Below are 144,179 nucleotides of genomic sequence, written 5' to 3'. Positions count from 1 at the left end.
GCCCGGTATTTATGCAGGTCTCCACCAGGTGGACACTCCCCTAGGGGACCTGAAAGAAGACTTAACACTTAGTGGACAGTAGCCAATCGCAGTGGCTTCAACATAAACCCTTTCCACTTTACAAATCAGGTGAACACTCCCCTAGGGGACCTGAAGGAAGACTGTGGAACATAGTGGACAATAGTCGATCGCAGTGGCTTCAACATAAGCCCTTCACACTTTACCCATACCTCCCTCCCCCCAGACGACTGGAAAGAAATCCAATTATCACCCAGGACAAAGAAATCCAATTATCTCCAGGGATAGAGGAAGATTCCATTGTTCTCACCATGTGCCTCTGATAAATGAAATGGTGGCCACCCAGTAACTCCACAGTATGTCCCAGGCGGTTCTTAATTGGGCCAGTAGCAGCATATACAACATGCCCAAATCAGTTATTTCAAAGTACAAATTTACCAGGGGCCATAGTCAGCAGGTAGGAGGCGGGAAACCAGGCTTCTCCAGTGAACAGTGGCGAGGTTGGTTCCGCCACACTTCTCCCCTTTTGCAGACAGACTAACAGGGTATCTGATCTCCTGCCGGTCAGTGCCCTGGTTAGTCCAGCAGCCCACCCACAATAACTGGTTACTACACCTGAGTAAGGGAGAATCTTGTCCATGTCCAGGTGCCCCACCACGGCTGTGTGGGGGACTGGTAGGCTGCCTTGGTGGGTTGCTGAGGGGGCAGAGACCAGCAGTACTCTGCCCTGATGCCAGTACTACCACAGGAGTGGTCTGGTTGGAGCCTGGTTGCTGGAGACCGACTGTCTCCCCTTTGGATAATCCAAGCTGTCGCTGGGGAGAGGGGGTAGCAAGCTCCGCTCCCATACATACTTCCAGTCTCTGTGGAGGAAGACCGACTGTCTCGCCTCCCAACACAGAGTCCTGCTGTTGGGGAAAGGAGACTGAGCTCTCTATTCTCTGCTGGATACTCTGCCGCTGGGGAAAGGAGACTGAGCTCTCTATTCCCTGCTGGATACTCTGCCGCTGGGGAATGGAGACTGGGCTCCCAATTCCCTGCTGGATACTCTGCCGCTGGGGAATGGAGACTGGGCTCCCAATTCCCTGCTGTATCTCCCGCTGGGGAATGGAGACTGGGCTGCCAATTCCCTGCTGTATCTCCCGCTGGGGAATGGAGACTGGGCTCCCAATTCCCTGCTGTATCTCCCACTGGGGAATGGAGACTGGGCTCCCAATTTCCGAAAAATCACACTGCCGCTGGGGAGGGAGGACACTGCTCTCCTCTCCCTGGACTTCACACTGCCTTCCTGGCATCTCACTCTGCTGCTGGGGGGCAGGAACAACTACCTCTGCCCCCTGTAACTCAGCCTCCACTGGGGAGGGAGGATGCTGCTCTCCTCTCCCTGCACATCACACTGCCGCTGGGGAATGGAGACTGGGCTCCCAATTCCCTGCAGGAGCGGTGGAGAGACCTCGGTCCCATCTCTCCCGGCCATCCAGGTCCTCCTCCTCATATAACACTGCTGGTTCCATCCTGTTGCTTTTAGGGTCGCTGTACTGGGGCATGCGTTGCCCCCAATTTGTAAATTCAAAGAAATGGTGTTCTGTAGCTGTCCTTCTGGCTGTAGGAACGATGCCACCAAGGTAATGGACCATTTCCGCAGACACGGGGTTAAAATCCGTTTAGGCGATATGCCCCTTTCTGAAGGACAGGCACAGCTACTGCAGAACACCAAACACCCGAGCTGGATACACAATAGCACTCCAAACTGGAACCTCATGAATAGCTGCTAGCGGACGAACAGGAAAAGCTCCCCTAGCGGCTTACACTCCTGGCAGTCAGTCCCTCTCAGCATACAGTGAATCCCCCCCAAGAATGAGACAAGGCTCCGTGTTGAAGGTCAAGCAGTGGTCTCTTTAATGGGGCTACCTGCCAGGTATTTATGCAGGTCTCCACCAGGTGGACACTCTCCTAGGGGACCTGAAGGAAAACTGTGGAACATAGTGGAGAATAGTCAATCGCAGTGGCTTCAACATAAGCCCTTCACACTTTACCCATACCTCCCTCCCCCCAGACGACTGGGAAGAAATCCAATTATCACCCAGGACAAAGAAATCCAATTATTTCCAGGGATAGAGGCAGATTCCATTGTTCTCACCATGTGCCTCTGACAAATGAAATGGTGGCCATCCAGTAACTCCACAGTATGTCCCCAGATGGTTCTTAATTGGGCCAGTAGCAGCATAATATAATACAACATGCCCAAATCAGTTATTTCAAAGTACAAATTTACCAGGGGCCATAGTCAGCAGGTAGGAGGCGGGCAACCAGGCTTCTCCAGTGAACAGTGGCGAGGTTGGTTCCGCCACACCTTCTCCTGTATGCGCGATACACGCACATACAGGAGAAGGTGTCTCCTCTGTGTGAGCCGCATCTGCAGCTACACAGAGGAGACGTTACCTCCGCCCCCACGCAGCACGCAGTACAGGCGCCGGTTACGTCACTCATCCGGCACCTGTACTGTGGAGGGAAGAAGACGTGGGCCCCTGCTGGGGAGATCGCTGCGTGGGATATCAGGTGAGCATCCTTTTTATTTATTTTTCTCAACTCTGCATACACCTATGGTGAAGGGGATGGAGGAGGGGGGGGGGGGGGGTTACTCTACATATACCTATGGGGGAGGAGGAGGGTTACTCTACATATACCTATGGGGGAGGAGGAGGGTTACTCTACATGTATACCTATAGGGGAGGAGGGGGGTTACTCTATATATACCTATGGGGGAGGAGGGGGGGGGGTTACTCTATATATACCTACGGGGGAGGAGGGGGGTTACTCTATATATACCTATGGGGAGGGGGGGGTTACTCTACATATACCTATAGGGGAGGAGGGGGGGTTACTCTACATATATACCTATGGGGGAGGAGGGGGGTTACTCTACATATATACCTATGGGGGAGGGGGGGTTACTCTACATATATACCTATAGGGGAGGAGGGGTTACTCTACATATATACCTATAGGGGAGGAGGGGTTACTCTACATATATACCTATAGGGGAGGAGGGGGGGGGTTACTCTACATATACCTATGGGGGAGGGGGGGTTGCTCTACATATACCTATGGGGGAGGAGGGGGGGTTACTCTACATATACCTATGGAGAAGGGGAGGGGGTTACTCTACATATACCTATGGGGAGGGGGGGTTACTCTACATATACCTATGGGGAAGGGGGGAGGGGGGTTACTCTACATATACCAATGGGGAAGGGGAGGGGGGGGTTACTCTACATATACCTATAGGGGAGGGGGGGGGTTACTCTACATATACCTATAGGGGAGAGGGGGGGATTACTCTACATATACCTATGGGAAAGGGGGGGTGTAACTGCATATACCTATGGGAAAGAGGGGGGGGTGTGTGTAACTGCATATACCTATGGGAAAGGGGAGGGTGTAACTGCATATAACTATGGGAAAGGGGCGGGGGGTGTAACTGCATATACCTATGGGAAAGGGGGGGATGTAACTGCATATACCTATGGGAATGAGGGGGGGTTGTAACTGTATATAACTATGGGAAAGAGGGGGGGAGGGTAACTCTGCCTATACCTATGGGGAAATGGGAGGAAAGGGGGGGGGGGGTAACTGCCTATACCAAGGGGGAAGAGGGGGGTAACTCTGCCTATACCTATGGGAAAAAAGGGTTTAACTCTGCCTATACCTATGGGAAACGGGGAAATTTTTTTTTTTTTTTTTTTTTTTTTTTAACTCTGCCTATACCTACGGGGAAAGGGGGGGGGGGGGGCTCTGCTGCCTATACCTAAGGAGAAAGGGGGGTTTACTCTGTTCCTATACCTATTGGGAAGGGGGTTTAACTCTGCTGCCTATACCTACAGGGAAGGGGGGCTACTTAACTTTATACCTGGATGCCTAACTACTTACCTACATACCCAGCTACCTAACTATGTACATACCTGGCCTTCATACATGTCTGCCTAACTATCTAGCTAGCCCCCTACCTACCTAACTTGTCGCCTACCTACATATCTGGCATCCTGATCTAGTTACCTATTTACCTGGCTACCTACCTACCTGCCCATTTACTGTGCAGGACACCAAGGAGGGCATTATTACAGTTTGTGGGCCTATAGATGGAAAGATTGTTTAGAGGAGGGGAGGGCACTGAATATATGCAGATTCTGACATGTTTTTCCTGCAGATGTTAAGAGATCTACATGGCGGTCTTATCCGGACGGAGAAGAAAAGGAAAGAGGACGCCGCTGATCAGAAAAGACGTAATTGTGAGTCCCAAAATGTAACTGTAATCACTTATATGGTATATACATTCTGTGTACAGCTGATATCTACCGCCATATGGTCCTGTATGTAATCACTTATATTGTATACAGATCCTTTATAGTATACTGGTCTGTGTATAGTGGTTTTATTCAGTACAATATGGTGGTATTATCCAATTCTTGTGTGGTGGTATATATTTACTCCCTGTATACCAGTATTATTGGTCATGGAAATTTACCTATGTTAAAGTGTTTCTTATATATATAAATTTTAGTTTATTGTGTGTGGGATTTGGGTGGAATAGGATGTGGCAGAAGATTGACGAGCTGCAGAGCCTAGTAGGGGCCCTTGCTTTTTTTTGGTCCGGGGGCCCCGAGTGTTGTCAGTCTGCTCCTGGGAGGGGGTGTAATTAAGGGGGGGGGGAGGGGGGTGTAATTAAGGGGGGGGAGGAGGGAGTAAATAAGGGGGGGGGGGGGGTGCCAAACAAAGGGTCCACCCTGGGAGCCAAATGCTCTAGGTACGCCCCTGCCTCAAAACCCTTTGAAATCAATGGGAATGTGGTAAATCCAGATAGAATTCCTTGTAAATATTCAACATGGATTCTCCGTAGTGTGAACAGGACCGAAGGAGGAGTGTGTGCTGCAGGGAACTAGTTTTATTTGGCCCAAAATATGCCTCAAATCACATAGCAAAATATGAAAGTTATTTTTTGGTTGTAAATTGGATGTGTCTGTGTCGCTTTTGGTCCAAAAGATAGTGGGGGAGATTTAGCAAAACCTGCGCAGAGGAAGAGTGGTGCAGTTGCCCATAGCAACAAATCAGATCGCTTCATTCATTTTTAAAAAGGCCTGGGGAAAATGAAAGATGCAATCTGATTGGTTGCTATGGGCGACTGCACCACTCTTAATCTAGACATGTTTTCCTAAATCTCCCTAGTAATACCACAGCCTTACTTTACTCCATATTAAGACAGAAATGATCTGAAGTGTGCTCAGTAAGGGTTAAAGAAAATCAGCAAGGGCAGGAAGGGGAGTCATCTCAGTCTTTTAACCCCTTAAGGACTTAGTCCTTTTTCACCTTAAGGACTCGGCCGTTTTTTGCAATTCTGACCACTGTCACTTTAAACATTAATAACTCTGGAATGCTTTTACTTATCATTCTGATTCCAAGATTGTTTTTTCGTGACATATTCTACTTTAACATAGTGGTAAAATTTTATGGTAACTTGCATCCTTTCTTGGTGAAAAATCCCAAAATTTGATGAAAAAAAAAATGAAAATTTTGCATTTTTCTAACTTTGAAGCTCTCTGCTTGTAAGGAAAATGGATTTTCAAAATAATTTAGTTTTTGGTTCACATATACAATATGTCTACTTTATGTTTGCATCATAAAATTTATGAGTTTTTACTTTTGGAAGACACCAGAGGGCTTCAAAGTTCAGCAGCAATTTTCCAATTTTTCACTAAATTTTCAAATTCGATATTTTTCAGGGACCAATTCAGTTTTGAAGTGGATTTGAAGGGTCTTCATATTAGAAATACCCCATAAATGACCCCATTATAAAAACTACACCCCCCAAAGTATTCAAAATAACATTCAGTAAGTGTTTTAACCCTTTAAGTGTTTCACAGGAATAGCAGAAAAGTGAAGGAGAAAATTAAAAATCTTCATTTTTTACACTCGCATGTTCTTGCAGACCCAATTTTTAAATTTTTGCAAGTAGTAAAAGGAGAAAATTTTTACTTGTATTTGTAGCCCAATTTCTCTCGAGTAAGCACATACCTCATATGTCTATGTAAAGTGTTCGGCGGGCGCAGTAGAGGGCTCAGAAGAGAAGGAGCGACAAGGGGATTTTGGAGAGTACATTTTTCTGAAATAGTTTTTGGGGGGCATGTCACCTTTAGGAAGCCCCCAGGGTGTCAAAACAGCAAAAAATAAATAAAATAAAAAAAAACACATGGCATACCATTTTGGAAACTAGACCCCTCGGGAATGTAACATGGGATAAAGTGAGCCTTAAAGGGGTACTCCGGTGAAAACCTTTTTTCTTTTAAATTAACTGGTGGCAGAAACATATTTGTAAATTACTTCTATTAAAAAATCATAATCCTTCCTGTACTTATTAGCTGTTGAATACTACAGAGGAAATTCTTTTCTTTTTGGAATGCTCTCTGATGACATCACGAGCACAGTTCTCTCTGCTGACATTATAATAATAATAATACTTTATTTATTGTTGTCCTTAGTGGGATTTGAACCCAAGTCCCCAGCACTGCAAGGCAGCAGTGCTAACCACTGAGCCACCATGGTGCCCTTAGCATATATCTGCTATGCATCTGCTATGCATCTGCTATGCATCTGCTATGCATCTGCTATGCATCTGCTATGCATGGTTGCTAAAATGGACAGAGATGTCAGCAGAGAGCACTGTGCTCGTGATGTCATCAGTGTTCCAAAAAGAAAGGAATTTCCTCTGTAGCATTCAGCAGCTAATAAGTACAGGAAGGATTAAGGTTTTTTAATTGAAGTAATTTACAAATATGTTTAACTTTCTGCCACCAGTTGATTTAAAAGAAAAAAGGTTTTCACCGGAGTACCCCTTTAACCCCTTAAGGACCAAGGGCGTACAGGCAAGCCTTTACTCCTTGGTACTTAAGGACCAAGGGCGTACCTGTACGCCCGTGGGATTTTCGGTCCCCGCCGCGCGGGGATCGGGCCAGGGTGACTGCTGATATGTATCAGCAGGCACCCCACGCAAATGCCCAGGGGGGTCATCAGACCCCCCCATGTCGGCGATCGCCGCAAATCGTGAATTCACACTTGCGATTTGTGGCTATTCCGGGTCATACGGATCTATAGTGACCCGGAAAATAAAGGGGATCGCGGATGTCCTAGACACCCACGATCCCCTTGAAGCAATAGGAGTGAGGTGGCAGAGGTGCCACCCCTCCTATCTCTGCTATTGGTGGTCTAGACGCGACCACCAATAGCAGATCGGGGGCGGAGGGGTTTACTTTCGGTTTCCCCGTTCTGCCCACCCACAATAGGCGGGGCAGGACAGGGAAACCGACAGGGACCAGCGCCGAAGATCCACTTACCCAGCGGCGACGGCAGCGTGCGACGATCAGCAGCGGCAGCGGGCGACGAGCGGCGGAAGAAGAGGACGGCGACGCAGCTCCCTGGATCCGACGGAAGCCGGTGAGTTATTTAGCAACATCTGGAGGGCTACAGTCTGAGACCACTATAGAGTGGTCTCTAAACTGTAACCCTCCAGATGTTGCAAAACTACAACTCCCAGCATGCCCAGAGAACTGTTTAGGCATGCTGGGAGTTGCAGTTTTGCAACAGCTGGAGGTCTACAGTTTGAGACCACTGCACAGTGATCTCTATACTGTGCAGCTCCAGATCTTGCAAAACTACAACTCCCAGCATGCCCACACAGCAGTTTGCTGTCTGGGCATGTTGGGAGTTGTAGTTTTGAAACATCTGGAGGTCCACAGTTTGGAGACCACTGTGCAGTGGTCTCTAAACTATAGCTCTCCAGATGTTGCAAAACTGCAACTCCCAGCATGCCTAAACAGCAAACAGCTGTCTCTGCATGCTGGGAGTTGTAGTTGTGTACCTCCAGCTGTTGCATAACTACATCTCCCAGCATGCCCTTCGGTGATCAGTACATGCTGGGAGTTGAAGTTTTGCAACAGCTGGAGGCACACTGGTTGGAAAATACTGAGTTAGGTAACGGAACCTAACTGAAGGTTTTCCAACCAGTGTGCCTCCAGCTGTTGCAAAAGTACAACTGCCAGCATGCACGGTCTGTCAGTACATGCTGGGAGATATAGTTTTGAAACAGCTGGAGGTTTGTCCCCCATGTGAACGTATAGAGTACATTCACACTGGCGGGTTTACAGTAAGTTTTCTGCTTCAAGTATGAGCTGCGGCAAATTTTTCGCCGCAGAGCAAACTCCTAGCGGTAAATTCACTGTAAACCTCCGCCAGTGTGAACGTACCCTAAAAACACTACACTAACACATAATAAAGGGTAAAACACTACATATACACCCCCTTACACTGTCCCTCCAATAAAAATAAAAAACGTATTGTACGGCAGTGTTTCCAAAACAGAGACTCCAGCTGTTGCAAAACAACAACTCACAGCATTTCCGGACAGCCACTGACTGTCCAGGCATGCTGGGAGTTTAGCAACAGCTGGAGGCACCCTGTTTGGGAATCACTGGCGTAGAATACCCCTATGTCCACCCCTGTGCAATCCCTAATTTAGTCCTCAAATGCACATGGCGCTCTCTCAATTCAGAGCCCTGTCGTATTTCAAGTAAACAGTTTAGGGCCACATATGGGGTATCTCCGTACTCGGGAGAAATTGCACTACTAATTGTGGGGGCTTTTTTTTTCCCCTTTTACCCCTTATGAAAAAGAAAAGTTGGGGTCTACACCAGCCTGTTAGTGTAAAAAAATTTTTTTTTTTTACACTAACATGCTGGTGTTGTCCTTTACTTTTTATTTTCACGAGAGGTAAAAGGAAAAAAAGACCCCCAAAATTTGTAACGCAATTTCTCCTGAGTACGGAGATACCCCATATGTGGGCGTAAAATGCTCTGCGGACGCACAACAAGGCTCAGGAGTGAGAGCGCACCATGTACATTTGAGGCCTAAATTGGTGATTTGCACAGGGGTGGCTGATTTTACAGCGGTTCTGACATAAACCCAAAAAAAGAAATACCCACATGTGACCCCATTTTGAAAACGACACCCCTCACGGAACGTAACAAGGGGTGTAGTGAGCCTGAACACCCCACAGGTGTTTGACAAATTTTCATTAAAGTTGGATGAGAAAATGAAAAAAAAAAAAATGTTTTCACTAAAATGCTGGTGTCACCCTAAATTTTTCATTTTCACAAGGGAAAATAAAAAAAGCCCCCCAAAATTTGTAACCCCATTTCTTATGAGTAAGAACATACCCCATATGTGGATGTAAAGTGCTCTATGGGTGCACTACAATGCTCAAAAGAGAAGGAGCACCATTGGGATTTTGAAGAGAAAATTTGTCCGGAATTGAAGGCCACTTGTGTTTACAAAGCCCCCATGGTACCAGAACAATGGACCCCCCCCCCCACACATGTGACCCCATTTTGGAAACTACACCCCTCATGTAATGTAATAAGGGGTACAGTGAGCATTTATGCCCCACAGGTGTCTGACAGATTTTTGGAACAGTGATCCGTGAAAATGAAAAATTTAATTTTCCATTTGCACAGCCCACTGTTCCAAAGATCTGTCAAATGCCAGTGGGGTGTAAATGCTCACTGCACCACTTATTAAATTCTGTGATGAGTGTAGTTTCCAAAATAGGGTCACAAGTGGGGGGGGGTCCACTGTTCTGGCACCACGGGGGGGGGCTTTGTAAATGCACATGGCCCCTGACTACCAATCCAAACGAATTCTCTTTCCAAAAGCTCAATGGTGCTCCTCCTCTTCTGAGCATTGTAGTTCACCCGTAGTGCACTTCAGGCCAACTTATGGGGTACCTACATACTCAGAAGAGATGGGGTTACAAATTTTGGGGGGTATTTTCTGCTATTAACCCTTGCAAAAATGTGAAATTTGGGGGGAAACACAAATTTTAGTGAATTTTTTTTTTTTTTTTTACATATGCAAAAGTCGTGAAACACCTGTGGGGTATTAGGGCTCACTTTATTCCTTGTTACTTTCCCCAAGGGATCTAGTTTCCAAAATGGTATGCCATGTTTTTTTTTTTTGCTGTTCTGGCACCATAGGGGCTTCCCAAATGCAACATGCCCCCCAAAAACCATTTCTGAAAAACATACTCTCCAAAATCCCCTTGTCGCACTCCAAAATTTGGTAAAAAATTGGAAAATTGCTGCTGAACTTTGAAGCCCTCTGATGTCTTCCAAAAGTAATAACACATCAATTTTATGATTCAAACATAAAGTAGACATATTGGAAATGTGAATAAAAAAAAATATATATATTTTGAATATCCATTTTCCTTACAAGCAGAAAGCTTCAAAGTTAGAAAAATGCAAAATTTTAAAATTTTTCAGCAAATTTTGGGATTTTTCACCAAGAAAGGATGCAAGTTACCACAAAATTTTACCACTATGTTAAAGTAGAATATGTCACGAAAAAACAATCTCGGAATCAGAATGATAACTAAAAGTATTCCAGAGTTATTAATGTTTAAAGTGACATTGGTCAGATGTGCAAAAAACGCTCTGGTAATAAGGTGTAAAATGGCCTGGTCCTTAACCCCTTAAGGACTCAGGGTTTTTCCGTTTTTGCACTTTCGTTTTTTCCTCCTTACCTTTTAAAAATCATAACCCTTTCAATTTTCCACCTAAAAATCCATATTATGGCTTATTTTTTGCGTCGCCAATTCTACTTTGCAGTGACATTAGTCATTTTACCCAAAAATGCACGGCGAAACGGAAAAAAAATCATTGTGCGACAAAATCGAAGAAAAAACGCCATTTTGTAACTTTTGGGGGCTTCCGTTTCTACGCAGTGCATATTTCGGTAAAAATTACGCATATTTCGGTTAAAATTACGCCTCTGTAGGTCCATACGGTTAAAATGATACCCTACTTATATAGGTTTGATTTTGTCGCACTTCTGGAAAAAAATCATAACTACATGCAGGAAAATTTATACGTTTAAAAATGTCATCTTCTGACCCCTATAACTTTTTTATTTTTCCACGTACAGGGCAGTATGAGGACTCGTTTTTTGCGCCGTGATATGAAGTTTTTATCGGTATGATTTTTGTTTTGATCAGACTTTTTGATCACTTTTTATTAATTTTTTTATGGTATAAAAAGTGACCAAAATACGCTTTTTTGGACTTTGGAATTTTTTTGCGCGTACGCCATTGACCGTGCGGCTTAATTCATGATATATTTTTATATTTCGGACATTTACGCACGCGGCGATACCACATATGTTTATTTCTATTTATTTTTTACACTGTTTTATTTTGTTTATGGGAAAAGGGGGGTGATTCAAACTTTTATTAGGGAAGGGGTTAAATGACCTTTATTAACACTTTTTTTAAACATTTTTTTTGCAGTGTTATAGGTCCCACACTGATCTACACAGATCACAGGCGTGTATTAACACGCCTGTGATCAGTGTTATCGGCGCTTGACTGCTCCTGCCTGGATCTCAGGCACGGAGCAGTCATTCGCCGATCGGACACCGAGGAGGCAGGTAAGGGCCCTCCCCGGTGTCCAGTCAGCTGTTCGGGATGCCGTGATTTCACCGCGGCGGTCCCGAACAGCCCGACTGAGCAGCCGGGTCACTTTCGCTTTAGAAGCGGCTTTTTTCGCTTTAGAAGCGGCTTTGACCGCCGCTTCTAAAGGGTGAATACCGCACATCGCCGCGAACGGCGATGTGTGGTATTAGCCGTGGGTCCCGGCCGTTGATGAGCGCCGGGACCAACGCGATATGATGCGGGATCGCGGGAGCCGGCGCACTACATAAATATATGTCCTGCGTCCTTAAGGGGTTAAGGGGTTAATACTCCACAGGTGTTTCATGACTTTTGCAAATGTAAAAAAAAAATTTTTTACCTAAAATGCTTGTTTCCCCAAAAATTTTACATTTTTAAAAAGGGTAATAGCAAAAAATAGCCACCAAAATTTGAAGCTCAATTTCTCCCGATTCAGAAAACACCACATATGGGGGTGAAAAGTGCTATGTTGGCGCACTACAGGTCTCAGAAGAGGAGTAGTCACATTTGGCTTTTTTGGAAGCAAATTTTGCTCTGGGGGCATGCCACATTTAGGAAGCCCCTATGGTGTCAGGACAGCAAAAAGAAAGTTTGAGTGAACCTTTATACCCCACAGGTGTTTCACGACTTTTGCATATGTAAAAAAAAAAAATTTAAATAAAAAATTACCTAAAATGCTTGGTTTCCCAAAAATGTTACATTTTTAAAAAGGGTAAAAGCAGAGAATACCCCCCAAAATTTGTTAGGCAATTTCTCCCGAGTACGGCGATACCCCATATGTGACCCTAAACTGTTGCCTTGAAATACGACAGGGCTCTAAAGTGAGAGCGCCATGCGCATTTGAGGCCTAAATTAGGGACTTGCATAGGGGTGGACATAGGGGTATTCTACGCCAGTGATTCCCAAACAGGGTGCCTCCAGCTGTTGTAACCTCTATCACCTCCTACACCCCCTGTCACCCATGTACACTCCTCTACATCCCTCTGTCACCCATGTACACCCCTCTAATACCCATGTACACTCCTCTACACCCCTTTGCCAGCCATGTACACACCTGTGTTACCCATGTACACTCCTCTACACTCCTCTGTTACCAATAAACAATTCTCTATGCTCCTCTGTCACACATGTACACCTCTAAACACCCATCATTTTCCCATGTACACTCCTCTACACCCCTCTGTCACCCATGCACACTCTTCTACACCCATCTGTCACCATTCTACACTCCGTTGTCACCCATGTACACCACTCTTTCACCCCCTACACCCCTCTGTCACCCATGCACATCCCTCTGTCACCCTCTGTGCCACTCTGTCACCCATGTACACTCCTCTACACCCCTCTGTTATCCATGTACACGCCTCTACTGTACTCTGTCACCCATGTACACTTCTCTACACCCCAACACCCAACTCTGACCCATGTACCCCCTCTATCACCTCCTACACCCCCTGTCACCCATGTACACTCCTCTACATCCCTCTGTTACCCATGTACACTCCTCTACGCATCACTGTCAGCCATGTACACTACACTCCTCTACATCCCCTCTGCCACTGATGTACACCCCACTAATACCAATGTACATTCCTCTACACCCCTCTGTTATCCATGTACACGCCTCTACTGTACTCTGTCACCCATGTACACTCCTCTACACCCCAACACCCAACTGTGACCCATGTATCCCCTCTATCACCTCCTACACCCCCTGTCACCCATGTACACTCCCCTACATCCCTCTGTCACCCATGTACACCCCTCTAATACCCATGTACACTCCTCTACACCCCTTTGCCAGCCATGTACACACCTGTGTTACCCATGTACACTCCTCTACACTCCTCTGTTACCAATGAACACTTCTCTATGCTCCTCTGTCACACATGTACACCTCTAAACACCCATCTTTTTCCCATGTACACTCCTCTACACCCCTCTGTCACCCATGCACACTCTTCTACACCCATCTGTCACCATTCTACACTCCATTGTCACCCATGTACACCACTCTTTCACCCCCTACACCCCTCTGTCACCCATGCACACCCCTCTGTCACCCTCTGTGCCACTCTGTCACCCATGTACACTCCTCTACACCCCTCTGTTATCCATGTACACGCCTCTACTGTACTCTGTCACCCATGTACACTTCTCTACACCCCAACACCCAACTCTGACCCATGTACCCCCTCTATCACCTACTACACCCCCTGTCACCCATGTACACTCCTCTACATCCCTCTGTTACCCATGTACACTCCTCTATGCATCACTGTCAGCCATGTACACTACACTCCTCTACATCCCCTCTGCCACTGATGTACACCACTCTAATACCAATGTACACTCCTCTACATCCCTCTGTCTCCCATGTACACTCCTGTACACATCTCTGTCACCCATAAACACCATTCTGTCACCCATGTACACTCCTCTACATCCATCTGTTTCCCATGTACACTCCTCTATGCTCCTCTGTCACCCATGTACACACCTCTACACCCCTCTGTCACCGATGTACACCCCTCTAATACCAATGTACACTCCTCTACACCCTTCTGTTATCCATGTACACTCCTCTACTGTACTCTGTCACCTATGTACACTTGTACACTCCTCTACACCCCTCTGTGACCCATTTACCCCCCTCTATCACCCCCTACACCCCCGGTCAACCATGTACACTCCTCTACATCCCTCTGTCTCCCATGTACACTCCTCTACACCCCGCTCTCATCCATGAACGCCATTCTGTCACCCATGTACACCAATCTACACCCCTCTGTCACCCATGCACACTCTTCTACACCCATCTGTCACCACTCTACACCCCTCTGTCACCCATGTACACCTCTATATTGCCCCCTACACCCCTTCTGTCACCCATGTACACTCCTCTACACCCCTTTGCCAGCCGTCTACACACCTATGTTACCCATTTGCACTCCTCTACATTCCTCTGTTACCAATGTACACTCCTTTACGCTTCTCTGTCACCCATGCACACTCCTCAATGCTCCTCTGTCACCTATGTACACTCCACTACACCCCTAACACCCCGCTGTCACCCATGAACGCCCTCCTGTCACCCATGTACACCCCTCTACACCCATCTGTTTCCCATGTACACTCCTCTACACCCCTCTGTCACCGATGCACACTCTTCTACACCCATCTGTCACCCCTCTACACCCCTCTGTAACCCATGTAAACCTCTATATTACCCCTACACCCCTTCTGTCACCCATGTACACTTCTCTACACCCCTTTGCCAGCCACGTACACACCTGTGTTACCCATGTACTCTCCTCTACACTCCTCTGTTACCAATGTACACTTCTGTGCGCTCCTCTGTCACACATGTGCACCCCTAAACGCCCATATGTTTCCCATGTACACTCCTCTACAACCCTCTGTCACCCATGCAAACTCTTCTACACCCATCTGTCTCCCCTCTACACACCTCTGTCACCCATCTACACCTCTATATTAGCCCATATACCCCTTCTGTCACCCATGTACACTCCTCTACACCTCTTTGCCAGCCATGTACACACCTGTGTTACCCATGTACACTCCTCTATACTCCTCTGTTACCAATGTACACTCCTCTACACTCCTCTGTCACCCATGAAAACTCCTCCACTCTCCACTGTCACCAATGTACACTCCTCTATACGCCTCTGTCACCTATGTACACTATTCTACATCCATCTGTCACCCCTCTACACCATCTCTCACCCTTGTACACCTCTCTATCATCCCCTACACCCCTCTGTCACCCATGTACACTCTTCTACACCCTACTGTCACCCATGTACACCCCTCTATACCCCTCTGTTACCCATGTACACTCCTTTACACTCCTCTGTCACCCATGTACACATCACTACACCCCCAACACCCAGCTGTCACCCATGTACACCCCTCTGTTACCCCCTTATGCCCTCCTTTCACCCATGTACACTCCACTCTCACCCATGTACACTCCTCTCTCACCCATGTACACTCCTCTACACCCCTCTGTCACATGTACACTTCTCTACCCCCTGCTATCACCTATGCACACTCTTCTACACCCATCTGCCATCCCTCTACACCCCTGTCACTCATGTACACCCCTCTGTCACCCCCTACGTCCTGTCACCCATGTACACTCCTCTGTACTACTCTGTTACCAAAGTAAACTCCTCTATGCTCCTCTGTCACCCATGTACACTGCTCTACGCTCCCCTGCCACCCATGTTCACCCTCCTACACCCCTCTGTTACCCATGTACACTCCTCTATGCTTCTCTGTCACCCATGTACACTCCTCTACGCTTCTCTGTCACCCATGTACACACCTCTACACCCCTCTGCCTCCCATGTACACTCTTCTACACCCCTCTGCCACCCATGTACACTCCTCTACACACCTCTATCACCCATGTACACTCTTCTACCCGCCTATGTCACCAGTGTACACTCCTCTACACCCCATATTGTGCATTGCCGCTCTTCCACTTTTGTTTTTTGGCTCGTCAACTTTGGTAGGGGTGCCCAGTGGAAATGTTTTTTCCAAGGGGTGCCTTGAGCCGAAAAAGGTTGGGAAACACTGGTCTAACATAAACTTGTAAACTCTGCAGTCAGTTTAGTCTATTCTATTAAATATTGAAAAAGGGGATTCCTACAAATAAAAAAAACAGAGAATAAGGATCATAAATGTTCCTACTCTCTGTACCTGCGATATGGTTGTGTTATAAAAGAAGCTGTCCATAGACGATATACTTATTAACAACACATATATCTTCATGTAGAAGGGAGAGACTATAACATCTCTGCAGGTCTAGATAGTACATCTAGCCAGATTGTTATCAGTAATTAATATAAATATTAGTTACCTGTCTCGCTGTTCCTTTTTGCAGCTAACGAGTGTATACGTCACGTTCACCTTCTCACGGGGCATCAGTCACCTGTAAAAAAGAGACACATGTATGATAACATGTTCCTAATACATGCTACAGACACTAATATATATAACACTCTAGGGCCAGAACTACTTATCTCAGGGATTATGAAACTGCATATGGAAAAGGAACAAAAAAAGATGGAACACATAGGGATCTAGATGATTTTTTAACTTAAAATACAATTAGAGATGAGTGAAACGAAGTTGACGAACCCAAATTCATTACGATTTTCATGAAAAATTCGATTCGCAACGAATACGAATATCGCCGCGATTCTATCGCACAAATCGCTTCATTAAACTACATTTTACAGCGTTCCAGGCTATTGGAGACCTAAGATGGTGGATCCACATGTGAGTACATGGGGCAGGGGATTATGGGAGGGCGGGAAACAGCGGCGGGAATGAAGATAGGCGGGCTGACCCTGAATCACATGTGAGATGCAGCCTATCAGTGTTCACTGACCCCTGTGATGTAACACCCCTATATAATCGGTGGCCATCTTCCCTCTGGTCATTTCTCCTATGCACGAGATAGGGAAAGGAAGTGACTGCACGTCTGTGTGCTGATCGCATACAACGGCGTTATACAGCATCCGATCGCTACAAGTAGCGGTGACATCAGCATTAGGGAAAGATACAGGGCACAGTGTTGCTGCAGTTCTGACCGAGAACCATTCTAGCAAAACCTTGTATTCTCCTTACTCAATATAGCAGGCATAGAGGTGCTGCATAGCAGTAACCTGCGTCATTGATCTCACAGCTGTTTTACCTGTATGAAGCATCTAATCTCCTCTTTTTTCAGCCCAATTGAGTTTTTTCTGTTGCTCCACAAATCTGATTCTCACAGTTGTGTGACAGAGTGCAATTTAGGGTTTAATCCCTGTAAAAAAAAAAATTCTGTGGTGCTGCCCAGTTGGGTCCTGCTGCTGTTCAGAAATAAGTCATATTAGTGTGGACTTTAGTGCCCTTTTACCATTTTTCACCTGTTACTCTGTCTCTGGGCTGAATTCAGTGTTATACCTCACGGTATACACCTGCCAGTGTATGAAAGAAAAAAAAAAGGTTTTCCTGCGTACAAATACGCTTAACAGTGGCCTTATCATTGCAAAAGGCCTACATACAAGCAAATAGCGTACCATATACTACCTTTTTTTCTGTCTCTGTGCTAAATTAAGTGTTATACCACACGTTATTCACCTGCTGGTGTATAAAAGAAAAAAAAAAAAAAGGTTTTCCTGCGTACAAATACGCTTAACAGTGGCCTTATCATTGCAAAGGGCCTACATACAAGCAAATAGCGTACCATATACTCCCTTTTTTTCTGTCTCTGTGCTAAATTCAGTGTTATACCACACTTTATACACCTGCCGGTGTATTAAAGAAAAAAAAAAGTTTTTCCAGCATACAAATACGCTTAACAGTGGCCTTATCATTGCAAAAGGCCTACATACAAGCAAATAGCGTACCATATACTACCTTTTTTTCTGTCTCTGTGCTAAATTAAGTGTTATACCACACGTTATTCACCTGCTGGTGTATAAAAGAAAAAAAAAAAAAAGGTTTTCCTGCGTACAAATACGCTTAACAGTGGCCTTATCATTGCAAAGGGCCTACATACAAGCAAATAGCGTACCATATACTCCCTTTTTTTCTGTCTCTGTGCTAAATTCAGTGTTATACCACACTTTATACACCTGCCGGTGTATTAAAGAAAAAAAAAAGTTTTTCCAGCATACAAATACGCTTAACAGTGGCCTTATCATTGCAAAGGGCCTACATACAAGCAAATAGCGTACCATATACTACCTTTTTTTCTGTCTCTGTGCTAAATTAAGTGTTATACCACACGTTATACACCTGCCGGTGTATGAAAGCAAATAGCAACAAGCAAATAGCGTACCATATACCACCTTTTTTTCTGTATTTCTGTCTCTGTGCTAAATTCAGTGCTATTCCACACATTAGTATACACCGGCTGGTGTATACAATAAAAAAAAGAGTTTTTTTCTGCGTATAAATACGCTTAACAGTACCCTCATCATTGCAAAGGGCATACATAGAACCAAGTAGTGTACTATTTACTACCTGTTATTCTGTCTCTGTGCTAGATTCAATGCTATTCCACACATTAGTATACACCTGCTGGTGTATTTAAAAAAAAAAGTGTTTTTTTTGCGTAGAGATACGCATACCAGTGCGCTCATCATTGCAAAGGGCATACATACAACAAAGGAGTGTACTATTTAGTAACTGTTATTCTGTCTAGGCCTATATACTTTGAAAGGACAGCCGTAAGTAATTGCCTGCTGATGTTCTATACACTCATAAATGCACTAAGTATGTCAGGCAGGGAAGTGCCAGGACGTGCACAGAGAAGGGGCAGAGGCCTACATACGTCAGGCAGAGTTGGCAGCAGACTTGGGGCGAGTGGCAGCAGGAGTCGCAGCAATAGGCCTGAGCTCCCGATAACACCCAGTGGTCGTGTCGTCGACCCATCTCTCCTCGTCAATTGGTTTGCACACTCATCCCCATCATCACAAGCGACATCTGACAACCCCAGTCAAGAGTCGGTGGGTTCCTCAGACACAACCCTCAGTTGGCATGGCCCGGGAGCAGTCCCCGTAATCCCATTGCCTTTGTCCTATGCTGTTCCTTCTCCCAAAGAAGTATCTCATGCTTGGGGTTCAGCTCCACTATTTAGTGAGGATGATGTAATAGAGGATAGTCAGCATCTAATGGGCAGCCAAGAATGTGAGGAGACATGCGTCGCTTGCTCCACAAGGCGGGCAAGTAGTGATGCGGAGAGTGACGTGGGAGGCGGTGTTTCAATTGTTCAGGGTCCTGAGGCAGACACTGTTGTGGAACACGAGGATTACATCAGTGACATGCACACATCTTTTGATGATGATGAAGCCGATCGCAATTGGAAGCCGGGTGCAGAAGCCGGGGCTTCATCATCATCAGGAAAAGAGATTTGCTCTTTGTCTATGAGGCAGCAAGGCGGTAGCACGGTTGGCAATCAGCGTGGTGGTGGCAGTAGTGGAAATTCAGGAGCCAAACGTGCCAGGGGGAGACCACCTGCTTCGCGGCAAGCTACCATTCGGGGAGGTAGTGAAACAGGGGTTCCTGGAGACGGCGCCAAGAGCAGCGAAATAGTGCGGACTGCGGGTGGGAAAATCAGCTACTCTGCGGTGTGGTTGTTCTTCATAAAGAATCCGGAGGACCATAGCGTAGTCACATGCAAAATCTGTCGGCAGAAAGTGAAGCGTGGCCAGGGTCCCAATCTCGGCACCACGGCCCTGCGTCAACACATGATTCGCCACCATAAAGCGGCCTGGGATAACTGTGGCTCCGATGTAGTGGTCCAGCCTGCCGCATCACCCAGTGGCCATCCGCTCCCTCCGTCATCCAGCCAAGGCTCCACCACCTCAGCCGAAGGGAGCATTGTGTCAAACCCTCCTTCTTGCGCTCCTGCTTCTTCCGCTCGTAGTCAGCCATTCCGCCAACAATCGATCGGCGAAGCCATGCCCAAGAGACAACAGTATGCGCCCACTCATCCAACGGCGCAGAAGTTGAATGTGCTCCTGTCCAAGTTGTTGGTGTTGCAGTCCCTCCCTTTCCAACTGGTGGACTCTGCAGCTTACAGGGAATTGATGGCTTGTGCCGAGCCGAGGTGGAGAGTCCCAAGCCGTCATTTCTTTGCCAAGAAGGCAGTACCAGCCCTGCATAAGTTTGTACAAGAGAAGGTGGGCCAGTCCTTGAGCCTGTCGGTGTGTTCAAAAGTGCACGGCAGCGCCGACGTGTGGAGCTGTAACTACAGGCAGGGACAATACATATCTTTTACGGCCCACAACAGCAACTTGGACAGGTCACACCGCTTCCTCCTCCACGCTCTCGCAGTTGGTCCTTTTACAGTGTGCGCCTCCTCCTCCTCCTCCCCGTGTCCTCGGCCTCCACTGCACGTCCAAATCTCTGTGGCCCTTCATTGTACCACGTGTATAGGGCACAGCGGTGTCAAGCCGTCCTTCACATGGTTTGCCTTGGCGAACGGAGTCACACAGGGGAGGAACTGCTAAAGTTCACTAGGGAAGAAATCCGAGTATGGCTTACTCCACGAAATCTGTAAATGGGAACCACGGTGACCGACAATGGGAAGAATATTGTGGCCGCGCTGCAACAAGGAAGTGTGAACCATTCGCCCTGCATTGCACACATGTTGAATCTGGTTGTCAAGAAGTTCATCAAGTCTTCACCCCATTTGCAAATACGTCCTGACAATGGCAAGGAAACTGTGCATGCATTTCAGCCACTCGTACACCGCCAAGCACACTTTGCTTGAGCTGCAGCGTCAGAACGGTATCCCACAACATAGTCTCATTTGTGACGTTGCCACACGTTGGAATTCCACCCTCCATATGTTGGACAGACTATACAAACAAAGAAAAGCCATCACAGATTTTTTGATGATACAAGCAGATAGGAGTACTCCCCTGTGTAACTTCAATGTGAACAAGTGGCAGCTCATACGTGACACCTGCCGTTTGCTGAGGCCCTTTGAGGAAGCCACGTTTTTTGTTAGTCGCTCGAATCACGCCATGAACGACGTAATTCCACTCCTACATTTACTCCAAAAAATGATTGAAAACATGGTTGGTCACGGCAATGGAGACGTTGCGCCTACATCAGAAGGCTACATGAGTCCTGTGGGGAATGAACTGGAGGAGGAGGATGAGGGGCAGAGCGGAGCACAGTTTACGGTGGATTAGATGGCCGGTGTTTCTGGTCATTGGACAGGAGAGGAGGAGCAGCCAGAGGAGCTGGAGGGTTATTACAAGGGAGGTGAGACAGAAGACCCAGACACACTGTGGCAGTATGCAGTGGAGATGGAGGCAGGTAGTCCCAGCGAGTCACTGTCACAAATGGCACGATGCATGCTGAGTTGCTTGCGTAGTGACCCCCGAATTGTCAAAAATTCGTCAGTGCGATGACTTCTCGATCTCCACCTTATTAGACCCTCGCTACTGGCCCAGAATGGGGGCCTTTTTTACACCCACTGAGAGGGAGGACAAACTGACCTACTTCAGGGAGCTTCTACGTAGTCGGTTGGCCGATGCTAATCGGCCACATGGTCCATCCACTCGCAGGTCTGACTCAGGGGGGCCCTCTGCGCTCACCTTCCACTGCCACGGCTGCTGGGGAGGGGAGGGGTGACAGGAGCAGTATCGGCTCAATCAGCAGCAGCCTGAGTCTACAGTCGCTGATGAGTAGCTTCCTTCAGCCGCATAGTGAAGCTACTCATCAGCAGCAGGCGGACATGGAGCAGGACCTGAACCAGCAGGTGGCGCTTACCTCGACATGACCCTGCCAACAACCGTTGAAGATCCGCTGGACTTCTGGGCAGCCAAACTTGATTTATGGACGCAACTAGCGGAGTTTGTCCTGGAAAAGCTGTCCTGCCCGGCCAGTAGTGTGCAATCAGAGCGGGTATTTAGTGCGGCCGGGGCCATAGTCACCCCAAGGCGAACTCGTCTGTCCACAAAAAATGTGGAGAGACTGACGTTTGTCAAGATGAATCAGGGATGGATCAGCCAGGATTTCTAGCCACCAATGACAGATGGATCTGAGTAGATTAACCATGCTCCTACAACAAAATTTTCTCTATTGTGGTTGGTTATGAAACCCTCTGAGGCAGGCCTGGGCATTGTACAGCCCGCTTGCCACATATGGCCCTTTGATTGGCTCTGACTGGCCCGCGATGATTGGGGGACAACTATGCTGCCTAATCTGGGGGACAACTATGCTCCTAATCTGGGGGACATCTATGCTGCCTAATCTGGGGGACATCTATGCTGCCTAATCTGGGTGACATCTATGCTGCCTAATCTGGGGGACAACTATGCTCCTTATCTGGGGGACAACTATGCTCCTAATCTGGGGGACAACTAAACTCCTAATCTGGTGGACATTAATGCTGCCTAATCTGGGGGACAAGTATGCTCCTAATCTGGGGGACATCTATACTGCCTACTCTGAGGGACAAGTATGCTCCTAATCTGGGGGACATCTATGCTGTCTAATCTGAGGGACATCTATGCTGCCTAATCTGGGGGACATCTATCCTCCTAATCTGGGGTACATCTATGCTGCCTAATCTGAAGGACATCTATGCTGCCTAATCTGGGTGACATCTATGCTGCCTAATCTGGGTGACATCTATGCTGCCTAATCTGGGGGACATCTATGCTGCCAAATCTGGGGGACAAGCATGCTCCTTATCCGGGGGACATCTATGCTGCCTAATCTGGGTGACATCTATGCTGCCTAATCTGGGGGACATCTATGCTGCCAAATCTGGGGGACAAGCATGCTCCTTATCCGGGGGACATCTATGCTGCCTACTCTGGGGGACAAGTATGCTCCTAATCTGGGGGACATCTATGCTGCCTAATCTGGGGGACAACTATGCTCCTTATCTGGGGGACAACTATGCTCCTAATCTGGGGGACATGTATGCTGCCTAATCTGGGTGACATCTATGCTGCCTAATCTAGGGGACAACTATGCTCCTAATATGGGGAAAACTGATGCTTCTGGCCTTGGGCCTATAATTTTTTGAAGTTTAGCAGTAGCTAAATACATGCTTAATGCAAATGTCATCATTGATCTTTAAATGTAAGGGGTTATGAAACCCTCTTGGGTACTGCGAATGACTGCTCCAGACTCATTATGTGTCTTTCACAAACTACTTGCCTCCCTGGTGCCTCAGGCCTTGGGCCTATAATTTTTTGAAGTTTAGCAGTAGCTAAATACATGCTTAATGCAAATATAATCATTGATCTTTAAATGTAAGGGGTTATGAAAACCTCTTGGGTACTGTAAATGCATGATCCAGACTCATTCTGTGTCTTTCAGGAACTACTTGCCTCCCTGGTGCCTCTGGCCTTGGGCCTTAGCAGTAGCTAAATACATGCTTAATGCAAATTTCAACAATTATCGTTAAATTCTCGGCGCTCTGCCAGGGCCTTCTCCTTCCCCGCCTGGGCCGATCCGAGGACCTCACTAACCAACTCACTAACTAATCCAATCGCTTATAGCGACGGGCGGTGTGTACAAAGGGCAGGGACTTAATCAATGCCAGCTTATGACCCTCACTTACTGGTAATTCCTCGTTTTAAGGTTAAATAATTGCAATCCCAGATCCCTATCACGAACTGGTTTCACGCTAATCCGTTCAGTGGAGCGCTAGTGCGGCCCAGGACATCTGAGGCCATAACACACCTGTTATTGCTCAATCTCGCAATTGATCAGGCAAGGTACGGGGTTATTATAGCCTCTTGGGTACTGCTGAGGCCTACTCCTGACTGCTCCTGGTGCAATGTATGGGGTAATTAAACACTCTTGGGTAGTGTTATTGTTAAATTTACTGATAATTTTATCAGTAATAAAATTGAATTTTGCAGAATGATAACCATTACACAACGAAACGCTTGTTGCGTGTGATTTTTTAATGAAAAAATAAATAAATATGGAGAGGGATTAACTCTGCTTAATAATTTTTGGCGATTAGAATCCTTTTGTGATCTGATCTTTTGGAGACAGATGCGCTTACACACATGTAATAATTTTTTTAACCAAATTTGAAACATTGTGTGGTTTATTATTTTTGAGAAGAATGTCTTTTGGTGGTCCACCGTCCTGCATTGTAGAGTCTTCTGAACTGCTGTATATGCGCTTGTTTTTAAAAAACAGGTATTTTGTCAGACAATTTCAATAAAATTTTGCATTTTTTTGGGGGTGGATTATGAAGCCCGGGTGTGTACTCGTGCATCAGCCAACTCCAGGCTGTGTCTTTCAGGCAATCTATGGGTTCCTGATGCCGCAGAGGTGGGGCCTGGGTCTGGGAATTAAAAATTTTTGGATTGCGGGTGCTACCAAAAAAGATGGACACACCCTTATCCGTTCAGTGGAGCGCGCCTGCGGCCCCGGACATCTGAGGGCATAACACACCTGTTATTGCTCGATCTCAGGAGAAGGGGGGTTCATCATCGGGAGAAGAGAGCTGCAGGTTGCCCTTGAGTCAGCAAGGCGGTAGCACAGTTGGCAGTCAGCGTGGTGTGGCAGTAGTGGAAATTCTGGAGCCAAACGTGCCCGGGGGAGACCACCTGCTTCGCGGCAGCTTACCTTTCCGGGAGTTAGCGGGTTACCAGCACCGGTCGATGAAAGATAGAGACACGCTAATCCGTTCAGTGGAGCGCGCCTGCGGCCTCAGAATTCTGAGGGCATAACAAACCTGGTATTGCTCAATCTTGCAATTGATCGTGCAAAGGTAGGGGTTATTAAAGCCTCTTGGGTACTGCTGAGGCCTACTCTTGACTGCTTCTGGTGCAATGTATGTGGTAATTAAACACTCTTGGGTAGTGTTTTTTTTTTTTTTTATTTACTGATAATTTTATCGGTAATAAAATTGAATTTTCCAGAATGCTAATCGTTACACAACGGAACGCTTGTTGCATGTGATTTTTTTATGAAAAAAAAATACGGACAGGGATTAACTCTGCTTCATCATTTTGATCGAAAAAGGTCCTTTGGTGATCTGATCTTTTGGAGACAGATGCGCTTACACACATATTGAATTAGTTTTTGTAAAAAAATTTCAAACATTGTGTGGTTTATTATTTTTGAGAAGAATGTCTTTGGGTGGTCCACTGTCCGGCATTATAGAGTCTTGTGAACTGTTGGATATGAGCTTGTTCTTACACAAAGGTATTTCTTTAAAACATTTCTAAAATGTTGTTGTTTTTTGGAGGGGATTGTGAAGCCTGGGTGTTTACTGGTGCATCAGCCAACTCCAGGCTGTGTCCTTCAGGCAATATATGGTTTCCTGATGCCGCAGAGGTGGGGCCTGGGTCTGGAAATTTCAAATTTTTGGATAGCGGGTGCTACCTATGAGAAATCTTTGTCAAAAATTTCATATATTGTGTTGTTTTTTGGAGGGGATTGTGAAGCCCGGGTGTGTACTGGTGCATCAGCCAACTCCAGGCTGTGTCCTTCAGGCAATATATGGGTTACTGATGCCGCAGAGGTGGGGCCTGGGTCTGTTAATTTCAAATTTTTGGATAGCTGGTGCTACCAATGAAAAATCTTTGTCAAAATTTTCATTTATTGTGTTGTTTTTTTTTTTTTGGGGGGGGGGGGGGATTGTGAAGCCCTGGTGTGTAGTGTACTAGTGCATCAGCCAACTCCACGCTGTGCCATTCAGCCACTAAATGGTCTCCTCTTGCTGCCAACACCTCCACGCTGTGCCGTTCAGCCACTATATGGTGTCCTCATGCTGCCAACACCTCCACGCTGTGCCATGCAGCCACTATATGGTGTCCTCATGCTGCCAACACCTCCACGCTGTGCCATTCATCCACTATATGGTGTCCTCATGCTGCCAACACCTCCACGCTGTGCCATTCATCCACTATATGGTGTCCTCATGCTGCCAACACCTCCACGCTATGTCATTCAGTCACTATATGGTCTCCAGACACTGATGCCACCACCAGGCTCTGTCATTGTGCTTCTGTGCGGCAGTGATTCCAAGAGCGATGCCGGTAATCTGCATGCTATTCTGAATAACAGTATTATTTCATTACCCCAGCACACTCCATATGCGTTTTAGGACACAGCAAAGTGTTCTATACCCCTATAGAGGCTGTATGTAGGCTAGAAATAGCCTTTTTTAATATCGATTCGCCGCAAACAAATTCGGATCGAAACAAACTTTTCGGGAAAATTCGGTGAATCGGCCGAATCGAATTTTTGAAAAGTTCGCTCATCTCTAAATATAATGTATATTTTTTTTATTTATTGTTTTATCAAAACTTTTTATAATATATATCACAGTTAATCATGCAATGGGAATGTATGCCTTTTAATTTAAAAAGGGGTGGTTGAATTATTTTATTAAATGTTTTACCCCGCTGTCAACCCTATTTGATCCCCATTGTCATCCTTGTCCACCCCCCTGTCATCCCTGTTCACTTCTCCCTGTCTCCCATATCCACCGCCCCTTTCTCCCGTGTCCACCCCTGTCATCCATGTCCACCTTGGTCACCCCTCTGTCACCCCTGTCCATCCCCCTGTCACCCATGTTCAACCCTCCCCTCTAGCCACCCCCAGTCTACCCCTCTGTCACCAATTTCCACCCCCTATTTACCCCTCTGTCCCTTTGTCACCCCTGTCCACCCCTCTCTTTCACCCCTGTCCCCCCTCTGACCCCCTATAACCCCTGTTCACCCCCGTGTCTCCCATATCCACCCACCTGTAATCCATGTGAGCCTTGACCTCCCACCTATCCACCCCACTGTCACCCCTGTCCACCCCTCTGTTATCACCTTGTCACTTCTGTCTACTTGTCACCCTCTACAACCCCCTGTCACCCACGTACACCCCTTTGTCACCCATGTACACTCCTCTACACCCCTTTGCCAGCCATGTACACACCTGTGTTACCCATGTACACTCCTCTACACTCCTCTGTTACCAATGTACACTTATCTATGCTCCTCTGTCACACATGTACACCCCTAAACACCCATCTGTTTCCCATGTATACTCCTCTACACCCCTCTGTCACCCATGCACACTCTTCTACACCCATCTGTCTCCCCTCTACACACCTCTGTCACCCATCTACACCTCTATATTACCCCTACACCCCTTTTGTCACCCATGTACACTCCTCTACACCCCTTTGCCAGCCATGTACACACCTGTGTTACCCATGTACACTCCTTTACACTCCTCTGTCACCCAATGTACATTCCTCTACACTCCTCTGTCACCCATGTACACTCCTCCACGCTCCACTGTCACCAATGTACACTCCTCTACACCCCTGTCACCTATGTACGCTCTTCTACATCCATCTGTCACCCCTCTACACCCTCTCTCCCATGATCATTGTACACCTCTCTATCACCCCCTACACCCCTCTGTACACTCTTCTACACCCTTCTGTCACCCATGTACACTCACCTTCCACTCATGTACACTCTTCTACACCCCTCTGCCACCCTTGTATACTCCTCTACACCCCTCTATCACCCATGTACACCCCTCTATACCCCTCTGTTACCAACGTACACTCCTGTAAGCTCCTCTGTCACCCATGTACACTCCTCCACACTCCACTGTCACCAATTTACACCCCTCTATACCCCTCTGTTACCCATGTACACTCCTCTACACTCCTCTGTTACCAATGTACACTTCTCTATGCTCCTCTGTCACACATGTACACCCCTAAACACCCATCTGTTTCCCATGTACACTCCTCTACACCCCTCTGTCACCCATGCACACTCTTTTACACCCATCTGTCTCCCCTCTACACACCTCTGTCACCCATCTACACCTCTATATTGCCCCCTACACCCCTTCTGTCACCCATGTACACTCCTCTACACCCCTTTGCCAGCCGTCTACACACCTGTGTTACCCATTTGCACTCCTCTACATTCCTCTGTTACCAATGCACACTCCTCTACGCTCCTCTGTCACCCATGTGTACTCCTCTATGCTCCTCTGTCACCCATGTACACTCCACTACACCCCTAACACCCCGCTGTCACCCATGAACGCCCTCCTGTCACCCATGTACACCCCTCTATAACCATCTGTTTCCCATGTACACTTCTCTACACCCCTCTGTCACCGATGCACACTCTTCTACACCCATCTGTCACCCCTCTACACCCCTCTGTCCCCCATGTACACCTCTATATTACCCCCTACACCCCTTCTGTCACCAATGTACACTCCTCTACACCCCTTTGCCAGCCATGTACACACCTGTGTTACCCATTTACACTCCTCTACACTCCTCCGTTAACAATGTACATGTTACGCCGAGCACTCCGGGTCCCCGCTCCTACCCAGAGCGCCCGCGGCGTTCACCTTCTCGCAGCACCCCGGTCAGACCCGCTGACTGGGAGCGCTGCATTAATGTCACCGGCGGGGATGCGACCCGCGTAGCGGGACGCGCCCGCTCGCGGCTCGCATCCCAGTCTCCTTGCCCGTCCTGTCCTCCGACGGCTCAGTCTGATTGGCGCCTGGCCCAATTAGTGATCACATCTGTGGCCTCTCTATTTAAACTCACTTCCCCTTCCCAGCATTGCCGGATCTTGTTGCCCTTGTGCCAGTGAAAGCGTTCCTTGTATGTCCCAAACCAGTGTTCCAGACCCTCTGCCGTTGCCCCTGACTACGATCCTTGCTGCCTGCCCTGACCTTCTGCTACGTCCGACCTTGCTCTTGCTTAATCCCTTGTACCACGTCTATCTCAGCCGTTAGTTGGGGTTGAGTCGCTATCGGGTGGAACGACCTGGGGGTTACCTGCCGCTGCAAGTCCATCCCGCTTTGCGGCGGGCTCTGGTGAAAACCAGTAACCCCTTAGACTCCGTTCCCCTTGTACGGCCCACGTCATCTCCCCACTGACACAGAGGATCCACCACCAGTATCCTCTCAGTATCCAGATCCTGACAGTAGATCCGGCCATGGATCCCGCTGAGGTCCCGCTGCCAGTTGTCACTGACCTTACCACGGTGGTCGCCCAGCAATCTCAACAGATAGCGCAACAAGGACATCAGCTGTCCCAACTGACTGTCATGCTGCAAAAACTCCTGCCACAGCTTCAGCAACCATCTCCTCCGCCAGCTCCTGCACCTCCTCCGCAGCGAGTGGCCGCTTCCAGCCTCCACTTGTCCCTGCCGGACAAATTTGATGGGGACTCTAAACAATGCCGTGGTTTCCTGTCTCAATGTTCCCTACACTTGGAGATGATGTCGGACCAATTTCCCACAGAACGGTCTAAGGTGGCTTTCGTGGTTAGTCTCCTGTCTGGAAAGGCCTTGTCATGGGCCACACCGCTCTGGGACCGCAATGATCCTGTCACTGCCACTGTCCAGTCCTTCTTCACTGAGGTTCGTAGTGTCTTCGAGGAACCAGCCCTGACCTTCTGCTACGTCCGACCTTGCTCTTGCCTAATCCCTTGTACCGCGCCTATCTCAGCCGTCAGTTGGGGTTGAGTCGCTATCGGGTGGAACGACCTGGGGGTTACCTGCCGCTGCAAGTCCATCCCGCTTTGCGGCAGGCTCTGTTGAAAACCAGTAACCCCTTAGACTCCGTTCCCCTTGTACGGCCCACGTCATCACCCCACTGACACAGAGGATCCACCACCAGTATCCTCACAGTATCCGGATCCTGACAGTACACTTCTCTACGCTCCTCTGTCACACATGTGCACCCCTAAACACCCATCTGTTTCCCATGTACACTCCTCTACACCCCTCTGTCACCCATGTACACTCTTCTACACCCATCTGTCTCCCCTCTACACACCTCTGTCACCCATCTACACCTCTATATTAGCCCCTACACCCCTTCTGTCAACCATGTACTCTCCTCTACACCTCTTTGCCAGCCATGTACACACCTGTGTTACCCATGTACACTCCTCTATACTCCTCTGTTACCAATGTACACTCCTCTACACCCCTCTGTCAGGCTGGGTTCACACCCCGTTTTGTTAAATACGGCTCCCATATACGGTTGGGAGGAGGGGGGGCCGGGCTTAATTGCGGCGCCCGCACTCAGCCGTATTTGGGAACCGTATTTAATGTATGTCTATGAGCCGACCGGAGTGAACCGCAGCATCCGCTCGGCTTCGTTTTTGGCCGTATGCGGTTTCCCGGCCGCAGGCAAAAACGAATACGGCTGAGTGCGGGCGCCGCGATTAAGCACCGCCCCCCCTCCTCCCAACCGTATACGGGAGCCGTATTTAACAAAACGTGGTGTGAACCCAGCCTCACCTATGTACGCTCTTATACATCCATCTGTCACCCCTCTACACTGTCTCTCACCCTTGTACACCTCTCTAACACCCCCTACACCCCTCTGTCACCCATGTACACTCTTCTACACCCTTCTGTCACCCATGTACACCCCTCTATACCCCTCTGCTACCCTATGCACTCCTCTGTCACCCATGTACACATCACTACACCCCCAACACCCAGCTGTCACCCATGTACACCCCTCTGTCACCCCCTTATGCCCTCCTGTCACCCATGTACACTCCACTCTCACCCATGTACACTCCTCTCTCACCCATGTACACTCCTCTACACCCCTCTGTCACATGTACACTTCTTTACACCCCGCTATCACCTATGCACACTCTTCTACACCCATCTGTCATCCCCCTACACCCCTGTCACCCATGTACACCCCTCTGTCACCCCCTACGTCCTGTCACCCATGTACACTGCTCTACGCACCCCTGCCACCCATGTTCACCCTCCTACACCCCTCTATTACCCATGTACACTTCTCTATGCTTCTCTGTCACCCATGTACACTCCTCTAAACCCCCAACACCCCTCTGTCACCCATGTACACACCTCTATCACCCCCTACACCTCCCTTTCATCCATGTACATTCCTCTACACCCCTCTGCCTCCCATGTACACTCCTCTACACCCCTCTGCCACCCATGTACATTCCTCTACACACCTCTATCACCCATGTACACTCCTCTGCACCCCTATGTCACCCATGTACACTCCTCTACACCCCTCTGCCACCCGTGTACACTCCTCTACACCCCATATTGTGCATTGCGGCTTTTCCCCTTTTGTTTTTTGGCTTATCAACTTTGGTAGGGGTGCCCAGTGGAATTTTTTTTTTCCAAGGGGTGCCTTGAGCCGAAAAAGGTTGGGAAACACAGGTCTAACATAAACTTGTAAACTCTGCAGTCAGTTTAGTCTATTCTATTAAATATTGAAAAAGGGGATTCCTACAAATGAAATAAAACAGAGAATAAGGATCATAAATGTTCCTACTCTCTGTACCTGAGATATGGTTGTGTTATATAAGAAGCTGTCCATAGACAATATACTTATTAACAACACATATATCTTCATGTAGAAGGGAGAGACTATAACATCTCTGCAGGTCTAGATAGTACATCTAGCCTGATTGTTATCAGTAATTAATATAAATATTAATTACCTGTCTCGCGGTTCCTTTTTTGCAGCTGACGAGGGTTTATGTCACGTTCACCTTCTCACGGGGCATCAATCACCTGTAAAGAAAGACAAAGGTATGATAACATGTTCCTAATACATGCTACAGACACTAATATATATAACACTCTAGGGCCAGAACTACTTATCTCAGGGATTATGAAACTGCACATGAAAAAGGAACAAAAAAAGATGGAACACATAAGGATCTAGTTCATTATTTTAACTTAAAATATAATGTATATTTTTAATATTTATTTATTTATAGTTTTATCAAATTTTTTTATAATATATATCACAGTTCATCATGTAATGGGAATGTATGCCTTTTAATTTTAAAAGGGGTGGTTGAATTATTTTATTAAATGTTTTACCCCTCTGTCCCTCTGTCCCCCCTATTTTATCCCCCTTTCCATCCTTGTCCACCCCCCTGTCACCCCTGTTCACTTCTCCCCGTCTCCTATATCCACCGCCCATTTCTCCTGTGTCCACCCCTGTCATCCATGTTCACCATGGTCACCCCTCTGTCAACCCTGTCCATCCCCCTGTCATCGATGTTCAACCCTACCCTCTAACCACCCCCAGTCTACCCCTCTGTGACCAATGTCCACCCCCTATTCACCCCTCTGTCCCTTTGTCACCCCTGTCCACCACTCTCTGTCACCCCTGTCCACCGTCTGACCCCCTATAACCCCTGTTCACCCCCTGTCTTCCATATCCACCCACCTGTAATCCATGTGAACCTTGACCTCCCACCTATCTACCCCTCTGTCACCCCTCTCCAACCCCCTGTCACCCATGTTCACCCCCCATTGTCCACCCCTCTGACCACATCCTTGTCACGCATGTCCACCATGTATTCACCATTCTGTCCCTTTGTCACCCCTGTCCACCCCTCTGTTATCACCTTGTCACTTTTGTCTACTTGTCACCCTCTATAACCCCCTGTCACACATGTACACTCCTCTACATTGCTTTGTCACCCATGCAAACCCCTCTACACCCCTCTGTCACCCAAACACACCCCTTTGTCACCCATGCACACTCCTCTGTCACCCATGTACATGCCTCTATTACCTCTTACACCCCTCTGTCACCAAGGTCCACCCCCCCTCTGACCACCCACCAATCTACGCCTCAGTTACCCATGTACACTTATCTACGCTCCACTGTGACTTATGTACACTCTTCTACACCCCGCTGTCACCCCCTTTGACCCCCTGTCACCCATGTAAACCTTTCTTCACCCCTCTGTCACCTATGTACTTTCTTCTACACCCATCTTTCATGCATGAACACCCCTCCAACACCCATGTACACCACTCTGTCACCCATGTACACTCCTCTAAACCCCTCTGTCACCCATGTACATTTCTCTACACCCATCTATAACCCATGTGCACTCTTCTGCACCCATCTGTCACCCTTCTACACTCCGTTGTCACCCATGTGCACCACTCTTCCACCCCTACACCCCTCTGTCACCCATGTACACCCCTCTGTCACCCCCTATGCCACTCTGTCACCCATGTTCACACTTCTACACCCCTCTATCACCCGTGTACACTAATCTACCACTCATGTACACTCCTCTACACTCCTCTGTGTTACGCCGAGCGCTCCGGGTCCCCGCTCCTCCCCGGAGCGCTCGCTTCACTCCCTCCGCTGCAGCGCTCCGGTCACGTCCTCTGACCCGGGGCGCTGCGATCCTGCTGCCAGCCGGGATGCGATTCGCGATGCGGGTAGCGCCCGCTCGCGATGCGCACCCCGGCTCCCCTACCTGACTCGCTCCCCGTCTGTTCTGCTCCCTAGGGCGCGCGCGCGCCGGGTCTCTGCGATTTAAAGGGCCACTGCGCCGCTGATTGGCGCAGTGGTTCCAATTAGGGTTTTCACCTGTGCACTTCCCTATATTACCTCACTTCCCTTGCACTCCCTTGCCGGATCTTGTTGCCTTAGTGCCAGTGAAAGCGTTCCTTGTGTGTTCCTTGCCTGTGTTTCCAGACCTTCTGCCGTTGCCCCTGACTACGATCCTTGCTGCCTGCCCCGACCTTCTGCTACGTCCGACCTTGCTTCTGCCTACTCCCTTGTACCGCGCCTATCTTCAGCAGCCAGAGAGGTGAGCCGTTGCTAGTGGATACGACCTGGTCACTACCGCCGCAGCAAGACCATCCCGCTTTGCGGCGGGCTCTGGTGAAAACCAGTAGTGGCTTAGAACCGGTCCACTAGCACGGTCCACGCCAATCCCTCTCTGGCACAGAGGGTCCACTACCTGCCAGCCGGCATCGTGACAGTAGATCCGGCCATGGATCCCGCTGAAGTTCCTTTGCCAGTTGTCGCTGACCTCACCACGGTGGTCGCCCAGCAGTCACAACAGATAGCGCAACAAGGCCAACAGCTGTCTCAACTGACCGTTATGCTACAACAGTTGCTACCACAGCTTCAGCAGTCATCTCCTCCGCCAGCTCCTGCACCTCCTCCGCAGCGAGTGGCCGCTCCTGGGATACGCTTATCCTTGCCGGATAAATTTGATGGGGACTCTAAGTTTTGCCGTGGCTTTCTTTCCCAGTGTTCCCTGCATCTGGAGATGATGTCGGACCTGTTTCCCACTGAAAGGTCTAAGGTGGCTTTCGTAGTCAGTCTTCTGTCCGGAAAAGCCCTGTCATGGGCCACACCGCTCTGGGACCGCAATGACCCCATCACTGCCTCTGTACACTCCTTCTTCTCGGAAATCCGAAGTGTCTTTGAGGAACCTGCCCGAGCCTCTTCTGCTGAGACTGCCCTGTTGAACCTGGTCCAGGGTAATTCTTCCGTTGGCGAGTATGCCGTACAATTCCGTACACTTGCTTCAGAATTGTCCTGGAATAATGAGGCCCTCTGCGCGACCTTCAAAAAAGGCCTATCCAGCAACATTAAAGATGTTCTGGCCGCACGAGAAATTCCTGCTAATCTACATGAACTTATTCACCTAGCCACTCGCATTGACATGCGTTTTTCTGAAAGGCGTCAGGAACTCCGCCAAGATATGGACTCTGTTCGCACGAGGCGTTTCGTCTCCTCGGCTCCTCTCTCCTCTGGTCCCCTGCAATCTGTTCCTGTGCCTCCCGCCGTGGAGGCTATGCAGGTCGACCGGTCTCGCCTGACACCTCAAGAGAGGACACGACGCCGTATGGAGAACCTCTGCCTGTACTGTGCTAGTACCGAACACTTCCTGAGGGATTGTCCTATCCGTCCTCCCCGCCTGGAAAGACGTACGCTGACTCCGCACAAAGGTGAGACAGTCCTTGATGTCTACTCTGCTTCTCCACGTCTTACTGTGCCTGTGCGGATGTCTGCCTCTGCCTTCTCCTTCTCTACTGTGGCCTTCTTGGACTCTGGATCTGCAGGAAATTTTATTTTGGCCTCTCTCGTCAACAGGTTCAACATCCCAGTGACCAGTCTCGCCAGACCCCTCTACATCAATTGTGTAAATAATGAAAGATTGGACTGTACCATACGTTTCCGCACGGAGCCCCTTCTTATGAGCATCGGATCTCATCATGAGAGGATTCAACTTTTGGTCCTCCCCAATTGCACCTCAGAGATTCTCCTTGGACTTCCCTGGCTTCAACTTCATTCCCCAACCCTGGATTGGTCCACTGGGGAGATCAAGAGTTGGGGGTCCTCTTGTTCCAAGAACTGTCTAAAACCGGTTCCCAGTAACCCTTGCCGTAACTCTGTGGTTCCTCCAGTAACCGGTCTCCCTAAGGCCTATATGGACTTCGCGGATGTTTTCTGCAAAAAACAAGCTGAGACTCTACCTCCTCACAGGCCTTATGATTGCCCTATCGACCTCCTCCCGGGTACTACTCCACCCCGGGGCAGAATTTATCCTCTCTCTGCCCCAGAGACTCTTGCCATGTCCGAATACGTCCAGGAGAATCTAAAAAAGGGCTTTATCCGTAAATCCTCCTCTCCTGCCGGAGCCGGATTTTTCTTTGTGTCCAAAAAAGATGGCTCCCTACGTCCTTGCATTGACTACCGCGGTCTTAATAAAATCACGGTTAAGAACCGCTACCCCTTACCCCTCATCTCTGAACTCTTTGATCGCCTCCAAGGTGCCCACATCTTCACTAAATTGGACTTAAGAGGCGCCTATAACCTCATCCGCATCAGAGAGGGGGACGAGTGGAAAACGGCATTTAACACCAGAGATGGACACTTTGAGTATCTGGTCATGCCCTTTGGACTGTGCAATGCTCCTGCCGTCTTCCAAGACTTTGTCAATGAAATTTTTCGTGATCTGTTATACTCCTGTGTTGTGGTATATCTGGACGATATCCTAATTTTTTCTGCCAATCTAGAAGAACACCGCCAGCATGTCCGTATGGTTCTTCAGAGACTTCGTGACAACCAACTCTATGCCAAAATTGAGAAATGTCTGTTTGAATGCCAATCTCTTCCTTTTCTAGGATATTTGGTCTCTGGCCAGGGACTACAGATGGATCCAGACAAACTCTCTGCCGTCTTAAATTGGCCACGCCCCTCCGGACTCCGTGCTATCCAACGCTTTTTGGGGTTCGCCAATTATTACAGGCAATTTATTCCACATTTTTCTACCATTGTGGCTCCTATCGTGGCTTTAACCAAGAAAAATGCTGATCCCAAGTCCTGGCCTCCTCAAGCAGAAGACTCCTTTAAACGACTCAAGTCTGCCTTTTCTTCGGCTCCCGTGCTCTCCAGACCTGACCCTTCCAAACCCTTCCTATTGGAGGTTGATGCCTCCTCAGTAGGAGCTGGAGCTGTTCTTCTACAAAAAAATCCTTCCGGGCATGCTGTCACTTGTGGTTTTTTCTCTAGGACCTTCTCTCCAGCGGAGAGGAACTACTCCATCGGGGATCGAGAGCTTCTAGCCATTAAATTAGCACTTGAGGAATGGAGGCATCTGCTGGAGGGATCAAGATTTCCTGTTATTATCTACACTGACCACAAGAACCTCTCCTACCTCCAGTCGGCCCAACGGCTGAATCCTCGCCAGGCCCGGTGGTCTCTGTTCTTTGCCCGATTTAATTTTGAGATTCACTTTCGTCCTGCCGATAAGAACATTAGGGCCGATGCTCTCTCTCGTTCCTCGGATGCCTCAGAAGTTGATCTCCCTCCGCAACACATCATTCCACCTGACTGCCTGATCTCCACTTCTCCTGCCTCCATCAGGCAGACTCCTCCAGGAAAGACCTTTGTTTCTCCACGCCAACGCCTCGGAATCCTCAAATGGGGTCACTCCTCCCATCTCGCAGGTCATGCGGGCATCAAGAAATCTGTGCAACTCATCTCCCGCTTCTATTGGTGGCCGACTCTGGAGACGGATGTTGGGGACTTTGTGCGAGCCTGCACTATCTGTGCCCGGGATAAGACTCCTCGCCAGAAGCCCGCTGGTTTTCTTCATCCTCTGCCTGTCCCCGAACAGCCTTGGTCTCTGATTGGTATGGATTTTATTACTGATTTACCCCCTTCCCGTGGCAACACCGTTATTTGGGTGGTCGTTGATCGATTCTCCAAAATGGCACATTTCATCCCTCTTCCTGGTCTTCCTTCTGCGCCTCAGTTGGCTAAACAATTTTTTGTACACATTTTTCGTCTTCACGGGTTGCCTACGCAGATTGTCTCGGATAGAGGGGTCCAATTCGTGTCTAAATTCTGGAGGGCTCTCTGTAAACAACTCAAGATTAAATTAAATTTTTCCTCTGCATATCATCCCCAGTCCAATGGACAAGTAGAAAGAATTAACCAGATCCTGGGTGATTATTTGCGACATTTTGTTTCCTCCCGCCAGGATGACTGGGCAGATCTCCTTCCATGGGCCGAATTTTCGTATAACTTCAGGGTCTCTGAATCTTCCTCCAAATCCCCATTTTTCGTGGTGTACGGCCGTCACCCTCTTCCCCCCCTCCCTACCCCCTTGCCCTCTGGTCTGCCCGCTGTGGATGAAATTTCTCGTGACCTTTCCATTATATGGAGAGAGACCCAAAATTCTCTCTTACAGGCTTCTTCACGCATGAAGAGGTTCGCGGATAAGAAAAGAAGAGCTCCCCCCGTCTTTTCCCCTGGAGACAAGGTATGGCTCTCCGCTAAATATGTCCGCTTCCGTGTCCCTAGCTACAAGTTGGGACCACGCTATCTTGGTCCTTTCAAAATTTTGTGTCAAATTAATCCTGTCTCTTATAAACTTCTTCTTCCTCCTTCTCTTCGTATCCCTAATGCCTTTCACGTCTCTCTTCTCAAACCACTCATCCTCAACCGTTTTTCTCCCAAATCTGTTCCTCCCACTCCTGTTTCCGGCTCCTCGGACGTCTTCTCGGTCAAGGAAATTTTGGCTGCCAAAAAGGTCAGAGGGAAAAATTTTTTTTTAGTAGACTGGGAGGGTTGTGGTCCTGAAGAGAGATCCTGGGAACCTGAGGACAACATCCTTGACAAAAGTCTGCTCCTCAGGTTCTCAGGCTCCAAGAAGAGGGGGAGACCCAAGGGGGGGGGTACTGTTACGCCGAGCGCTCCGGGTCCCCGCTCCTCCCCGGAGCGCTCGCTTCACTCCCTCCGCTGCAGCGCTCCGGTCACGTCCTCTGACCCGGGGCGCTGCGATCCTGCTGCCAGCCGGGATGCGATTCGCGATGCGGGTAGCGCCCGCTCGCGATGCGCACCCCGGCTCCCCTACCTGACTCGCTCCCCGTCTGTTCTGTCCCGGCGCGCGCGGCCCCGCTCCCTAGGGCGCGCGCGCGCCGGGTCTCTGCGATTTAAAGGGCCACTGCGCCGCTGATTGGCGCAGTGGTTCCAATTAGGGTTTTCACCTGTGCACTTCCCTATATTACCTCACTTCCCTTGCACTCCCTTGCCGGATCTTGTTGCCTTAGTGCCAGTGAAAGCGTTCCTTGTGTGTTCCTTGCCTGTGTTTCCAGACCTTCTGCCGTTGCCCCTGACTACGATCCTTGCTGCCTGCCCCGACCTTCTGCTACGTCCGACCTTGCTTCTGCCTACTCCCTTGTACCGCGCCTATCTTCAGCAGCCAGAGAGGTGAGCCGTTGCTAGTGGATACGACCTGGTCACTACCGCCGCAGCAAGACCATCCCGCTTTGCGGCGGGCTCTGGTGAAAACCAGTAGTGGCTTAGAACCGGTCCACTAGCACGGTCCACGCCAATCCCTCTCTGGCACAGAGGGTCCACTACCTGCCAGCCGGCATCGTGACACTCTGCCACCCATGTACATTCCTCTACACCCTTTATCACCCATGTACATCCCTCAACATCCCTCAGTTACACATGTACACTCCTCTACGCTCCACTGTCACCCATGTACACTCCTCTACACCCGTGTGTCACCCATTTACACCCCTCTAATACCCATGTACACTCCTCTACGCTTCACTGTCAGCCATGTACACTCCTCTACATCCCCTCTGTAACCCATGAAAATCCCTCAACACCCCTCTGTCGCCCATGTACAGTCCTCTATGCTCCTCTGTCACCCATGTACATTCCTCTACACCCTGTGTAACCCATGAACATCCCTCTACAACCCTCTGTTACTCAAGTACACTTCTCTATTGTTACGCTCACAGCGTTCTCCTGTTCGCAGCTCCCCGGTCAGACCCGCTGACTGGGAGCGCTGCGATAATGTCCCTAGCCGTGATGCGATCCGCGATGCGGGACGAGCCCGCTCGCGATTCGCATTCCGGCCCGCTTACCAGACTCGTTCTCCGTCTGTGCTGTCCCGGTGCGCGCGGCCCCGCTCCCTAGGGCGCGCGCGCCGGCTCTTTAAGATTTAAAGGCCCAGTTCACCAATGATTGGTGTCTGGCCCAATCAGTCTGATTAGCTTCCACCTGCTCCCTGTCGATATAACCTCACTTCCCCTTCCCTTCCTGGCCGGATCTTGTTGCCATCATGAGCATTGGACTGCATCACGAAAAAATTTAACTTTTTGTTTTGCCCAACTGCACCTCTGAAGTCCTCCTCGGTCTGCCATGGCTCCAACGCCACTCTCCTACCCTTGACTGGACCACCGGGGTGATCAAGAGCTGGGGTGCTTCTTGCCACAAAAAATGCCTTACGTCTGCTCCCAGTCCCGTCAGTCAAACCTCAGTGTCTCCTCTTATACCTGGTCTCCCCAAGGCCTATCAGGACTATGCTGTGTCTCTTCCTCATAGCCCCCGTCCTGGTAACACTCTGCCCCGTGCCAAGCTTCACCCTCTTCCCCCCCTCCCCACTCCCACGCCTTCTGGTTTGCCCGCTGTTGATGAGGTTACCCGGGACTTCTCCACCATCTGGAAAGAGACTCAAAAATCCCTCATACAGGCCTCATCCCGGATGAAGAAGCATGCCGACAAAAAAAGAAGAACTCCTCCTGTCTTTGTTCCTGGAGACAAAGTGTGGCTCTCCGCCAAGTATATCCGCTTCCGTTTTCCCAGTTATAAACTAGGACCACGTTATCTTGGACCCTTTAAAATCAAGTGCCAAATCAATCCTGTCTCCTACAAACTCCTTCTTCCCCCTTCTCTCCGTATTCCTAACGCTTTTCATGTCTCTCTCCTTAAACCGCTAATCCTTAACCGCTTCTCTCTCAAGGTTGTTGCTCCTACTTCTGTCTCCGGGTCCTCAGATGTCTTCTCGGTTAAAGGAATTCTCGCGTCTAAGACGGTCAGAGGTAAAAAAAAAATTCTTGTAGATTGGGAGAATTGCGGCCCTGAGGAGAGGTCATGGGAACCCGAGGATAACATTCTCGACAAGGACCTAATTCACAAATTTTCAGGTTCCAAAAAGAGGGGGAGACCCAAGGGGGGGGGGGTACTGTTACGCCGAGCGCTCCGGGTCCCCGCTCCTCCCCGAAGCGTTCGCAGCGTTCTCCTGTTCGCAGCGCCCCGGTCAGACCCGCTGACCGGGAGCGCTGCGATAATGTCCCTAGCCGTGATGCGATCCGCGATGCGGGACGCGTCCGCTCGCGATTCGCATCCCGGCCCGCTTACCTGACTCGTTCCCCGTCTGTGCTGTCCCGGAGCGCGCGGCCCCGCTCCCTAGGGCGCGCGCGCCGGCTCTTTAAGATTTAAAGGGCCAGTGCACCAATGATTGGTGTCTGGCCCAATCAGTCTGATTAGCTTCCACCTGCTCCCTGTCTATATAACCTCACTTCCCCTTCCCTTCCTGGCCGGATCTTGTTGCCATTGTGCCAGTGAAAGCGTTCCTTGTGTATCCCAAACCAGTGTTCCAGACCTCTTGCCGTTGCCCCTGACTACGATCCTTGCTGCCTGCCCTGACCTTCTGCTACGTCCGACCTTGCTCTTGCCTAATCCCTTGTACCGCGCCTATCTCAGCAGTCAGAGAGGTTGAGCCGTTGCCGGTGGATACGACCTGGTTGCTACTGCCGCTGCAAGACCATCCCGCTTTGAGGCGGGCTCTGGTGAATACCAGTAGCAACTTAGAACCGGTCCGCCGGCACGGTCCACGCCAATCCCTCTCTGACACAGAGGATCCACCTCCAGCCTGCCGAATCCTGACAGTAGATCCGGCCATGGATCCCGCTGAGGTGCCGCTGCCAAGTCTCGCTGACATATCCACGGTGGTCGCCCAGCAATCCCGACTGCTCGCCCAACAAGGTCACCAGCTGTCGCACTTGACCGCCATGCTACAGCAACTTCAGTCACAGCTACAGCAGCAACCATCTCCTCCGCCGGCTCCTGCACCTCCTCCGCAGCGAGCGGCCGCTCCTAACCTCTGCTTGTCCCTGCCGGAAAAATTTGATGGGGACTCTAGACTCTGCCGTGGTTTCCTGTAACAATGTTCCCTACATTTGGAGATGTTGTCGCACCAATTTCCTACAGAACGGTCGAAGGTGGCTTTCGTGGTTAGTCTCCTGTCTGGGAAGGCCCTGTCATGGGCCACACCGCTCTGGGACCGCGATGATCCTGTCACCGCCACTGTACAGTCCTTCTTCGCTGAGGTTCGCAGTGTCTTCAAGGAACCAGCCCAAGCTTCTTCTGCCGAAACTGCCTTGCTGAACCTGGTTCAGGGAAATTCTTCTGTAGGCGAATACGCCATCCAATTTCGTACCCTCGCCTCTGAATTATCTTGGAACAACGAGGCCCTCTGCGCGACCTTTAAAAAAAGGCCTATCCAGTAACATCAAAGATGTGCTGGCCGCACGAGAAATTCCTGCCAACCTGCATGAACTTATCCATTTGGCCACCCGCATTGACATGCGTTTTTCTGAAAGACACCAAGAGCTCCGCCAGGGAAAAGACCTTGATCTCTGGGCACCTCTCTCACAGTATCCTTTGCAATCTACCCCTGTGCCTCCCGCCGAGGAGGCTATGCAAGTGGATCGGTCTCGCCTGACCCATGAAGAGAGGACTGGCCGCAGAGATAAAAATGTATGTCTGTACTGCGCTAGTACCGAACATTTCTTGGTGGATTGCCCTATTCGTCCTCCACTTCTGGGAAACGCATGTACGCACCCAGCTCACGTGGGTGTGGCGTCTCTAGGCCTGAAGTCTGCTTCTCCACGTCTCACTGTGCCCGTACGGATTTCTCCTTCTGCCAACTCCTCCTTCTCAGCTGTGGCCTTCTTGGACTCTGGTTCTGCGGGAAATTTTATTTTGGCCTCTTTTGTTAATAAGTTCAACATCCCTGTGACCCGTCTCGCCAAGCCGCTCTACATTTCCTCGGTCAACGGAGTAAAATTGGACTGCACTGTGCGTTACCGCACAGAACCCCTGCTCATGAGCATTGGACTGCATCACGAAAAAATTTAACTTTGTGTTTTGCCCAACTGCACCTCTGAAGTCCTCCTCGGTCTGCCATGGCTCCAACGCCACTCTCCTACCCTTGACTGGACCACCGGGGAGATCAAGAGCTGGGGTGCTTCTTGCCACAAAAAATGCCTCACGTCTGCTCCCAGTCCTGTCAGTCAAACCTCAGTGTCTCCTCCTATACCTGGTCTCCCCAAGGCCTATCAGGACTATGCTGTGTCTCCTCCTTATAGCCCCCGTCCTGGTAACACTCTGCCCCGTGCCAAGCTTCACCCTCTTCCCCCCCTCCCCACTCCCACGCCTTCTGGTTTGCCCGCTGTTGATGAGGTTACCCGGGACTTCTCCACCATCTGGAAAGAGACTCAAAAATCCCTTATACAGGCCTCATCCTGGATGAAGAAGCATGCCGACAAAAAAAGAAGAACTCCTCCTGTCTTTGTTCCTGGAGACAAAGTGTGGCTCTTCGCCAAGTATATCCGCTTCCGTGTCCCCAGTTATAAACTGGGACCACGTTATCTTGGACCCTTTAAAATCAAGTGCCAAATCAATCCTGTCTCCTACAAACTCCTTCTTCCCCCTTCTCTCCGTATTCCTAACGCTTTTCATGTCTCTCTCCTTAAACCACTAATCCTTAACCGCTTCTCTCCCAAGGTTGTTTCTCCTACTCCTGTCTCCGGGTCCTCAGATGTCTTCTCGGTTAAAGGGTCTCCGGGAGCGCTGCGATAATGTCCCTAGCAGTGATGCGATCCGCGATGCGGGACGCGCCCGCTCGCGATTCGCATCCCGGCCCGCTTACCTGACTCGTTCCCCGTCTGTGCTGTCCCGGCGCGCGCGGCCTCGCTCCCTAGGGCGCGCGCGCCGGCTCTTTAAGATTTAAAGGGCCAGTGCACCAATGATTGGTGTCTGGCCCAATCAGTCTGATTAGCTTCCACCTGCTCCCTGTCTATATAACCTCACTTCCCCTTCCCTTCCTGGCCGGATCTTGTTGCCATTGTGCCAGTGAAAGCGTTCCTTGTGTATCCCAAGCCAGTGTTCCAGACCTCTTGCCGTTGCCCCTGACTACGATCCTTGCTGCCTGCCCTGACCTTCTGCTACGTCCGACCTTGCTCTTGCCTAATCCCTTGTACCGCGCCTATCTCAGCAGTCAGAGAGGTTGAGCCGTTGCCGGTGGATACGACCTGGTTGCTACCGTCGCTGCAAGACCATCCCGCTTTGCGGCGGGCTCTGGTGAATACCAGTAGCAACTTAGAACCGGTCCGCCGGCACGGTCCACACCAATCCCTCTCTGACACAGAGGATCCACCTCCAGCCTGCCGAATCCTGACATCTATGCTCCTCTGTTATCCATGTGTCCCCATGTACACTCCTGTACACCCCTCTGTCACCCATGTACACCCCTCTAATACCCATGTACACTCCTCTATGCTCCTCTGTCACCCATGTACACTCCTCCAAACCCCTCTGTCACCGATGTACTCCCCTCTTATACCAATGTACATTCCTCTACACCCCTCTGTTATCCATGTACACTGCTCTACAGTACTGTCACCCATGTACACTCCTCTACACCCCAACACCCCTCTGTGACCCATGTACCCCCCTCTATCACCTCCTACACCCCCTGTCACCCATGTACACTCCTCTATATCCCTCTGTAACTCGTGTACAACCCTCTAATATCCATGTACGCTCCTCTACACCCCTCTGTTACCCATGTACACTCCTCTACACTCCTCTGTCACCCATGTACATTCCTCTACACCCTGTGTAACCCATGAACATCCCTCTACAACCCTCTGTTACTCAAGTACACTTCTCTATGCTCCTCTGTTATCCATGTGTCACCCATGTACACTCCTGTACACCCCTCTGTCACCCATGTACACCCCTCTAATACCCATGTACACTCCTCTACACCATCTGTTACCCATGTACACTCCTCTATGCTTCACTGTCAGCCATATACACTTCTCTACATCCCCTCTGTAACCCATGAACATCCCTTTACACCCCTCTGTTACCCATGTACACTCCTCTATGCTCCTCTGTCACCCATGTACGCTCCTCCAAACCCCTCTGTCACCGATGTACACCCCTCTAATACCAATGTACGCTCCTCTACACCCCTCTGTTACCCATGTACACTCCTCTACGCTTAACTGTCAGCCATGTACACTCCTCTACATCCCCTCTGTCACCGATGCACACCCCTCTAATACCAATGTACACTCCTCTACATCCCAATGTCTCCAATGTACACTCCTGTACACCCCTCTGTCACCCATGAACACCATTCTGTCACCCATGTACACCCCTTTACACCCCTCTACACCCTTCTGTTTCCCATGTACACCCCTCTATGCTCCTCTGTCACCCATGTACATTCCTCTACACCCTCTGTAACCCATGAACATCCCTCTACACCTCTCTGTTACCCATGTATACTCCTCTACACCCCTCTGTCACCGATGTACACCCCTCTAATACCCATGTACACTCCTCTACACCCCTCTGTTACCCATGTACACTCCTCTATGCTTCACTGTCAGCCATGTACACTCCTCTACATCCCCTCTGTCACCGATGCACACCCCTCGAATACCAATGTACACTCCTCTACATCCCTGTCTCCCAAGTACACTCCTGTACACCCCTCTGTCACCCATGAACACCATTCTGTCACCCATGTACGCCCCTCTACACCCATCTGTTTCCCATGTACACTCCTCTATGCTCCTCTGTCTACTATTTACATTCCTTTACACCCTCTGTAACCCATGAACATCCCTCTTAACCCCTCTCTTACCCATGTACACTTCTCTAAACCCCTATGTTACCGATGTACACCCCTCTAATACTAATGTACACTCCTGTACACCCCTCTGTTATCCATGTACATGCCTCTACTGTACTCTGTCACTCATGTACACTCCTCTACACCCCAACACCCCTCTGTGACCCATGTACCCCCTCTATCACCTCCTACACCCCCTGTCACCTATGTACACTCCTCTACATCCCTCTAATTCCCATGTACACTCCTTTACACCCCTCTATCACCCATGAACACCATTCTGTCACCCATGTACACCAATCTACACCCCTCTGTTACCCATGTACATTCCTCTATGCTCCTCTGTCACCCATGTACACTCCACTACACCCCTAACACCCTGCTGTCACCCATGTACGCCCTCCTGTCACCCATGTACACCCCTCTACACCCATCTGTTTCCCACGTACACTCCTCTACACCCCGCTGTCACCCATGCACACTCTTCTACACCCATCTGTCACCCCTCTACATCCCTCTGTCACCCATGTACACCTCTATATTAACCCCTACACCCCTTCTGTCCCCCATATAAACTGCTCTGCACCCCTTGCTGTGATCACCATGATTCCCGTTTCAATTCTGACCAGCGTATTATGTTTTTCCCAGGTCAATCGTGTCTCTTATGACCCGTTGGCTTGGAAAATAAGGGTGATCAGGGTGCCACCTCCTCCTATCACCTACCATTGGTCAATCAGGACTGATCGACCAATGGCAGGAGGGGGGCGGGAGGGAATAAAGTTCAAATCCCCGCTCTACTAGGGATCGACCGATTATCGGTTTGGCCGATATTATCGGCCGATAATCACGATTTTGGGCATTATTTGTATCTGCAATTACCTTGCCGATAATCCGATAATGCCCTGCACCACCCGCACCGCGACCGCATCCCCCACCGACCCGCCGCACCGCGTCGCACCCCCCACCGCACCGCCCCGGCCCCATTGCCTCCCCCCATCCCCGATTTTATAATTACCTGTTCCTGGGAGCCGGGGTGCATGCTACTTCTGGCTCCTGCTGCGTCCTGCTTTACGCTGTGCGCAATGACGAGTGACGTGACGCGACGCAATGTCACCGTCAGTGCGCACAGTGACAGCTCAGGAGGACGCCACCGGAGCCAGATGTAGAGTGGACCCCGGGCCCCGGGAACAGGTAATTATAAAACCAGGGATGGGGGAGGCAATGGGGTGCGGTGCGGTGGGTCGGTGGGGGGTGGTCGTGGTGCGGTGGGGTGGTAGTGGCGTGGAGCGGTGCGGCGGTGGGGGGGGGGGGTGGTCGCGGTGGCGGTGATAGGACTCAGGAGGACCCCCGGACAGGCAGGGGGATAGAAGCGGGTGGCGGCAGCGGGGTATGGCACCGCAAAAGCCACTGCAGTTCATTGATTTAAAGCGCCCGCTTTAAATCAATGATCTGCAGCGGTGTCGTGGGGGGGATAAATAGCCGATAACATACCGGAACATTGGTATAAATTATCGGCTATTGGCCCTAACCTCCACAGATTATCGGTATTGGCCCTAAAAAATTATATCGGTCATTCCCTACGCTCTACCCGCCCATGGAAGTCTGGGCAGATCAGGGGGGCGGGGTCTTGGAAAGTGTCTCGGAGGTTCGGGGCCTTACTGGCGTCAGGCAGCAGGCAGTGGCAGATAGCAAGGGACAATCCAGAGGAGTGGCAGCAGTGGAGGAGACTGCAGGCGATAGTAAAGATCATCTTTGGTGAGTGATCTTTACCGTAGCCTCCCATGCCGGGAGTTGTAGTTTTGCAACATCTTGGGGACCACAGAATGGAGACTACTGTGCAGTGGTCTCCAAACTGTGGTTTCCACATTTTGCAAAACTACTACTCTCAGCATGCCCAGACAGTCCAGGCATGATGGGAGTTGTAGTTTTGTAACAGTTAGAGGCACCTTGGTTGGGAAACACTGACAAAGATAGATAGGTAGACAGACAGATAGATAGATAGATAGATAGATAGATAGATCAGTGTTTCCTGAAGAGGGTGCCTCCAGCTGTTGCAAAACTACAACTTCCAGCATACTGGAGTCACCCTGATTGGGAAACATTGATCTATGTCCTATATCTATTCCCTATCTATCTCAGTGTTTCCCTACCAGGGTGCCTCCAGCGGTTGCAAAACTACAACTCCCAGCATACTGGGAGTTGTAGTTTTGCAACAGCTGGAGGCAACCTGTTCAGGAAACACTGATCTATGTCCTATCTATCTATCTATCGCCTATCTAGCTATCTATCTATCTATCTATCTATCTATCGCCTATCTATCTATCTATCTATCTATCTATCGCCTATCTATCTATCTATCTATCTCAGTGAGAGATATAAGATTACTAATCCTCCATGTACCTGCATTGTTTTGATAATTGTTGCCCTTAGTTACGACCCACTATGGATGGGTAACACATGCTCAGTTCACCTGCAGTCTCCTGAAGTTAATGGCAGTTTGTCTCCACTGTGCTTATAAGCAAGGGGGATTGTGGGAGAGTGTGTGCTCTGTTGCCTGGCAACAGTAGGGTTATCGCTCAGAGAGGAAACTAGGTGATCAGATCCACGGGGGAGAAGAACTCTACAGGGATATAAGTAATTTTTTTTAATAACAGCACATTTCTTCCCCTTTACATATATGTATCGGGCACACATTTATTAAAACCAGTGCAGAGGAAAAATTGACCAGTTGCCCGTAGCAACCAATAAGATTGCTTCTTTCATTTAAAAATAAAGGCTTCTGAAATCTGAAAGAAGCGATCTGATTGGTTGCTATGTGCAATTGCTCCACTCTTTCTCTGCACAGATTTTGATGATTCTCCTTCATAGACTTAATATGCCCACACAGTACTTACACCCCACCCCCCCCAACTCTTTGTGTAATAGAATTGAATAAACAGTATATACTTGGTCATTTGGGAACATCAGCAAAGTGTCTAGTTAAATAATTAGATTTAATACAATTTACATTATTATTTTGACACATTATATTCAATAGATCTAGTCATCATTTCTAGAGCATTTCTAGAGCAAGTCTAGAACTCTAGATGCATTCTGACCAATATTTAGGATTATTGGGGGCGATCTATCAAAACCTGACCAGAAGAAAAGTTGCTGAGTTGCCCAGAGCAACCAATCAAATTGCTTCTTTCATTTTTAACAAGGCCTCTGCAAAATGAAAGAAGCAATCTGATTGGTTGCTATGGGCAACTTAGCAACTTTTCCTCTGGACAGGTTTTGATAAATCTCCCCCTATGTACCTCTCCTGTGTCCTCTTGTCCTCTTCCTCATCTCCTGCTCTTTGTGTGCACTCCCTCTGATAGCTAAGGCCTGAGCTGTACTAGTGGCTGGTAGAGATAGCTCCAAACACTTGATGATGTCACATGTGTGATGTCATAAGGGAAGATTAACAAAGAAAGTTGGTAAGGCCACTGTATGATTTTATATTGTTAGTTTTAATGGGATTTGTTAGGCTTCCATTGTGATATCTAACATTTTACAAGACAAAATATTAACCTGTTGTAATTAAGGACAGAGGGCGTACCTGAACACCCTCTGTATTTCCGATCACTGCCACTCGCCACTGATATCACTGATACCTATCAGAAGCCATCCCGGCACAGCGGCTAGGGGCTATTTCAGCTTGTCCTTGCTCCCGGCGGGGCTGGGATTCGCATCGCGGGACGCGCCCTCATGCGAATCCCGGCCCGTCACTTACGACGCTCCTCTGCCACCTCCTCCACTGTATCTCAGCTCCTGCCCACATGTCCCCGTCTCCTAGGGCGCGCACGCCGCCGGAGCCTTGAAATTTAACCCCTTAAGGACGCAGGACGTAAATGTACGTCCTGGTGAGGTGGTACTTAACGCACCAGGACGTACATTTACGTCCTAAGCATAACCGCGGGCATCGGAGCGATGCCCGTGTCATGCGCGGCTGATCCCGGCTGCTGATCGCAGCCAGGGACCCGCCGGCAATGGCCGACGCCCGCGATCTCGCGGGCGTCCGCCATTAACCCCTCAGGTGCCGGGATCAATACAGATCCCGGCATCTGCGGGAGTTCGCGATTAAAATGAACGATCGGATCGCCCGCAGCGCTGCTGTGGGGATCCGATCATTCATAACGCCGCACGGAGGTCCCCTCTCCTTCCTCCGTGCGGCTCCCGGCGTCTCCTGCTCTGGTCTGTGATCGAGCAGACCAGAGCAGGAGATGACCGATAATACTGATCTGTTCTATGTCCTATACATAGAACAGATCAGTATTAGCAATCATGGTATTGCTATGAATAGTCCCCTATGGGGACTGTTCAAGTGTAAAAAAAAAAATGTAAAAAATGTAAAAGTAAAAGTAAAAAAAAAATGAAAAATCCCCTCCCCCAATAAAAAAGTAAAACGTCCGTTTTTTCCTATTTTACCCCCAAAAAGCGTAAAAAACATTTTTTATAGACATATTTGGTATCGCCGCGTGCGTAAATGTCCGAACTATTAAAATAAAATGTTAATGATCCCGTACGGTGAACGGCGTGAACGAAAAAAAATTAAAAAAGTCCAAAATTCCTACTTTTTTAATACATTTTATTAAAAAAAAAATTATAAAAAATGTATTAAAAGTTTTTTATATACAAATGTGGTATCAAAAAAAAGTACAGATCATGGCGCAAAAAATGAGCCCCCATACCGCCGCTTATACGGAAAAATAAAAAAGTTATAGGTCATCAAAATAAAGGGATTATAAACGTACTAATTTGGTTAAAAAGTTTGTGATTTTTTTTAAGCGCAACAATAATATAAAAGTATATAATAATGGGTATCATTTTAATCGTATTGACCCTCAGAATAAAGAACACACATCATTTTTACCAGAAATTGTACGGCGTGAAAACAAAACCTTCCAAAATTAGCAAAATTGCGTTTTTCGTTTTAATTTCCCCACAAAAATAGTGTTTTTTGGTTGCGCCATACATTTTATGATATAATGAGTGATGTCATTACAAAGGACAACTGGTCGCGCAAAAAACAAGCCCTCATACTAGTCTGTGGATGAAAATATAAAAGAGTTATGATTTTTAGAAGGCGAGGAGGAAAAAATGAAAACGTAAAAATTAAATTGTCTGAGTCCTTAAGGCCAAAATGGGCTGAGTCCTTAAGGGGTTAAAGGGCCAGTATTCCCCTAATTATGTGTAACACCTGACACTACTCTATAAGTCCCTACACCTCCCACACTTCTCTGCCAGATCTTCAGTGCCATTTGCCTGAGAGAAAGCATTCCCATTGCCTGTTTTGCCATTCCCATGTATCTAGACCTTCCTGCTACATTTTTTGACTACGAACCTTTGCCGCCTGCCTTGACCTTCTGCTACATTTGACTATGCTAAAGCCTCATCCTTCAGTACCTCGCCTTGCCCAGTTACCTGTTTGGTCGAGACGTGTCGGGGGTAGCGACCTGGGTGTCACCTGCTGTAGCAAGCCCATCCTGCCTTGCGGCTGGCTCTGGTGAAAACTAGCTGCACCTTAGACTCCGCTCCCAGATACGGTCCGAGTCATCTGCCACACAGGTGGAGGATCCACTTCCTGCTTCGTGACAGCTTACATCAGGGTGCATGACAGGGGCGTTCTGAAACAGTGATCGCCATGATTCGCGGGTCAATTCTGATGTTTTTCCCTGGCCTATCGTGTCTCTGGTGACCTGATGGCCCGGAAAATAAGGGTGATCAGGGGGGCCACCTCCTCCTATCGCCTACCATTGGTCAATCAGGACTGATCGACCAATGGCAGGAGGGGGGCGGGAGGGAATAAAGTTCAAATCCCCCGCTCTACCCGCCCATGTAGGTCCGGTCAGAGCAGGGGGGGGGGGTGTTGGAAAGTGGCTCGGAGGGTCAGGGCCTTACTGGCGTCAGGCAGCGGGCGGTGGCAGATAGCAAGGGACAATCTAGAGGAACGGAGGAGACTGCAGGCGAAAGTAAAGATCATCTTTGGTGAGTGATCTTTACCGTGGCCTGCTAGAAGTTACAAAACTACAACTCCCAGCATGCCTCCTGGCTGTCTGGGCATGCTGGGAGTTGTAGTTTTTCAACATTTGGGGGGGGGGCACATATTAGAGACCACTGTGCAGTGGTCTCCAAAGTGTGGTTCCAGATATTGCATGCCCAGACAGTCCAGGCATGATGGGAGTTGTAGTTCTGTAACATCTGGCCCTTCAGATCTTGCAGAACTACAACTCCCAGCATACCTGGAAACTCTTGGTATGCTTTGCTTGGAGTTGTAGTTTTGTCACATCTGGAGGGGCACAGATTGGAGACCACTATACAGTGGTCTCTAAACTCTAGACCTCCAGATGTTGCAAAACTACAATTCACAGAATGCCCAAACAATCAGGCATGCTGGGCATTGTAGTTCTGCAACATCTGGCCCTTCAGATGTTGCCAAACTACAACTCCCATCATGGCTAGACAGTCTGCAACATCTGAGGTCCACAGTTTCAAGACCACTACACAGTGGTCTCCAAACCGTTCTCCAATTGTTGCATAACTAAATCTCCCAGCATGCCCTTCGGCTGTCAGTGCATGCTGGGAGTTGTAGTTTGGCAACAGCTGTAAGCACACTGGTTGGGAAACACTGAGTTAGAGTCTGTTTCCTAACTCGAAGTTTCCCAACCAGTGTGCCTCCAGCCGTGGCAAAACTACAACTTCCAGCATGCACCGGCAGACCATGCATTCTGGGCACTAAGTTAGTCTATTACCTAATCCGGTGTTTTCCCACCAGTGTGCCTACAGCTGTAGCAAAACTACAACTCCCAGCATGCACGGTCTATCAGTGTATGCTGGGAGTTGTAGTTTTGCAACAGTTGGAGGTTTGTGCAACCCCCCCCCCATGTGAGTGTATAAGGGACATTAACACGGGTGGGAGTTTGCAGTGAGTTTCCTGCTACAAGTTTTAGCTGTGGCAAATTTACAGCTGCAGCTCAAAATCCCAACTGTAAACCCCCACCCGTGTGAATGTACCCTAAAACTACTACACTACACGACACTTAAATGAAATAAAGAGTAAAACACTACGTATACACAAACCCGTACACTGTCCCCCCAATGAAAATGAATAACGTCTCGTATGGCACTGTTTCCTACACGGAGCCTCCAGCTGTTGCAAAACAACAAATCCCAGCATTGCTGGACAGCCATTGACTGTCCTGGCATGCTGGGAGTTTTGCAACAACTGGAGGCACCTTGTTTGAAAACCACTGCCGTGGGTAATTTTTGGTGGAGGAGGCAAGTGTAATGCTTGTATCCGAGTCCGCCCCTATGCAAATCCCTAATTTAGGTATCAAATGCACATGGTGCTCTCTCACTGTGGAGCCCTGTCATATTTCAAGGCAACAGTTTAGTGCCACATATGGGTTTTTTGACACTAACAAGCCATGGTTGCCCTATACTTTTCATTGTCACAAGAGGTAAAAGGAGAAAAAGACCCCCAAACTTTGTAACATCATTACTCCTGAGTACAGAAATACCCCATATATGGACGTAAAGTGCTTTGCGGGCACACAACAGGGCTCAGGAGTGAGAGCGCACCATGTACATTTGAAGCCTAAATTGGTGATGTGCACAGGGGTGGTTGATAGATACAGTGGTTCTGACAAACGCAAAAAAGAAAACACCCACATGTGACCCAATTTTGGAAACCACATCCATCAAAAATATAATAAGGGGTACAGTGAGCTTTAACATTTCAAAGATCTTTGACGAATTTTCGTTAAAGTTGGACATGAAAATAAAAAATAAAAAAATGTCACTGAAATGCAGGTGTTACCCCAAACTTTTAATTTTCACAAGGGGTAATAGATGCAAAAGCCGAACAAAATTTGTAAACCTATTTCTGCTGAGGAAGGAAATACCCAATATGTGGACATAAAGTGCTCTGTGGGCGCACTACAAGGCTCATAAAAGAAGGAACAACATTTGTTTTTTTGGGAGAGAATTAGGCTAAAACTGAATGCCATGTGCATTTACAAAGCCCAGATGTTTCCAGAACATTGCCCCCCCCCCACGTGACCCCATTTTGGAAACTACACCCCTCACGTAATATATATCAAGGGGTGTAGGAGAATTTACACCCCACTGGTGTGTGACAGATTTTTTGAACAGGTGTCAATAATGAAAAATAAAATTTTTAATTTGCACAGCCCACTGTTCCAAAGATCTGTCAAACACCAGTGGGGTGTAAATGATCACTGCACCCCCTATTACATTCAAAGGTGCCGAAATGGGGTCACATGGGGGGCACCATGGGGGCTTTGTGAACGCACATGGCCTCTGACTTCCATTCCAACTAAATTCTCTCTTCAAAAGCTCAATGGCATGTCTTCTCCTCTGAGCCCTGTAGTGTGTCTGCAGAGCACTTTATATTAGACATGTGCAATTCGTTTCGGACGTAATTCATTTTTGTCCGAATTGTTCATATTTCGTTCATTCGGATTGATCCGAATGTACGAAATATTTACATCCGAATGAATCCGAAATCTGAACAATGGATTCCGTCAATAAGACCGGCTTCCACTACTGAGCTTGACAAAAAACACAACACATTGGAAAAATAATTTTATTTTAAAAAACACTCCCCCACAGCCCTCGTTAACCATTTTATTAAAATAAAATAAAAATTAATCCGCCATAATCCATCAAATCCTCCGTAATCCTCTGCATACACGGATCTGAAACGAGAAGAAAAAAAAAATTGGTTATGACATTTTTGGCGCTGTCTGCTGGGGAGAGCACCCATAATGCAATGTCTACCCAAACAGGGAGCCACCAATTGGTGCAAAACTATAACTCCCAGCATGCCCAGACAGCCATTTGCTGTCTCGGCATGCTGGGAGTTGTAGTTTAGCAACAGCTGGAGTCTCCCTGTCTGGGTAGACACTGCCAGAAGGGTCTGTTCACATTATACAAAACGGACAATGTGAACAGAGTTTCAGATTTACTAGCCTGGTTCCCTAATGACGTCATCACTAGGAGGCGGAGCTACACAGAGCTGCCCTGGACTCGAGGGAAGTAAGCGGACTTCGTCTTCTGTATACATTATATACAGCTATCTATAGATAGCTGTATATAGTGTATACCGCCCAAAGGGTTAACCTACACTGTCCAGCAGTTAACTCTTTCCTTGCTGGGCTTGCGCATAGTGCACAGCTCAGCAAGGGGTTAAGTGAGCCTTAAGTATAATACTGTATACACATTGCAGGCTCACTGTAAGTTCTTGCTGGGCAGTAGATATATGATGTATACCTACGGCTCAGCATCAGCTGTTCTCCTGGCTCTATAGCCCTGAGGACAGCTCATCCCGACATTCACATAAGGAGGATCGCAGCGGGTGTCCGGAGGAGTGACATCCGCTGGGATCTGTCCCTTACTGCAGGTACTACTACTCCCAACATGGAGCACACTCTGCTCCATGCTGGAAGTTGTAGTGCCTGCATTAATAGACAGAGTGTAATTTCTGACACATGATGCGATCTGTCTATTAATGCAGGTACTACAGCTCCCAGCATGGAGCAGAGTGTACTCCATGTTGGGAGTAGTAGTACTTGTATTTATGGAAAGATCACTGCGGGTATCACTCCAGATACTTGCTGCGATCCTCCTGTATAATGCATAGATGCAGCGGCAGCTCTCCTATGGTCCAATTATCCAATTAAGTCTGCGGTTTTATGAATAAAAAATGTTCCCACGGCAATTACTATGCATTTCATTCACAAACTAACCCAGTTCAGAAAATAGAGAGGGAAATTAAAAAATGAAAGTAGTTAGAACATAGCGCATGTTTTCCAACCAAGGTGTCTCCAGCTGTTGCAAAACTGCAACTCCCAACATGCCCAGACAGTCTTTGGCTGTCAGGGCATGCTGGGTGGGTGTTGTAGTTTTGCAACAGCTGGAGGCACCCTGGTAACAGTAACAGAAACGGTAGTGCAAGTGACATAACATGTAATACATAAATCACTCGACATTCAAACACATCGATCAAACACATCAATCGTTCATACAGCATTCATTCATTCATTTATTCATTCATTCATTCATTCATTCAACATTACATCATGTATTAACCCCTTCCCGCTATTGGACATATGCATACGTCCAGACGAACTTCACGTTCGCGCAAATGGACGTATGCATACGTCCAAGCGATCTCCTGCTCTGCCGCGGGCAGCGCAGGAGATCGCGGGTGGGACTCAGCTGTCAATCACAGCCGGAGTCCCACCGCAGCTGCCGGGGCCGCGATCGCACCAGTCCCGGCAGCATTAACCCCATAGATGCCGTGATCAGTTCTGATCACGGCATCTATGGTGTTTGCAGGGGGAGCGCTCTCCCCCTGCCCATTAACGGCGGCGCCGCAATAAAATAAGGGGGATTGAGGGTGTCCAAGACACCCTCGATCCCCCTTGAAGAGATAGGAGTGAGGTGGCAGGGTTGCCACCCCTCCTATCTCTGCTATTGATCGGCGGAGCGACTGACCAATAGCAGACTGGGGGCGGGGGGTTAAAGTTCGGTTCCCCCGCTATGCCCACCAATCGGTGTCCAGGCACAGTGGGGGGAACCGTGCAATAGCGGCGGCGGCAGCGGCGGTCACTTACCCTGCAGTGGCTGTGATCATGGCGGCGGTGGAGGTGAGTATGGTGCCGTGTGTCCGGGGTCTGTTGCCTATCAACATCTGCAGGGCGACAGTTTGGAGAGTGGTCTCTAAACTGTGGCCCTCCAGATGTTGCAAAACTACAACTCCCACCATGCCTTGACAGCTGTTTGCTGTGTTGGCATGCTGGGAGTTGTAGTTTTGCAAGATTTAGAGGGGTTCAGGCTAGAGATCACTGACAGTGGTCTCTAAACTGTAGCCCTCCAGATGTTACAAAACTACAACTCCGAGCATGCCCAGACAGCAGTTTGCTGTCTTAGCATGCTGAGATTTGTAGTTTTGCAACATCTGGAGGGCCACAGTTTAGAGACCACTGTCAGTGATCTCCAGCCTGAACCCCTCTAAATCTTGCAAAACTACAACTCCCAACATTCAGGAACAGCAAATGGCTGTCTCGGCATGCTGGGAGTTGTACTTGCGTGCTTCCAGCTGTTGCATAACTACATCTCCCAGCATTCCCTTTGGCAATCAGTACATGCTGAGAGTTGTAGTTCTGCAACAGCTGGAGGCACACTGGTTGGGAAATACCGAGTTAGGTAATAGGTTCTATTACCTAACTCAGTATTTTCCAACCAGTGTGCCTCCAGCTGTTGCAAAACTACAACTCCCAGCATGCACGTTCTGTCAGTGCATGCTGGGAGTTGTAGTTTTGCCCCCCCTCCCATGTGAATGTACAGGTTACATTCACACTGGCGGCGGATTACAGTGAGTTCCCTGCTTCAAGTTTGAGCTGCAGCCGCAGCTCAAACTCCTAGCGGGAGACCCAGTGTAATCCGCCGTCAGTGTGAATGTAACCTAAAAACACTACATTACACTAACATAAAATAAAGAGTAAAACACTACATATACACACGTACACTGCCCCCCCCCCTACCACCCCCCCTTCCCCCCCAATAAAAATGAAAAACGTATCCTACAGCAGTGTTTCCAAAACGGAGCCTCAAGCTGTTGCAAAACAAAAACTCCCAGCATTTCCGGACAGCCATTGACTGTCCAAGCATGCTGGGAGTTTAGCAACAGCTGGAGGCACCCTGTTTGGGAATCACTGGTGTAGAATACCCCTCTGTCCACCCCTATGCAAATCCCTAATTTAGGCCTCAAATGCGCATGGCGCTCTCACTTTGGAGCCCTGTCGTATTTCAAGGCAACAGTTTAGGGCCACATATGGGGTATCGCCGTACTCGGGAGAAATTGCCTAACAAATTTTTTCTCCTTTTACCCCTTATGAAAAGGTAAAGTTGGGGTCTACACCAGCATGTTAGTGTAAAAAAAACATTTTTGTACACTAACATACTGGTGTTGCCCCATACTTTAAAATTTCACAAGCGGTAAAAGAAAGAAAGCCTCCAAAATTTGTAATGCAATTTCGCCTGAGTACGGAGATACCCCATATGTGGGCGCAAAGTGTTCTGGGGACGCACAACAAGGCTCAGAAGGGAGAGTGCACCATGTAAATTTGAGGTCTAAATTGGTGATTTGCACAGGGGTGGCTGATTTTACAGCGGTTCTGACATAAGTGCAAAATAATAAATACCCACATGTGACTCCATTTTGGAAACTACTCCCCTCACGGAATGTAATAAGGGCTACAGTGAGCATTTACACCCCACAGGTGTCTGACAGATCTTTGAAACAGGGGTCTGTGAAAATGAAAAACAGCCCACTGTTCCAAAGATCCGTCAAATGCCAGTGGGGTGTAAATTCTCCCTGCACCCCTTATTACCTTCCATGAGGGGTGTAGTTTTAAAAATGGGGTCACATGTGGGGGGGGTCCACTGTTCTGGCACCACGGGGGGCTTTGGAAATGCACATGGCCAAATTCTCTCTCCAAAAGCTCAATGATGCTCCTTCTCTTCTGAGCATTGTAGTTCGCCCCCAGTGCACTTCACGTCCACTTATGGGGTATTTCCATACTCAGAAGAGATGGGGTTACAAATTATAGGGGGTATTTTCTGCTATTATCCCTTGTAAAAATGTAAAATTTGGGGGAAAACAAGCATTTTAGTGTAAAAAAAATATTTTTTTTTTACATATGCAAAAGTGGGGAAACACCTGTGGGGTATTAAGGTTCACTTTACACCTTGTTACGTTCCCCAAGGGGTCTAGTTTCCAAAATGGTATGCCATGTGTTTTTTTTCTGTCCTGGCACCGTAGGGGCTTCCTAAATGCGGCATGCCCCCAGAGCAAAATTTGCTTCCAAAAAGCCAAATGTGACTCCTTCTCTTCTGAGACCTGTAGTGCGCCAGCAGAGCACTTTTCATCCCCATATTGGGTGTTTTCTGAATCGGGAGATATTGGGCTTCAAATTTTGGGGGGTATTTTCTGCTATTACCTTTTTTAAAAAATGTTAAATTTTTGCTAAACCAAGCATTTTTGGTAAGAATATATATATTTTTTTTTACATATGCAAAAGTCGTGAAACACCTGTGGGGTATTAAGGTTCACTTTATCCCTTGTTACATTCCTCAAGGGGTCTAGTTTCCAAAATGGTATGCCATGTAGTTTTTTTTTTTTGCTGTCCTGGCACCATAGGGGCTTCCTAAATGCGACATGCCCCCCGAGCAAAATTTGCTCTCAAAAAGCCAAATATGACTCCTTCTCTTCTGAGCATTGTAGTTCGCCCGTAGTGCACTTCAGGTCAACTTATGGGGTACCTCCATACTCAGAAGAGATGGGTTTACAAATTTTGGGGGGTATTTTCTGCTATTAACCCTTGCAAAAATGTGAAATTTGGGGGGAAACTCACATTTTAGTGAAACATTTTTTTTTTTTTTTACATATGCAAAAGTCATGAAACACCTGTGGGGTATTAAGGCTCACTTAATTCCTTGTTACGTTCCTCAAGGGGTCTAGTTTCCAAAATGGTATGCCATGTGTTTTTTTTTTGCTGTTTTGGCACCATAGGGGCTTCCTAAATGCAACATGCCCCCCAAAAACCATTTCAGAAAAACGTACTCTCCAAAATTCCCTTGTCGCTTCTTCGCTTCTGAGCCCTCTACTGCGCCCGCAGAACAATTTACATAGACATATGAGGTATGTGCTTACTCGAGAGAAATTGGGCTACAAATTCAAGTGTAAATTTTATCCTTTTACCACTTGTAAAAATTCAAAAATTGGGTCTACAAGAACATGCAAGTGTAAAAAATGAAGATTTTGAATTTTCTCCTTCACTTTGCTGCTTTTCCTGTGAAAAACCTAAAGGGTTAAAACACTCATTTTGAATACTTTGGGGGGGGGGGTGCAGTTTTTGTAATGGGGTCATTTATGGGGTATTTCTAATATGAAAACCCTTCAAATCCACTTCAAACCCGAACTGGTCCATGAAAAATAGCGAGTTTGAAAATTTTGTGAAAAATTGTAAAATTGCGGCTGAACTTTGAAGCCCTCTGATGTCTTCCAATAGTAAAAACATGTCAATTTTATGATGAAAATATAAAGTAGACATATTGTATATGTGAATCCGAAAAAAAAAATATTTGGAATATCCATTTTCCTTACAAGCAGAGAGCTTCAAAGTTAGAAAAATGCAAAATTTTAATTTTTTTCATCAAATTTGGGGATTTTTCACCAAGAAAGGATGCAAGTTACCACAAAAATGTACCACTATGTTAACCTGTTGGGGACGAAGGGCGTATGCATACGCCCTTGCGTCCTGGTACTTAAGGACGAAGGGCGTATCCATACGCCCGTGGGAATTTCGGCCCCCGCCGCGCGCCGGGCGGGGACCGAGCCGGGGTGACTGCTGATATCTATCAGCAGGCACCCCGTGCAAATGCCCAGGGGGGTCATTAGACCCCCCCATGTTGGCGATCGGCGCAAATCGCAAGTGAATTCACACTTGCGATTTGCGCCGATTCCGGGTCATTACGGGTCTATGGTGACCCGGTGACCCGGAATAGAAGGGGGATCGCGGGTGTCTAAGACACCCACGATCCCCCTAAAGCGATAGGAGTGAGGTGGCATGGGTGCCACCCCTTCTATCTCTGCTATTGGTGGTCTAGACGCGACCACCAATAGCAAAACGGGGGCGGAGGGGTTTACTTTCGGTTTCCCCATCCTGCCCTCCCACAATAGGCGGGGCATAACGGGGAAAACTAAGAGGACCGGCGCCGGAGTCCACTTACCCCTCCGGAGGCTGCGGAGCGACGGGGATCGGCGGCGGCGACGGAGATCTGCGGCGGCGTGCGGCAGAAGAGGACGGCTCCCGGATGCGACGGAAGCCGGTGAGTAGTTGCATAGCAACATTTCGAGGGCTACAGTCTGAGACCACTATAGTGATCTCTAGACTGTAGCCCTCCAGATGTTGCAAAACTACAACTCCCAGCATGCCCAGACAGCTGTTTGCTGTGTGGGCATGCTGGAATTTGTAGTTTTGCAACAGCTGGAGATCTGCAGTTTAGAGACCACTGCACAGTGATCTCTATACTGCCCTCTAGATCTTGCAAAACTACAACTCCCAGCATGCCCACACAGCTGTTTGCTGTCTGGGCATGCTGGGAGTTGTAGTTTTGCAACATCTGGAGGTCCACAGTTTGGAGATCACTGTTAAGTGGTCTCTAAATTGTAGCACTCCAGATGTTGCAAAACTACAAATTCCAGCATGCCCACACAGCAAACAGCTGTCTCGGCATGCTGGGAGTTGTAGTTGCGTACCTCCAGCTGTTGCATAACTACATCTCCCAGCATGCCCTTCTGTGATCAGACATGCTGGGAATTGTAGTTTTGCAACAGCTGGAGGCACACTGGTTGGAAAATACTGAGTTAGGTAACAGAACCCAACTCAGTATTTTCCAACCAGTGTGCCTCCAGCTGTTTCAAAACTACAACTCCCAGCATGTACTGACAGACCGTGCATGCTGGGAGTTGTAGTTTTGCAACAGCTGGAGGCTCACTGGTTGGAAAATACTGAGTTAGGTAACAGAACCTAACTGAAGGTTTTCCAACCAGTGAGCCTCCAGCTGTTGCAAAACTACAACTCCCAGCATGTACTGACAGACCATGCATGCTGGGAGTTGTAGTTTTGAAACAGCTGGAGGCTCACTGGTTGGAAAATACTGAGTTAGGTAACAGAACCTAACTGAAGGTTTTCCAACCAGTGTGCCTCCAGCTGTTGCAAAACTACAACTCCTAGCATGTACTGACAGACCGTGCATGCTGGGAGTTGTAGTTTTGAAACAGCTGGAGGTTCCCCCCCCCCCCCCTCATGTGAACATACAGGGTACATTCACACGGGCGGGTTTACAGCAAGTTTCCTGCTTCAAGTATGAGCTGCGGCAAATTTTTCGCCGCAGCGCAAATTCCTAGTGGGAAACTCACCGTAACCCGCCAGTGTGAATGTACCCTAAAAACACTACACTACACTACCACCTAATAAAGAGTAAAACACTACATAAACACCCCCTTACACTGTACCCCCCAATAAAAAAAAAAACGTATTGTACAGCAGTGTTTCCAAAACGGAGCCTCCAGCTGTTGCAAAACAACAACTCCCAGCATTTCCGGACAGCCACTGATTGTCCAGGCATGCTGGGAGTTTAGCAACAGCTGGAGGCACCCTGTTTGGGAATCACTGGCGTAGAATACCCCTATGTCCACCCTATGCAATCCTTAATTTAGTCCTCAAATGCGCATGTGCTCTCTCACTTTGGAGCCCTGTCGTATTTCAAGGAAACAGTTTAGGGCCACATATGGGGTATCTCCGTACTCAGGAGAAATTGCCTAACAAATTTTGGGGGGCTTTTTCTCCTTTTACCCCTTATGAAAAGGAAAAGTTGGGGTCTACACCAGCCTGTTAGTGTAAAAAAAAAAAATTTTTACACTAACATGCTGATGTTGCCCTTTACTTTTTATTTTCACAAGAGGTAAAAGGAAAAAAAGACCCCCAAAATTTGTAACGCAATTTCTGCTGAGTACGGAAATACCCCATATGTGGGCGTAAAATGCTCTGTGGACGCACAACAAGGCTCAGGAGTGAGAGCGCACCATGTACATTTGAGGCCGAAATTGGTGATTTGCACAGGGGTGGCTGATTTTACAGCGGTTCTGACATAAATGCAAAATAATAAATACCCACATGTGACCCCATTTTGGAAACTACACCCCTCACGGAATGTAATAAGGGGTACAGTGAGCATTTACGCCCCACAGGGGTCTGACAGATTTTTGGAACAGTGGTCTGTGAAAATGAAAAATTTAATTTTTTTGTTTGCACAGCCCACTGTTCCAAAGATCTGGCAAACGCCAGTGGGGTGTAAATGCTCACTGCACCCCTTATTACATTCCGTGAGGGGTGTAGTTTCCAAAATGGGGTCACATGTGGGGGGGTCCACTGTTCTGGCACCACGGGGGGCTTTGTAAATGCACATGGCCCCCGACTTCCATTCCAAACAAATTATCTCTCTAAAAGCTCAATGGCGCTCCTTCTCTTCTGAGCATTGTAGTTCGCTCACAGTGCACTTGACGTCCACATATGGGGTATTTCCATACTCAGAAGAAATGGGGTTACAAATTTTGGGGGGCATTTTCTCCTATTACCCTTTGTAAAAAAGTAAAATTTGGGGAAAAACCAGCATTTTAGTGGAAAAATTTTTTTTTTTCATTTACACATCCGACTTTAACAAAAAGTTGTCAAACACCTGTGGGGTGTTAAGGCTCACCGTACCCCTTGTTACGTTCCTTGAGGGGTGTCGTTTCCATAATAGTGTGCGATGTGTTTTTTTTTGCTGTCCTGGCACCATAGGGGCTTCCTAAATGGGACATGCCCCCCAAAAACCATTTCAGAAAAACTCACTCTCCTAAATCCCATTGTCGCTCCTTCGCTTCTGAGCCCTCTAGTGCACCCGCCGAACACTTTACATAGACATATGAGGTATTTTCTTACTCGAGAGAAATTGGGTTACAAATTTTGAGAGGATTTTTTTCCTTTTACCCCTTGTAAAAATTCAAAAACTGGGTCTGCAAGAACATGCCAGTGTAAAAAATGAAGATTTTGAATTTTCTCCTTCACTTTGCTGCTATTCCTGTGAAACACCTAAAGGGTTAACACACTTACTGATTGTCATTTTGAATACTTTGAGGGGTGCAGTTTTTATAATGGGGTCATTTATCGGGTATTTCTAACCAGAAGACCCTTCAAATCCACTTCAAACCTGAACTGGTCCCTGAAAAATTCAGATTTTGAAAATTTTGCGAAAAATTGGAAAATTGCTGCTGAACTTTGAAGCCCCCTGGTGTCTTCCAAAAGTAAAAACTCATCAATTTTATGATGCAAACATAAAGTAGATATATTGTATATGTGAATCAATACATAATTTATTTGGAATATCCATATTCCTTATAAGCAGAGAGCTTCAAAGTTAGAAAAATGCAAAATTTTCAAATTTTTCATGAAATTTTCAAATTTTTCACCTAGAAAGGATGCAAGTATCGCCGAAAATTTACCACTAACATAAAGTAGAATATATCACGAAAAAACAATCTCGGAATCAAATTTATAAGTAAAAGCATTCCAAAGTTATTAATGCTTAAAGTGACAGTGGTCAGATTTGCAAAAAATGCTCCCGTCCTTAGGGTCATAATGGGCTCCGTCCCCAAGGGGTTAAAGTAGAATATGTCACGAAAAAACTATCTCGGAATCAGATTGATAAGTAAAAGCATTCCAGAGTTATTAATGTGTAAAGTGACAGTGGTCAGATGTGCAAAAAAGGGCTGCGTCCTAGAGGTGAAAATGGGCTGTGTCCTTAAGGGGTTAATGAATCATATAGAATTATACATTATCTTACCTGTCTTAATGTTCCGATCTCTGCGGCTGCCCTCTTTTCCTGCACATGCTCCCGATAATGGTCCCCTGCTTAAAAAAGATTTACCCGAATATATCCAAAAAAAATCACACCCGAACCCCTGAATACCGAATATATACGAAAAATCAAGCACGAAAAAATTACCGAATTAAAAATTTTACCAACAATGAAAAAATGAAACGAAAATAAAATTTTTCTTGTGCACATGTCTACTTTATATTGACATATGAGGTACTCCCATACTCAGAAGGAATTGTGTTACATATTTTGGGGGTCTTTTTCTTTTATTATCTCTTGCGAAAATGAAAAATTTGCGGTAACACCAGCATTTAAGCGAAAACCATCACGTTTTTTATTTTCGCGTCCCACCTGTGGGGTGTTGATGCTCACTGTACCGCTTTTTATGTTCCTTGAGGGGTGTAGTTTCTCAAATAGTGTGTCATGTGTTTTATTTTTTTTTGCTGATGCGGCACTATAGGATTTTCTAAATACGACATCCCCCCAAAAACCATTTCTGCAAAATTTGCTCTCCAAAAGCCCAATGTCTCTCCTTCCCTTCTGAGCCACATATGAGGTATTTCCTTACTGGAGAGAAATCGGTTACAAATTTGGGGGGTATTTTTTACTATGAAAAGTTTGGGTAACACCAGCATATTAGTGTTAAAAATCAAATTATTCATTTTCACGTCTCACTTTAACAAAAGTACGTCAATCACCTGTGGGGTATTACGGCTCACTGTACTCCTTGTTACGTTCCTTGAGGGGTGTAGTTTCCCAAATAGTATGCCATATGTTTTTTTTTGTTTGTTTGTGTTTTTGTTAGTTTTTTTTCTGTTCTGGCACCATGGGGGCTTCCTAAATGTGACATGCCCCACAAAAACCTTTTCAGCAAAATTCACTGTCCAAAAGCTCATTGTCGCTCCTTCCCTTCTGAGCCCTCTTGTGCACCCACAGAGCACTTTACATTCACATATGAGGTATTTCCTTACTCAAGAGAAATTGAATTACAAATTTGGGGATGTGGGCTTGTTCACCTTTTACCCCTTGTAAAAATAAAAAAAATGGGGCTACAAGAACATGTTAGTGTAAAAAATAAAGATTTGAATTTTCTCCTTCACTATGCTGCTATTCCTGTGCAACACTTAAAGGGTTATCAATCATTCTCAATGTCCTTTTGAATACCTAGAGGTTTGCAGTTTCCATATTTGGGTCCATTATGGTAGATTTCTTACAGAAAGGCCCCTCAAATCCACTTCAATCTAAACAGGTCCCTGAAAAATTCAGATGTTTGCGAAATTTGGTAAATTGCTCTAAGATAACAAATCTTAGATCTGAATGAATGAACTAATCGTATGAAAGTCCAAAGTGGATACAGCACCAAGCAGCTGAGGACTCAAGCTTGTAGATGGAGTGAGACTTTATTTGCTATCCATGTGCAACGTTTCCGCAACAAACTGCCTTTTTCAATCGTATGAAATACTTTCATCTTTACATAGTTGAATGTGCTGACAACAAAATCACACAAAAAGTATCAATGGAAATCAAATTTATTAACCCATGGAGGACTCAAAATCAGGCTACACTACAGGCTACACTACAGACTGTGATGTAATGTCCCTAAAACAAGTCAAAATGAGGCTCAGTAGTGTGTGTGACCTCCACGTGCCTGTTTAACCTCCCTACAACGCCTGGGAATTCTCCTGATAAGGTGGCGGATGGTCTGTTGAGGGATGTCCTCCTAGACCTGGACTAAAGTATCCATGAACTCCTATACAGTCTGTGGTGCAATGTGGCGTTGGTGGATGGAGCGAGACATGATGTCCCAGATGTGCTCAATCGGATTCAGGTCTGGGGAATGGACGGGCCAGTCCATAGCATCAATGCCTTTTTCTTGCAGGAACTGCTGGCACACTCCAGCCACATGAGGTCTAGCATTGTCTTGCATTAGGAGGAATCCAGGGCCAACTGCACTAGAATATGGTCTCAAAAGGGGTCTGAGGATCTTGGTACCTAATAGCAGTCAGACTACCTCTGGCAAGCACATGGAGGGCTGTGCGGCCCCCCCAAAGAAATGCCACCCCACACCATTACTGACCAAATGCCAAACCAGACATGCTGGAGGATGTTGCAGGCAGCAAAACATTCTCCACGGCATCTCCAGACTCTGTCACGTCTGTCACATGTGCTTACCAAGATTGGCAAACATTCTGCATGGTGTTGGGCTGTAAGCACAACCCCCACCTGTGGACGTTGGGCCCTCATAGCACCCTCATGGAGTATGTTTCTTACCGTTTGAGTGGACACATGCTCCCTTCGGCTGAGGTGGTGGAGCCTTGGCTGGCTGAAACAGGGAGCGGCATGCCAATGGGTGATGCAGCAGGCTGGACCACTACATCGGAGCCAAGGTTCCCCAGGCCGCTTTATGGAGGAGCAGCATATGTTGCCGCAGAGCCGTAGTGCCAACATTGGGACCCTGGCCACGCTTCACTTTCTGCCGACACATCTTGCATGTGGCTATGTTAACCTCCTCCGGATGCTTGATGAAAAACTGCCACACTGCCGAGTAGCTGATTTTCCCACCAACAGTCCGCACTAATTGACTGCCGCTGTCTCCAGGAACCCCTGTTCCACTACCTCCCGGGAAGGTAGACTGCCGCGAAGCGGGTAGTCTACACCGGGCACGTTTGGCTCCAGAATTTCCACTTCTGCCACCATGCTGACTGCCAACCATTAGAGATGAGCGAATCGAAGCAGACAAACCTGAATTAATTACGAATTTCAAGATTTGTTCAATTCGCAACGAAAGCGAATATTGTATCATGCAAATCGCTTCATTAAACTCCATTTTACAGCATTCCAGGCTCCAGAAAACCTAAAATGGCGGATCTACATGTCATTACATGGGGCAGGGGATGATGGGAAGGCAGGAAGGCAAGGTGGGAAGGGAGGTGGGATGACCCTGAATCACATTCGAGATGCAGCCTAGCAGCATTCATTGACCCATGTGATGTCACAGCCCTACATAATTGGCAGCCATCTTGCGGCTGCTCATTTCATGCCATATACACGGCAGAGATAGGACGGACTGCGTGTTTGTGTGTGTTACACAGAGACGCTGAATTGTACCACAGCGTTCCACTGCCAAATGCTAGTTACATCAGCGTTGTGCACAGAGAGAAGTGCAGTGCTTGTTGTCACTGAGAAGGATTTTGACGCCAGCCATTAAGCTCCCAGTCACTTGATTGAAGGGGTATTCCAAGCCAAAACTTTTTTTTTATATATCAACTGGCTCCGGAAAGTTAAACAGATTTGTAAATTACTTCTATTAAAAAATCTTAATCCTTCCAATAGTTATTAGCTTCTGAAGTTGAGTTGTTGTTTTCTGTCTAACTGCTCTCTGATGACTCATGTCCCGGGAGCTGTGCAGTTGCTATGGGGATATTCTCCCATCATGCACACGGGACGTGACATCATCATTGAGCAGTTAGAAAGAAAACTTCAGAAGCTAATAACTATTGGAAGGATTAAGATTTTTTAATAGAAGTAATTTATAAATCTGTTTAATAAATTTGTTCTTTCTGGAGCCAGTTTATATATATAAGGAAAGATTTTTCCTGGAATACCGCTTTAACCCCTTAAGGACTCATGACGTTCTCATACGTCTTCACTTCAGAGTCCTTAAGGACTCATGACGTATGAGAACGTCATGAGCTTTCCCGGCCCCCCGCAGCCAGCTGGAGCGGAGCCGGTGCTCGATGCCTGCTGAAATCGTTCAGCAGGCATCGCAGTATTTCACCCAGGGGGGTCATGATGACCCCCATGTCCACGATCGCAGCACATCGCTGATCAATTCAGATCAGCGATGCTCTGCGATTCCGTTCCCCGCCGCTCGCCGGGCGGGGATCGGAGCGGGATGTCTGCTGATTTTATTCAGCAGACATCCCGGCAGGGTGCTTGAGGAGGTCAGGAGGACCTCCTATACCGGCGATCGCTGCAGGACGCCGGTAAGTATTAACCGGCATTCTGAAGTGGTTCCGGGTACCGGATACGTTTGATGTGAGGTGTCCATGAAAGGGGGGCATTATATGTGAAGAGCACATGACAGGGGATCCCCTGTCTTGTGCTCTTCACATATAATGCCCCCTGTGCTGTGCCCCGCACATATAATGTCCCCATCATCATCATGTGCCCTTCAGATATGCTTCTGTCATGTGCCCCTCACATATAATGCCCCCTGTGGGGCAGGACAGGAGGCATTATATGTGATTGGCACATCACAGGGGGTATTATATGTGAGGGGCACATTACAGGGGGCATTATATGTTAGGGACACAGGACAGGGGGCAGTATATGTGAGGGGCACATGATGAGAGCATTATATGAGGGACACAGCACAGGGGGCATTAAATGTTAGGGGAGCATGACGGGGGCATTATATGCTAGGGGCACAGGACAGAGGGCATTTTTATTATGTGGGGGGAACAGGACGGACATTATTAATATGTGGGGTGGTGCAGGAGGGGCCATAATTGTTATATGTGGGGGCACAGGATGGGACATTATTACTATATGTGAAGGCACAGAGTGTTTTGCATTTTAGAGGTATGGTGTATATTATAAAGGAATTTTAGGGTTGGTACGATTTTTATGGGCCACAATACACTACAGTATTATATTCAGAGGGTGCACTGCACGGCAAGGTTATATTCAGATGGTACAGTGTGTGGAAGCATTATATTCAGAGAACGCAGTATGTGGCAGTATTATATTCAGAGAGCACAGTGTGTGGTAGTATATTAAGAGAGCGCAGTGTGTGGTAGTATTATATTCAGAGGGTACAGTGTGTGGTAGTATTATGTTCAGAGAGCGCAGTGTGTGGCCGTATTATATTCATAGGGTACAGTGTGTGGTAGTATTATATTCAGAGGGCACAGTGTGTGGTAGTTTTATATTCAAAGAGCGCAGTGTGTGGTAGTATTACATTTAGAGGGTACAGAGTGTGGTAGTATTATATTCAGAGAGCGCTTTGTGTGGTAGTATTATATTCAGAGAGCGCAGTTTGTGGTAGTATTATATTCAGAGGCTACAGTGTGTGATAGTATTCAGAGAGCGCTGTGTGTGGTAGTATTATATTCAGAGAGCGCAGTGTGTGGTAGTATTATATTCAGAGGCTACAGTGTGTGCTAGTATTATATTCAGAGAGTGCTGCGTGTGGTAGTATTATATTCAGAGAGCGCAGCGTGTGGTAGTTTTATATTCATAGAGCGCAGTGTGTGGTAGTATTATATTTAGAGAGCGCAGTGTGTGGTAGTATTATATTCAGAGGGTACAGTGTGTGATAGTATTATATTCAGAGAGCGCAGTGTGTGGTAGTATTATATTCAGAGGGTACAGTGTGTGGAAGTATTATATTCAGAGAGCGCTGTGTGTGGTAGTATTATATTCAGAGGCTACAATGTGAGGTATTCGGAGAATACGGTGTTTAGCAGTATTATAATAATTATTGTTTTCATATAGAGGATCAGAATCCGCTGACAAAGTAAGGAGCCATCTGGGTGTCATTTTCTGCAGAGAGAAGATTTAGCTGACAAGGTCACAGCGGTATGTACCATCGAAGCTGTCACCTGTAGGAACTGATATCATTGTGTATACGCCTCACTATGTCCCATCAAAGCTGTAGCCACATGTAAGTTTTGCAGTTTTCATGGGTGAAACAGCAACTCCCAGCATACCCTTACCACTACTTAGGTCATACTGGGAACTGTAGTTTTAAATGGTAAAAACTTATTTAGCACTTTCCCATTCTGTAGCAATTTGTAAATTTGATTATTATGCTGGAAATTATTTTCTGCAACCTGCTACACTGCGGGCATCACAACTATACTGCCAACCTAATGTGGGGGAAATATAACCTAATGTGGGGGAACTATACTGCCAACCTAATGTAGGAGGACTATACTGCCAACCTAATGGGGGGGGACTACAACCTAATGTGGGGGAACATACTGCCAACCTAATGTGGGGGAACTACAACTTAATGTGGGGAAACTATACTGCCAACCTAATGTGGGGGAACTATACTGCCAACCTAATGTGGGGAAACTACAACCTAATGTGGGGAAACTATACTGCCAACCTAATGTGGAGGAACTATACTGCCAACCTAATGGGGGGGGGGACTACAACCTAATGTAGGGGAACTATGCTGCCTACCTAGTGTGGGGGCACTATGCTGCATACTTAAAGGGATACTCCGCTGCCCCAGCATTCTGAACATTTTGTTCCAAACCCTGGGTGCAGGCTGTGAGGGTTGTGATGTCATAGCCACGCCCCTTGTGACATCACACCACACCCCCTCAATGCAAGTCTATGGGAGGGGATGTGGCGGTTGTCACGCTCCTGCCATAGACTTGAATTAAGGGGGCGGGCCGTGATGTCACAAGGGACGGAGCCATAACTTCATGCTGCTCCGTCCCCTGTATCGCCAGTCATTACGCACAGAGCGAACTCGCTCTGTGCAGTAATGACAGCGGGATGCCGCAGCGGGGATCCCGTGGGTCCCCAGCAGTGGGACCGCGGCGATCTGACATCTTAGGGGATAAGATGTCTAGGGGCGGAGTACCCCTTTAAAACACTAGCCGGTGGGTAATTTTTTCTTGAACTTTCACAGTATGTAGGCCCTTCACAGATTAACAGGTACAAAATGGTACACTACTTAGATGTAGGTATGTGGTATGCACATATTAGGGCAAAAACATTTGCTACAATACACCAAAAAACTCTATATTTTTGTAAAACACCAGCCGGTGATTACTTTTGCCAGGACTTTGCCAGTATCTAGACTTGTTACAGATTTACAGATACAAAATAGTAGACTGCTTTGATGTAGGTATTTGGTATGCACGTATGAGGGCAGACAAATGCACTACAGTCCGCTGAAAAAACTTATTTTTGCACAGCAGCAGGACACAACAGTGCAGCACCACACAAAAAAGAAAAAAAACGGGGCTTAAACCCTAAATTGCACTCTGTCACAGGGTGTTAAGATTGGTGTGAATTGTTTTTTTCCTGCCTCCTGTGATAAGGTTCATGAAGTTCAGGCAGCTTGTTGATATGTATGAGGCAACGAAAAGCTATCTGCCCCTCTGATAAATTGCTTAATGAAGTGACTGGGAGCTTAATGGCTGGCATCAAAATCCTTCTCGGTGACAACAAGCACTGCACTTCTCTCTGTGCACAACGCTGATGTAACTAGCATTTGGCAGTGGAACGCTGTGGTGCAATTCAGCGTCTCTGTGTAACACACACAAACACGCAGTCTGTCCTACCTCTGCAGTGTATATGGCATGAAATGAGCAGCCGCAAGATGGCTACCAATGATGTAGGGCTGTGACATCACAGGGGTCAATGAATGCTGATAGGCTGCATCCCGCATTCGATTCAGGGTCATCCCGCCTACCCCCCTTCCCGCCTTGCCTTCCCGCCTTCCCAGCATCCCATGCCCCATGTAATGACATGTGGATCCGCCATTTTAGGTTTTCTGGAGCCTGGAACGCTGTAAAATGGAGTTTAATTAAGTGATTTGCACTATAAAATATTCGCTTTCGTTGCGAATTGAATAAATCAAGAAATTCGTAATGAATTCGGGTTTGTCTGCTTCGATTTGCTCATCTCTAATGATTGGCAGTCAGCATGGTGGCAGAAGTGGAAATTCTGGAGCCAAACGTGCCCCGGGTAGACTACCCGCTTCGCGGTAGCCTACCTTCCCGAGAGGTAATGGAACAGGGGTTCCTGGAGACGGCGGTAGTCAATTAGTGCGGACTGTTGGTGGGAAAATCAGCTACTCGGCGGTGTGGCAGTTTTTCATCAAGCATCCTGAGGAGGTTCACATAGCCACATGCAAGATGTGTCGGCAGAAAGTGAAGCGTGGCCAGGGTCCAAATGTTGGCACCACGGCTCTGCACCAACATATGCTGCTCCACAACTGTTGGCACCACAGACTGTATAGGAGTTGGTGGATGCTTTAGTCCAGGTCTGGGAGGACATCCCTCAACAGACCATCCGCCACCTCATCAGGAGAATGCCCAGGCATTGTAGGGAGGTCAAACAGGCACGTGGAGGTCACACACACTACTGAGCCTCATTTTGACTTGTTTTAAGGACATTACATCAAAGTTGGATCAGCCTGTAGTGTGGTTTTCCACCATGATTTTGAGTCCTCCATGGGTTGATCAATTTTATTTCCATTGATAATTTTTGTGGGATTTTGTTGTCAGCACGTTCAACTATGTAAAGACGAAAGTATTTCATTCGATTAGTTCATTCATTCATATCTAAGGTTTGTTATCTTAGAGCAATTTACCAAATTTTCTCAAATTTTTTTTAGTTTGAAGTAGATTTGAAGAAAGTTTGAAGAAATCTACCATAATGGACCCAAATATGGAAACTGAAAACCTCTAGGTATTCAAAAGGACATTGAGAATGATTGATAACCCTTTAAGTGTTTCACAGGACTAGCAGCAAAGTGAAGGAGAAAATTCTAATTTTTTTTTTTTACACTAACATGTTCTTGTAGCCCCATTTTTTTTTCATTTTTACAAGGGTTTTACCCCCAAACAAGCCCCCACCCCCAAATTTGTAATTCAATTTCTCTTGAGTAAGGAAATACCTCATATGTGGATGTAAAGTGCTCTGTGGGTGCACTAGAAGGCTCAGAAGGGAAGGCCCGACAATGAGCTTTTGGACAGTGAATTTTGCTGAAAAGGTTTTTGGGTGGTATGTCACATTTAAGAAGCTCCCATGGTGTCAGAACAGAAAAAAAAAAAAAAAGTACAGCGAGCCTTAATACCCCACAGGTGATTGATGTATTCTTGTTCAAAGTGAGACGTGAATATGGAAATTTTTGATTTTAACACTAACATGCTGGTGTTACCACCTGCCCTTCAAACAACACCCCTACAATCATCATCCTTGCCCACCCAGGAACACTCACGTCCGCATGACCAACTCACCTGCACCATATATGTTTCTCTGACACCTGGATCCATGACTGTTAGCCACTTTACCCAAACACACTTTCCTCTGCATCCTCCATTTCCACACTGAGGCTAGCTCTGCTCCCATGATTTAATTCAGAGAGATCCAGTGAGTGCAGCAAGCCCAACAGATAGCAGGGCAATGGAGTGTGGACTTGAACTCACAACCTCTGCACTGCAAAGCAGCAGCTCTAGCCACGAGCCCGTAGGAGCTGCCTGGAAACAGGACATAGCGACCGCAGTCGTGGTCTTGGCCTGTTTTGACAAAAAGAGAAAGCCCACACGAGGGACTGGAACCAAAGACCGAGCTACCGCTCAGGCTTGCCACAAACACAGTTACAGGCTGAGTCCCACATCCTAGTGGTTAGAGCAGCCACCTTGCAGTGCAGAGGTTGTGTGTTTGAGTCTTGTGAACCCCCTGAGACTGAATTGAGAGATAGAAGGTGACAACAGCTGTTATACTTTTTTGGCACCAGTTGATTAAAAAAAAATAGCTTTCCACCGGAGTATTCCTTTATGATCCGCAACTAACTCCTTGATCTGTTTGTGGTTTGACTAAACTTACATCTATAAAAGTGGGACGAGAACCAACCACCAACTGGTTCACATTCCTTTAGATCTAGTGATGAGCGGCATAGGCCATATTTGAATTTGCGATATTTTGTAAATATTCCTCGCATATTTGTTATATTTGCTTTTTTTCCGCATATGCAAAAATGTATGCGCATATTCGGGAATATTGAGCCCTCCAGTGAACTGTGACTAGTGCATTAACTCTGTGATTTTTTGCTCGTTGAAATCAATCGGCCCGTTGTGGTCTATGGGGATCTCATGACATGTAGAACAGTAAGATAAGCAGGACTGTCTTGGCAGCACAGTGGAATGGGAGACCACCACTAGTTTGAGTCCTGGGTTGGGACAGAGTGTTACAGTGTTGTGGTTAAACTTTGCTTTCCTGGAAAAGCTGCTGAGTTGCCCATAGCAACCAATTAGATTGCTTCTTTTATTTCTGAAAAATGAAAGAAGAAATCTGATTGGTTGCTATGGGAAACTCAGAAACTTTTCCTCTGGACAGGTTTTGATAAAATCTTCCTCTATGGGAAGATTCATCAAAACCGGTGTAGAGGAAGAGTTGTGAAGTTGCCCATAGCAACCAATCAGATTACTTCTTTCATTTTTGAAAAGGCCTCTGAAAAAAGAAGGAAGCAATCTGATTGGTTGCTATTGGCAACTCAGAAACTTTTCCAAGAAAGTAAAGTTTAACCACAACACTTTAACACTCTTTCCCACCCCAGGACTTGAACCAGTGGTGGTCTCCCATTCCACAGTGCTGCTGAGACAGTCCTGCTTATCTTATTGTTTTACATGTTGTGAGATCCCCATAGACCACAATGGGCATATTAGTACAGAAATGGGAAAAATATCACAGAGTTAATGCACTAGTTATAGTTCCCTATACCATTAAAGAAGGGAGGGCTCAATATTCACGAATATGCGCATACATTTAAACAGTAAGATAAGCAGGACCGTCTCGACAGCACAGTGGAATGGGAGACCACCACTGCTTCGAGTCCTGGGGTGTTACAGTATTGTGGTTAAACTTTACTTTCCTGGAAAAGCTGCTGAGTTGCCAATAGCAACCAATCAGATTGCGTCTTTCATTTTTGAAAAAGCCTCTGAAAAATGAAAGAAGCGATCTGATTGGTTGCTATGGGTAACTCAGAAACTTTTCCTCTGGACAGGTTTTGATAAATCTCCCTCTATTGGGTAGATTCAGCAAAACCAGTGTGTAGAGGGACAGTTGTGCAGTTGCCCATAGCAACCAATCAGATTGCTTCTTTCATTTTTGAAAAGGCCTCTGAAAAATGAAGGAAGCAATCTGATCAGTTGCTATGGGCAACTCAGAAACTTTTCCAGAAAAGTAAAGTTCAACCACAACACTGTGTCCTACCCCGGGACTCATACCAGTGGTGGTCTCCCATTCCACTGTGCTGGCAAGATGGTGCTGCTTATCTTACTGTTTTGCATTCCGTGAGATCCCTATAGACCACAATGGGCCTATTGGTTTCGATAAGCACAAAATCACAGGGTTAATGCACTAGTCACAGTTCCCTATACATTAAAGAAGGGAGGGCTCAATATTCGCGAATATGCACATAAATTTAAACAGTAAGATAAGCAGGACCGTCTCGACAGCACAGTGGAATGGGAGACCACCACTGCTTCGAGTCCCGGGGTGTTACAGTGTTGTGGTTAAACTTTACTTTCCTGGAAAAGCTGCTGAGTTCGCGAATATGCACATACATTTTCACATATGCGCCAAAAAAAAGCGAATACGAATATATAGTGCTATATTCGTGAATATGCGATATTCACGAGGAACACTACTTAGGTCACTGACTCATATACATTTCACTGGGACAGTACAGGCAATGCCATTCCCTCAGTCTCCTACCATGGGTTTCAAACCCATGAAGCTTGCATTCAACCAATGTAGCAGGGACATCAGGTGATTTGAACCCATGAGCTTTGCGCTGCAAAAAAGCACGGCTAACCAGTGGGCTGGCATGGAGTCTCAAGAAGAAAGGCTAAGAGCTAGCTTGGTCTTAGGTTCGAGTACCCACCCCCCTCTGTGCGGTTTCTCTGTTTGCCTAAACAGGTCAAAACCTTATTCACCCCATCCAGTTGACAAACAGCTCCCACAGCCTTGTGGTTAGAGCAGCTGCCTTGAAGCACACAGGTTGGGAGTTTGAGTCTTGTGAAAACCCTGAAACCAATCTGGAGATATAGAAGGTGACAGCAGCAGTCAGAGATGATGGGTTGTTGCACTGGAGGTTGATGGACTCAGCTGAGGAGGATGTCAAGAAGAGCACATGGTGGTCCTGTGTCTTAGGAGTGTATGTTGTTGGTGGGGATTGTAGATGGTGTATTTGGAAGTAGAGGCAGGTGCACCCCTACAACTGATGGAGGATCCTAGGTTGTAGATTTGATCAGTGGGATTTGGCATAAGGTTGAAAAAGGAAGGCTTTATTTATTTTGTTAATACAGTGGTCCCTCAACATACGATGGTAAATCGTTCCAAACGACCCATCGTTTGTCAAATCCATCGTATGTTGAGGGATCCGTGCAATGTAAAGTATAGGAAGCTGTACTCACCTTTCCCCGCCGCTCCGGACCAGGTCCTCACCGCTCCCGATGCTGTCCGAGGGGCTCCTGATGCTGTCCCGCTGCTCCGGTGTCTTCTTCGCGATCCTCCGGCTTCTTTCGCATCTTCTGCAGGGTTCGGGCCTTGCTTTCTGGTGACGTTATTACGCAGCTGCGCCGGCGCGGCGTGCGTAGTGACGTAATAACGACGCCGGAAAGCGAGGCCCGGACCCTGGAGAAGATGCGGAAGACGCCGGAGGATCGCAAAGTGGACCCGTAGCAGCGGGAATAGGTAAGCGAACCTGCCCGGGATGCTTAAACTTCTATCCGACAGCAGCTTCAGCATTTTGCGCTGTCGGATGGCAGTTAATGCGATGGCCCCGACATATAAAAGCATCGCATGTCGATGCTGACATCAACATGCGATGGCCTCTGAGAGGCCATCGTATGTCGATTTTATCATATGTTGGGGCCATCGCATGTCAAGGGGTTATTGTATATCAAGAGAAGTGGCTCCTCTTCCAACCACCATTGTCTCTGCAAACCATCACTCAACCCAACCACTTTAGCATCAACATCCCCAACACTCCCACACCATATACACTTGTCTGACACCTGAAGCTGTGATCTTCAGCTGCATCTCCCAAACACACTTTCCTCAGTATCCTGCATTTCCACCCAACAGGCTTGCTCTACTCCCAAAATCTAATTCAGAGAGATCAGTAAAGCAGAGCAAGCCAGACAAATAGCATGGCAATGGAGTATTGACTTAAACTCACAACCTCTGCGCTCCAAAGCAGGTGCTCTAACCACGAGCCTGTAGGAGCTGCCTGGAAAGAGGACATAGCAACCGTGGTCTTGGCCTGTTTTGACAAAAAGAAAAAGCCCACAGAGGGGGGACTGGAACCAAAGACCGAGCTACCACTCAGGCATGCCATAGCTAGAGTTCGAGTCCCACAGCCTAGTGGTTAGAGCAGCCACCTTGGAGTCCCAACAAATAGTCTGCTGGTTACACTAGTCTGTAGAAGGCATACCCAGCAATCCATTTCTACTAGTCTGTGAAAGAATGCAATTTTGGGTTTAATACAAAGCAACTGTGTATTTTTCTGCCCTAATAGGTGCATACCACATACCCAAATCTAAGTAGTGTACCATTTTGTACCTGTTAAACTGTCAAGGGCCAAGATACTGTGAAAGTCAAGCATACTGTAGCACATTTTTCTGCCCTCATAAGTGCATATCACATACCTATAAATGAGTAATGTACTATCATGAACCTGTTAATCCATCAAGGGCCTAGATACTGTGAAAGGACAGCCAACCGTACACACCTGCTGCTGTTTTGACAGTAGTGAAGTGTATTGTACTCCCCTCATATACGTATATATATATATATGTGTCAGGCAGAGAAGTGCCAGGACGTACATAGAGGAGTGGCAGAGTAGGGGCGAGTGGCAGCAGGAGTCGCAGTGAGAGGCCTCAGCTGACGGTATCAGCTAGCGGTCGTGTCTCGACCAGCAACCCATCTGCCATCATCGATTGGTTGACATGGTCATCCATGTCATCACAAGTGAAATCTTATACCCCCAGTCAACAGTCGGTGGGTTCCTCAGACACAACCCTCAGTTGGCATGGCCCGGGAGCTGTCCTTGTCCTCCCATTGCCTCTGTCCTATGCTGTTCCCTCCCCAAAAGAAGTATCTTATGCTATGGGTTCAGCTCCACTATTCACAAGGATGATCTAATAGAGGACAGTCAGCAGCTACTGCCCAGCCAAGAAATGGAGGAGACATCCGCGGCTTCCTATGCTTGACGGGCAAGTAGTGATGAGTAGAGTGACATGGGAGGTGGTGTTGCCAGCGTTCAGGGTCCTGAAGCAGACACTGTTGAGGAACCTGAGGAGGACATCAGTGATATGCAGACACTTGTTGATGAGGAGGAAGTCGATTGCAATTGGGAGCCAGGTGCAGAAGGGGCTTCATCATCATCAGAATATTTTAGGTCTAAATATTAGGTCTAGGTCTATGTTTAAATGGATGGAGTCTGGTTTTCCAGGTTTTGGAACCAGATATGTACAACTAATGCATAGGATTTATTTTACAATGTTTCATTTTTCTTCTTTTTCTTTTTTATATAATTTTGTTATAAGTATGATGAAACAAAGATATGGTACGTACCTTTTAACATTGTTTGTAATTATGTGTGCAGACGTGATGTCACGTGATTCGGGGCTAAGCTCCGCCCAGGACATTCTCACCCTGCATATATAAATGATCTAAGTGCTAGTAACATGTGTATGACTAAGGCCCTGCGGGCCGAAACGCTCCACGTTACCTGAGTGTCCGATGTATCCTATGGCAACCATGCAATAAAGCAGCTCGGTTTTACAGGTGTGTGCGCTGGACATTCTTCCTTTCTTGCATATGTTTGGACTAGTCCTGGTCCTGTCCGTGTGCAGAAGCCTGGGGTGGAGCTGATTCTACTTGCTTGTACATTTATAGTTTGGATGGAATAAATTCTCTATCTTCATCATTATTTATACTGTATTGCTGATGTTTTACTTAGTAAGCTTATGTAGAAGGTAAAACTGCAGCCTTACAGTATAGATGGTGATGATAACAGTGAATTTGTTTCATCCAAAAATATGCATAATAATTATAACCTGTTAATGAGCGTGCATACTATGCTGGCTCATTACATGTATTGAGCCAGCATGCTATGCACGCTCAATATCATGTAATAAGTCAGCATGGTATGCACACTCATTATCAGCAAAAAAGTAAAGAAGCGGCACTCCAGAGTCAAATGAAGGCTGTGTTTATTCACCCATCATGTGCAAAGATGCGACGTTTCAGCCTCACAATGTGGCTTTTCTTAAGCAATTATCATGTGTTACATCACTTCCTTTTATATAAAAAAACAGTTTGACATCATTGTCTCATATACATATAATAACAAAACAGTTAAAGTGCAAATATTCACCATCAGTGGCAATACCTTTCCATATATATAAACCCAGTGTACAGTGACATTATAAAACATCATATTCCAATATATATTATGCTGTATAAAGCGTCATCGCATATAACTCATACATAATTATTGTATAATTTCACCTCAGTGGGCCGTCCTAATACTGCTCACCTCCTCCTCCTCCGCTGTCATGTCGCCACGAGATTATTCGTTTGTATACAAACAAACTGAGCAAGTATGGATGCTCCCTTCAACGTCATATCAGATGCATCGCGGACCTCCATACTCGCGCATGTGCGGATTCAATGTAATGGAACACTATGCCTGTAACAAGACGGCCTTAACATGGCCGCACGGCGCCGTCATCTGGCGCATGCGCACCGCTCATCCATGTCCTTCTCGGCCATCTTAAGCCAGGGAGGCGATCCCATCTATCAACAAAGTACATGTGCAATATCAATAGGCTATATTAAATATAAAGAACAAACTGTTTGACCACCAACAAGTCTGTATTATCAAGTGAAACCAAAACTATAGGGCATCACAACAATCTGTGTGCAGTGAGTAACTGGATAGGGCAACCATAAACTCCAGGTGAGTATGTATATTCCATCAAGTGGACATCCCATATAATATGCCACTTAATGTGGACTAATTAATGCCACATATTGTGGACTAGTTTACAATTATATATACGTTAGGTAAGGTAATGTAATTTTAAAAAAAGACATTCAAAGGTAATGTCTTCAAACACCCTACTCTGAACATTGCATGCAATATTAAGCATCATTTAACGTGTAAATCAGAATATGTAATTTATGTACTGTCCTTGTTCTCTCATCTATATTGGTGAAACTACCACAGAATGTAGAGTAAGATTAAATAACCACAAATCTTCCATACGAACAAAAAAACAGAACTTCCAATACCTAGACATTTCATAGAGCATAACCACACAATAGAGCAAATGAGGTTCATGATCATCGATCACGTCCCACCATTACGTTTGGGCGGTGATAGAGAAAAGATACTAAAAACAAAAGAATTGTTCTGAATAGACAAAATGAAGGCTTTGCAACCTTATGGACTCAATATTGATTTCTCTTTAAAACCATTAATGAAGTGAATTGAATAGGTGTCTGACCTTCTGTGCCCTCCTGAGTTTTGTCATTGTGCATTCCTCTGTTGTACAGGTTTATAGTTTTTACATCTTTATATTTATTTATTTTCTTTTCTTTTTTAGTGCACTTTCTTTGTGATCGCCTCATTGGAATGTCTTCTGCTCTACCACCGAATGTCCTCCACGCCAGAACCACGAAGATAGTTATTTGAAGACCGCCTTATAATTATGTGTGTTTTATATATATATATATATATATATAAATATATATATAAATATATATATATATATATATTGTGGCAGTGTGGCAAGGAAAGGGTGTATTTCCCTTGCTATCTCTGCAGAATGCTCCACCTGTGGCCTGATTAATGAGGTATCAGGAAGGGAAAGTGTGTGTTTAAAAGGAAAAGGAACAGAATAGTTGGGGCTCTTCCTAGGAGACAGCATGTGGGCTGTAGGGAAGAGACAGAGCCTGCTGAGGAGTACACAGCCCGAACTGAGTGGCTCAAAGAGAGTGACATGAATTGTGAGTAAAAGGTTGCAGGGGACATATGTTTAACCGGCTGAGGGTAGCTCAGCGGTTGTTAGTCAGGACAAGCTGATCTGTGTAGTCAGTGACCAGACGGTCTAGGATTTTGTTTGTTCCTGCTTTTTGTTTATTTCTTTCCCTGCAACCTGTGTAATAAAACTGGCAAGGTGCCAGATTTGCATTAGAACCGTTTGCTTGCTGGTTTATTGAGAAGAAACGCATCCTGTGGCGTGGTCCAGGACGATCCCCGAGCTAATCCCCAAGGAGGAATCCTTACAATATATATATATATATATATATATATATATATATATATATATATATATATATGTGCAATCCTAAGGCCATGATAATTTGATAATTTACTGTGATATCCACTTGAGTGATGTATGTTAATTAGTGAAACCATAATAAAATGGTTTTCATGACATATGGTGTGATGATTGAGATATGTGGAGTGGCGGCCTTGTACTGGTGAGCGGTAGGCCCACAGGTGGTCATCCCGAATTATAAAGTATTACTTGATATTAAACATTGATTATAGTTTATGTTCCCCTATACTAATATTTAGTGTGACTTTAAGATGTGAACCAAACACCGATAGGACTGTTTGGTCCAGATGGTGCTAGGACTATGTTGTCCAGGTGATATCATCTAATAAGTGTTAATTATTACCTCAAGGACGGGCCCGATGTGGCTGTTTGACGGACCAGGGGTTATGGGTCCTCTTCCCATTTTTGGTGATAGACTGATTATGGGGGGAGCATGACACACTACTTTCATGTATGAATGTATATGGATGTGTGTGGAGGGTTCCATAAACTTATGTAGTCTAATGTATATATAATTGTAAACTAGTCCACATTATGTGGCATTAATTAGTCCACATTAAGTGGCATATTATGCTGGAGTTTCCTTGGTTTGGGGTCAAGACCTGAGAAGCAGAGCACCCGCTGGGGAGCTATAAGCTCTATATTATACAGTGCCGATTTCTAAACCCTTTGAAGTGTATGCACGCTCATTTTCATGTATTGAAGCAGCATGTTATGCACGCTCAATACATGGAAATGAGCATGCATACCATGCTGGCTCAATGCCTGAAATTGAGCGTGCATACCATGTTGGCTCATTACATGTATTGAGCCAGCATGCTATGCACGCTCAATACATGAAAATAAACGTGCATAGCATGCTTGCTCAATTCCCTATAATGAGCGTGCATAGCATGATGGCTCATTATATGAAAATGAGCGTGCATACCATGCTGGCTAATTACATGAAATTGAGCGTGCATTCCATGCTGGCTCAATGCCAGATATTGAGCATGCATAGCATGCTGGCTCAATACATGTAATGAGCCAGCATGCTATGCACGCTCAATATCATGTATTGAGCCAGCCTGCTATGCACGCTCAATACATAAAAATAATCGCTCCCATGTAACTCTCCTGATCACTACTTGCCCACCTAGCGGAGGAAGCCGCGCAAGTCTCCTCCACTCCTTGGCTGGGCAGTAGCTGCTGACTGTCCTCTATTAGATTGTCCTCAGTGAATAGTGGAGCTGAACCTTCTGTAGGAGAGGGAACAGCATAGGACAGAGGCAATGGGAGGACAGGGACTGCTCCCAGGCCATGCCAACTGAGGATTGTGTCTGAAGAAACCACCGACTGTTGACTGGGGGGTGTCAGATGTCACTTGTGATTAAGTAAATGACCGTGTTAACCAATCGACGACGGCAGATGGGTTGCAGCAAATATTGCGAATATGCAAATTTTGCATATATATATATGACGAATATTCGTCCATATATTCATGAAATATCGCGAATTTGAATATGGCCTACGCCACTCAACACTAATGTAGGTATGTGGTTTGCACGTATAAGGGCAAAAAATTTTGCTACAGTACACTTGGAAAACATATTTTCATAAAACAACAGCCAGTGATTAGTTTTCCCTGGCCCTTCACTGTATGTAGGCTTGTTACAGATCAACAGTTACAAAAAAGTGCACTACTTAGATGTAGGTATGTGGTTTGCACGTATGAGGGCAAAAAAATTCGCTACAGTAAACTTGGAAAACATATTTTCATAAGAAAACAGCCAGTGATTAGTTTTCCCTGGCCCTTCACTGTATGTAGGCTTGTTACAGATCAACAGGTACAAAAAAGTGCACTACTTAGATGTAGGTATGTGGTTTGCATGTAAGAGGGCAAAAAAATTCACGACAGTACACTTGGAAAACGTATTTTCATGAAACAAAAGCTGGTGATTCGTTTTTGCTGGCCTTTCACTGTATGTAGGCTTGTTACATATTAACAGGTACAAAAAAGTTCACTACTTAGATGTAGGTATGTGGTTTGCACGTATGAAGGCAAAAATATGCGCTACAGTACACTTGGAAAACGTATTTTCATAAATCAACTGCCAGTGATTAGTTTTCCCTGGCCTTTCACTGTATGTAGGCTTTTTACATATTAACAAGTATAAAAAAGTGCACTACTTAGATGTAGGTATGTGGTTTGCATGTATGAATTCAAAATATGCACTACAGTACACTTGGAAAACCCATTTTCATGAAACAACAGCCAGTGATTAGTTTTCCCTGGCCTTTCACTGTATGTAGAGGTAAGAAAATCTAGTAGAATTTTTTTTTAATGAATTTTACATGTCAGTTGTGGCATAACAGCATACATAGGACAAGACCACCTACTCAGGAACGCTCACTTCCACATCAGCAACTCACCTGCACCACATATGCTTCTCTGACACCTGGATCCATGACTGTTAGCCACTTCTCCCAAAAGGCTTCCTTTGTTTCCACACTCTACCTGTTGGGCTTGCTCTTCTCCACAAGTTAATTCAGACAGATCTGGGGAGCAGGGCAAGCACAACAGTTAGCATGGCAATAGAGTGTGGACTTGAACTCACCACCTCAGCACTCATAAGCAGCAGCTCTAACCACTAACCAGTGTGAGCTGCCTGAAAACAAGACCTAGCGACGGTGGTCTTGGCCTGTTTTGACAAAAAGAGAAAGCCCACACGGGGGAACTGGAACCAGAGACCGAGCTACCGCTCAGGCTTGCCATATATAGCTACAGTTTGAGTCATACAGCCTAGTGGTTAGAGCAGCCACCTTGCAGTGCAGAGGTTGTGTGTTTGAGTCCTGTGAAGCACCTGGGACTGAATTGGAGAGATAGAAGGTGACAACAGCTGTTATACTTTTTGGCACCAGTTGATTTAAAAAAAATAGCTTTCCACCGGAATATCCCTTTACAATCTGCAACTAACTCATTGATCTCTTTGTGGTTTGACAAAACTTACATCTAAAAAGTGGGACGAGAACCAGCCACAAACTGGTTCACATTCCTTAGATCACTGACTCATATACATTTGATTAGGATAGTACAGGTAATGCCATTTCCTCAGTCTTCTACCATGGGGCTGAATCCCATGATGCCTGCATTCAACCGATGTAGCAGACATCAGGAGATTCAAACCCATAAGCTTTGCACTACAAAATGGCAAGGCTAACCAGTGGGCTGTCAGGGCTTTCAATAAGGCAAGCTGAGAGCTAGCTTGGTCTTAGGTTCGAGTAACCCCCCTTTCCCCCCTCTGTGCAGTTTCTCTGATTGCCAAAACAGGCCAAAACCTTGTTCGCACCATCTAGCTGACAAACAGCTCCTATATCCTTGTGGTTAGAGCAGCTACCTTGGAACACACAGGTTGTGAGTTCAAGTCATGTGAAGACCCTCAAAGTGATCTGGAGCTAGAAAAGGCAAAAGCAGCAGTCAGAGGCAATGGGTTGTTGCACCAGAGGTTGATGGACTGTGGTGAGGAGGATGTCTAGAAGAGCACATGGTGGTCTTGGGAGTGTATGTTGTTGGAGGGGATTGTGGAGGCAGGTGCACCCATTTCACTGATGGAGGATGTAAGGTTGTAGGTATGCCAAAAGTGGTGTTGAGTCTGCTGAGGTGAGCAGAGCAGTGGGATTTGGCATAAGGTTGAAAAATGCATGCTTTAATTCTTTTGTTAATATTTATTTGTGATCGGGGCTCCATACGTGTACTAGTGACAGGAAAGATTGCCTACATACCTATACAAGATCTTACCCTAGCATAGCGGTCTGAGTTGTGCCATAACCGCACAATGAGGGCACGCCTATAGAGGGCATGCACTATAGTGAAGGAATAAGATAAGGGAGGGTTGGGAGGGTTCCACAAACGACACGTGCTCCGCCCCTGTAGGAGAGGGGGAAGTTATATACACACGCCCCCACCTGTTCCCAATGAGCCCCACCTGGAAGTGCAGGGAGCGATAATTACTTCCGCCCCTCGCACAAATACAGCCCATCAGGCTTTATACATATCAAGAGAAGAGGCTCCACTACCAACCACAATTGTCTCCAGCCTTTCAAACCACACCCCTTCCCAACACCGTTGCACCCCCAACTTCACCATCAGCCTCCCTGCCTCATATACGCTATCCCACCATCAGCCTCCCTGCTTCACCATCAGCCTCCCTGCCTCATATACGCTATCCCACACCATATACGCTTCTCAAACACCTGGATCCGTCACCATCAGCTGCTTCTCCCAAACATGCTTTCCTCAGCATACTCCATTTCCACATTCCATCCGGCTTGCTCCGCTACCATGATCTAATTCGAAGAGATCAGGCAAGCCCGACAGATAGAATGGCAATTGAGTATTGACTTAAACTCACAACCTTTGCACTCCAAGGCAGCAGCCCTAACCACTAGCCCATAGTAGCTGCCTGGAAACAAAAGATAGCGACCGTGGTCTTGGCCTGTTTTGACAAAAAGAGAAAGCCCACAGAGGGGGGGGGGGGGGGGGTGTGTTTGGGGGACTGGAACCAAAGACTGAGCTACTACTCAGGCGTGCCATAGCTAGAGTTTGAGGCCCGCAGCCTAGTGGTTAGAGCAGCCAACTTGGAGCACAGAGATTGTGAGTTCAAGCTCTGTAAGGTCCCAACAAATAGTCTGCTGGTTACACTGGTCTGTAGAATGTAATAACATACACAGCAACCCATTGCTAATAGTATGTGAGAGTATGCAATTTTGGGTTTAGTACACAGCGACTGTGTACTTCTGGTGTTGTGCAAAAATACGTATTTTAAGCATACTGTAGCGCATTTTTCTGCCTTAATAAGTGCATTCCACATACCCAAGTCTAAGTAGTGTACAATTTGTACCTGTTAATCTGTCAAGGGCCAAGATACTGTGAAAGTCAAGGCAAAAGTACTCACCGGCTGGTGTAGTACTCAAATACTTTTTTTAAAGCATACTGTAGCGCATTTTTCTGTCCTCATAAGTGCATATCACATACCTATACCTGAGTAGTGTACTATCATGAACTATAATTTTCCGAAAAAATGTGTTTCGATCCGAATTTATTCGCGGCAAAACTATATTAAAAACGGCTATTTCTGGCCTACAGAGAGCCTCAATAGGGGTATAGAACACTTTGCTGTGTTCTAACACGCATATGGAGTGTGCTGGGGTAGTGAAATAATACTGTTATTCAGAATAACATGCAGATTACCGGCATCACTTTTAGAATCACTGCCGCAGAGCGGCACAATGACAGAGCCTGGAGGTGGTATCAGTATGAGGAGACCATATAGTGGCTGAAGGACACAGCGTGGAGGTGCTGGCAGCATGAGGAGACCATATAGTGGCTGAATGGCACAGCCAGGAGTTGGCAGTAGCATGAGTAGACACTAGTCCTTCACAATCCCTAAGATTAAAAGATGAATTCAGAAATTTGCTGCCTAATCTGGGGGACATATATGCTGCCTAATCTGGGGGACAACTATGCTCCTAATATGGGGATAACTGATGCTTCTGGCCTTAAGCCTATAATTTTTTGAAGTTTAGCAGTAGCTAAATACATGCTTAATGCAAATGTCAACATTGATCTTTAAATGTAAGGGGTTATGAAACCCTCTTGGGTACTGCGAATGACTGCTCCAGACTCATTCTGTGTCTTTCACAAACTACTTGCCTCCCTGGTGCCTCAGGCCTTGGGCCTATAATTTTTTGAAGTTTAGCAGTAGCTAAATACATGATTAATGCAAATGTAAACATTGATCTTTAAATGTAAGGGGTTATGAAAACCTCTTGGATACAAATGCATGATCCAGACTCATTCTGTGTCTTTCAGGAACTACTTGCCTCCCTGGTGCCTCTGGCCTTGGACCTTAAATTTTTGGATGTTTAGCAGTAGCTAAATACATACTTAATGCAAATTTCAACAATGATCGTTAAATTCTCGGCACTCTGCCAGGGCCTTCTCCTACCCTGCCTGGGCCGATCCGAGGACCTCACTAACCAACTCACTAACTAATCCAATCGCTTATAGCGACGGGCGGTGTGTACAAATGGCAGGGACTTAATCAACGCCAGTTTATGACCCTCACTTACTGGTAATTCCTCGTTTAAAGGATAAATAATTGCAATCCCAGATCCCTATCACAAACTGGTTTCAGCGTGCAACGCGCACCTGTCCTTGAAAGATAGAGACACGCTAATCCGTTCAGTGGAGCGCTAATGCGGCCCAGGACATCTGAGGCCATAACACACCTGTTATTGCTCGATCTCGCAATTGATCAGGCAAAGTAAGGGGTTATTAAAGCCTCTTGGGTACTGCTGAGGCCTACTCCTGACTGCTCCTGGTGCAATGTATGAGGTAATTAAACACTCTTGGGTAGCGTTATTGTTAAATTTACTGATAATTTTATCAGTAATAAAATTGAATTTTGCAGAATGCTAACCGTTACACAACAGAACGCTTGTTGCGTGTGATTTTTTAATGAGAAAAAAAATAAATAGATGGAGAGGGATTAACTCTGCTTAATCATTTTTGGCGAATTAGAATCCTTTTGTAATCTGATTTTTTGGAGACAGATGCGCTTACACACATGTAATAATTTTTTTAACCAAATTTCAAACATTGTGTGGTTTATTATTTTTGAGAAGAATGTCTTTTGGTGGTCCACCATCCTGCATTATAGAGTCTTCTGAACTGCTGTATATGCGCTTGTTTTAAAAAAACAGGTATTTTGTCAGACAATTTCAATAACATTTTGCGTTTTTTTGGGGTGGATTGTGAAGCCCGGGTGTGTACTCTTGCATCAGCCAACTCCAGGCTGTGTCTTTCAGGCAATCTATGGGTTCCTGATGCCGTAGAGGAGGGGCCTGGGTCTGGGAATAAAAAATTTTTGGATTGCGGGTGCTACCAAAAAAGATGGACACTCCCTAATCCGTTCAGTGAAGCGTGCCAGCGGCCCCGGACATCTGAGGGCATAACACACCTGTTATTGCTCGATCTCAGGAGAAGGGGGGTTCATCATCTGTAGAAGAGAGTTGCAGGTTGCCCTTGAGTCAGCAAGGCGGTAGCACGGTTGGCAGTCAGCGTGGTGTGGCAGTAGTGGAAATTCTGGAGCCAAACGTGCCCGGCGGAGACCACCTGCTTCGCGGCAGCTTACCTTTCCGGGAGTTAGCGGGTTACCAGCACCGGTCGATGAAAGATAGAGACACGGTAATCCGTTTAGTGCAGCGCGCCGGTGGCCCCGGAAATCTGAGGGCATAACACACCTGGTATTGCTCGATCTCACAATTGATCGTGCAAAGGTAGGGGGTTATTAAAGCCTCTTGGGTACTGCTGAGGCCTACTCTTGACTGCTCCTGGTGTAATGTATGGGGTAATTAAACACTCTTGAGTAGTGGGTTTTTTTTATTTACTGATAATTTTTTCAGTAATAAAATTTAATTTTCAATAATGCTAATCGTTACACAACGGAACACTTGTTGCGTGTGATTTTTTAATAATAAAAAAACGGACAGGGATTAACTCTGCTTCATCATTTTGGGCGAAAAAAGTCCTTTGGTGATCTGATCTTTTGGAGACAGATGCGCTTACACACATATTGAATTAGTTTTTGTAAAAAAAAATTTCAAACATTGTGTGGTTTATTATTTTTGAGAAGAATGTCTTTGGGTGGTCCACCGTCCTGCATTATAGAGTATTGTGAACTGTTGGATATGCGCTTGTTCTTACACAAAGGTATTTCTTTAAAAAAATTTCAAAAATGTTGTTGTTTTTTGGAGGGGATTGTGAAGCCCGGGTGTGTACTGGTGCATCAGCCAACTCCAGGCTGTGTTCTTCAGGCAATATACGGATTTCTGATGCCGCAGAGGTGGGGCCTGGGTCTGGAAATTGAACATTTTTGGATAGCGGGTGCTACCTATGAGAAATCTTTGTCAAAAATTTTATATATTGTGTTGTTGTTTTTTTTGAGGGGGGGGGGGGATTGTGAAGCCCTGGTGTGTACTCTTGCATCAGCCAACTCCAGGCTGTGTCATGCAGGCAATATATGGGTTACTGATGCCGCAGGAGTGGGGCCTGGTTCTGGAAATTTCACATTTTTGGATAGCGGGTGCTACCAATGAGAAATCTTTGACAAAATTTCTCATTGTGTTGTTTTAGGAGGGGGGATTGTGAAGCCCTGGTGTGTACTGGTGCATCAGCCAACTCCAGGCTGTGTCCTTCAGGTAATATATGGGTTACTGATGCCGCAGAGGTGGGGCCTGGGTCTGTTAATTTCAAATATTTGGATAGTGGGTGCTACCAATGAGAAATATTTGTCAAAAATGTCATATATTGTGTTGTTTTTTTTTTTTGGGGGGGGGATTGTGAAGCCCTGGTGTGTAGTGTACTAGTGCATCAGCCAACTCCACGCTGTGCCATTCAGCCACTAAATGGTCTCCTCTTGCTGCCAACATGTCCACGCTATGTCATTCAGTCACTATATGGTCTCCTGACACTGATGCCACCACCAGGCTCTGTCATTGTGCTGCTGTGGGGCAGTGATTCTAAGAGCGATGCCGGTAATCTGCATGCTATTCTGAATAACAGTATTATTTCACTACCCCAGCATATTCCATATGCGTTTTAGGACACAGCAAAGTGTTCTATACCCCCATAGAGGCTGTATGTAGGCTAGAAATAGCCTTTTTTAATTTCGATTCGCCGTAAACAAATTCGGATCGAAACGAACTTTTCGGCCGAATCGAATTTTTGAAATGTTCGCTCATCTATAGCGTGCATACCATGCTGGCTCAATACCTGAAATTGAGCGTGCATACCATGTTGGCTCATTACATGTACGCTCAATACATGAAAATAAACGTGCATAGCATGCTTGCTCAATTCCTTATAATGAGCGTGCATAGCATGCTGGCTCATTACATGAAAATGAGCGTGCATACCATTCTGGCTAATTACATGAAATTGAGCGTGCATACCATGCTGGCTCAATACCAGATATTGAGCATGCATAGCATGCTTGCTCAATACATGCAATGAGCCAGCATGCTATGCACGCTTAATATCATGTATTGAGCAAGCATGCTATGCACGCTCAATACATAAAAATAATCGCTCCCATGTAACTCTCCTGATCACTACTTGCCCACCTAGAGGAGGAAGCCGCGCAAGTCTCCTCCACTTCTTGGCTGGGCAGTAGCTGCTGACTGTCCTCTATTAGATTGTCCTCAGTGAATAGTGGAGTTGAACCCACAGCATAAGATACTTCTGTAGGAGAGGGAACAGCATAGGACAGAGATACTTCTGTAGGAGAGGGAACAGCATAGGACAGAGGCAATGGGAGGACAGGGACTGCTCCCAGGCCATGCCAACTGAGGGTTGTGTCTGAAGAAACCACTGACTGTTGACTGGGGGTGTCAGATGTCACTTGTGATTAAATAAGTGTTAACCAATCGACGACGGCAGATGGGTTGCATGTTGAGACACGACCGCTAGCTGATAACGGGAGCTCAGGCCTCTCGCAGCGACTCCTGCGACCACTCGCCCCTAGTCTGCTGCGACCTCTGCCTGAAGGATTTAGGCCTCTGCCACTCCTCTGTGCACGTCATGGCACTTCTCTGCCTGACATACTTAGTGTGCATATGAGGGGAGTACAATATGCTTCAGTACGCTTAAAACAGTATTTGTCTAGAACAGCAGCAGGTGTGCACTTTTGGCTGGCCTTTCACAGTATGTAGGCCCTAACAGATTAACAGGAACAAAATAGTACAACACTTAGATGTAGGCATGTGGTATGCACTGATGAGGGCAGAATAATGCTCTACAGTACACTTAAAAAAGTACAGTGATACCTCGGTTCACGAACTCTTCTGTTTACAAACAACTCGGTTCACGAACAGAAAAGTTCATAAAAAAGTGCTCCGGTTCACGAACTCCGCCTCGGTTCACGAACAGGAGCCGCGGCCATTTTAATGCTATTTCCAGGCTGTCACATGGTCGTGACTTCCTGTAGGAAGACCGTGGAGAGAAGGAAACAGAAAGAAGTACTGTGAATACTCTGCAAACATTTTAAGTGATTTTTTGATTTTTGGTGTGCTTTTTAGCACATACAGTACTGTACTGTACTACAGTACTGTACTTACTGTATTGTACAGTTCACTGGACACAAGAAGCAGCAATGAAGGTGACAATGTGCAAAGTGGAAATGCAAGTGACAATGTGCAAAGGGGAAATGCAGGTGACAATGTGCAAAGTGGAAATGCAAGTGACAATGTGCAAAGTGGAAATGCAAGTGACAACGTGCAAAGTGGAAATGCAGGTGACAATGTGCAAAGTGGAAATGCAAGTGACAATGTGCAAAGTGGAAATGCAGGTGACAAGAATGTGCAGCACAAGCATGGTGGCAAAAAGAAAGTACAGAGCAGTAGTAAAGGTGACAGCAAGGTTGTGAAGAAAATAACCATTGAGCTGAAGAAGGAAATTATAGAAAAGCATGACCGTAGTATTCGTGTGACTGATCTGGCCTCGGAGTACAAGATGGCAAAGTCAACAATCTCGACTATTCTGAAAAACAAAGCCGCCATCAAAGGAGCTGATGTTGCAAAAGGAGTAACAATGTTAACCAAGCAGAGGACGCAAGTGCTGGAAGAGGTGGAAAAACTTTTGTTGGTGTGGTTGAATGAGAAACAGCTGGCAGGTGATAGCATTAGTGAAGCTATGATCTGTGAGAAAGCCAGGAAATTGCACAGGGATTTACTGCAAAGAAGCCCCTCTACAAGTGCAGCAAGTGACGAATTTAAAGCCAGTAGGGGTGGTTTGAAAAATTCCACAGGAGAAGTGGCATCCACAGTGTGATTAGACATGGTGAGGCTTCCAGTTCTGACAAGGCAGCAGCAGAAGCCTACAAGTTAAACTTTGCGGAATTCATGAAGACAGAAGGATAAGTCCCTCAACAAGTGTTCAACTGTGATGAAATAGGGCTCTTCTGGAAAAAAATGCCGAACAGAACCTATATAGGAGGAAAAGGCACTACCAGGACACAAGCCCATGAAGGACAGATTGACCCTTTTGCTGTGTGCCAACGCAAGCACCGATCTGAAAATTAAACCACTACTGGTGTACCATTCTCAGACCCCTCGTGTATTTAGGGAACAAAATGTGAACAAGGCCAGACTGCCCGTCATGTGGAGAGCCAATGCCAAAGCTTGGGTCACAAGGCCATTGTTTATGGAATGGCTGCACGAGGTGTTTGCACCCACCATCAGAAAATTTCTTTCTGATAACCAGCTGCCTGAAAGGTGCCTTCTTCTGATGGACAATGCCCCGGCACACCCTCCAGCCTTGGTGGATGCTGAGTATGACTTCATCAAGGTAAAGTTCCTCCCCCCCAACACAACACCACTTCTGCAGCCCATGGACCAGCAAGTCATCTGCAACTTCAAGAAGCTGTACACAAATGCGCTCTTCACTAGGTGTTTTAATGTCACCGAAGAGACGTCTTTGACTTTGAAAGACTTCTGGAAGAAACATTTCAATGTTGTCCACTGCATTTACCTCATTGACAAAGCCTGGGAAGAGGTCACTCCCCGAACCCTAAATTCAGCCTGGAGGAAACTGTGGCCAGAATGTGTTGCTGAACGTGAACATGACTTTGAAGGGTCTGATGCAGAGGTATTGGAGGAAATTGTGTCCATGGGCAAGAGTATGGGTCTGGACGTTGATGGTGCTGATGTGGAAGAGCTTGTTGAGGAACATAGGGAGGAGCAGACCACGGAAGAACTTTCTGAACCCAACAGTGAGCAGCAGAAGGCACTTCTTGAGGAGCATTCCACTGAGGAAGAGGAAGAAAGGGAGGAGGTTAGCAGTGATACCATAAAATCTATTATGCAAAAATGGAATGAGTGCCATGATTTTTTTGAAAAGCACCACCCCAACATAACCGTCACGAACAGAGTGTTAAATCTTATGAATGATAATGTGGTCTCTCATTTCTGGAGGGTTATGCAGCGCAGGAAGAGACAAGTGACATTGGACAGATTTTTCAGAAAAACTGAGCCTGCAGCTAGGAGACAAAGGAGAGAGGAAACCCCTGAAGGAGATCCCCCTGATGTCCTTATGGAGGGGGACTCTCCCTCCAAACAATAACTGCCTCCCACCTGCCTTCCTCCATGCCAGAAGTCATCTCAAGCAAGGTTAGTGTCCTCTCTTTATACATTACTATACTGTTATAATGTGTATTGTAATTAGTTTCATATTTTTGTGCTTCAAAAACCCCCCAAAAAAGGTCAGCACGGATTAACCGGATTTACATTGAACCCTATGGGAAAATGTGAAGAACAGAGAGAGATGGATCCAGCTCGTGCAGATAAAAGAATTTTAATCCATAAGACAAGGAGGATACAAGGAGGATACAAGTAAGGCGTTTCAAGCGCTGAATGCGCTCTTAGTCATGAAAATGGGAAAATGTGCCTCGGTTCGCGACCAATTTGGTTCGCGACCAGAGTCAGTTCACGAATTAAGTTTGTGAACCGAGGTATCACTGTATCTGAGTACACCAGCCGATGAGTACTTTTAGCTTGACTTTCACAGTATGTAGGATCTTGACAGATTAACAGGTACAAAATAGTACACTACTTACATGCACATATGCGGTATGCACTTATGAGAAAAATGCGCTACAATGCGCCTAAAAACTCAGTATTTTTGTAAAACACCAGCCGGTGATTACTTTTAGTTGTCCTTTCACAGTATGTAGGCCCTTGACAGATAACATGTACAATACGGTACACTACTTAGGGCAAAAAAATGCGCTACAGTACACTTGGAAAACCTATTTTCATAAAACAACAGCCAGTGAATAGTTTTCCCTGGCCTTTCACTGTATGTAGGCTTGTTACCGATTAACAGGTCCAAAAAAGTGCACTACTTAGATGTAGGTTGTGGTATGCACGTATGAGGGCAAAAAATGCACTACAGTACACTTGGAAAACGTATTTTTGCAAAACACCAGCCGGTGATTACTTTTGCTTGGACTTTCACAGTAGGTAGGCCCTTAACAGATTAACAGGTACAAAATAGTACGCTACTTGGATGTACGTATGATTTATGCACTGATGAGGGCAGCAGAAAAATGCGCTACAGTACACCTAAAAACTCTGTATTTTTGTAAAACACCAGCCCGTGAATACATTTTTCTGTCCTTTCACAGTATGTAGGCCCTTGACAGATTAACAGGTACAAAATAGTACACTGCTTAGATGTAGGTATGTGATATGCACTGATGAGGGCAGAAAAATTACCTACAATAAGCCTAAAAACTGTATTTTTGTTAAAAAAAACAGACTTTGATTACTTTTGCTTGGACTTTCACAGTATGTAGACCCTTGACAGAGTAACAGGTACAAAATGGTACACTACTTAGATGTAGCTATGTAGTATGCACGTATGAGGGCAAAAAAATGCGCTACAGTACACTTGGAAAATGTATTTTTCTAAAACACTAGCTAGTGTTTACTTTTGCTTGGACTTTCACAGTGTGTAGGCCCTTGACACATTAACAGGTACAAAATGGTACACTACTTAGATGTAGGTATGTGTTATGCACGGATGAAGGCAAAAAAATGTGCAACAGTACACTTGGAAAACGTATTTTCATAAAACAACAGCCATTGATTAGTTTTCCCTGGCCTTTCACTGTATGTAGGCATGTTACAGATTAACAGGTACAAAAAAGTGCACTACTTAGATGTAGGTTAGTGTTGGGTGTGAATATTAGCAATACGAATATTTATCGTGAATATCGCATATTCGCGAATTTTCGAATATTGCAAATATAGCGCTAAATATTCGCAATTAAAATATTCTAATTTTTTTTCCAGTACACATCACAGTGATTATCCCTCCCTGCTTCCAGCTTATGGAGTAAACAAGGCTCCAATACAAGTTACTGTGTCAGAACAGCGGGCACCCGAAAATTCACATATACGAAAATTAGCATATGCGGAAATTCGCGTATGTGAATATTCACATATGCAAATTTTCATGCATATTGATCCTTCCCTTCTTATAGCTCTTTTATCACGCGATATTGCGCATGCGCATGCCAATTTTATGGTCAATGTGAATGCAAATTTTATGGCACATAATAAAAAAAAGGACGCGAATATTGCGAATATGCGAATTTTGCGTATATATATGACCAATATTGGTCCATATATTCGTGAAATATCGCGGATTTGAATATAGCCTATGCCACTCAACACTAATGTAGGTATGTGGTTTGCACGTATGAGGGCCAAAAAAATCGCTACAGTACACTTGGAAAACTTATTTTCATAAAACAACAGCCAGTGATTAGTTTTCCCTGGCCCTTCACTGTATGTAGGCTTGTTACAGATCAACAGGTACAAAAAAGTGCACTACTTAGATGTAGGTATGTGGTTTGCACGTATGAGGGCAAAAAAAAATCGCACTTGGAAAACGTATTTTCATAAAACAACAGCCAGTGATTAGTTTTCCCTGGCCCTTCATTGTATGTAGGCTTGTTACAGATTAACAGGTACAAAAAAGTGCACTACTTAGATGTAGGTATGTGGTTTGCATGTTTGAGGGCAAAAAAATGCACTACAGTACATTTGGAAAATGTATTTTCATGAAACAACAGCCAGTGATTCGTTTTCGCTGGCCTTTCACTGTATGTAGGATTGTTAAAGATTAACAGGTACAAAAAAGTGCACTACTTAGATGTAGGTATGTGGTTTGCACATATGAAGGCAAAAATATGCGCTACAGTACACTTGGAAACCGTATTTTCATAAATCAACTGCCAGTGATTGGTTTTCCCTGGCCTTTCACTGTATGTAGAGGTAAGAAAATCTAGTAAAAATTTTTTCATTAATTTTACTTGTCAGTTGTGATATAACAGCATACATAGGACGAGACCACCCACTCAGGAGCACTCACTTCCATATCAGCAACTCACCTGCACCGTATATGCTTCTCTGACACCTGGATCCATGACTGTTAGCCACTTCCCCCAAAAAGGCTTTCCTCGGCATCCTCTGTTTCCAAACTCTACCTGTCGGGCTTGCTCTGCTCCCACATTTTAATTCAGACAGATCTAAGGAGCAGAGCAAGCACAACAGATAGCATAGCTATAGAGTGTGAACTTGAACTCACACCCTCAGCACCTCTAACCACTAACCAGTGTGAGCCACCTGGAAACATAACCTAGCGACTGTGGTCTTGGCTTGTTTTGACAAAAAGATAAAGCCCACACGGGGGACTGGAACCAAAGACCGAGCTACCGCTCAGGCTTGTCCTATGTAGCTACAGTTTGAGTCACACAACCTAGTGGTTAGAGCAGCCACCTTGCAGTGCAGTACAACTAACTCATTGATCTCTCTATGGTGTGACAAAACTTACATCTAAAAAGTGGGACGAGAACTAGCCACAAACTGGTTCACATTCTTCTACCATGGGGTTGAAACCCATGATGCCTGCATTCAACCGATGTAGCAGACATCAGGGGATTTGAACCCATGAGCTTTGCGCTGCAAAATGGCAAGGCTAATGGGCTGTCAGGGCTTTCAATAAGGTAAGCTGAGAGCTAGCTTGGTCTTAGGTTGCCCTTCCCCCTCTGTGCAGTTTCTCTGTTTGCCAAAACGGGCCAAAACCTTGTTCGCCCCATTTAGTTTACAGGCAGCTCCCATATCCTTGTGGTTAGAGCAGCTCCCTTGGAACACACAGGTTGTTAGTTCAAGTACTGTGAAGACTCTGAAAGTGATCTGGAGCTATAAAAGGCAACAGCAGCAGTCAGAGGGAATAGATTGTTGCACCAGAGGTTGATGTCAAGAAGAGCGCATGGTGGTCCAGTGTCTTGGGAGCATATGATGTTGAGGTAAGTTGTTGGAGGGGATTGTGAAAGGTGGAGGCAGGTGCACCCCTTTCACTGATGGAGGATGTTGAGGTTGTAGATCTGCCAAAAGTGGTGTTGAGTCTGCTGAGGTGGGTAGAGCAGTGGGATTTGGCATAAGGTTGAAAAAGGCAGGTTTTAATTATTTTGTTAATATTTATATATCAAGAGAAGTGGCTCCACTACCAACCACAATTGTCTCAAGCCCTTCAAACCACACCCCCACCCAACCATCACCGTTGCACCATCATCAGCATGTCATGACATGACATAGCGACCGTGGTCTTGGCCTGTTTTGACAAAAAGAGAAAGCCCACAGAGGAGGACTGGAATCAAAGACCGAGCTACTACTCAGGCGTGCCATAGCTAGAGTTCGAGTCCCACAGCCTAGTGGTTAGAACAGCCAACTTGAAGCACAGAGATTGTGAGTTCAAGTCCTGTGAGGTCCCAACAAATAGTCTGCTGGTTACACTAGTCTGTAGAATGTATAATACATACCCAGCAATCCATTCCTAACAGTCTGTGCTACATACCATAACAACATTTTTATTCCCAGACTCTGCCCAGCAGCAGTATCAGTAAGCCATATATTGCCTGAATGACACATCCTGGAGTTGGCTGAAGCATGAGGACACCCCAGGGCTTTACAATCCCCAAGAAAAAAAACACAAGAATTTTTGAAATTTAAAATGAAGATTTTGGATAGCTCGTGGTACCATAACAAAATTTTCTGTCCCAGACCCAGCAGCAGTATCAGTAATCCATATATTGCCTGAATGACACAGCCTGGAGTTGGCTGAAGCATGAAGAAACCATTGAAATGTATGATTTTTTTATTTAAATTTAAGATTTTGAAATTTAAATTAATGATTTCTAAATTGAACTTTTAACTCCCAAGTTTTAGTGTCCCGGACCCCGGCGTGTGATTACAAAGGGCCAAATCTAACAAGCCCCAACAGGGCTCATGTGGCCATGAGATGTAGGCGCAATGTCTCCATAGCCCTGACCAGCCATTGTTTCCAACCATGTGAAGAACAGCGTGACACCACCATACCCTGTACACATGGTATGCTGAAGGACCACTGAGACTTGTCTGGGCAGTGGAAGCTGAGGACATGGTGGAGGATGAGGAGGTGGAGTCAAACACTGTCACAGGACCAACATGCTGACAGAGTGGAGCAGGAAGCAGCATGAGTACACAAGAGGGGCTCACAACCACTAAAAGTAAAAGGTGAATGTTGAAATCTCTATTGAAGATGCATGTTAGGTAGTGCTACCCTCCAAAAATGTAAGGCCCAAGCTCAGAAGCATCAGTAAGCCAATTAGTTCCTGAAAGACACGGTCAGGAAAAGGCATCAGCAGAACACATTTCATAACCCCTAAGATTGAAAGATCAATGTTGAAATCTCAATTAAGCATGTATGTAAGCTAGTGCAAAACATCCATAAATTTAAGGCTCAAGCTCTGAAGCATCAGTAAGCCAAGTAGTTCCTGAAAGAAACAGGAGCAGTCAGGAGCAGGCATCAGAAGTACCTAAGAGGGTTTCATAACCCCTTACATTGAAATATCAATGTTGAAATTTATATTAAGCATGTTTTTAGCTCGTGCTAAACATCCAAAAATGTAAGGCCCAAGCCCAGAAGCATCAATAAGCCAAGTAGTTCCTGAAACACACAGTCAGGAGCAGGCATCAGCAGTACCCAAGAGGCTTTCATAACCCCTTACATTGCCCAATCAATTTTTAAATTTCAATTAAGCATTTATGTAGCTACTGCAAACATCCAAAAATTAAAGGCCCAAGGCCAGAAGTATCAGTGAGGCACATGGTTCCTGAAAGAAACGGGATCAGTCAGGAGCAGGCATTCGCAGTACCCAAGAGGGTTTTATAACCCCTTACATTTAAAGATCAATGTTGAAATTTGCATTAAGCATGTATTTAGCCATTGCTAAACATCCAAAAATTAAAGGCCCAAGGCCAGAAGCATCAGTGAGGCAAGTAGTTCCTAAAAGACACAGGATCAGTCAGGAGCAGGCATTTGCAGTACCGAAGAGGGTTTTATAACCCTAATTGATAACCCAAGAGGGTTTCATAACCATAATTGTGAAGTGTTGGTGGAGAAGCATGGTCGATCTATTCTGAGGCATCTGACATTGGTGGGTGGAAATCCTGGCTGATCCATGCCTGATTCATCTGCACAAAGGTCAGTCTCTCCAAATTTTTCGTGGACAGACGAGTTCGCCTTGGTCTGATGGCACACTACTGGCCGCGCAGGACAGTTTTTCCAGGGCAAACCCTGCTAGTTGCGGCCATAAATCAAGTTTGGCTGCCCAGAAGTCCAGCGGATCTTCAAGGTTTGTTGGCATGGCCATGTCAAGGTATGTCACCACCTGCTGCTTCAGGTCCTGCTCCATGTCTACCTGCTGTTGATGAGTTGCTTCACTATGCGGATGAAGAAAGCTACTCATCAGCGACTGTAGACTTAGGCTGTTTATAATGGAGCTGGTACTGCTCCTGCCAACTCTCCCCTCCACAGCAGCGATGGCAGTGAAAGGTGAGCGCAGAGGGCCCCCCGAATGAGACCTGCGAGTGGATGGACCATGTCGCCGATAGGCATCGGCCAAGTGACTACGTAGGATCTCTCTGTAGTAGGTCAGTTTGTCCTCCCTCTCAGTGGGTGTAAAAAAGGCCCCCATTCTGTGAGGGTAGCGAGGGTCCAATAAGGTGGAGAGCCAGAAGTCATCCTGCTGACGAATTATGACAATTCGGGGGTCAGTACGCAAGCAACTCCCTGCTTCCATCTCCACTGCATACTGCCACGGTGTGTCTGGGTCCTCTGTCTCGCCTTCCTCATAATAACCCTTTAGCTCCTAAACACTGCCCATGTCATCAAACCTAAACTGTGCTCCACTTTGCCCCACATTCTCCTCCTCCAGTTCAGCCCCCACAGGGCTCATGTAACCATGAGATGTAGACGCAACGTCTCCATTGCCGTGACCAGCCATCGTTTCAATAATTTGTTGTAGGCAATGAAGGAGGGGAATTACATTGATCATCCCGTGATCCAGGCAACTTACAAATAATGTGGCTTACTCAAAGGGCCTCAGCAAACGGCAGGTGTCATGTATGAGCTGCCACTGGTACACATTGAAGTTACACAGGGGAGTACCCCTGCTTGGATCATCAAGAAATCGGTGATGGCTTTTCTTTGTTCGTATAGTCTGTCCAACATATGGAGGGTGGAATTCCAACGTGTGGCAATGTCACAAATAAGACTATGTTGTGGGATACCGTTCTGACGCTGCAGCTCAAGGAGGGTGTGCTTTGCGGTGTACGAGTGGCTGAAGTGCATGCAGAGTTTCCTTGCCATTGTTAGGATGTCTTGCAAATGGGGTGAAGACTTCAGGAAGTGCTTGACAACCAGATTCAACACGTGTGCCATGCAGGGAGCATGTTTCACACTTCCTTGTCGCATCGCGGACACGATGTTCTTCCCGTTGTCGGTCACCATGGTTCCCATTTCCAGTTTTCGTTGAGTAAGCCATACTCCGATTTTTTGCCGAATGAATTTTAGCAGTTTCTCCCCTGTGTGACTCCGTTCGCCAAGGCAAAGCATGTCAAGAACAGCGTGACACTGCCGTGCCCTAGACACATGGTACGATGAAGGACCACTGAGATTTGTATGTGCAGTGAAGGCCGAGGACTCGGTGGAGGATGAGGAGGCGGAGTCGCACACTGTCACAAGACCAACTGCCTGAGAGCGAGAGCGAGAGCGTGTAGGAGGAAGCGCTGTGACCTTTCCAAGTTGCTGTTGTGGCTGTAAAGGAACCACATTTACCCAGTGGGCCGTAAAAGACATCGGCGCTGCCTTGCACTTTTGAACAAACCGACAGGCTCAAGGACTGGCACACCTCTTGTACAAAATTATGCAGGGCTGGTACTGCCTTCTTTGCAAACAAATGACGGCTTGGGACTCTCCACCTCGGCTCGGCACAAGCCATTAATTCTCTGAAAGGTGCAGTCCACCACTTGAAATGGGAGGGACTGCAGCACCAGCAACTTGGAAAGGAGGACATTCAGCTTCTGCGCCAGTTTTTGTGGAGTGAGCCATACTCCGATTTCTTGACTAATGAATTTTAGCAGTTCCTCCCCTGTGTGACTCCGTTCGCCAAGGCAAAGCATGTGAAGAACAGGGTGACACCGCCTTGCCCTACACACATGGTACGATGAAGGGCCACTGAGATTTGTACGTGCAGTGGAGGTCGAGGACTCGGTGAAGGATGAGAAGGCGGAGTTGGTCACAGGACCAACTGCCTGAGAGCGAGAGCATGGAGGAGGAAGCGGTGTGACTTGTCAAAGTTGCTGTTGTGGCTGTAAAGGAACCACATTTACCCAGTGGCCCGTAAAAGACATGTATTTTCCCTGCCCTTAGTTACAGCTCCACACGTCGGCGCTGCCGTGCACTTTTGAACACACCGACAGGCTCAAGGACTGGCACACCTTCTCTTGTACAAAATTCTACAGGGCTGGTACTGCCTTCTTCACAAAGAAATGACGGCTTGGGACTCTCCACCTCGGTTCGGCACAAGCTTTCAATTCTCTGAAAGGTGCAGTCCACCACTTGAAATGGGAGGGACTGCAGCACCAGCAACTTGGAAAGGAGGACATTCAGCTTCTGTGGCATTGGATGAGTGGGTGCATACTGTTGTCTCTTGGACATGGCTTCGCCTATGGATTGTTGGAGTAATGGCTGACTACAAGTAGGAAGAGCAGAAGCATCTGGAGCGACAGAAGGAGGGTATGACACACAGCTCCCTTCACCTGAGGTGGTGGACCTTTGACTGGCTGAAAGAGGGAGTGGCGTGCCACTGGGTGATGCGGCAGGCTGGACCACCACATCTGAGCCACGGTTGTCCCAGGCCGCTTTATGGTGGCGCATCATATGTTGACGCAGGGCTGTGGTGCCAACATTGCTACCCTGTCCACGCTTCACCTTCTGACTACACATCTTGTATGTGGCTGTGTTAACTTCCTCCGGATATTTGATGAAAAACTGCCAGACCGCCGAGTATCTGATTTTACCACCAACAGTGTGCAATAATCGACTGCTACTGCCGCCGTCTCCAGGAACTCCTGTTCCACTACCTCCCTGGAAGGTAGGCTGCCGCGAAGCAGGTGGCCTACCCTGGGAACATTTGGCTCCTGAATTTCCACTTCTGAATTTCCAACCATGCTACCACCTTGCTGGCTCATCTTCTGCTTCACGGGCAACCTGCAACCCTCTTCTGCTGATGATGATGAAGCCCCCTCTGCACCCGGCTCCCAAGTGCGATCGGCTTCATCATCATCGAGTTCTGTCTGCTCGTCACTGATGTCCTCCTCAGGTTCCTCAACAGTATATGATTCAGGACACTGAATGCTAGAAACACCACCTCCCACGTCGCACTACTCATCAATAATTGCCTGCCTAGCGTAGGAAAGGGCAGATGCCTACTCCACTTCTTGGCTGGGCAGTAGCTGCTGACATCATCTAATACATCTTCCTGACTGATTAGTGGAGCTGAGATAATTCTTTAGGGGAGGGACAGCATATGACAGAGGCAATTTGGGGACAGGGACTGTTCCCGGATCTGAGAGTTGTGGGGGTATCAGATGTTACTTGACGTGATGAAGTGGATGACCGCGTCAACCAATCAACGACGACAGATGGGTTGTCGGTAGAGACACGACCGGTAGCTGATACTGGGAGCTCAGGCCTCTCGCTGCGACTCCTGCTGCCACTCGCCCCTAGTTGGCTGCGACCTCTGCCTGATAAATTTAGGCCTCTGCCACTCCTCTGAGCACATCCTGGCGATTCTATGCCTGACATACTTAGGGCGTGTACAAGGGGAGTAAAATACCCTTCACTACACGTCTTTCACTGTATGTTGACTTGTTGCAGATTAACAGGCTCAAAAAAGTACACTACTTAGATGTAGCTATGTGGTATGCACATATGACAGAAAAAAAAGGCTCTATAGTACACTTGGAAAACGTATTTTCGTAACACACCAGCCGGTTGTTACTATTCCCTGGCCTTTCACTGTATGTAGGTTTGTTTCAGATTAACAGGTACAAAAAAGCACACTACTTATTTTTAGGTATGTGGCACACTGGTTTAGGCACACTGGTTTTGATGAATCTACCCCATAGAGGGAGATTTATCAAAACCTGTCCAGAGAAAAAGTTTCTGATTTGCCCATAGCAACCAATCAGATCGCTTCTTTCATTTTTCAGAGGCTTTTTCAAAAATGAAAGAAGCAATCTGATTGGTTGCTATTGGCAACTCAGCAGCTTTTCCAGGAAAGTAAAGTTTAACCACAACACTGTAACACCCCGGGACTCGAAGCAGTGGTGGTCTCCCATTCCACTGTGCTGTCGAGACAGTCCTGCTTATCTTACTGTTTAAATGTATGCGCATATTCGCGAATATTGAGCCCTCCCTTCTTTAATGGTATAGGAACTATGACTAGTACATTAACTCTGTGATTTTTTGCCTATTTAAACTAATAGGCCCATTGTGGTCTATGGGGATCTTGCACCATGTAAAACAGTAAGATCAGCAACACAGTGGAATGGGAGACCACCACTGGTACAAGTCCCAGGGTAGGACAGAGTGTTACAGTGTTATGGTTAAACTTTACATTCCTGGAAAAGTTTCTGAGTTGCCTATAGCAACCGATCAGATTGCTTCCTTAATTTTTCAGAGGCCTTATAGAGGGAGATTTATTAAAACCTGTCCAGAGGAAAAGTTTCCTTCATTTTTCAGAGGGCTTTTCAAAAATGAAAGAAGCAATCTGATTGGTTGCTATGGGCAACTGCACAACTCTTCCTCTACACTGGTTTTGATGAATCTCCCCATAGAGGAAGATTTATCAAAACCTGTCCAGAGGAAAAGTTTCTGAGTTGCCCATAGCAACCAATCAGATTTCTTCTTTCAGAAATTAAAGAAGCAATCTGATTGGTTGCTATGGGCAACTCAGCAGCTTTTCTAGGAAAGTAAAGTTTAACCACAACATTGTAACACCCTGTCCCACCCCAAGACTCAAACCAGTGGTGGTCTCCCATTACACTGTGCTGCTGAGACAGTCCTGCTTATCTTACTGTTTTACATGTCATGAGATCCCCATAAACCACAACGGGCCTTTTGGTTTCAATGTGCTAAAAATCACAGAGTTAATGCACTAGTCACAGTTCACTGGAGGGCTCAATATTCACGAATATGCGCATAAATTTTTGCATATGTAGAAAAAAAGCAAATAACGAATATGCGAGGAATATTAGCGAAATATCGTGAATTCGAATATGGCCTATGCCGCTCATCACTAGATCTAAAGAATGTGAACCAGTTGGTGGCTGGTTCTCGTCCCACTTTTTAGATGTAAGTTTAGTCAAACCACAAACAGATAAAGGAGTTAGTTGCGGATCATAAAGGGATACTCTGGTGGAAAGCTATTTTTTTATTTTAAACCAACTGGTGCCAGCTGTTGTTACCTTCTGTCTCTCAATTCAGTCTCAGGGGGTTCACAAGACTCAAACACACAACCTATGCACTGCAAGGTGGTTGCTCTAACCACTAGGCTGTGGGACTCAAACTGTAACTGTGTTTGTGTTTGTGTTTGTGTTTGTGTTTGTGTTTGTGTTTGTGTCAAGCCTGAGCGGTAGCTCGGTCTTTGGTTCCAGTCCCTCGTGTGGGCTTTCTCTTTTTGTCAAAACAGGCCAAGACCACGACCGCGGTCGCTATGTCCTGTTTCCAGGCAGCTCCTATGGGCTCGTGGTTAGAGCTGCTGCTTTGGAGTGCAAAGGTTGTGAGTTAAGGTCCACACTCCGTTGCCTTGCTATCTGTTCGGGTTGCTGCACTCTCTGGATCTCTCTGTTGCTAAACTCCCAGCATGCCTGGACAATCAGTGGCTGTCCAGAAATGCTGTGAGTTGTTGCTTTGCAACAGCTGGAGGCTCTGTTTTGGAAACACTGCGTACAATATGTTTTTTTTTTTTTATTGGGGGGCCAAGAACCTCTGCAAATTTTTTAAAATACTCATTAGTTAGGCCATCAGGGCCTGGAGACTTCCCTACTGGGAGGGATCTGATCGTTTTAGCTTGTTCGTCCCAACTAAGTGGTTGGTTCAATGTCTGTAAGTGTTGAGCAGTTAGCGTAGGAAGGCATACAGAAGAAAGGAGGTGAGATAGAGGGTTGTGGGGTAGAGGAGTCATGTTGAAGGTTCTAGAGAGAAGCATAGAAGCCCATAAATCTATTAGCAATCGCTTTAGGGTCTGTCAGTTTCCCCTTCCTATGTACATCCCACAAAAACGGAATTGTGGTTATACTGTGTTTCACTTTAATTTAGATGCCAGAAGTGTCCCAGCTTCATCGGAGCAAGCGTAATATACTGCTTTTGATTTCCTTTTTTCATAGTCCACAAAAATATGTTCTCTAAGTTGGTCTCTAAGAGTTTTCAAGGCCGTCAGGTGTAGGGAAGTTTTATTGAGGGCCTCAACTCTTCTAATCTCAAGCAAGAGGGTATTTAAGGCCGCCTCTCTCTCCAGTTTGACCCTAGCTCCTTGCTATCTGTTCAGGTTGCTGCGCTCTCTGGATCTCTCTGTTGCTAAACTCCCAGCATGCCTGGACAATCAGTGGCTGTCCGGAAATGCTGTGAGTTGTTGTTTTGCAACAGCTGGAGGCTCTGTTTTGGAAACACTGCGTACAATATGTTTTTTTTTTTTTATTGGGGGGACAGTGTAAGGGGGTGTATATGTAGTGTTTTACCCTTTATTATGTGTTAGTGTAGTGTAATGTAGTGTTTTTAGGGTACGTTCACACTGGCGGAGGGTTACAGTGAATTTACTGCTAGGAGTTTGCGCTGCGGCGAAAAATTTGCCGCAGCTCATACTTGAAGCAGAAAACTTACTCTGAACACGCCAGTGTGAATGTACCCTGTACGTTCACATGGGGGGGGGGGGGGGGCAAACCTCCAGCTGTTTCAAAACTACAACTCCCAGCATGTACTGACAGACCGTGCATGCTGGGAGTTGTACTTTTGCAACAGCTAGAGGCACACTGGTTGGAAAACCTTCAGTTAAGTTCTGTTACCTAACTCAGTATTTTCCAACCAGTGTGCCTCCAGCTGTTGCAAAACTTCAACTCCCAACATGTACTGATTGCCGAAAGGCATACTGGGAGATGTAGTTATGCAACAGCTGGAGGTACACAACTACAACTCCCAGCATGCAGAGACAGCTGTTTGCTGTTTAGGCATGCTGGGAGTTGCAGTTTAGCAACATCTGGAGAGCTTCTTCCGCCGATTGTCGCCCGCTGCCGCCGCTGATCGTCGCCCGCTGCCGTCGCCGATGGGTAAGTGGAACTTCGGCGCCGGTTCCTGTTGGTTTCCCCATCCTGCCCCGCCTATTGTGGGAGGGCAGGACGGGGAAACCGAAAGTAAACTCCTCCGCCCCCGATCTGCTATTGGTGGTCGCGTCTAGACCAACAATAGCAGAGATAGGAGGGGTGGCACCTCTGCCACCTCACTCCTATTGCTTCAAGGGGATCGTGGGTGTCTAGGACATCCGCGATACCCTTTATTTTCTGGGTCACCGGGTCACTATTGACCCGTATGACCCGGAATAGCCGCAAATCGCAAGTGTGAATTCACTTGCGATTTGCGGCGATCGCCGACATGGGGGGGGGGGTCTGATGACCCCCCTGGGCATTTGCGCGGGGTGCCTGCTGATAGATACAGGTACGCCCTTGGTCCTTAAGTACCAGGGAGCAAAGGCGTACCTGTATGCCCTTGGTCCTTAAAGGGTTAAAGGGGTGCTCCACTGCCCCAGCGTTCTGAACATTTTGCTCCAAACCCTGGGTGCAGGCTGCAGGGGTTGTGATATCATATCCACGCCCCTTGTGACATCACACCACACCCCCCAAATGCAAGTCTATCGGAGGGGGCGTGAGCGCCTGATACTCGAATAGTGCCCCTCTCGAGACTAGACTCTGGATCCACCCCTGAAGTGAAATAGGTAATGTGCGGAAGAGATAGAGGAGTTTTGGGAGTGTGGACATTTTGAAAGCAGCTACTCTACCCACCCAGGAAATCTCCACCTTGGACATAGCAGCTAGGTCACGCTCCATAGTGGCTAAAAATGGGAGGTAAGTGAAGGAATACAGCTGTGAAATGGACAGGGTCAGGGTAATTTCCAAATACCAAATCTTAGGTTGCCAATCCAAGGGAAACCTAGTAGTCAGGGCCTGTAGCAGAGAGGGTGGTATATTTAGAGGTAAAACTTGTGATTTGAGAGCATTTAGTTTGTAATATGAAGTTGCACCAAAACAATTCAAGAGGGACAGGGCGGCCGGGAGCGAGGTGGAGGGGTTGAATAGAGACAGAATAATGTCGTCCTCATACAAGGAAATCATTCCCGATTCCCTAATTGCCTGAGCCAACGGGGGGGACAAGGGGCACCCCTGACAGGTACCATGGGACAGGCGAAAGGGATAAGATAAGGTACCATTAACGAAAACCCTAGCAGATGGGCAAGAGTATAAGGCTTTCAGTACACAGAGGATTGGCCCATCGAACCCCATCTGTTCCAATACCGAAAAGACGTATTTCCAATGGAGATGATCGAACGCCTTTTTGGCGTCCAATGCCACCATGAGAGCCGGGGTAGACGTTTTAGCTACACAATGGATCAAGTTAAGTATTCTTCGGGAATTATCTGAGGAATGGCACCCTTTACCAAAACCTGTATGATCTGACTTGAATAAAAAAGGTAAAACTATCGCTAGCCTAGCCGCTAATACCTTGGCATATATTTTAACATCACAGTTGAGAAGCGAAATTGGCCTGAAGTTTTGCAGGACATCCGAGTCCTTACCAGCCTTAGGCAGGGTGACAATAATCGCTTCTTTGTATTCTGCTGGAAAGGAGCCGTATTTACAGGCTTTCTGAAAAAAGGCGAGCATAGAGGGGCCAAGAACCTCTGCAAATTTTTTAAAATACTCATTAGTTAGGCCATCAGGGCCTGGAGACTTCCCTACTGGGAGGGATCTGATCGTTTTAGCTTGTTCGTCCCAACTAAGTGGTTGGTTCAATGTCTGTAAGTGTTGAGCAGTTAGCGTAGGAAGGCATACAGAAGAAAGGAGGTGAGATAGAGGGTTGTGGGGTAGAGGAGTCATGTTGAAGGTTATAGAGAGAAGCGTAGAAGCCCATAAATCTATTAGCAATCGCTTTAGGGTCTGTCAGTTTCCCCTTCCTATGTACATCCCACAAAAACGGAATTGTGGTTTTACTGTGTTTCACTTTAATTTAGATGCCAGAAGTGTCCCAGCTTCATCGGAGCAAGCGTAATATACTGCTTTTGATTTCCTTTTTTCATAGTCCACAAAAATATGTTCTCTAAGTTGGTCTCTAAGAGTTTTCAAGGCCGTCAGGTGTAGGGAAGTTTTATTGAGGGCCTCAACTCTTCTAATCTCAAGCAAGAGGGTATTTAAGGCCGCCTCTCTCTCCCGTTTGACCCTAGCTCCTAGTTTAATAAAAGTCCCTCTTATGAAAGCCCTATGGGCATTCCATTGGAGGGATCATCTGCATGTATTTTGAAAATTTCTGAAAGGTCCCTAAGCAGAGTGGCGTGATGTGTGGGGTGATTGAGGAGAAAAAGATTGGTGCGCCATAAATAAGTCATTGGGACTCTGTTGTGTTCCCTCACAGACAGGGTGACTGCTGCATGATCCAACCATTTTATCAGATCTATGGAGGATAATGCAGCATCTAGTAGGACTGCCCTGTCTACCCAAAACATATCCAGTCTGGCATAAGTATTGTGCGCTGGTGAATAGTAAGAATAATCCCTTTCAGAGGTGTGCATGGCGCACCAGACATTATACATTTCCGAGGCACGCAACACCTCACCCATGTCTAGATAATTCCTATGAGAACCTATTGTGCAGTCCCAGTGCTTATCAACTACTGAGTTAAAATCCCCACATATGATAACACGTCCCCTCTTCATTTTCTCAATCTTAGAAAGGGCCTTGCGAACAAATCGTATTTGTCCGCGATTGGTAGCATATAACGTAGCAAGGGTGTACAGGAAATTGTTGAACTATCCCACTACAAGTAAGTACCGCCCTTGAGGTTTTGCATATGACTCAACTAGTTTAAAGGCTACCTTGTGTTTGATAGCTAGGAGCCCCCCCCCCGGACTTTAGTGGCAGCATGGGTTTGAAAAACCTGTTTCTAAGCCTGTGAGCATCCGGTGCCAAGAAAAGAGTCTCCTTGGCACAAATGACATCACTCCCCAGGATTTTCGCTTCCTTCCACAAAGAGTCCCTCTTTTGAGGACAGTTTAACCCACTGACAATAATGGAAGAAAATGAAATTTAATCACCATTTAAGTGCACTAAAGAGGTGCAAAGGAGTTTAAGAGTAAGGACCACCTGGAACAAATGGTAACAGCAGAAAGAAAAAAACAAAAAGAGTCAAAAACAAAAAACAGTTAAGACAGGAAAACCTGCAGCAGATTGCAGAAAGCACATAAGTGAAGTGGGAGCATAGTTCACTTGAGCCATACCGACCACTCAACAGCAGCCAACAATGCATGAACACTGGCCCTTAAGTAGTAGAACCAGCTTCCCTGCCAATCCTGAGCAACACTGGGAGGGGGTCTGCGACCGACCAACTGGTCCTTAGGAGGAGGTAAGTTCTATTTAGCCAGGAGTCTCAATCCTTCGTCTATATCACTGACCACATGGAGAACATTGTCTCTTTGTATGAGGAGACGAACTGGGAATCCCCAAAGGTATAGGATCTTATGGTCACGTAGTACTGCTGTGATGCTAGCAAGCACCTCTGCTGCAGTGTCACCGCAGAGAGATCTGTAAACAGTAAGACATCACGAAACTTGTCAAGAAGGGATGGCATTTTCCTAGCAGCGGACATCAGTTCTTCCTTGATGTGGAAATAGTGAATTCTAGCTAGAACCTCCCTTAGGATGTCCTATGCTAAATATTTCGGCTTAGGGACCTTATGGGCCCTGTCGATCATCATGTCCACTGAGGTGCAGTTTGGGAGGACTAGCTGTAGAAAGTCCTGCAAATATTGCTTAAGGGCAGAAGGGGCCACTGTTTCCGGGATGCCCCTGAACTTAATATTGTTCTGGCGTGACCGGTCTTCAAGATCTGCAATTTTAGCTCTCATAGTAACGACCTCGTCTTATGGGATGGCACCAGGTCCCCCATCTTATTTTCAATATGCGCTACCCTTGATTGGACTTCAGCAACGTCCGCCTGAACAGGTTGCAGTAAGCGGGCCACATCACAGTGAATGGATTGATGGAGGGCTAAAAGCATATATTTTAGAGTGAGTTCAGTCACTGGTGCATCTGAAGAGGGTTGACTCGCTAAACAATCCACCACAGCACAGAGAGAATCGCTCACCTCAGTGTCAGCAGCGATGTCCGTGTCCGTCTTGTGCAGGCGCTGCTTCTGCTTCGCTGGACTTCCTGAAGATGGCGTCGCTGGAGAAGAAGCTGGGAGGCTACCACCTGACCTCCGCTTGAAAGTTTCAGAGAATCTCGGGTCCAGCAAAACACCCTCAGGGGCAGGTAAGAGGGGTGCTGGTGGCATTGAGGTGCTCCTCTGCCAACCGTCCACTGTAGTGCGCATCGGTGCATGTGCAGCTGGGGAAGCACGGCCCGCTGGTGAACGTGTAGCGGCGCCATCTTGGGAGCTTCCCTGGTCTGCTGGGATGTAAAAATCCGTGAGCTAACGGACTTTGTGCCCGGGTATACCCCTCCTACGGGATCTGGATGACATAGTGGATCAGCAGGTGCAGATAGAGTCCAAAATTGTTCAGATTAGTGGGCTATGAGTCGCTATGGTTGCTAGCAGTGCTCAAGAGTCAGGCAGCCATCTCCGGCAAGCGCCCAGCAACGCCCCTTTATTTTTTTTAAACACCAGCCACCGGTGAGTAATTTTGCTTGGACTTTCTCAGTATGTAGGCCCTTGACAGATTAAGAAGTACTAAATGATACACTACTTAGATGTAGGTATGCGGTATGCACTGATGAAGTCAGAAAAATGCACAACAATACGCCAAAAAACTCTGTATTTTTTTAAAAAACAGCAGCCGGTGAGTAATTTTGCTTGGACTTTCACAGTATGTAGGCCCTTGACAGATTAACAGGTACAAAATGGTACACTACTTAAATGTACGTATGTGGTATGCATTGATGAAGGCAGAAAAATACGCTACAATATGCCAAAAAAAACTCTGTATTTTTTAAAGGGGTACTCCGCCCCTAGACATTTTATCTCCTATCCAAAGGATAGGGGATAAGATGTCAGATCGCCGCGGTCTCGCTGCTGGGAACCCCCGGGATTGCCTCTGCGGCACCCCGCTGTCATTACTGCACAGAGTGAGTTCGCTCTGCACGTAATGACGGGCAGTACAGGGGCCGGAGCATCGTTATGTCACGGCCCACCCCCCTCAATACGAGTCTATGGGAGGAGGCGTGGCGTTCGTCACGCCCCTGCCATAGACTTGTATTAAGGGGGCGAGCCGTGATGTCACGAGGGGCGGAGCCATGACGTCACGCTGCTCCATCCCCTGTATCGCCAGTCATTACGCACACAGCGAACTCGCTCTGTGCAGTAATGACAGTGGGATGCCGCAGTGGGGATCCCGGGGGTCCCCAGCAGTGGGACCGCGGCGATCTGACATCTTAGGGGATAAGATGTCTAGGGGAGGAGTACCCCTTTAAAACACCAGCCGGTGGGTAATTTTGCTTGAACTTTCACAGTATGTAGGCCCTTGACAGATTAACAGGTACAAAATGGTACACTACTTAGATGTAGGTATGTGGTATGCACATATTAAGGCAAAAACATTTGCTACAATATGCCAAAAAACTCTGTATTTTTGTAAAACACCAGCCGGTGATTACTTTTGCCAGGACTTTGCCAGTATCTAGACTTGTTACAGATTTACAGATACATAATAGTTGTTTGCTTTGATGTAGGTATTTGGTATGCACGTATGAGGGCAGACAAATGCACTACAGTCCGCTGAAAAAACGTATTTTTGCACAGCAGCAGGACACAGCAGTGCAGCACCAAACAAAAACAAAAACAAAAAAAAACGGGGCTTAAACCCTAAATTGCACTGTGTCACAGGGTGTTAAGATTGGTGTGAACAGTTTTTTTCCTGCCTCCTGTGATAAGGTTCATGAAGTTCAGGCAGCTTGTTGATATGTATGAGGCAACGAAAAGCTATCTGCCCCTCTGATAAATTGCTTAATGAAGTGACTGGGAGCTTAATGGCTGGCATCAAAATCCTTCTCGGTGACAACAAGCACTGCACTTCTCTCTGTGCACAACGCTGATGTAACTAGCATTTGGCAGTGGAACACTGTGGTACAATTCAGCGTCTCTGTGTAACACACACAAACATGCAGTCCGTCCTATCTCTGCAGTGTATATGGCATGAAATGAGCAGCCGCAAGATGGCTACCGATTATGTAGGGCTGTGACATCACAGGGGTCAATGAATGCTGATAGGCTGCATCCCGCATTCGATTCAGGGTTATCCCGCCTACCTCCCTTCCCGCCTTGCCTTCCCGCCTTCCCAGCATCCCCTGCCCCATGTAATGACATGTGGATCCGCCATTTAGGTTTTCTGGAGCCTGGAACGCTGTACAATGGAGTTTAATTAAGCGATTTGCACCACAAAATATTTGCTTTCGTTGCAAATTGAATAAATCATGAAATTCCTAACGAATTCGGGTTTGTCTGCTTCGATTCGCTCATCTCTAATGGTTGGCAGTCAGCATGGTAGCAGAAGTGGAAATTCTGGAGTCAAACGTGCCCGGGGTAGACTACCCGCTTAGCGGCAGCCTACCTTCCCGGGAGGTAATGGAACAGGGGTTCCTGGAGACGGCGGCAGTCAATTAATGCGGACTGTTGGTGGGAAAATCAGCTACTCGGCGGTGTGGCAGTTTTTCATCAAGCATCTGGAGGAGGTTAACATAGCCACATGCAAGATGTGTCGGCAGAAAGTGGAGCGTGGCCAGGGTGCCAATGTTGGCACCACGGCTCTGCGCCAACATATGCTGCTCCACCACTGTTGGCACCACAGACTGTATAGGAGTTGGTGGATGCTTTAGTCCAGGTCTGGGAGGACATCCCTCAACAGACCATCCGCCACCTCATCAGGAGCATGCCCAGGCGTTGTAGGGAGGTCAAACAGGCACGTGGAGGTCACACACACTACTGAGCCTCCTTTTGACTTGTTTTAAGGACATTACATTAAAGTTGGATCAGCCTGTAGTGTGGTTTTCCACCATGATTTTGAGTCCTCCATGGGTTGATCAATTTGATTTCCATTGATAATTTTTGAGGGATTTTGTTGTCAGCACGTTCAACTATGTAAAGACGAAAGTATTTTATACGATTAGTTCATTCATTCAGATCTAAGGTTTGTTATCTTAGAGCAATTTACCAAATTTTCTCAAAAAATGTTTAGTTTGAAGTAGATTTGAAGAAAGTTTGAAGAAATCTACCATAATGGACCCAAATATGGAAACTGCAAACCTCTAGGTATTCAAAAGGACATTGAGAATAATTGATAAACCTTTAAGTGTTTCACAGGAATAGCAGCATAGTGAAGGAGAAAATTCAAATCTTTATTTTTTACACTAACATGTTCTTGTAGCCCCATTTTTTTTTCATTTTTACAAGGGGTAAAAGGTGAACAAGCCCCCACCCCCAAATTTCTAATTCAATTTCTCTTGAGTAAGGAAATACCTCATATGTGGATGTAAAGTGCTCTGTGGGTGCACTAGAGGGCTCAGAAGGGAAGGACCGACAATGAGCTTTTGGACAGTGAATTTTGCTGAAAAGGTTTTTCGGTGGCATGTCACATTTAGGAAGCTCCCATGGTGCCAGAACAGCAAAAAAAAAAAAAAAAACATATGGCATACTATTTGGGAAACTAAACCCCTCAAGGAACGTAACAAGGAGTACAGCAAGCCTTAATACCCCACAGGTGATTGACGTACTTTTGTTAAAGTGTGACGTGAAAAAGGAGATTTTGATTTTCACACTATGCTGGTGTTACCTCCATCCCTTCAAACAACACCCCTACAATCATCATCTTTGCCAACCCAGGAACACTCACGTCCACATGACCAACTCACCTGCACCATATATGTTTCTCTTTCACCTGGATCCATGACTGTTAATCACTTTACCCAAACACGCTATCCTCTGCATCCTCCATTTCCACACTCTACCTGTCAGGCTTGCTCTGCTCCCATGATTTAATTCAGAGAGATCCAGTGAGTGCAGCAAGCCCAACAGATAGCAGGGTAATGGAGTGTGGACCTGAACTCACAACCTATGCACTCCAAAGCAGCAGCTCTAACCACAAGCCTGTGTGAGCTGCCTGTAAACAGGACATAGCGACCGCGGTCGCGGTCGTGGTCTTGGCCTGTTTTGACAAAAAGAGAAAGCCAACACAAGGGACTGGAATCAAAGACCGAGCTACCGCTCAGGCTTGCCACAAACACAGTTACGGTTTGAGGCCCACAGTTAGTGGTTAGAGCAGCCACCTAGCAGTGCAGAGGTTGTGTGTTTGAGTCTTGTGAACCCCCTGAGACTGAATTGAGAGATAGAAGGTGACAACTGCTCTTACACTTTTTGGCACGAGTTGATTTAAAAAAAATAGCTTTCCACCGGAGTATCCCTTTATGATCCGCAACTAACTCCTTGATCTGTTTGTGGTTTGACTAAACTTACATCTAAAAAAGGGGACGAGAACCAGCCACCAACTGGTTCACATTCCTTAGATCTAGTGATGAGCTGCATAGGCCATATTTGAATTCGCGATATTTCGCGAATATTCCTCGCATATTCGTTATATTTGCTTTTTTCCGCATATGCAAAAATGTATGCGCATATTCGGGAATATTGAGCCCTCCAGTGAACTGTGACTAGTGCATTAACTCTGTGATTTTTTGCACGTTGAAAGCAATAGGCCCTTTGTGGTCTATGGGGATCTCACAACATGTGAAACAGTAACTGTCTTGGCAGCACAGTGGAATGGGAGACCACCACTGGATTGAGTCCTGGATTGAGTCCTGGGGTGTTACAGTGTTGTGGTAAAACTATACTTTCCTGGAAAAGCTGCTGAGTTGCCCATAGCAACCAATCAGATTGCTTCTTTTATTAATGAAAGAAGAAATCTGATTGGTTGCTATGGGAAACTCAGAAACTTTTCCTCTGGACAGGTTTTGATAAAATCTTCCTCTATCGGGAGATTCATCAAAACCGGTTTAGAGGAAGAGTTGTGAAGTTGCCCATAACAACCAATCAGATTGCTTCTTTCATTTTTGAAAAGGCCTCTGAAAAAAGAAGGAAGCAATCTGATTGGTTGCTATGGGCAACTCAGAAACTTTTCCAGGAAAGTAAGGTTTAACCACAACACTTTAACACTCTTTCCCACCCCAGGACTTGAACCAGTGGTGGTCTCCCATTCAACTGTGCTGCTGAGACAGTCCTGCTTATCTTATTGTGTTACAGGTTGTGAGATCCCCATAGACCACAATGGGCCTAAACAGGCAAAAAATCCCAGACTTAATGCACTAGTCATAGTTCCCTATACCATTAAAGAAGGGAGGGCTCAATATTCGCGGATATGCCCATAAATTTAAACAGTAAGATAAGCAGGACCGTCTCGACAGCACAGTGGAATGGAAGACCGCCACTGCTCCGAATCCCGGGGTGTTACAGTGTTTTGGTTAAACTTTACTTTCCTGGAAAAGCTGCTAAATTGCCAATAGCAACCAATCAGATTGCTTCTTTCATTTTTGAAAAAGCCTCTGAAAAATGAAAGAAGCTATCTGATTGGTTGCTATGGGCAACTCAGAAACTTTTCCTCTGGACAGATTTTGATAAATCTCCCTCTATGGGGTAGATTCATCAAAACCAGTGTGCCTAAACCAGTGTGCCACATAACTAAAAATTGTAGTGTGCTTTTTTGTACCTGTTAATCTGAAACAAATCTACATACAGTGAAAGGCCAGGGAATAGTAACAACCGGCTGGTGTGTTACGAAAATATGTTTTCCAAGTGTACTATAGAGCCTTTTTTTTTCTGTCATATGTGCATACCACATAGCTACATCTAAGTAGTGTACTTTTTTGAGCCTGTTAATCTGCAACAAGCCGACATACAGTGAAAGGCGTGTAGTGAAGCGTATTTTACTCCCCTTGTATACGTCCTAAGTATGTCAGGCAGAAAAGTGCTAGGATGTGCTCAGAGGAGTGGCAGAGGCCTAAATTTATCAGGCAGAGGTCGCAGCCAACTAGGGGCGAGTGGCAGCAGGAGTTGTAGCGAGAGGCCTGAGCTTGCGGTATCAGCTACCGGTCGTGTCTCTACCGACAACCCATCTGTCGTCGTTGATTGGTTGACGCGGTCATCCACTTCATCACGTCAAGTAACATCTGATACCCCCACAACTCTCAGATCCCTGTCCCCAAATTGCCTCTGTCCTATGCTGTTCCCTCCCCTAAAGAATTATCTTACGCAGTGGGTTCAGCTCCATTACTCAGTCAGGAAGATGTTTTAGACGACAGTCAGCAGCCAAGAAGTGGAGGAGGCATCTGCCACTTCCTACGCTAGGCAGGCAATTATTGATGAGTAGTGCGACGTGGGAGGTGGTGTTTCTAGCATTCAGGGTCCTGAATCATACACTGTTAAGGAACCTAAGGAGGACATCAGTGAAGTGCAGACAGAACTCGATGATGATGAAGCCGATCGCACCATCAGCAGAAGAGGGTTGCAGGTTGCCCCTGAGGCAGCAGATGAGCCAGCAAGGTGGTAACGTGGTTGGAAATTCAGAAGAGGAAATTCAGGAGCCAAATGTGCCCGGGGTAGGCCACCTGCTTCGCGGCAGCCTACCTTCCAGGGAGGTAGTGGAACAGGGGTTCCTGGAGACGGCGGCAGTAGCAGTCGATTATTGCGCACTGTTGGTGGTAAAATCAAATACTCGGCGGTCTGGCAGTTTTTCATCAAATATCCGGAGGAGGTTAACACAGCCACATGCAAGATATGTCAGGGTAGCAATGTTGGCACGACATCCCTGCGTCAACATATGATGCGCCACCATAAAGCGGCCTGGGACAACCGTGGCTCAGATGTGGTGGTCCAGCCTGCCGCATCACCCAGTGGCACGCCACTCCCTCTTTCAGCCAGCCAAAGGTCCACCACCTCAGGCGAAGGGAGCTGTGTGTCATACCCTCCTTCTGTCGCTCCAGATGTTTCTGCTCCTCATACTTGTAGTCAGCCATTACTCCAACAATGCATAGGTGAAGCCATGTCCAAGAGACAACAGTATTCGCCCACTCATCCAATGCCACAGAAGCTGAATGTCCTCCTTTCCAAGTTGCTGGTGCTGCAGTCCCTCCCATTTCAAGTGGTGGACTGCACCTTTCAGAGAATTGATGGCTTGTGCCGAGCCGAGGTGGAGAGTCCCAAGCCGTCATTTCTTTGTGAAGAAGGCAGTACCAGCCCTGCATAATTTTGTTCAAGAGAAGGTGTGCCAGTCCTTGAGCCTGTCGGTGTGTTCAAAAGTGCACGGCAGCGCCGACGTGTGGAGCTGTAACTATGGGCAGGGAAAATACATGTCTTTTACAGGCCACTGGGTAAATGTGGTTCCTTTACAGCCACAACAGCAACTTTGACAAGTCACACCGCTTCCTCCTCCATGCTCTCGCTCTCAGGCAGTTTGTCCTGTGACAGTGTGGAACTCCGCCTCCTCATCCTTCACCGAGTCCTCGACCTCCACTGCACGTACAAATCTCAGTGGCCCTTCATCGTACCATGTGTGTAGGGCAAGGCGGTGTCACCCTGTTCTTCACCTGCTTTGCCTTGGTGAACGGAGTCACACAGGGGAGGAACTGCTAAAATTAATTCGTCAAGAAATCGGAGTATGGCTCACTTCACGAAAACTGGCGCAGAAGCTGAATGTCCTCCTTTCCAAGTTGCTGGTGCTACAGTCCCTCCCATTTCAAGTGGTGGACTCTGCACCTTTCAGAGAATTGATGGCTTGTGCCGAGCCGAGGTGGAGAGTCCCAAGCCGTCATTTCTTTGCGAAGAAGGCAGTACCAGCCCTGCTTAACTTTGTACAAGAGAAGGTGTGCCAGTCCTTGAGCCTGTCGGTTTGTTCAAAAGTGCAAGGCAGCGCCGACGTGTGGAGCTGTAACTACGGGCAGGGACAATGCATGTCTTTTACGGCCCACTGTGTAAATGTGGTTCCTTTACAGCCACAACAGCAACTTGGAAAGGTCACACCGCTTCCTCCTCCACGCTCTCGCTCTCAGGCAGTTTGTCCTGTGACAGTGTGCGACTCCGCCTCCTCATCCTCCACCGAGTCCTTGGCCTCCACTGCACGTACAAATCTCAGTGGCCCTTCATCGTACCATGTGTATAGGGCACGGCGGTGTCACGCTGTTCTTGGCATGCTTTGCCTTGGCGAACAGAGTCACACAGGGGAGAAATTGCTAAAATTAATTCGGCAAGAAATCGGAGTATGGTTTACTCCACGAAAACTGGAAATGGGAACCATGGTGACCGACAACGGGAAGAACATCATGTCCGTGCTGCGACAAGGAAGTGTGAAACATGCTCCCTGCATGGCACACGTGTTGAATCTGGTTGTCAAGCACTTCCTGAAGTCTTCACCCCATTTGCAAGACATCCTAACAATGGCAAGGAAACTCTGCATGCACTTCAGCCATTCGTACACCGCAAAGCACACCCTCCTTGAGCTGCAGCGTCAGAACGGTATCCCACAACATAGTCTTATTTGTGACATTGCCACACGTTGGAATTCCACCCTCCATATGTTGGACAGACTATACGAACAAAGAAAAGCCATCACCGATTTCTTGATGATCCAAGCAGGGGTACTCCCCTGTGTAACTTCAATGTGTACCAGTGGCAGCTCATACATGACACCTGCCGTTTGCTGAGGCCCTTTGAGTAAGCCACATTATTTGTAAGTTGCCTGGATCACGGGATGATCAATGTAATTCCCCTCCTTCATTGCCTACAACAAATTATTGAAACGATGGCTGGTCACGGCAATGGAGACGTTGTGTCTACATCTCATGGTTACATGAGCCCTGTGGGGGCTGAACTGGAGGAGGAGAATGTGGGGCAAAGTGGAGCACAGTTTAGGTTTGATGACATGGGCAGTGTTTAGGAGCTAAAGGGTTATTATGAGGAAGGCGAGACAGAGGACCCAGACACACCGTGGCAGTATGCAGTGGAGATGGAGGCAGGGAGTTGCTTGCGTTCTGACCCCCGAATTGTCATAATTTGTCAGCAGGATGACTTCTGGCTCTCCACCTTTTTGGACCCTCGCTACCCTCACAGAATGGGGGCCTTTTTTACACCCACTGAGAGGGAGGACAAACTGACCTACTACAGAAAGATACTACGTAGTCACTTGGCCGATGCCTATCGGCGACATGGTCCATCCACTCTCAGGTCTGACTCGGGGGGCCCTCTGCGCTCACCTTCCACTGCCATGGCTGCTGGGGAGGGGAGGGGTGGCAGGAGCAGTACAAGCTCCATTATAAACAGCCTAAGTCTACAGTCACTGATGAGTAGCTTTCTTCATCCGCATAGTGAAGCAACTTCTCAGCAGCAGGTAGACATGGAGCAGGACCTGAAGCAGCAGGTGGTGACATACCTTAACATGGCCATGCCAACAAACCTTGAAGATCCGCTGGACTTCTGGGCAGCCAAACTTGATTTATGGCCACTACTAGCAGGGTTTGCTCTGGAAAAGCTGTCCTGCGCGGCCAGTAGTGTGACATCAGAGCGGGTGTTTAGTGCCGCCGGGGCCATAGTCACCCCAAGGCGAACTCGTCTGTCCACGAAAAATGTGGAGAGACCTTTGTGCAGATGAATCAGGCATAGATCAGCCAGGATTTCCACCCACCAATGTCAGATGCCTCAGAATAGATTGACCATGCTTCTCCACCAACACTTCACAATTATGGTTATGAAACCCTCTTGGGTTATCAATTAGGGTTATGAAACCCTCTTCGGTACTGCGAATGCCTGCTCCTGACTGATCCTGTGTCTTTTAGGAACTACTTGCCTCACTGATGCTTCTGGCCTTGGGCCTTTAATTTTTGGATGTTTAGCAGTGACTAAATACATGCTTAATGCAAATTTCAACATTGATCTTTAAATGTAAGGGGTTATAAAACCCTCTTGGGTACTGCGAATGCCTGCTCCTGACTGATCCTGTGTCTTTCAGGAACTACTTGCCTCACTGATACTTCTGGCCTTGGGCCTTTAATTTTTGGATGTTTGCACTAGCTACATACATGCTTAATTGAAATTTCAAAATTGATCGTGCAATGTAAGGGGTTATGAAAGCCTCTTGGGTACTGCTGATGCCTGCTCCTGACTGTGTGTTTCAGGAACTACTTAGCTTATTGATGCTTCTGGGCTTGGGCCTTACATTTTTGGATGTTTAGCACGAGCTAAAAACATGCTTAATATAAATTTCAACATTGATATTTCAATGTAAGGGGTTATGAAACCCTCTTAGGTACTTCTGATGCCTGCTCCTGACTGCTCCTGTTTCTTTCAGGAACTACTTGGCTTACTGATGCTTCAGAGCTTGGGCCTTAAATTTATGGATGTTTTGCACTAGCTTACATACATGCTTAATTAAGATTTCAACATTGATCTTTCAGTCTTAGGGGTTATATAATCCTCTTGTGTTCTGCTGATGCCTTTTCCTGACTGTGTCTTTCAGGAACTACTTGGCTTACTGATGCTTCTGAGCTTGGGCCTTACATTTTTGGAGGGTAGCACTACCTAACATGCATCTTCAATAGAGATTTCAACATTCACCTTTTACTTTTAGGGGTTGTTAACCCCTCTTGTGTACTCATGCTGCTTCCTGCTCCACTCTGTCAGCCCGTTGGTCCTGTGACAGTGTTTGACTCCACCTCCTCATCCTCCACCATGTCCTCAGCTTCCACTGCCCGGACAAGTCTCAGTGGTCCTTCAGCATACCATGTGTACAGGGTATGGCGGTGTCACGCAGTTCTTCACATGGTTTGCCTTGGCGCAAAGTGTTGGAAACAATGGCTGGTCAGGGCTATGGAGACATTGCGCCTACATCTCATGGCCACATGAGCCCTGTGGGGGCTTGTTAGATTTGGCCCTCTGGGGTCCGGGACACTAAAACTTGGGAGTTAAAATTTAAATTTCAAAATCATTAATTTAAATTTCAAAATCTTAAATTTAAATTAAAAAAATCATACATTTCAATGGTCTCTTCATGCTTTAGCCAACTCCAGGCTGTGTCATTCAGGCAATATATGGTTTACTGATACTGCTGCTGGGCAGAGTCTGGGAATAAAAATGTTGTTATGGTATGTAGCACAGACAGTTAGGAATAGATTGCTGGGTATGTATTGTATTATACATTCTACAGACTAGTGTAACCAGCAGACTATTTGTTGGGATCTCACAGGACTTGAACTCACAATCTCTGTGCTCCAAGTTGTCTCCTCTAACCACTAGGCTGTGGGACTCAAACTGTAGCTTTAGCACGCCTGAGTAGTAGCTCTGTCTTTTACTCCAGTCCTCCTCTGTGGGCTTTATCTTTGTGTTAAAACAGGCCAAGACCACGGTCGCTATGTCATGTCATGTTATGTCATGTTATGTCATGTTATGTCATGTTATGTCATGTCATGTCATGTCATGTCATGTTATGTCATGTTATGTCATGTTATGTCATGTTATGTCATGTTATGTCATGTTATCCAGGCAGCTCCTACGGGCTAGTGGTTAGGGCTGCTGCCTTGGAGCGCAGAGGCTGTGAGGTCAAGTCAATACTACTCCGTTGCCATACTATCTGTCGGGCCTGCTCTGCTTGCCCAATCTCTCCAAATTAGATCGTGGGAGAGGAGCAAGCCTGATGGATGGAATGTGGAAATGGAGTATGCGGAGGAAGGCATTTTTGGGAGAAGCAGCTGATGGTGACAGATCCAGGTGTTTGAGAAGTGTAAATGGTGTGGGAGAGTGGGGGATGCTGATGGTGCAACGGTTTGGATTGGGGGGGTGTGGCTTGAAGGGCTGCAGACAATTGTGGTTGGTAGTGGATCCACTTTTCTTGATATATAAATATTAACAAAATAATTAAAGCCTGCCTTTTTCAACCTTATGCCAAATCCCACTGCTCTACTCACCTCAGCAGACTCAACATCACTTTTGGCTGAAAGGAGTGCACCTGCCTCCACTTCTACCTACACCTTTCACAATCCCCCCCCAACAACTTACCTCAACTTCATACACTCCGAAGACACTGGACCACCATGTGCTCTTCTTGACATGCTCCTCACCTTAGTCCATCAACCTCTGGTGCAACAATCCATTCCCTCTGAACAAGGTTTTGGCCCGTTTTGGCAAACAGAGAAACTGCACAGAGGGGGAAGGGGTTACTCGAACCTAAGACCAATCTAGCTCTCAGCTTGCCTTGTTGAAAGCCCTGACAGCCCACTGGTTAGCATTGCTATTTTGCAGCGCAAAGCTCATGGGTTCGAATCCCCTGATGTCTGCTACATTGGTTGAATGCAGGCATCATGGGTTTCAACCCCATGGTAGAAGACTGAGGAAATGGCATTACCTGTACTATCCTAGTCAAATCTATATGAGTCAGGGATCTAAGGAATGTGAACCAGTTTGTGGCTGGTTCCCATCCCACTTTTTAGATGTAAGTTTTGTCAAACCACAAAAAGATCAATGAGTTAGTTGAAGATTGTAAAGGGATATTCCGGTGGAAAGCTATTTTTTTTAAATCAACTGGTGCCAAAGAGTATAACAGCTGTTGTCACCTTCTATCTCTCCAATTCAGTCCCAGGGGCTTCACAGGACTCAAAAACACAACCTCTGCACTGCATGGTGGCTGCTTTAACCACTAGGCTGTGTGACTATATAGGACAAGCCTGAGCGGTAGCTCGGTCTTTGGTTCCAGTCCCCCGTGTGGGCTTTCTCTTTTTGTCAAAACAAGCCAAGACCACGGTCGCTAGGTCGCTAGGTCTTGCCTTGCCTTGCCTTGCCTTGCCTTGCCTTGCCTTGCCTTGCCGGCAGCTCACACTGGTTAGTGGTTAGAGCTGCTGCTTAGGAGTGCTGGGTTTGTGAGTCCACACTCTATAGCTCTGCTATCTGTTGTGTGTGCTCTGCTCCTCAGATCTGTCTTAATTAAATTGTGGGAGCAGAGCAAGCCTGACAGGTAGAGTGAGGATGCAGAGGAAAGTGTTTTTGGGAGAAGTGGCTAACAGTCATGGATCCAGGTGTCAGAGAAGCATATACGGTGCAGGTGAGTTGCTGATATGAAAGTGAGCGTTCCTGAGTGGGTGGTCTCGTCCTATGTATGCTGTTATACCACAACTGACAAGTAAAATTCATTTTTTAAAATTCTACTAGATTTTCTTACCTCTACATACAGTGAAAGGCCAGGGAAAACTAATCACTGGCAGTTGATTTATGAAAATACGCTTTCCATGTGTATTTTGGGATGTTTAGCAGTGGCTAAATACATGCTTAATGCAAATGTCAACATTGATCTTTAAATGTAAGGGGTTATAAAAACCCTCTTGGGTACTGCGAATGCCTGCTCATGACTGATTCTGTTTCTTTCAGGAACTACTTGCATCAATGATACTTCTGGCCTTGGGCCTTTAATTTTTGGATGTTTGCACTAGCTACATACCTGCTTAATTGAAATTTAAAAATTGATCGTGCAATGTAAGGGGTTATGAAAGTATCTTGGGTACTGCTGATGCCTGCTCCTGACTGTGTGTTTCAGGAACTACTTAGCTTATTGATGCTTTTGGGCTTGGGCCTTGCATTACTTACATTGGGTGATTACTTTTGCCAGGACTTTGCCAGTATCTAGACTTGTTACAGATTTACAGATACAAAATAGTACACTGCTTTGATGTAGGTATTTGGTATGCATGTATGAGGGCAGACAAATGCACTACAGTCCGCTGAAATAACGTATTTTTGCACAGCAGCAGGACACAACAGTGCAGCACCACAAAAAAAATAAAAATAAACGTGGATTAAAGCCTAAATTGCACTCTGTCACAGGGTGTTAAGATTGGAGTGAACTGTTTCTTTCCTGCCTCCTGTGATAAGGTTCATGAAGTTCAGGCAGCTTGTTTATATGTATGAGGCAACGAAAAGCTATCTGCCCCTCTGATAAAATGCTTAATGAAGTGATTGGGAGCTTAATGGCTGGCATCAAAATCCTTCTCAGTGACAACAAGCACTGCACTTCTCTCTGTGCACAACGCTGATGTAACTAGCATTTGGCAGTGGAACGCTGTGGTACAATTCAGCGTCTCTGTGTAACACACACAAACACGCAGTCCGTCCTATCTCTGCAGTGTATATGGCATGAAATGAGCAGCCGCAAGATGGCTACCGATTATGTAGGGCTGTGACATCACAGGGGTCAATGAATGCTGATAGCCTGCATCCCGCATTCGATTCAGGGTCATCCCGCCTACCTCCCTTCCCGCCCTGCCTTCCCACCTTCCCAGCATCCCCTGCCCCATGTAATGACATGTGGATCCGCCATTTTAGGTTTTCTGGAGCCTGGAACGCTGTAAAATGGAGTTTAATTAAGCGATTTGCACCAAAAAATATTCGCTTTTGTTGCGAATTGAATAAATCATGAAATTCGTAAAGAATTCGGGTTTGTCTGCTTTGATTCGCTCATCTCTAATGGTTGGCAATCAGCATGGTGGCAGAAGTGGAAATTCTGGAGCCAAATGTGCCCGGGGTAGACTACCCGCTTTGCTTGCAGCCTACCTTGCCGTTAGGTAATAGAACAGGGGTTCCTGGAGACGGCGGCAGTCAATTAGGGCGGACTGTTGGTGGGAAAATCAGCTACTCGGCATTGTGGCAGTTTTTCATCAAGCGTCCGGAGGAGGTTAACAAAGCCACATGCAAGATGTGTCGGCAGAAAGTGAAGCGTGGCCAGGGTCCCAATGTTAGCACCACGGCTCTGCGCCAACATATGCTGCTCCACCACTGTTGGCACCACAGACTGTATAGGAGTTGGTGGATGCTTTAGTCCAGGTCTGGGAGGACATCCCTCAACAGACCATCCACCACCTCATCAGGAGCATGCCCAGGCGTTGTAGGGAGGTCAAACAGGCACGTGGAGGTCTCACACACTACTGATCCTCATTTTGACTTGTTTTAAGGACATTGCATCAAAGTTGGATCAGCCTGTAGTGTGGTTTTCCACCATGATTTTGAGTCCTCCATGGGTTGATCAATTAGATTTCCATTGATAATTTTTGGGGGGCATGTCACATTTAGAAAGCTCCCATGGTGCCAGAACAGAAAAAACAAAAAAAAACATATGGCATACTATTTGGGAAACTAAACCCCTCAAGGAACGTTACAAGAAGTACAGCGAGCCTTAATACCCCACAGGTGATTGACGTACTTTTTTTAAAGTGAGACGTGAAAATGGAAATTTTGATTTTAACACTAATATGCTGGTGTTACCTCCAGCCCTTCAAACAACACCCCTACAATCATCACCCTTGCCCACCCAGGAACACTCACGTCCGCATGACCAACTCACCTGCACCATATATGTTTCTCTGACACCTGGATCCATGACTGTTAGCCACTTTACCCAAACACACTTTCCTCTGCATCCTCCATTTCCACACTCTACCTGTCAGGCTTGCTCTGCTCCCATGATTTAATTCAGAGAGGTCCAGTGAGTGCAGCAAGCCCAACAGATAGCAGGGTAATGGAGTGTGGACCTGAACTCACAACCTCTGCACTCCAAAGCAGCAGCTCTAACCACAAGTCCAAGGGAGCTACCTGGAAACAAGACTTTGCGACCGCGGTCGTGGTCTTGGCCTGTTTGATAAAAAGAGAAGGCCCACACGAGGGACTGGAACCAAAGACCGAGCGACCGCCCAGGCTTGCCACAAACACAGTTACAGTTTGAGTCCCACAGCCTAGTGGTTAGAGCAGCCACCTTGCAGTGCAGAGGTTGTGTGTTTGAGTCTTGAACCCCCTGAGACTGAATTGAGAGATAGAAGGTGACAACAGCTGTTACACATTTTGGCACCAGTTGATTTAAAAAAAGAATAGCTTTCCACCGGAGTATCCCTTTATGATCTGCAACTAACTCCTTGATCTGTTTGTGGTTTGACTAAACTTACATCTAAAAAAAGGGACGAGAACCAGCCACCAACTGGTTCACATTCCTTAGATCTAGTGATGAGCGGCATAGGCCATAGTTGAATTCACGATATTTCACGAATATTCCTCGCATATTCGTTATATTTGCTTTTTTCCGCATATGCAAAAATTTATGCGCATATTCGGGAATATTGAGCCCTCCAGTGAACTGTGACTAGTGCATTAACTCTGTGATTTTTTGCACATTGAAATCAATAGGCCCATTGTGGTCTATGGGGATCTCATGACATGTTAAACAGTAAGATAAGCAGGACTGTCTTGGCAGCACAGTGGAATGGGAGACCACCACTCGATTGAGTCCTGGGGTGGGACAGTGTTACAGTGTTGTGGTTAAACTTTACTTTCCTGGAAAGCTGCTGAGTTGCCCATAGCAACCAATCAGATTGCTTCTTTTATTTCTGAAAATTGAAAGAAGAAATCTGATTGGTTGCTATCGGAAACTTTTCCTCTGGACAGGTTTTGATAAAAATCTTCCTCAATGGGGAGGTTCATCAAAACCGGTGTAGAGGAAGAGTTGTGAAGTTGCCCATAGCAATCAATCAGATTGCTTCTTTCTTTTTTGAAAAGGCCTCTGAAAAAAGAAGGAAGCAATCTGATTGGTTGCTATGGGCAACTCAGAAACTTTTCCAGGAAAGTTTAACCACAACACTTTAACACCCCAGGACTTGAACCAGTGGTGGTCTCCCATTCAACTGTGCTGCTGAGACAGTCCTGCTTATCTTACTGTTTTACATGTTGTGAGATCCCCATAGACCACAAATGGGCCTATTAGTTTAAATAGGCAAAAATCACAGAGTTAATGCACTAGTCATAGTTCCCTATACCATTAAAGAAGGGAGGGCTCAATATTCGCGAATATGCGCATACATTTAAACAGTAAGATAAGCAGGACCATCTCAACAGCACAGTGGAATGGGAGACCACCACTGCTTCGAGTCCCGGGGTGTTACAGTGTTGTGGTTAAACTTTACTTTCCTGGAAAAGCTGCTGAGTTGCCAATAGCAACCAATCAGATTGCTTCTTTCATTTTTGGAAAAGCCTCTGAAAAATGAAAGAAGCTATCTGATTGGTTGCTATGGGCAACTCAGAAACTTTTCCTCTGGACAGGTTTTGATAAATCTCCCTCTATGGGGTAGATTCATCAAAACCAGTGTGCCTCATACCTAAAAATAAGTAGTGTGCTTTTTTTGTACCTGTTAATCTGAAACAAACCTACATACAGTGAAAGGCTAGGGAATAGTAACAACCGGCTGGTGTGTTACGAAAATACGTTTTCCAAGTGTACTATAGAGCCTTTTTTTCCTGTCATATGTGCATACCACATAGCTACCTCTAAGTAGTGTACTTTTTTGAGCCTGTTAATCTGCAACAAGTCGACATACAGTGAAAGGCGTGTAGTGAAGCGTATTTTACTCCCCTTGTATATGCCCTAAGTATGTCAGGCAGAGAAGTGCCAGGATGTGCTCAGAGGAATGGCAGAGGCCTAAATTTATCAGGCAGAGGTCGCAGCCAACTAGGGGCGAGTAGCAGCAGGAGTCGTAGCGAGAGGCCTGAGCTCCCGGTATCAGCTACCGGTCGTGTCTCTACCGACAACCCATCTGTCGTCGTTGATTGGTTGACGCGGTCATCCACTTCATCACGTCAAGTAACATCTGATACCCCCACAACTCTCAGATCCGGGAGCAGTCCCTGTCCCCAAATTGCCTCTGTCCTATGCTGTTCCCTCCCCTAAAGAATTATCTTACGCAGTGGATTCAGCTCCACTATTCAGTCAGGAAGATGTATTAGACGACAGTCAGCAGCTACTGCCCAGCCAAGAAGTGGAGGAGGCATCTGCCACTTCCTACGCTAGGCAGGCAATTATTGATGAGTAGTGCGACGTGGGAGGTGGTGTTTCTAGCATTCAGGGTCCTGAATCATACACTGTTGAGGAACCTGAGGAGGACATCAGTGACGTGCAGACAGAACTCGATGATGATGAAGCGAATCGCACTTGGAAGCCGGGTGCAGAGGGGGCTTCATCATCATCAGCAGAAGAGGGTTGCAGGTTGCCCGTGAGGCAGCAGATGAGCCAGCAAGGTGGTAGCATGGTTGGAAATTCAGAAGTGGAAATTCAGGAGCCAAATGTGCCAGGGATAGGCCACCTGCTTCGCGGCAGCCTACCTTGGTGGTAAAATCAGATACTCGGCGGTCTGGCAGTTTTTCATCAAATATCCGGAGGAAGTTAACACAGCCACATGCAAGATGTGTCAGGGTAGCAATGTTGGCACCACAGCCCTGCGTCAACATCTGATGCGCCACCATAAAGCGGCCTGGGACAACCGTGGCTCAGATGTGGTGGTCCAGCCTGCCGCATCACCCAGTGGCACGCCACTCCCTCTTTCAGCCAGCCAAAGGTCCACCACCTCAGGCGAAGGGAGCTGTGTGTCATACCCTCCTTCTGTCGCTCCAGATGCTTCTGCTCCTCCTACTTGTAGTCAGCCATTACTCCAACAATCCATAGGCGAAGACATGTCCAAGAGACAACAGTATGCGCCCACTCATCCTAGGCCACAGAAGCTGAATGTCCTCCTTTCCAAGTTGCTGGTGCTGCAGTCCCTCCCATTTCAAGTGCTGGACTGCACCTTTCAGAGAATTGATGGCTTGTGCCGAGCCGAGGTGGAGAGTCCCAAGCCGTCATTTCTTTGTGAAGAAGGCAGTACCAGCCCTGCAGAATTTTGTTCAAGAGAAGGTGTGCCAGTCCTTGAGCCTGTCGGTGTGTTCAAAAGTGCACGGCAGCGCCGACGTGTGGAGCTGTAACTACGGGCAGGGAAAATACATGTTTTTTACGGGCCACTGGGTAAATGTGGTTCCTGCACAGACACAACAGCAACTTGGACAAGTCACACCGCTTCCTCCTCCATGCGCTCGCTCTCAGGCAGTTGGTCCTGTGACAGTGTGCGACTCCGCCTCCTCATCCTTCACCGAGTCCTCGACCTCCACTGCACGTACAAATCTCAGTGGCCCTTCATCGTACTATGTGTGTAGGGCAAGGCGGTGTCACCCTGTTCTTCACCTGCTTTGCCTTGGCGAAACGGAGTCACACAGGGGAGGAACTGCTAAAATTCATTCGTCAAGAAATCGGAGTATGGCTCACTCCACGAAAACTGGCGCAGAAGCTGAATGTCCTCCTTTCCAATGTCCTGGCTACTGGCCTTGCATGGTCCCTCACATCCCCCCGCCAGCCGGGTAAGGGGATGGAAGATGAAGCCCTGGATTCCCGAGGTTCCATAGCAGGAAAACCTAAGCAGGTGTCTGCCACACACATGAGGAGGGGCTGATGGAAAGTCTGCTTCTCTGAATATCTGCTGGAAGTCACAGGAGCACATACACACCCAATCTCACTCCAGAGCTGTATGCACTATTCTGCTGGGTTCACTGTGTACATATATTACATTATAGACATGTGCAATTCGGTTCGGCACAAATGTTATATTTAACGAATATTACCGTTTTCGTACATTTGGAGCGATCCGAATGCACGAAAACATACTTTGAGCATCTCCGAAAAGCCCCGAAAATACGAACAGGCAAACAACGAATGCGTTCGGTGAACAATGAATGCATGCGGTGAATAACGAATGCATTCGTTAAATAACGAATCATGCGGTGAATAACGAATGCATTCGTTAAATAACGAATCATTCGGGGAATAACGAATGCATTCGTTGTCTGTAAACGAAAGTAAAGAAATAATTCTACATTCTTTTAATTGGTCCTTGGGAGGTCACATGATCGGAGTTCATTGTCACATGGTACCATATGGTAACTTTTAGCCAATTAGCTTATTCCATTCGATCCCTACTGTATTGCAGACAGTAAGGCTGTTTTATTCAGTTGTGAGGTAGTCCTGTGAGACTTTGGCTGGTGGTGTTACAGTTGCAGTGTGTGGAGTGAGTCACTGGATTTGCAGAAATGGACGGTTTACCTGATGATAACTTGGCTTCTGGCACAGAGACAACAGGCAAACAAGCTAAGGTAACACCTGCACTTTTTTACAAAAGAGGATCAGCAGCAAGGCCTGCAGCAAAGTCCCATGCTTCATCAAGTGGCCATACTCATCATCATATCCAAGGAAAAAATAAGACAGCCACCACTAGTGCTGCTACTGTGGCCCTTAATGTCTCGCAATCTGTTAGACACCAAGAAGGAGAGGGAAACAAGAAGCAGGGTTCACAATCAGACATGGACATAATGCAGTTAAGTACGCCTCTTCAAGGTGTAGACATTGGAAGCATAGAAGAGGAGGTACCCCTTGATTTCATTCATGATGTGTCCAGTCCTGAACAATATCAAAGTCCTGTATCGCAACTCCTATTTACAACTGACCTTCCAGAATCATCATCACCCCCATCATCCTCTGGCTCTTTAGTTGTAATGGATACACCACCCTCCCATTCAAGTAGTGCCACCGTCGCCAGTACAAGGCCTCCATCTTCCAAAAGCTATTGCCTCCCGCAAAATGCCCCATCTGCACAACCCGGTTCCAGTTCCAGCCGGAAATCTAAAGTTTGGGAGCATTTTTCTATAGTTGTGATGGTAGATCAGCTAAATGTAAGCTATGTGGCAGGGAAGTCAGTCGTGGTAGAGTTATAGGGCATCTGACTAATTCTGGCATGAATCACCATTTGCGCACACACCACAAGCCAGTCCTGTTAAGAGAAGACAGTGGGTTGTTGTCACCTCCACCCAGTAAAAAAAAGGGCAAGTAGTGCTAGTTCCAGTGCTACCATCAGCCCAGATAACCTGGACAAGGGGCACAGAGGGGAAGCTGTTGACTCCAGTCAAGCAAAACAGCCCACCTTGGATCAATTTAGTGGATTTCATTCCAGGGGGATTTCAAGACAGCAGTCCCGTAAAATTACCCGCCTCATTGGCGAGCTCATAGCCGTCGGGGGAGCTCCCTTTAACATGGTGGAGGGGGAACCGTTTAAACGTCTAATGCAGGCAGTTGCACCCCAGTATGTAATTCCATCCCGTACCACATTTAGTCGCAGTATAGTACCCTCCTTACATTAATCTTGTGTGGAGTTAATAAAACAGGAGCTAGGCAGAGCCACAGGACAGTGTTTACATTTCACCACAGACTTGTGGAGTGCTCCCAGTGGGCAGCATGCCTTCTTATCACTAACAGCACACTGGTGGCAGCCCATTGTAATGGAACCAGCCCAAATTACATCAGGGCCAAGAAACACAGGAGCTGGTGTTGTAGAAAAACCAAAATCAGGGGCACTGCTCATTCCTACTGCATGCAGAGGTTTTAGATGAGCAGCACAGCTCGCATAACATAAACCGTGCATTACAGAAAATGGTGGCAGAGTGGCTTGGGGAGCAGGCAAATACACAGGTAAAGATGGGGTTTGTGGTCACTGATGGGGCAGCCAATATGTTAAAAGCACTGCGGGATGGCAAATTTGTTGGTGTCCGATGCTCCGCCCATGTCCTCCATCTTGTAGTAAAGGCTGGTATAGATGACACCACTGAGAGCAATACAAAGCTCTCTGAAGTGTTAGACTCCTGTAGGAAAATTGCAGGCCATTTTCATAGAAGTGTGAAGGACAGTCACATTTTCAGGCAGGAGCAGATTAAGGCAGGTCTTCCTCAACACCGCCTGAAGCAGGATGTAAGCACCAGGTGGAATTCTACATTGGACATGCTTGAAAGAATTCTGGAGCAACAAAAAGCAATACATGCAATGTCACATGAGCAGGTCATCGGTGTGACCAGACCACTTAGCAGGGAGGAGTGGAAAATAATAGCTCAGGTGGTGACTGTACTAAGCCCCTTTCGTGCAGCCACAGAAAACCTAAATCAAGAAAATGCAAGCTTGGCTCAAGTCATCCCCCTCTTTACCCATCTTGTTAACAAAATGGATGCCATCCTCAACCATAGAGAAAACTTGCCTGGAGGATACATAGTACCTGATGTTGCCACACTTGTCAGAAGACTGCATGGACAATTAAACCGGAGGATCCCAGAGCTCACTGATGCTTGCCCTGAATTGATGCTTGCCACCATGTGTGACCCCCGAATTAAGGGCAAAATGGCACTCCAAGCCAATTCCCTAACAAGCTGGAGAGAGAAATTAATCAACAGGGTGTGTGACAGGCAAAGACACTTGGTTGTGCCGTCAGAGAGGGACGATGAGGATGATGATGATGATGAAGAAGAGGAGGATGAGCCTGCTATGTCATCATCATCACCCATCACAAACACTGCTGGACACTCATCAAGAGCTGCTGACTTTTGGGCAGAAACTTTGCAAACCTTGGTCGGACACAACAGACAACCCTCAAGGATACCCAGAGATAAGGTTGCAGAGACTGTAAAAAGTTATTTGTCTGAACCCCATCTGGCACCTACAGCGGATAGTCTCAAGTACTGGGATGAAAGGAGGGCAATTTGGCCTGCTCTCTCCATGGTGGCCCAGGAGCTCCTATCCTGCCCCCCAACCTCTGTGCAAAGTGAACGGGTATTTTCAGTCACTGGCAATATTCTCTGCCCACAGCGTTCACAGCTGGCCCCTCAGCTCATGGAGCAGATGACTTTTCTTAAAGTAAACATGCCCAAGCTGGGATACCCTGCCCTAAGCTTTGACACCAATTAGTTATGAGTTCTACAGTTCAAGTTAAAAGTTGAAGTTCTTGGTTACAAATTGGAATGTTGGATCCCGTTGTGTTATCAGTTGTTTGAAAAAGTTAAGAAAGTGAACAGCACCATCAAACAGGTTAGTGGTCTGTCAATTTTCTTCTTAGCCTCCTAACATTACATTTAGAATGCTAATAATTTCTATTTAATTTATATCTTTCCCTCCTTCTTTTAGGATTTAGTGGACATTTAGTGGACATTTTTGTGGATACAACAAGGACGTCCATTTATGTGGTAAAGGAGATCAGCAAATCAGTGGTAAGTAAATGACAATTTTTTTTTCTTAAAGGGGTACTCCGGCACTTAGACATCTTATCCCCTATCCAAAGGATAGGGGATAAGATGCCTGATCGCGGGGGTCCCGCCGCTGGGGACCCCCCTCATCTTGCATGCGGCACCCCAGTTAAAATCAGTCTCCGGGGACTGATTTTAACTGGGGTGCAGCGTGCAAGATCACAGGGGTCCCCAGCGGCGGGACCCCCGCTATCAGGCATCTTATCCCCTATCCTTTGGATAGGGAATAAGATGTCTAGGCGCCGGAGTACCCCTTAAATGACAGTAGTGCTTTACAATGCATCTGACACTTAAGTGACCTCTATTAAATGGAGCACAGATCCCAGCAGCATATTAAAAGTCACAGTGTAATAAAAGTATAGCTTTAGTACCTTAAAGGGGTATTCCGGGCAAAAACATTTGATCCCCTATCCAAAGGATAGGGAATAAGATGTCTGATCGTGGGGGCCCACTGCTGGGACCCCCAGCGATCAGACATCTTATCCCCTATCCTCGCCTAACACACTCGCCTAACACATGTGTGAAAGGCTTAACTCTTCCACACCTGGAAGAAAAGCACAGAAAACATATAATGCATGAAAAACAATGTCTGAACAGGGCCTGAAACGGGAAAATGCAAAAATAAATAAATGGACATTACACCCAGGTTCACAATGCCTCAGGACCCCACCTCTCCAACTGTTGAGGTAAATAATAATAATAAATTAGAGGTACTATTGCAATACACATTTCATGCACTGGTGGAATCTGTGTTCTGCTATCAAAGTTATCATCAATCATGTAGACACCACAACAGGAGATGAATTTTTTCCTACCTACAATTTTTTTAATATTTTGATGGCAAAGGCCTTGAATGCAAATGTAGCAATAAATAACAACTGTAATCATCATTTTTTGCCTTGTATGCCTACTGTCTACAATCAGCCAGCATAATCATACCAATTGCATGTTTATATTGTAGGAAGGATTTGGCACCATTTTGTATGAGGTTACAATATACAACTCAACATGAAACTTTGGTAATAGAATACAGAGGTAATACAATAAACCTGAACATTGCCAACATTTCTAACATAACAAAACTGTCAACCAGCCTAAAAATAATGATTCTTTAATCTTTTAGGTTTGTGAAGGTGCCCTGTTGTTGCTGCTGCTGGTGTCAGCCAATGGAGGTGATTGGCTGATTCCTGATATTGCCATCAGGAGGTCCACCCTTAGCTGTGCTGTGGCCTGAAGGTGCTGCTGGCTGACCCGGGCCAACATCACTTGGAAGTCGTCAGCCTGCCGACGGTGAAGTCGGTGCATGGCCCTATTCAAGCGTTGCATCTCCCGTGCAAGGTGCCTCGTCTCCCTGGACAACCTGTCCCTTTCTTGGAGTACCCTAAGGTAGGTGTCCATTGGGACAGATGCGGGTGCTGGGGTTGGAGATAGTGGACTGGGGATAGCTGGTGAACAGGCAGCTGAGCTCAGGGGTTGGCCCATGTCCTCCTCAGGTACTGGCACATTATCATCTGCCTCAACGGCCCTCCGGCTCTCCAATTGTGACAGGACAGGTGATGGTGGGGAACTGTCATGGTGACTCCTTAATGAAGCCTGGCCTTGTTGATCTAAAAAAAAATAATAATAATAAAAATAAAAAAAAGGTATTTTAAAATAAAAATCAAGTGACTGAAAGCAGTTGTGTTGTTGATCATTACATGATACACAAAATACTCTCCCTAAGGCTTAACAATATAATAATTAAGTTATTGTACTGGTGTATATTTGTCATCTAACCCTATAAATGTTATACACCATTATACACCACAAATATACACCATTGCAAATAGCTAAATTGCCTATTGTGATAAAAAGCATGGTTAGCTGAGTAATTTACATAATATCCACATTGCTATCAATATAGAATTAGAAAGTACAAATTTACGAGTTGTGTGGACATGTCAAAAGATGACATTACAGTGTGTCTCATTCCTTTGACTCGCTGCCATCTTATTCTTAAGGAAAGGGGTGGCCGTAGATCACTCTACTTCCGGGCTTTCAATCATGTGACCATTTCTCAACATAGCTTACCTGTCCTCGGGGCTCCGGCGCGTCCTCTTCAGGATCCCCTGCATCGTCAGCGCTCTCCATCGTTGTCATCACGTCGCTGTGCACGCCATCCTGTCATCCAATAGGAGCGGCTTGCATAGCGGCGTAATGGCGGCGAGCGAGGATGCCGAGGAAGCAGAGGCCTTGCCGGAGCGTCGGGGACACAGCGACAGCGATGGCAGGTGACATCCAGGGCAGCGGTAAAAAGCGGTGACGGTACGTAGTGGCGGGTAAAGGAGAGTATAACCTCCAATACCAGTGGTCTTCAACCTGCGGATCTCCAGATGTTGCAAGACTACAACTCCCTGCAGTGCCCGGACAACAATTGGCTGTCAGGGCATGCTGGGTGTTGTAGTTTTGCAACATCTGGAGGTCCGCAGGTTGTAGACCACTGTCCTATACGTTACATTGCACGGATCCCTCAACATACGATGGTTTCAACAAACAATGGTTCATTTGGAACGGATTACCATCGTATGTTGAGGGACCACTGTATATGCTGTTCAGTTCAGCCATTTTGTCTGATATGCTCTATGTTAATTATTTAATTAATCTCTATGGGGGCCTGCTCTACTTCATTATTTGGTCTGATAGTACAGTGGTCCCTCAACATACGATGGTAATTCTTTCCAAACGACCCATCGTTTGTCGAATCCATCGTATGTTGAGGGATCCGTGCAATGTAAAGTATAGGAAGCTGTACCTTCCCCGCCACTCCGGACCGCATCCTCACCGTTCCCGATGCTGTCCCGCTGCTCCGGGTCCACTTCACGATCCTCCGGCTTCTTCTGCATCTTCTGCAGGGTCCGGGCCTCGCTTTCTGGTGACGTTATTACGTTGTTGAGCCGGGACGGCGTGCGTAACGACGTAATAGCGACACCGGAAAGCGAGGCCCGGACCCTGGAGAAGATACAGAAGACGCCGGAGGATCGTGAAGTGGACCCGGAGCAGCGGGGATAGGCAAGTGATCCTGTCCGGGATGCTTAAACTGCTATCCGACAGCAGCTTAAGCATTTTGCACTGTCGGATAGCAGTTAATGCGATGGCCCCGACATATAAAAGCATCGTATGTCGATGCTGACATCGACATGCGATGGCCTCTAAGAGGCCATCATATGTCGATTTGATCATATGTCGGGGCCATCGCATGTCGGGGGGTTACTGTATAGGACAACAACAGGGTAGACTAGATTCCCTGACATCTGCATGTCCCAACATTACAAATAGCATAAATGCTTTAAAGGGGTACTCCGGTGAAAACCTTTTTTCTTTTAAATCAACTGGTGGCAGAAAGTTAAACATATTTATAAATTACTTCTATTAAAAAATCTTAATCCTTCCTGTACTTAGCTGCTAAATACTACAGAGGAAATTCTTTTCTTTTTGGAATGCTCTCTGATGACATCACGACCACAGTTCTCTCTGCTGACGTTATTATAACACTTATCACTTATAACACTTTATTTATTTTTGTCCTTAGTGGGATTTGAACCCAAGGCCCCAGCACTGCAAAGAAGTGCTAACCACTGAGCCACCATGCTGCCCTTAGCATACATCTGCTATGCATGGTTGCTAAAATGGACAGAGATGTCTGCAGAGAGCACTGTGTTCGTGATGTCATCAGTGTTCCAAAAAGAAAGGAATTTCCTCTGTAGCATTCAGCAGCTAATAAGTACTGGAAGGATTAAGATTTTTTTAATAGAAGTAATTTACAAATATGTTTAACTTTCTGCCTCCAGTTGATTTAAAAGAAAAAAAAGGTTTTCACTGGAGTACCCCTTTAAGAATCAGTATTGAGCTAGGGGGGGGGGGGGGGATACAAATATATAGTAATACAGTTATTGTATAAGTTCAAATAGTTATTTTTTATTTTTATTTTCTTGTTGTTTTATCAATTAATATTATTGTAATACATAATTAATCATATATATATATATATATATATATATATATATATATATATATCATTTTACTCACCAGATCTCTCTGCCTCGGATGTCTGAGCCTCTGGCAGGAGGTGCTTCTTCAACTCCAGCTCCCAGTTCTTGAAGTTGATGTTCCTCCTCTGCTGCTGCTTTTTTATTTTTTTGACTACTGATGCCCTGCAGTCATAGTACCTGTTTGTGTTTTACATAAAATAGTTTATTCAAGTTTATCATACCATTTCCGTTTTATGACAATAAACAGTTTTGTTGAGAAAGAATTTTGTTCTTTTGCTTGAATGCTCATATTTCTGCATTTATACCACACTACACAGATATAGTCAGACTTATCCTCTTTATCTTTACTAGTTTATCAAACCAATCCTTCAAGTCCCGGAAAATGGCAAAATATACTATAGCAGTGTTTACCAACCAGGGGTGCCTCCAGCTGTTTTAAAACTACAAATCTGAGCATGTTGGACTATACTAGTATATAGTCCATAGGTCAGTGTTTCCCAACCAGGGGTGCCTCCAGCTGTTGCAAAACTACAACTCCCAACATGCTGGGAGTTGTAGTTTTGCAACAGCTGGAGGCACCCCTGGTTGGGAAACACTGACCTATGGACTATATACTAGTATAGTCCAACATGCTGGGAGTTGGAATTTCATTTGGAGCAGCTGATGAGCCACATGTATGAGGGCATGATGGTAGTTGTAGTAACTAACTGCAACTCCTGACTTGAAAAAAAAATAAAAAATACATAAAAAATGTCACATTAAAAGGGTGCTTTTTTTTAAATCAACTGGTGCCAGAAAATTAGGCAGATGTGTACATTTTAATAAAAAACAAAATATTATTCCTTCCAGTACTTATTAGCTGCTAAAGAGGAAATTATTTTCTTTTTCAAACACAGAGCTCTCTGGTAACATCACAAGCACAGTGCTCTCTGCTGACATCTCTGTCCATTTTAGGAACTGTCCAGAACAGCATATGTTTGCTATTAAGATTTTCTCCTACTCTGGACAGTTCTTAAAATGGAAAGAGATGTCAGCAGAGAGCACTGTGCTCGTGATATCAGCAGAGAGCTCTGGGTTACAAATATTAATGAATTTCCTATGTAGAATTCAGCAGCAACTTAATACGTACTGTAAGGTTTATGGAATCTGATCAACTTTCTGGCACCAGTTGATTTAAGAAAAAAAAAAAAAAAGTTTTCAACCAGAGTACCCCTTTTAAAACAAAAATGGTACTGTCAAAAACTACAGACCGGGGTGCATCATACAGGACCGTATAAGGAGAACTAAGAAAGTTATAGGGGTCAGAATACAAAAAAATTGCCCCCTCATATGTGTATCCTCATGTCACGCATACATAATTACCGGTAGTTATGCAGATGAGCAAGTCCACTATTTTTTTGCAAGAAAGGTGGTTCCCCACTTATGGAGCATTTGCTTTAGGGGCGAAACCACGGATACATCGGTAAACACTAGATGTAATTACAAATCTAAGATGTAAAGGACATATGTGTAACAAACAATAAAGGTTATAGAATGGTATTGTCATAGACCAAGACAAGCATAGTTTATGCTTTGCAATATGTCTTTGCCAACACATTGATGATGATATCATAATGAAATATTTACTCACCGATGCCTGATGCTGAGAACTGTCCTGTCCGCTGTGCCACTTCCAACTTGGGACACTTTCTCCCTCACCCGGCTCCAGGCGGCCATCTTCTCCTGGGTGCCCACTGTCGTGTTGAATAACACAAATTTTTCTGTGCTAACAGCAGCCACCAGTGCTACGTTCTCAGCCTCCGTGAATTTCGGCCCTCTTTGTTTTTTGGCTAGTGGGACTCCCACTGAGTGCAGACTCTCAGACTCAGATGTGTGGCTGCCACTGCCAGAGTCCGATATTGTCCAACCACTTTGTCTTGCGATTGGACCTGCTCGGACTTTACTCATCCTCTTCTCTCCACGCCACGACTACACTCAGACACATCATCCACACGCTCACTCACACATGCTCTATCACTCACATCCACAACAGCACGCTCACCCTCCTCTCTCCCAGACACCACAGACACAATATCTCTCATTCCAGACATTGTTTTTTTCACACAATTTACACACAATACAATCAATTTCTCACTCTCAGTACACGCTGGCAAGATTTATCAATCTGTGTGAGAGAAAAAGGGGAGTGACCACAACAGCCAATCACATGTCAGATAATGAACTCTGGTAAAGTGAAAGCTGAACTGTGATTGGTTGCTATGGGAGACCAGACCACTCCACACTTTCTCTCACACAGTTTGATAAATCTGGGCCACTGGGTGAAAACTCTGAGCCCCTGACTGACCGGGCCTAACTTTACTTCGGCTGTTTTGTTAATCGTTAGGAATACAGAAACATAAAAGGAATAATGTAATCTGCCGAATTTGAAAGTAAAACGAATGCGGCCGAAATAACGAATACGTCCGAAGTAACGAAAGCGCCAAATGTAACAAATGTGTACGAAATAATTGACGTGTGTGATATAACGAATGCATCCGAATGATATTTCGGATGGATCCGAAAATGTACGGATGCATCCGAAAAACAGAATGAAACGATTTACTCGATAACGAATGTGCAACAGAACCAAAATTTTTTTAATACGAAAATGTACGAAACGAAAAAAAAACGAATTTTTGGGTCGTGCACAAGTCTATTACATTATTTATCCCAGGGGCCCCATGGGTTGTCAGTCCACACCTGGTGCAAGCTTTAGGCTCTATAACAACAGCGCTGCAGATGGTTTTAGGCTAGTTGCCTGTTGGGTAAAATTTTTAAATGCCATTCTCTACTGCTACCCTTCTATGCACCCCCCCCCCCATGTGCACAGAGACATCACAGTACTAGTACACAATGTACTGTGACATCACTGTACATTTTAACAGTGTGGAAGTTGGGGCAGCATGAGTAGACCATATAGTGGCTGAATGGCACAGCCCAGAGTTGGCTGAAGCATGAGGAGACCATATGGTGGCTGAATGGCACAGCCTGGAGTTGGCTGAAGCATGAGGAGACCATATAGTTGCTGATTGGCACAGTCTGGAGGTGGCTGAAGCATGAGGAGACCATATAGTGGCTGAACGGCCCAGCCTGGAGTTGGCTGAAGCATGAGGAGACCATATAGTGGCTGAATGGCACAGCCTGGAGTTGGCTGAAGCATGAGGAGACCGTATAGTGGCTGAAGGATGATGAGACCATATAGTGGCTGAATGGCACAGCCTGGAGGTGGCTGAAGCATGATTATTATTATTTTATTGGCACCATTTTGGAATAATGTAGACCAGTATGGTGAATCTAGGGGCCTGCAGTACCTATAAGAATATATATCCATAACAAAGAAATTTTTGGTCACATTATGGGTGCACGTACTGTATATGTTGTGGATTTCCTGCTGAAGATTATTTCATGCGCATTTAATATAAGAAATAGCTAAACACAGCATCACATCTTCAGCATATACCGTATCTGTAAGAATACCCTTATTATTAAAGTAACAATTTAACAATTTCATCATAACTCCCAAAAACAGGGTGAAATTAATTTCCCATTGACTGGCCATGATTGTTCTAGCATGAACTACCTTAAAATAAACCTTTCAATTAAATTTTTTAGATGTGTCAAAAGTTTTCATTGATGGAGGTCTGAGTGTTCAGACCCCCACCAGTCATAAGAATAATCCAGGAGAAGTCCGCACAGTCACACGCCCCTCTCCCTGCTCAGTGTGACTTCATCAAGACATGGTCCGTATAATTATTTTGAGTGTGTGTCTCGATGACAGAGCTGGTAGAGAACGTGCTGAGTGTGGATATTTCCTGGTTCACTCTCCTGATTGGCAGGGGTCTGAACAAACAGACCCCACTGATCAAAACTATTGACATGTGACTAGGACATGTCAAAGGTTTTTCCAAGTGACAGTGCCCTGGAAAATAGGTTTGTGCAAGGTGAAGGAATACAGAGCAAAACTGATATGTTTCGCCACATTTATTTAACTGTCTGGTTCCCCATAACCACCATATCCGCGCTGAGATTTCATTCTGTATACTGCTCTTAAAAAATTGCTGTGATTGGTTCCTATAGGCAACACAGACAGATTTTGTCAGTTTTAATAAATCTGTCCCAGTGTGTTTGCCCTTCTGCATGACGTAGGGAATGTTGCAGGACAGATATTCTATCTTTGGTGTTCTTTGAATCCCTGTGCCATACCACTGTCCCTTTAGGGACTGCAAGAGGCATAACAAAGTTATATATTTTTTTATAATTAAATAATTAATTATTCAAATGACCACATGTGCTTTACACCTATGAACTATAGCAACTTGCAACTAAAATAGCCCTTGCCTGTCAAGACATGAATTCCATAAGACCTCTGAAAGTGTTCTGTGGCATTCCCAGCAGATTCCTGTAAGTTGCAATGTGGAGCCTCCTGGAATTAGTCTGGTCTTTCCAGCACATCCCACAAACGACTGTTGGATGAGATCTAGGGAAATTGGAAGGTAAACCTCAAAACTATATTCTATGTCTTCAATATACTCCAAGACATTTTTTTAAAGTGTGGCAGTACACATTATCCTGTGGAAAATCTTTAGCAAAGTCCGATTTGCTGTGCTCGCAGAACTCTTCAAAAAGTTCAGTTTACAGAGAATATGTTCTATGCACACCTGCAATGCAATAACCCTCAAAACTTGTGGAAAACACTGCCTAAGGGTGCGTTCACACAGAGTAATTCAAGAGGAATTTACTCGAGTAATTCCTCTTGAATTCTCCGCTCCAAATTCATTCACATCTCCTCTGCCCATTGACTTTAATGTTTTTTCCGCTGTTCTGTTCACACTGCGGAAATTCTGCAAGTGGAATTCCGACGCTGAATTCCGTTCCGCTTGATGAATGAGCATGTTCATTCTTCAAGTGGAATCCGCTAGCAGAAATCAATGGTAAAAAAAAATGGAATTTGGGCGGAAATTCATATGGAATTTGCGCGGAAATGGCTGAAAAACCCTTCACTTCTTTCTCCCCCAAATCCGCAAAAATCCTGTGCGAATTGCGCGTAAAAAAATAAATTTTCACCTGTAAATTTTTCGGCGTGAATTACTCTTGATTTACTCCGTGTGAACGCACCCTAAGAGTTCTAAAGCCCTGTATAACACTGCTTGGTCACCTAGGAATATAGTCAAGTAGTTCTAAAGTTGTTTTAAGGCTAAGTTAATGTCAAACTTACAGCAACAAGCAGCAATCCATAGTAACTTATAAAAGTTGTAGGTAGGTGGACTAGTGATAGTTATAATAGACAGCAGGCAGTGGTGGACTGTGGTATTTGTTGTAGCCAGAAGACAGCAGGAAGTTATGGACTAAGGATGGTTCTAGCAAGCAGACAGTGATGGACTGGTTGGAGTTGTAGTGGTCAGTGGACTGCAAGCAGTGGTAGACTGATTGAAATTTTAGTAACCAGTGGGCAGAAGAGATCGTTGATGTGCTATCTATTGAGTAGCATCAGGCAAAGGCATTTTAAATTTCTCACTGATCCATGCTTGATTCATTTTAACAAACGTAAGTTTTTTCACTTCTTGTTCACTTTCGGGGGACACCACCAACTGCTGCGCTGAACTCTCTCTAATGCTACACTGTAGGGTAGACAAGACAGAATACTCAAACTCTGGCCAACGGTCAATTCTGGTTACGCAGAAGTCCATGGGGTCTGGGCCTCTTGTATCTGTTAAAGAAAGGGCACAGCTTGGGCACATCCCTTTTGGGATAATTCAGGTCAACTATGACTATGGACTTTTTGTCCGAAACATGTCAGTTTTCATCCCACAGACATAGGAATGAATGGGCGGCACTCACGTCTTGCAATGAACAGACACCGCTTTATTTTCTTAGGAGCAGCAGGATCAGACAGTTGCATAACAATGTAAGCGACAATTGTTTCATGCTACATGTGCTTCTTCATGGCTTACTTCTTTGGGTCCCCTTTTTGACCCTTTGGAACATACTTTGTTGTAAAAACCCTTATGGAACATAATGTGATTAGGAACCTCAATCTTCACATCAGGATTAAAGCCAAAAGGCAGCTTTTCCTCCATCTGGGGCAAGCATGTCAAACTCAAAGGCTAACATGGGCCAAAAAAAAAAGGTTAAAATTTATGTGGGCCACATAAAAAAAAATAAACATGCCCCCCTGCACAAGACCCCATGCCCCTCAGTCCCCCCCATTAGGTGTGCAGTACAGTTCCCCCACAGACATACAGCCTTCAGCCATATACAGTGTATGGCTGGAGGCTGTATGCCTGTTTACTGCCCCACTTCAGTATTTCAACCCCCACTCCTCCAGTCCGGGGTCATGATCTACTGCTATGGCCTATGGGCCATAGCAGTAGGTCCCGGGACCGGAGGAGCGGGGGTCGGAACACCGAAGATGAGGTGCTGGTGAGTGGTGACCATACCCACGTGTCCTCTACACTGTTCCACTTCGCTCTTCTCCTATGGGTGCACGCGTCATCAGTGACGTCCCTGCGTGCGCTACCTCCCTGCGGCCCCAGCGTTTTTAAAGTAAACACGGGGCTGCAAAGAGGTAACCGGGCATCCTTATGTCCTGAAAAGATTTTTCGGGACACAGGGATGTGACAGCGGGCCCCTGCGGGCATGGGGCCCGGAGCAGGTGCTCCAGGAGCGCCAATGATAATCCGGCCCTGACCAGAGCAATGAATATCTTTGCCAGGCCGCAAAGATATTAATTGTGGGCCACATGTTTGACACCCATGATCTGGGGGGCATCGGAACTTACTTAAAAAGGGGGTTTTCCAGTGGGAAACAAATCTTTCCGATCAACAGGTGGGAGAAAGTTAAAAGGTAATCTGTCACCAGCGTCACCTGGTAGATATATGAAAAAAGAAGCGTATGCAGATCCATGATAAGATATCAAAATTTTATTGACATAAATCCAAAATCCAATTACAGACATTTAAAACCAAGTAAAATATATATGACTATATAAAGCGCAGATACAACTGCAAGGCCTGCAGCCACAG

General features: G+C 46.4%; 2 protein-coding genes and 1 long non-coding RNA gene across 6 annotated transcripts; 1 reads left to right on the top strand and 2 right to left on the bottom strand.

Annotated features, from left to right (window-relative positions):
* Window positions 1–25,859: 25,859 nt before the first annotated feature.
* Window positions 25,860–48,521, bottom strand: LOC130368808 (uncharacterized). Its single transcript, XR_008892574.1, has 3 exons — window positions 48,461–48,521; window positions 31,587–31,659; window positions 25,860–26,144 (listed from the first exon to the last, which is right to left on the bottom strand). It is a non-coding gene; the product is annotated as an uncharacterized LOC130368808 (long non-coding RNA).
* Window positions 48,486–137,296, top strand: LOC130368781 (zinc finger BED domain-containing protein 4-like). 4 transcript variants are annotated; one of them, XR_008892569.1, is made up of 4 exons: window positions 48,486–48,622; window positions 132,972–133,054; window positions 134,214–134,476; window positions 137,159–137,296. XR_008892569.1 is itself a non-coding variant. In XM_056573013.1 (3 exons), the coding sequence occupies exon 1, from the start codon at window positions 131,457–131,459 to the stop codon at window positions 132,753–132,755; it is 1,299 nt and encodes a 432-aa protein (XP_056428988.1). In that variant the 5' UTR covers window positions 129,743–131,456; the 3' UTR covers window positions 132,756–132,875; window positions 132,972–133,054; window positions 134,214–134,352. The 4 variants fall into 4 exon arrangements, 3 of the variants coding, with proteins under 3 accessions (XP_056428988.1, XP_056428979.1, XP_056428970.1); XM_056573013.1 differs by lacking the exons at window positions 48,486–48,622; window positions 137,159–137,296 and adding an exon at window positions 129,743–132,875 and having other exon boundaries at window positions 134,214–134,352; XM_056573004.1 differs by lacking the exons at window positions 48,486–48,622; window positions 137,159–137,296 and adding an exon at window positions 134,052–134,125 and having other exon boundaries at window positions 129,743–133,054; window positions 134,214–134,345.
* Window positions 134,135–139,278, bottom strand: LOC130368797 (uncharacterized). Its single transcript, XM_056573031.1, has 3 exons — window positions 138,749–139,278; window positions 137,156–137,295; window positions 134,135–134,697 (listed from the first exon to the last, which is right to left on the bottom strand). The coding sequence occupies exons 1-3, from the start codon at window positions 139,063–139,065 to the stop codon at window positions 134,210–134,212; spliced, it is 945 nt and encodes a 314-aa protein (XP_056429006.1). The 5' UTR covers window positions 139,066–139,278; the 3' UTR covers window positions 134,135–134,209.
* Between the last annotated feature and the right edge of the window lie 4,901 nt (window positions 139,279–144,179).

The sequence above is a fragment of the Hyla sarda genome, chromosome 1 (assembly GCF_029499605.1).
Source record: "Hyla sarda isolate aHylSar1 chromosome 1, aHylSar1.hap1, whole genome shotgun sequence".
In the NCBI taxonomy this organism is placed as follows: domain Eukaryota; kingdom Metazoa; phylum Chordata; class Amphibia; order Anura; family Hylidae; genus Hyla; species Hyla sarda.
Note: the sequence above shows the minus strand (reverse complement) of the source record. Positions and strands in the feature narration are given on the sequence as shown.

Coding starts and splice junctions, on each gene's coding strand:
- LOC130368797 (XM_056573031.1), bottom strand. CDS start 139,065: ATGAGTAAAGTCCGAGCAGGTCCAATCGCAAGACAAAGTGGTTGGACA. Junction 137,296..138,748: donor GTTCTCAGCATCAGGCATCG/GTGAGTAAATAT, acceptor AAACACAAACAG/GTACTATGACTGCAGGGCAT. Junction 134,698..137,155: donor ATCCGAGGCAGAGAGATCTG/GTGAGTAAAATG, acceptor ATTTTTTTTTAG/ATCAACAAGGCCAGGCTTCA.
- LOC130368781 (XM_056573013.1), top strand. CDS start 131,457: ATGGTGGCAGAGTGGCTTGGGGAGCAGGCAAATACACAGGTAAAGATG.